Here is a 144,179-nt window from a genome sequence, read left to right as displayed (position 1 = left end):
GCTGTAAGCTGATTTTGAGAGAGTCCGTGGCCAGAAGCACCCTGACTGACGTCGGAAGTTAACCTGAGTGTGTTCCAGTAGAAGATGTCCCGAGCGGTTGAGGCGGCAGAAGAGAGGCGAGAAGTGGAGATAGTGGCAACAGGGGGAGCCCGATACTTGACCTGAGGGATACAGGAGGTGACTCTGATTTGCAGCTCCTGGGCTTCCTGCACCAGCGGCTGCTGTCTTTTCTGGCTCAATGGGCAGGCACTGTATGGGGTGGACCCCTGACGTCATTGGGTCCGTTTCCAACTTCTTAAATTGAAGTAGCTGTCGCGGTTAACCAGGGAGCCCAATACTTGACCTGAGGGATAATGGAGGCGACTCTGATTTGCAGCTCCCGGGCTTCCTGCACCAGCAGTTGCTGTCTTTTCTGGCTCAATGGGCAGGCACTGTATGGGGCAGACCCCTGACGTCATTGGGTCCATCTCCAACTTCTTGAATTGAAGCTGCCGCCGTGGTTAACCCAGGAGCACTGCTGTTTTTTCTGGCTTGATGGGAAAGCAGTAATGGAGAGAGGGGGGTCCCGCGTGGGGCCTTGGTAGGGGGAAATCCAGGTCCGCAATGAGTTCTAAGGATGGCAAAACCAAGCAGCTTGAACAGATGGCTCAGGACATGACCACTGAGAAGATGGATACAGTCAGAGGAAGATCCAGGGTGGTGAGGAAAAGAAAACTCGAGTTGTTTTCATGTTTCTCTTCCGACTCTTCGTCTGGTAGGCTTTTCTGCAGCTTCTTCAGCCTGGGGTTTGCATCTCTTTATTTCACTGACTACAGTAAGGGTCACTATTGTGCTTATAACATTGACCTGACTTTGGGATTAGAAATGGTCAACAATAAATGAGTACGAAGATGAAAAATATATTTAATATGAAATATATTTAATATGAAATGGATGAATGGATAAAACTAAATTTTTATGAAATACAGATTAGATTGAGTGCATGGTTGACTGAAATATTGTAATGTATTCATATTTTTTTTTTAAAAAGAATTTGATATGTTTAAGGGGAAAATACATGGAGAATTCCTATGTATTTAAGATAATTATATTAATTTAAAGATTACAATGAAACATTTATTTTTACACCTGGTTATGGAAATAGTTTAAAGTATAGATTTATGAAATATGCTGGAAAACTAATTATTTTTATCAATTATAGTATTGAAAGAAAGTATATGGATTGATTAATCTCTATGACATAATTCATGAAATAGGATGCTTAGGGGAGGGGTAGGGAGGCCAGTCTGATTTTATGTCTTAAAGTTTTCGCAAAATAGAAAGGGAGGGATTATGGGAGGGAATAGGGAAGGGGTTTTGGGATTATAGAAATATAATAAAGAAAATAAGGGAAATTTTACAAAGTAATTTAAGGGAAATGAGATTTATAAAGAACAATTATAATAAGATAATATATTTGAGATGGTTTGTGTTCAATAAATAAATTTCTTAATGGAGCTTAAATTATTTTCGCTTAATGTTAATGGCCTAAACCATCCAATAAAAAGGAAGAAAGCACTTTTATTTTTAAAACAACAGAATGTAGATATATGTTACATTCAAGAGACTCATCTATCAGCTTTACAGCCCAAAAAATTGGAAGGAGATTGGGTAAAACATTGTTTTTTTTCCCCAGCTATAGGGAAAAGGTAGGGGTAGCAATTTTAATCAATAAAAAATGTAATGCTTTATTTAAGATGATTAATGCTAGATTCCGGAACTTGGAGGACAAGCAGATGGCTGGCTAACGGCTGAGCTCCTCTCTAAGAGCATTTTTCAGTTGAATTTGAATAATAATTTTTCTTCTGATTTAAAATTAAATTCCTGAAAATGATTTCAACTAAGCAAAAGATCCATGAAGTTCCTTCTAAGTCAACTGGGAAGACAAAAAGAATGAAAGAAGACTCTCAGTCAAGTGAGGTTCCTCTGCCAATGGATGCTTTGGACTTTATTGAAGTGCTAGAAGAACTAAGGAAAATAAACATTAATATAACGGAAGTGAAACAGGAGATTAATATTATAAATAATAAATTTGACATATTAAACAACAGAATGGACAAGATAGAAAATAAAATGGAAAAGATTGAAAATTTACAGCAAAATTACAAAGAAGATCATACCATATTAATGGACATGAAAAAAAAATTAATTGATATGGAAAACAGATCGAGAAACCAAAATTTAAGAATTATTGGATTAAGAGAAGATGTTGAAGGAAAAAATATGATCTCTTTCCTAGAAGAGGTTATTCCAAAAATTCTCCCAATAAAAACAAAAGGAATAATAGAAATAGAAAAGGCACACAGGATTGGCAAGAAGAAACATCAAGAAAAAGAGAAACCAAGAACTGTTATATTCAGGGTAAGAAAATTTCAGCATGTTTTAGATATCCTACAAGCTGCAAAGGAGATGAAAAATCTCACATATAAAGATTCTAAACTGTCTTTTATTCAGGATTTTGCTAAAGAAACTGTATAAGTTAGGAAACAATTTTTACTCCTAAGACAACCATTGAAAGAAATAGGTGCTAAATATGGATTATATTACCCAGCATCTATGAGAATTACATATAAAGAAAAATCTTTTCAATTTGAAGATCCAGCAAAACTTAAAGAATTTATATCATCTCTTGAATTACCTATGAGTTAAAATATATTGGTATCTGAAAGATGAATGAAATATATTTTAATAATATTTATTTAAAGTCTTTTAAATAGATAAAATATTTATATCTAGAAAATATAGGAAAAATATAATTTTTATATGCTTTAAAAGGATGTAAAATGATACCTGAAAATGATCTACCAACTGTTTTGGAACTTAAGAATAGTGATAGCAGTAAGTAAACAAATATTCACATTTACCTGACGTCAAGGAAACAGAATGAAGAGTGATGGAATTTTGAAAGGGAATTCTCAAGAACCTTAAGGAAGGCTGGACATTTTTCTGAAGTGATTCTAAAGAAGAAGAACAGAGGTGATAGGAGAGAACAGCTGGCTGTGAAAATGAAAGAGACAGCTTCATTTATAATATGGACTAAGACTTAACTTTTAGAATCTGTTGAACAACACAGCAAAGAATAACAAAGTACAGCCGGATACAGGAAGAGCTGATGATTCTAGACATGAAACACGGTGTAAAGACAATAATCTAAGAAGAACAGACAAGAATGTAAGAACTGAAACCCTTGGAGGTGGAACTAAAGTGTCTAAAATATCAGAATCCATTGTTTCTTTTCTATGTGCTGCCTGATTAGACTAGATACAGGACAGATCTTATACATCCGTCACTTATTCAAAAAAAAAAAAAAAAAAATGGTATGTGGATGCAAATGGGAAAAATAGTGATATTTATTTAGTAAAGATGAAAGGAAAGAATGATTACAAGGTTTGAATGGAATGAATGGAATATGTACACTTGAGAATATGAATGGTTGTTTAAATTGGAAAGATTGATGTTTCCCTTATGAAACAAAAAGTAAAATCGTATATTCAGATTAAATTGTTTCAGTAATATATTCATAATATAAATGAAAAATGTATATTAAATTTCTTCATATGGATAAGATGTATGAAATAGAGAATTTCGTCAGAATATTTAATATAGTGGGAAATAATAAAATAAAATAAAAATAAAAATATATAAATAAATAAAAATAAAAATAAGTATATATATATATTAAAATGGATATGAGGTTTACAACACTGAATTGGGAGATATGTAAAGAGGAAAAACAGGAATTTAAGTATTTAAAATGTTTCAACTTATAGAATATAGGGGAAATAATGAAATGAATTGCTTGGGAGGGGGAAGAGGGCTAGTCTGATAGTTTGACTTCAAGTTATCGCATTCTAAGAAGGGGTGGGATAAGGGAGGGTGTAGGGATGGGTTTCGGGGATTTTATTAATATAATCTGTAAGAAATTAAGGGAGAAAAGAAATATATCTTATAATAAATTAAGGGAAATTAAATTTTTACAAAGAAAATATACATTGCATAATTTATTGAAGTTCATATTTGTTATTAATAATTCTAACAATGGAGCTTAAAATATTATCGCTTAATGTTAATGGATTGAACCATCCTATCAAAAGAAAGAAAACCCTTTTATATCTGAAACAACAAAATATAGATATCTGCTATATTCAAGAGACACACTTATCAGCTATAGAATCTAAAAAATTAAAAGATACATGGATAAAACATTGTTTTTATGCACCAGCTGTAAATAAAAAAGCAGGAGTTGCAATTTTGGTAAGCAAGAGATGTACTGCAAATTTCAAATTTATTTCAGCTGATCCCTTAGGAAGATGGTTACATATAGACATGAAAATGGGAAATACTACCATGACACTGTTCAATATATACGCACCTAATACGAACCAAATTGAATTTTTTAAAACTCTGCAACAAATATTATTACCACTGGCTACTTCAAACTTAGTGGTGGCTGGGGATTTTAATGCTGTTATAGATCCAATTATGGACAAAAAACCTAGTAAAAATATGAAATCATTAGGATTAGATAATTTAGTAACAAATTGTGATTTGAAAGATATATGGCGAATATTTCATTTTAATGACCGGGAATTTTCATTTTTTTCCCATGTTCATAAATCTTTTTCAAGGATAGATTATATATTGGTTTCAAATTCATTAGTTCAACTAGTAACACAAGCCTCCATAGATCCAATTATTTTATCTGATCATGGTGGAGTGTGGATTAAAATTAAGATAGTTGATAAAGAAGACAATAGACCTATATGGAGATTTGATAATGCCTTGCTTGTTGAACCAAATTTTATTGAGGAATTACAAGTGAAAATCAAAGATTATTTTCAAACTAACAATACAAAGGATATTTCAATAGAAATATTATGGGATGCTTTTAAAGCAACCATTAGAGGTCAAATTATTTCCTTTTCGGCATATATAAAAAAAAATTAAAGAACAATTTAATAATTTGGAAAAAGATATAAAATTACTGGAATCTAAATTAATTAAAAAATGGGAATATTCTACATTACAAGACCTCTTGAAAGCTAAAGGGAAATATAATGAATATTCTTCTAAGTTAATTAGGAAAGATTTATTTTCTCAACAAGCATTGTATTATGGAAATTCAAATAAGGCGGGAAGAATATTGGCAAATTATCTAAAAGCTAAAAAAAGGAAAACAAAAATAGCAATGATAAAAGATGAAAAAGGAAATATTTATTCTCAAAATGGACCGATTATAAAACAATTTTTAAATTTTTACAAAAACCTGTATTCTTCTGAATCTTATTTGGATAAAGAAAAAGATGGTAAAAAATTTTTAAAATAAATTAAGGGACCGAAAATTCATGAGCATATAAAAGAAAATTTAGAAAAGCCAATATTAATAAACGAATTGCAAACAGCATTGAAGTCCCTTAGAGTTGGATCCGCTCCAGGTGGAGATGGTTTTACTATAGAGTTTTATAAATCATTTCAAATTACCATATTACCATATTTATTAAATTTATATCAGACTCAACTTACTAAAGGATATATTATGGGTACCATGGCTGAATCGTTAACTATTGTTTTACCAAAGCCAAATAAAGATCCCACACTGGTTTCCAATTACAGGCCTATTTCTTTAATTAATATTGATGGAAAAATATTGGCTAAGATTTTGGCTATTCGTTTAGCTAAAGCTCTCCCTTTTATTATTGGAATACACCAAACAGGATTCATTGCTCAAAGACATTCTTCTAACAACACTAGAATGGCATTACATATGTTGACTTTGTCCAAAACCTTAAAAGATCCAGTTTTCTCTATATCTCTTGATGCAGAGAAAGCTTTTGATCGTGTTGAAAGGACCTTTATGTATCAAGTGATGGAATGGTTTGGAATTGGATCAGGATTCGTTCAAATGGTTCAAACTTTGTATAGTTCTCCTGTTGCTAAATTATATATTAATAATAATTTTTCAGAAGTTTTCAAATTGCAAAGGGGAGTTAGACAAGGCTGTCCTTTATCTCCTCTGCTTTTTGATATTGTATTGGAACCCTTATTATTAACTATTCAACAGACAGAGGAGATAGAAGGTATTCCGCATAAAGATCGAGAATATAAGATTTCAGCTTATGCAGATGATATATTGCTCTATTTGAGAAATCCTGAGACAACCATTCCTTGCTTACTTAAGTTAATTGAGAATTTTGGGAAATATTCAGGATATAAGATAAATTGGTCCAAATCAGAAGTTCTTCCACTCAATGTACATTGTACAAAAGGCTTATTCGATTCATTTCCTTTTCTCTGGAAGGAAGATGGAATAAAATATTTAGGCATTTTTATTAAAAACACATTGGAAGAAACAATAAAAATAAATGAAAAATTATTATTGCAAAAGGTCACGGAAATGTGTGAGCAATGGAATCCTTTACACCTTTCATGGTGGGGGAGAGTTCAAACTATTAAGATGATGATTTTGCCTGTAGTTTGTTATCAGTTGGGCATGCTAACTGTATTTTTTCAAGGGTCCTTTTATAAAAAGTTAAATAGCATTCTATTAAAATTTATTTGGCTGGGGAAAACTCCTAGAATAGCTTTGGTATCTTTACAAAGATCAATTTCAGACGGAGGGGTAAATTTTCCAAACTTTTATAGGTACCATCAAGCCTATATTTTGCGTCATGGTATGTATTGGATCCTCCCAGAACTCATGGAAAAACTCCCAGATTGGTTATATATAGAATGGCAACTCATGTCTCCAATTCGATTGTCACATGTTCTCAGTATCAAAATGCCTAGTTATAGTAAAGATAATAAAATACTAGCAGATACATGGAAAACTCTAAGATATATAAGCAATTTAACAACTATTCCAATTTACAAATCTACAAATCAATCTATATGGGTAAACTCCAGGATTCAAATTGGAGGAGAGAGACTACTCTGGAAGCATTGGATGATAGCAGGAATACGTATATTAGATGATATCATTTCTAATGGTACTATGCTTGAATTTTCACAGTTGCAACATAAATTTGGACTGAATAAATCAGAAAATTTTAGATGGATGCAACTGAAGCATGCCATTCAGGCGGGGTTCCCTGACTGGAAAAATCTTAATAATCATTATAGTATGGAATTCCTTTGTTTTCAGACAGACTTCCTGGGTCACCAGGCCTCCCAGTGGTATAAATTATTAAATGAATTTACTAAGAAGAAATTAAAAACTGGTTTAAGAGATATTTGGAGCATTGAGATTAAGCATGAAATTACTGCATCTCAATGGCCACGAATTTGGCCTTGGAGGATGAAATGTACGGTTTCAGCATCTATGAAACAAACTTGGTTTTTTCTGTTGCATAGAACGTTATGGACCCCTGTTAGATTACAAAAACTAGATAGTTCTTTGTCTAATAGATGCTGGCATTGTCATTTAGAAGTAGGAACTTTAGATCATTTATTGTTTCATTGCCCATACATTATGAATTTTTGGAAATCAATTTGGGACCAAATTAATAATTTATTAGAAAACCCAGTGGCATTGACTTATGATACTGTAATATTTGGTATGGAAATGAGAACCAAAAGTCAGATTTCGGCAAATAACAACAAATTATTACTAATAATGACTGGAGTTGCCATTCAACAAATCACATTTAACTGGAAAGATTGGAAGAGATTAAACTACAATTTCTGGTGGAACTCTTTATGCCATATTTATAAAATGGAAAGGTTTATGGCAGTACAACGGGGCTATCTTAAAAGGTTTCAGGATATATGGAAACCATTAACGAAATATTGTAAGGATTAAAGTAAAACTGATTCCCTTATATTAATTATTATTTTAAGATGCAGGGGGGGGTATTTTAATATCACATGTTTTATATGATAATAAAATATATGGGTGGGTGGAATGGGATAGGGATGGGGATAAGAATTTATGAGATGTATCAATGAATAATTCTAAGTGATGTATTTATTATTTATGTGAGTGAATATATTATAACACTTTATGTAATCTTGAAAATGAATAAAGAATACAAAAAAAAAAAAAAGATGATTAATGCTGATCCCTGAGGAAGATGGATACATGTAGACATGACAATGGGAAATACTACCCTGGCACTTTTCAATGTATATGCACCTAATTCGAATCAAATTGAATTTTTTAGATCTCTACAACAATTGTTACTACCACTGGTTGCTTCAAATATAGTTGTCTCAGAGCAACTGCCTGCTGACACTGCTTGCTGCATACTCACGGAGAAGCTAAGTTCTTCTTGTTGGGTTTTTTTGCTTGGTTTGATTTGGACACTAATTTTTCCTTTTTGGCCCCCAGATTAGGGGTAAGAGATGAACTTTATCTGTAGTTCTAATTGATGTGTGTTTTTTCTTATTTGTTTTTCACACATAGCACTTTTTGTTGTGCACATTAATTATTCACACGGAGAGAGCCCGGGGATGTTTCGCAGTTAACACCTTATTGGGTGTAAACCCGCGTAGGCTTGTCCCTGGTCATTCCAGGGGTTGCTGTGTGACTGAGGGTTCTCCCGTCAACAATATAAATTTACTATATAATTTAATCGAGCTACAGATAGGCTTCATCTCTTCACCTTATTCATTTTGTCATCTTGGGGTGAGGGAGGGTTTTCAGATTTGTAGTCAAATATAGTTGTGGCAAGGGATTTATAGATCCTTTAATGGATAAAAAACCTAGCAGAATTATGAAATCATTAGGATTAGATAAGAACACAAGTAGTGCCTCTGCTGAGTCAGACCACAGGTCCATCACGCCCAGCAGTCCGCTCCCGCGGCGGCCCAACAGGTCATGACCTGTCTGAATCACCCCTTGGTTTCTCATCAAAGTCCTATCTTCCCATCAAATTCTTGACCCTTTGTCCCCGCACCCTTTTCAGTACCCTACGATCCCTTTGTCCCTCAGGAATCCGTCCAATTCCTGTTTGAATCCCTGTACTGTATTCTGCCTGATCACTTCCTCCGGTAGCGCATTCCATGTGTCCACGACCCTTTGGGTGAAGAAAAACTTCCTTGCATTTGTCTTGAACCTATCCCCCTTCAGTTTCTCCGAGTGCCCCCTCGTACCCGTTGTCCCTCTCAGTCTGAAGAACCTGTCCCTATCCACCCTCTCTATGCCTCTCAGGATTTTGAAGGTCTCTATCATATCTCCCCTGAGCCTCCTCTTTTCCAGAGAGAAGAGACCCAGCTTATCCAGCCTCTCAGTGTATGGGCAGTTTTCCAGCCCTCTTACCAGCTTCGTTGCTCTCCTTTGGACTCTCTCAAGTACCGCCATGTCCTTCTTGAGGTGCGGCGACCAATACTGAACGCAGTATTCCAGATGCGGGCGCACCATCGCCCGAAATAGTGGCATGATGACTTCCCGCGTCCTGGTTGGGATACCCTTCTTTATGATGCCCAGCATCCTGTTGGCTTTTTTCGCCGCTGCTGCACACTGTGCGGATGGCTTCATTGATGCATCCACTAGCACACCCAAGTCTCTCTCAAGTCCGCTGTCTCCCAGCAGTGCCCCCCCATTTTGTAGTTGAACAACGGGTTCTTATTTCCTATATGCATGACCTTGCATTTCTCAACGTTAAAGCGCATTTGCCATTTGTTTGCCCAGTCTTCCAGCTTGTCCAGGTCCCTTTGCAGGTTCTCACACTCCTCCCTGGTCCTAACTCTGCCGCAGAGTTTGGTATCGTCCGCAAATTTTATAACCTCGCATTTTGCCTCCGTTTCCAGGTCATTGATAAATATGTTGAAGAGTAGCAGCCCCAGCACCGATCCCTGCGGCACACCGCTTGTGACTCCCCGCCAGTCTGAATATTGGCCCTTCACTCCGACCCTCTGCAGTCTACCTGACAGCCAGTGCTTGATCCATCTGTGTACATCTCCGCCCAACCCGTGGTTCCACAGCTTCTTAAGCAGCCTTTCATGTGGCACCTTGTCAAAAGCCTTTTGAAAATCGAGGTAAATGATGTCCATGGGTTCCCCTTTGTCCACCTGACTGCTTATTCCCTCAAAGAAGTACAGTAGGTTCGTAAGGCATGACCTTCCCTTACAGAATCCGTGCTGGCTTGTTCGCAGTAAGTCATTTTTCTCGATGTGTTCGTAAATGTTGTCCTTGATCATCGCTTCTACCATCTTCCCTATAACTGAAGTCAGGCTCACTGGCCTGTAGTTCCCGGGGTCACCCCTCGATCCCTTCTTAAAGATAGGTGTGACATTCGCCAGTTTCCAGTCCTCTGGCACCTCTCCTGTTCTCAGGGATAGGTTGCAAACATGCTGGATTGTGCCCGCTATTTCCTGTCTTAGTTCCTTTAGAACCCTTGGGTGGATCCCGTCCGGTCCCGGTGATTTGCCGCTTTTTAGCCTGTCTATCTGTTTGAGGACATCCTCCTGACTTACCTCTATATGCTCCAATTTTTCGGCCTGTTCCCCCCTCATGAGCTCCTCTGAGTCCGGTATATTGGATGTGTCTTCGCACATGAAGACCGACGAGAAGAACGTGTTCAACCTCTCAGCTACCTCTTTGTCCTCCTTAATCACTCCTTTCCTATCCCCATCATCCAACGGCCCCACCTCCTCTCTCGCTGGTTGCTTCCCCTTTACGTAACTGAAGAATGACTTGAAGTTTTTCGCCTCCCTGGCCAGCCCCTCATCGTATTCCCTTTTTGCTTTTCTAACCTCTCGGTGACATTCCTTTTGGCAATTCCTGTGCTTCTGGTGATTTTCCTCCGTTGGGTCCTTTTTCCATCTCCGGAAGGACACTTTCTTGTCACTTATTGCCCTCTTTACTTCAGTTGTCATCCAAACCGGGCTTTTTGACCGCTTGTTCTTACAGCCTTTCCTGAAACTGGGGATGTACAGGTTTTGTGCTTCCTGCAGGGTGTCCCTGAATAGGGTCCAGGCGCTTCCTACAGTCTCCATCCTAAAGCTGTTCTTGAGCTTCCTCCCCACCATTTCCCTCATGGCAACATAGTTCCCTTTCCTGAAGTTGAGCGCAGTCGATGCGGTCCTCCTCACTATGGGTGTCCCTCTTTCTAATGTGAATCTGATTGCGCTGTGATCACTGTTGCCTAGTGGTCCTCCCACTTCTACCCCTCTTGCAGGCCTCCCTAATCCGTTAAGGATGAGGTCAAGAGTAGTTCCCCCTCACGTCAGTTCCTTGACTAGTTGTTCCATGAAGCAGTCCCTCACAGCTTCTACAAATTCCGTTTCCCTGGTGCAGTTGGAGTGACCCGTACTCCAGTCTATCCCCGGGTAGTTGAAGTCCCCCATCACTGTTACATTTCCAGTACTGCATTCCTGCTTCAGTTCCGCTTCCAAGTCGTGTCCAACTGCATCCGGCGTACCAGGTGGACGATAATACAGCCCCAGTTTTATGTCTGCACCTTTGGTTCCCAGCAATTTGACCCATAGTGATTCCAGCCCCTCTGCCTTTGTCGCCGTATCCATCCTGACCGAGTAGATAGAGTCCTTTATGTATAGTGCTATGCCTCCCCCCTTCTTGTGGGTCCTGTCCCTCCTGTAGAGCTTGTACCCTGGCAGCGCCACATCCCATTGATTGTCCTCTGTCCACCAAGTTTCCGTAATTCCAATTACATCCAGGTCCTCCCCTTTGGCCATGACTTCCAGTTCACCCATCTTGGCCCTGAGGCTTCTTGCATTCGTGTATAAGCAATGTAGGTCCCGGCTTTTGTCCCCCACCTCTGCTTTTACCTGGACCTCCTTCCCTTGAGTTTCGGGCTGTTCACCCGTTAACTGTGCCTCTGCTTTACCCTCATCCTTTACCCTCGCAAATTCTGCCTCCTCGTGTCCCCTCCACCCCCTTCCCCGCTTTTCCTCAGAAATTTCCTGCCCTGCCAGCCCCCTCCCATGCTAGGGAGAGGGGAGACATGATTGAGACATTTAAGTACATCACGGGACGGGTCGAGGTGGAAGAGGATATCTTTCTTCTCAGGGGACCCTCGACCACAAGAGGACATCCGCTCAAACTCAGGGGAGGGAAGTTTCGTGGAGACGCAAGGAAGTACTTCTTCACGGAGAGAGTGATTGAGCATTGGAACAAGCTTCCAGTGCAGGTGGTCGAGGCACGCAGCATCCCAGACTTCAAGAACAAATGGGATACCCATGTGGGATCCCTACGGGGTCATGCCAAGGGATAGGGTCACTAGGACTTGAATGAGCGGGTCAGTAGAGTGACAGTATAATTACAATTATACTTAAGGGGTCAGAAGACTTAAGAGGGTGGATAAATGGTGTGGGCAGACTTGATGGGCTATATGGCCCTTATCTGCCGTCATCTTTCTATGTTTCTATGTTTCTATTGTCCCCTGGGCCTTGGTTTGATCCCTCTTGCCTTGTGGCTCCTCCTTATTGCCTTCTGCTTGTGGCTCCTCCTTATTGCCTTCTACTTGCCTTTTGGTTCCACCCCGCCCCCCTGAATCCCCCTGATTTGAAAGATATATGGCAGATATTTCATTTTAATGATCAGGAATTTTCATTTTGCTCCCATGTTCACAAATCGTTTTCCAGAATAGACTATATGTTTGTTTCAAGTACATTAGTTCAACAAATTACACAAGCCTCCATAGATCCAATTATTTTGTCTGATCATGGTGGGGTGTGGATTAAAATTAAAATAATTGATCAGGATGATAGTAGATCTATATGGAGATTCGATAATTCAATTTAAAATATATGATTATTTTCAAATTAATAATACGGAAGATATCTCAATGGAAACGTTGTGGGATGCTTTTAAGGCAATCATGAGAGATCAAATTATTTCTTTTTCGGCATTTATTAAAAACCAAATTAAAAATCAATTTTCCAGGTTAGAACAAGATATAAAGATATTGGAATCAAAATTAATTGATAAATGGGAATATTCTACACTACAGAATCTCTTGAAAGCTAAAGGGAAATATAATGAGATTTCTTCTAAATTAATAAGAAAAGATTTATTTTCTCAACAGGCATTGTATTATGGGAATTCAAATAAGATGGGAAGATTATTGGCAAATTATCTAAAAGCAAAAAAACGAAAAACAAAGGTTGTGGCAGTAAAAGATGATAAAGGGAATACTTATTCTCAATTTTTTAAGTTTTATAAAAATCTGTATTCTGAGCCTTATTTAGATAAAGAAAAGGATGGATTAGAATTTTTAAATTAAATTAAGGGACCAAAAATTCCTGAACATATAAAAGAAAGTTTAGAAAAGCCAATATCAATAAATTAATTACAAACAGCATTGAAGTCCCTTAGAGTTGGATCCGCTCCAGGTGGAGATGGTTTTACGGTAGAGTTTTATAAATCATTCCAAAATACCCTATCATTCCAAAATACCCTATTACCTTATATGTTAAATTTATATCAGGTCCAACTAACTAATGGTTGTATCATAGGTACTATGGCAGAATCTGTTACTATAGTTTTGCCAAAGCCAAATAAAGATCCCACATTGGTTTCAAATTACAGGCCTATTTCCTTAATGTAGATGGCAAACTTTTAGCTAAAACATTGGCTTTACGCTTGGCCAAGGCTCTCCCTTTTATTGTTGGTATGCACCAAACAGGATTTGTTGCTCAGAGACATTCCTCTAATAACACCAGATTGGCTTTTCACATGTGAAATTTAACAAAAGCTATAAATGATCTGGCCTTTTCTGTATCCTTAGATGCAGAGAAGACTTTTGATTGGGTGGAGTAGGCCTTCATGTATCAAGCAATGGAATGATTTGGTATAGGTTCGGGATTTATACAAATGATCCATACGTTGTATAGCTCCCCTGCTGCTAGATTATATAATAATTTCTCAGAACGTTTTTATCTGCAAAGGGGGGTTAGACAAGGCTGTCCTTTGTCTCCTTTACTTTTTGATATTGTATTAGAACCTTTGTTATTAGCTATTCAGCAAGTGAAGGAGATACAGTGTATTCCTTATTCAGATTGGGAATATAAAGTTTTTGCTTATGCAGATGATATACTGCTTCATTTGAGAAATTCTGAAATAACCATTCCAAGCTTATTAGAATTGATAGAGAAATTTGGAAAATTTTCAGGGTACAAGATAAATTAGAGTAAATCAGAAGTTCTTCCACTTAATGTCCATTGTACAAAAGGATTATTTGAATCATTCCCCTTTCTATGGAAAGAGGACGGAATAAAATATTTAGGCATTTGGATAAAAAAACACGTTGGAAGAAACAATGAAAGTGAATGAAAAATTTTTATTACAGAAGGTAACAGAAATGTATGAGCAATGGAATCCAGTGTTCTCCCTAGGGCCTTTCAGCTGGGCGGTGCGCCCGGGTAATTTAGATGACCGCCCAGCTAAATTCTGCTGCCTCCGCTGCTGCTCAACATAAAAAAAAAAGCCGGCTTGAAGATTTCACCTTAGCCCGTAGCGAACTTATGCTCCGGGACTTTAACGTGTGTGTGCCGGCTTCCCTTCTCTTCCCTCTGAAACCGGAAGTTATGTCAGGGGGGGGAGGGAAGAGAAGGGAAGCCGGCATGGACATGTTAGATCCCCGAAGCATAAATTCGCTAGGGGCTAAGGCGGGAGACAGGTCAGTGAAGTTTTCCATTTGCTCTTCTTGCTGCCGGGTCCTGCCTACTTTCAGTTTCCGCGAAGGCAGGACCCGGCAGCATTTCCCCCAATCGATTGTGATCTTGGGCCGATCAGCCTTCTTCTCCGACGGCAGAATTGACATTGGAGAGAGGAATGCTGGTCGGCCCAAAGTAGGGAGAGGTTGGGGGGACGGCGGCCAGCGGCTTTGGGGCCTGTTCCCCGATGGCAGTGGCTTGGGGGAGGGCAGGGAGAAAGAAAGAGGGCAGGAAGAGAAACAGAAAAAAAAGAAAGGGGGCATGAAGAGAGAAAGAAAGAAAGGGAAGGAAGAGAGGAAGAAAAAGTTGGGGGGAGGGGAATGAAGTCAGGAGGATAGGAAGCATACAGGCTGAAAGAAGGGAAGAAAGATTGGATGCACAGTCAGAAGAAGAAAGTGCAACCAGAGACTTATAAAATCACCAGACAATAAGGTAGGAAAAATGAGTTTATTTTAAATTTACTGATCAAAATGTGTCTGAATTTATATCTGCTGTCTATATTTTACACTATGGTCCCCTTTTACTAAACCGCAATAGCGTTTTATAGCGCAGGGAGCCTATGAGCGTCAAGAGCAGCACTGGGCATTCAGCGCAGCAAACTGCTATCGTGGTTTAGTAAAAAGGGAGGGGGTATATTTGTCTATTTTTGTATGGTTGTTAGTGAGGTGACAGTGCATAGAGTCATCTGCTTTGACCTCTTTGAGAAAACTCTGGAATAGGAATGATTATTAACATTTTCTCTGCGTACAGTGTGCTTTGTGGTTTAAAAAAAAAAAATTTATTGTTAGATCATTTTGACTTGGTCATTTTAAAAGTAGCTCGCAAGCCCAAAAAATAGCCAATGGTAGACTTCAGAGGGTGGTGGTTAACGGTACCCTCTCTAAAACGTCAGAAGTGACAAGTGGAGTACCGCTCCTTTTCAACTTATTCATAGGGGACCTGACTCAGGGGCTTCAAGGTAAAATAACACTATTCGCCGACGACGCCAAACTATGTAACATAGTGAGCGGCTCCGATTTACACAATAGTATGATGCAGGACCTGTTTTTGTTGGAACGTTGGTCATCTATCTGACAGCTGGGCTTCAACGCCAATAAATGCAAGGTATTCATATTCAAGTTTTATCACGGTGCTCTGGTTTTGGCTCCAGTATTTGTCACTTCCATTCACCAGGTCTGGCTATCCGTTACCGTCTCATATTTTAAAGACTCACTCGTTATAATTAGCGGTGATTCACATGTCTCTTCGTAATGGACATGTCCGATTTTAGCATTTGGATCTTAGTACTATGGGTTTGGTCTTTTCTGGTTTCCTTTCTATAGTATGCTTTTCGTCTGGAGTCTTTTGAGTTTAGAATTACATTTTATGACGTATTTTTGTGGTTATAATTGTATGACATGTCTAAATTGGTCAAGTTATCCATTCTATTATTTTTTGTCCCCTCATACAGTGGCAGACCGCCCCGGGTGCCAGCCCTAGGGGGGTACACAGCCGGCTGGATCCAGAACCTTCCAAGCTGCTCTAAATGGCACCTGCACCTCAGCACGGCTGCCGTACTTATTCTGAAGCAGAGTCAGCAGCCACACTGAAGTGCAGGAAGGTCCCACGATGACTGCATTTGCCGCCTCTGCCTCCGGAATTGCGGAACCTTGCTGCAATTCCATGTCTGCCGGCCCACCTTCTCCAACGTCACTTACATCTTTCAGAGGCAGAGGCAACAAATTGCGGAACCTTGCTGCAATTCCATGTCTGCCGGCCCACCTTCTCCAACGTCACTTACATCTTTCAGAGGCAGAGGCAACAGAAGCAATCATCATGGGACCTTACTGGTTTGGAGGGAGAGAGGAGTATAGAAGGGTGGTGGAGGGAGAAAAAGGAGGTCAGGGTGGTAAGGAAGGGTGGTGGAGGGAGAGAAAGGGGGCAGATGCTGATGGAATTGGTATGCAGGGAAAGGAAAGAGAGACATAAGGGGGAAGGATACTGGATGGAATTGGGTTGGAGGGAAAGAAAGGGGGCAGATGCTGATGGAAGTGGGGGGAAGGGAGAGGAGAGAGTGAAATGCTAGACCATGGGGGTGTGGGAGAGGGAAGGGAAGAAGAGGAGAGAGATGCCAGACCATTGAAGGAGGGATGGGAAGATGGATGCCAGAATAATAGAGGTGTAGGGAGAGATGGAAGGGGAATACAAGGAGAGAAGATGCCATATAGAAGGGGCAGAGAGAGGGTAGACAGTGGATGAAAGGAAGAGAGTGTCAAGACTATGAGAAAAGCAGAAACCAGAGAAGACAATGTAGAAAAAAATTATATATATATATTTTTTTGCTTTATGGGGAGATGCATCGCTGTTTCTGTGGTGTTGCATTGTATACAGAGTCCAGCTTCTTGGTAGTTCAATTTAACCTTTGTCTATGTTTTTCTATTTTATCCCCCCTTTTACAAAACTGTAGAGCGTTTTTTTTAGCACTGGCCATGGTGGTAATTGCTCAGAATTCTATGAGAGTCTGAACTGTTACCACCATAGCTAAAAAGCAATGTTACTTACCGTAACAGTTGTTATCCAGGGACAGCAGGCAGCTATTCTCACTAGTGGGTGATGTCATCCGACAGAGCCCCGATACGGACATCTTGCAAGCATGTCTTGCTTGAAGAAACTCAGAAGTTTCGAGATGCCCGCACCGCGCATGCGCCAGTGCCTTCCCGCCCGATGTACCGGGCGTGTCTCCTCAGTTCAGGTAGCTAGCCTGAGAAGCCAACCCAGGGGAGGTGGGTGGGACGTGAGAATAGTTGCCTGCTGTCCCTGGATAACAACTGTTACGGTAAGTAACATTGCTTTATCCCAGGACAAGCAGGCAGGTATTCTCACTAGTGGGTGACCTCCAAGCTAACCTCAATGGGACGGTGGGAGAGTTGGCAACTTAAGAGAATAAATTTTGTAACACTGTTTGGCCAAACTGTCCATCCCGTCTGGAGAAAGTATCCAGACAATAATGAGAGGTGAATGTGTGAACCGAGGACCAAGTGGCAGCCTTACAAATCTCCTCAATCGGTGTCGATCTGAGGAAGGCTACAAAGGCTGCCATTGCTCTGACCTTATGGGCTGTGACCCTACAAGGAAGGGATAATCCAGCCTGGGCATAGCAGGAAGAGATACAAGCCGCCATCCAATTTGAGATGGTACGCTTCGATACAGGTCGTCCCAACTTGTTCGGATCAAAGGAGACGAAAAGTTGAGGAGCAGTTCTGTGTGGTTTGGTACGATCCAGGTAGAAAGCCAAAGCACGTTTACAGTCTAGAGTGTGAAGAGCTGATTCTCCATGGTGTGAATGAGGCTTTGGAAAAAATACTGGAAGTACAATGGATTGGTTAAGATGAAATTCAGAGACCACTTTAGGCAAGAATTTCGGATGAGTACGGAGGACCACCTTGTCATGATGGAATACTGTGAAGGGTGGGTCCGCCACTAAGGCCTGAAGCTCACTGACCCTGCGAGCAGACGTGAGGGCCACTAGAAAAACCACCTTCCAGGTGAGGTACTTAAGAGGAGCCTTGTTGAGAGGTTCAAACGGAGGCTTCATGAGTTGGGAAAGGACAACATTGAGATCCCAAACGACAGGAGGAGGTTTGATAGGAGGATTGACATGAAAAAGTCCTTTCATAAATCTGGAAACCACAGGATGAGCAGAAAGAGGTTTCCCCTGGAGAGGCTGATGGAAAGCCGCAATAGCACTCAGGTGTACTCGTATAGATGTAGACTTGAGGCCAGATTGAGATAGGTGTAGAAGATAGTCCAACACAGAGGATAGGGAAGCTCGCTGAGGCTCCTTGGCATTGGAAATACACCAGGAAGAGAATCTAGTCCATTTTTGGGAATAGCATTGTCGAGTAGCCGGCTTCCTGGAAGCCTCTGAGACCTCTCTTACCGCTTGAGAAAACTGATGAGGGGTTACGTTGAGAGGAACCAACCTGTCAGGTGGAGAGACTGCAGGTTGGGATGAAGCAGTGATCCTTGATGTTGAGTAAGTAGAGAAGGAAACACTGGAAGAAGAACTGGCGTCCTGCTGCTGAGTTGAAGCAGAAGGGAGAACCAGGGTTGTCTGGGCCACCGAGGAGCTATCAGAATCATGGTGGCTTGGTCTGACTTCAATTTGACCAGAGTCTTTTGAATGAGAGGAAATGGAGGAAATGCATACAGAAATTGATTCCTCCAATCCAGCAGAAAGGCATCTGCCTCGAGGCGATGAGGAGTGTAGATCCTGGAGCAAAACTGAGGCAGCTTGAAGTTGTGGGGGGCTGCAAAGAGGTCTATCTGAGGCATCCCCCACTGTTCAAAGATCTGATGAAGGGGGTCAGAATGGAGTGTCCACTTGTGAGGCTGCAGAAGACGACTCAATTTGTCTGCCAAGACATTGTCCTTCCCCTGAATGTAGACCGCTTTGAGGAAGGAATTGTGGCGAACAGCCCAATCCCAGACCCGAAGAGCTTCCTGGCAAAGAGGGGCCGAGCCCGTGCCCCCTTGCTTGTTGACATAATACATGGCGACCTGATTGTCTGTGCGAATGAGGACCACCATGTCGTGAAGCAGATGCTGGAAAGCTTGGAGAGCATTGAAGATGGCTCTGAGCTCCAGAAGATTGATTTGATGGAGTCTTTCCGCACTGGTCCAGAACCCTTGAGTGCGAAGACCATCCAGATGAGCCCCCCAGGCATAGTTCGAAGTATCGGTCGTGAGAACTTTCTGGTGGGGAGGAGTGTGAAACAGCAAACCTCTGGATAGATTCGAAGAGGTCATCCACCAAAGTAGAGACTGCCGAAGAGCAGGAGTGACTACGATGTGACGTGACAACGGGTCTGATACCTGAGTCCACTGATATGCCAGTGTCCATTGAGGAATTCTGAGATGCAGTCTGGCAAAAGGCGTCACAGGAGGACCATCATGTGTCTCGCTGAGATGGATTGGTGAGAAGACACCGACTGGGAGAGAAGAAGAAGAGCATCCATGCGCTGAGGAGGAAGGAATGCTCGAAGTTGAATGGTGTCCAGGACCGCCCCGATAAAGGGGAGAGACTGGGTGGGCTGAAGATGTGACTTGGGAAAGTTGATCTCGAAGCCCAAACTCTGCAGGAAACAAATGGTAGTCAAGGTCGCCGAAATGACCTCTGGAGCTGATGGGGCCTTGATGAGCCAGTCGTTGAAGTATGGAAACACCTGAAGACCCCTGTTCCGGAGTGCAGCGGCCACCACCACCAGACACTTCGTGAAGACTCTGGGAGACGAGGAGAGGCCGAATGGAAGCACTCGATACTGCAGATGTAGATGTCCCACCCGAAATCTGAGGAACTTGCGGGAGGCCGGATGAATGGGGATGTGAGTGTAGGCCTCCTTGAGATCCAGAGAGCATAACCAATCGTTCTGCTCGAGGAGGGGGTAGAGAGAAGCAAGGGTCAGCATGCGGAACCACTCCTTGACCAAAAACTTGTTGAGGACCCGAAGGTCCAAAATGGGACGCAGATCGCCCGTCTTCTTCGGGACGAGAAAGTACCGGGAGTAAAACCCCCGGTTGTGCTGGTCCAACGGAACCGGTTCGACGGCCCGAAGCCGAAGCAAAGCCTGAGCCTCCTGAAGAAGAAGGGCGGTCTGCGTCAAGTTTGAAGGATACTCTCTTGGAGGGTGGTCCGGGGGGACCCGCTGGAAATGAAGAGAGTATCCTTCTCTTACGATGGTAAGGACCCAAAGGTCCGTGGTAATGGTCTCCCATCGATGACAAAAATGATGGAGACGACCCCCAATGGGAAAAACGGGGGGATGCAGAACGAGGTCGGTTATTCTCCCTGGAAGAGAGTCAAAAAGGCTGAGTAGCCTTGGGTGCAGCCGGCGTCTGAGGCTTCTGCTGAGCCTTCTGGGGAGGCTGTCTCTTCGCCGGTTGTCTCGCAGGATGAGCTTGACAAGGTGTATAACGCCGTTGGTAAATCAAAGGCGGCCTAGAAGGTCAAGACTGTTGAGGCTTGGCTTTAGGCCTTAGGATAGACTGAAAGGACTTCTCATGATCCGAAAGCTTCTTAGTAACAGTCTCGATAGACTCATCAAATAGATCCGCTCCCGCACCAGGCACATTGGCAAGTCTGTCTTGGAGGTTCGGATCCATATCAATCGTACGAAGCCATGCTACACGACGCATGGCTACAGAACAGGCGGCAGCACGTGCCGAGAGCTCGAAGGCATCGTAGGAGGACTGCATCAGCTGGAGACGTAGCTGGGAAAGAGTTGCTACCACTTCTTCGAACTCGAATCGAGCCTGAGCATCGATGAAAGGGGTAAACTTGCGGAGCACCAGCAAGAAGAACTCCAAATATGAAGAAAAGAAAAAATTGTAATTGAGCACTCGAGACGCCATCATAGAGTTCTGGTAGATACATCTACCAAACTTATCCATCGTCCTCCCCTCTCGGCCCGGTGGTACTGAGGCATAAACCTGGGAGGGATGAGACCGTTTGAGAGAGGATTCGACCAGGAGGGACTGATGAGAGAGTTGGGCTCCCTCAAACCCCTTGTGGTGGACGATGCGGTATCGAGCATCCAACTTGCTGGGAACTACAGGGATGGAGTATGGTGTCTCAAAACAGCGCATGAATGTCTGGTCAAGCAGCTTATGCAGAGGAAGCCGAAGCGACTCCGCCGGAGGGTGAGGTAAGTGCATGGTATCTAGATACTCCTTGGAATACCGAGAACCAGTGTCCAAAGTCACATCCAGGTCATCCGCCATTTGTCGGAGGAAGGAAGAAAAGGACAGCTGGTCCGCCAGCGCCAGCCGGCGAGACGGACTAGAAGAAATAGAGGCCTCCGGGCTCCGGGTCCAGGGAGATTTGGGAGCGGCAAGGAGAATAAGAGGTAGATGGTTCCTCATACTCCGGTCCCTCAGGCGGGGATAAGTCCGATGAGGAGTATCCCATACGTTGCATCTTCTTTTGTGGGGACACCTCCGAATGACGTGAGGAGTGCCGAGATGAGTATCGGGATCGATGCCCCTCCCGGTGTCGGGACGGAGAACGTGAACGCCTATTCGCCGCACGGTCCCCCGAAGCCTCCAAGGAATGGATAGGACTGGATGCGGTGGAGCGTAGAGGTGGCAAGGATGCGGACTCACGCGCTGCCACCCAGGCCTGGTATGGAGTGCGGAAGAACTGTTCCTGTGATTTACTATGCCCAGGGCTCTGATTATCAGTGGACGGTACACTACTCTGATGGCGAGGAGGCGTGATGGGTTCCAAAGGCGGCATATCGCTAAAGGAAGCCCGCCGCGAGGCCCCCGCCGCCCTCCTCGTCAAGCAGCGAGATTGAACGACGAGGAGGAGGGGGAGGGGGCGGACCGCCCCCTGGGACCGGGACCGGGAGGTCACCCTGGATGGAGGCGATAAGCCGGGGTCCCATGGTCTGCATAAGCTCGACAAACTGAGCTTCCAGCAGGGATCGCAGCGAAGCCGATATGGAGGGATCCGCACCGAAAGGGGGTCCTCCAACACGGTCTTCGCGCTCCTTTGCGGCCAAGTGCTTCTGCTTGCTAGCTTTAGGCACTTTGATGACCACCGGAGGAACAGTGGAAGGCGGTACCTGAGCCGAGGAGACGGGAACAGGCACCGGTGCCGAACTCGTGGCTGAAGTCGGTGTGAACGATGCCGGCTTCAATAGGCCAGATGCAGGAGTTGACGATGCAGGTTTCGCATGGACCGGCGAAACATCAGCAGAAGTGGAAGCAGACGGCTCCTTAGCAGTCTCCATCTTAAACATCGACTCCCACAGCAAACAGCGCCGTTTAAACGAACGCGCAGTAAGCGTGGAACAAGGCCGGCACGATTTCGGTATATGTTCTGGACCAAGACACTGCAGACATCGTCGATGCGGGTCCGTCAACGAAATCGCGCGCTGGCACTTGTTGCACTTTTTAAAACCGGTGATTGGCCGGGACATAGGCCGGAAAATCGTCGCTGCAAGGTCGAAAGCGCTGGGCCTAAGCCACGAGGCCGGCCCGGCCGAACTGTTGGAAGAAATAATTTTAACTTTTTTTTTTTTTTTTTATAAAAGAAATACACGTAATGAAAGTAACAATAATAAAATCAAAACGCGGACAAAGAAGGCAAAAATAACTGAAATTCAGTCAGCGCAGAATGAAGTGAAACTTCTCAGCTCCGCGGAAAGAAAAGAACTGAGGAGACACGCCCAGTACATCGGGCGGGAAGGCACTGGCGCATGCGTGGTGCGGGCATCTCGAAACTTCTGAGTTTCTTCAAGCAAGACATGCTTGCAAGATGTCCGTATCGGGGCTCTGTCGGATGACATCACCCACTAGTGAGAATACCTGCCTGCTTGTCCTGGGATAAACCACATTACAGTTTTGTAAAAGGGAGAGGGGTTAGTTTGTGATTACATATTCCATACTAGGCGAAGGTGTGTTCGAAAGACTAGGCACACTCTTGTGTGATGTGTGGATTGTTACTAAAAATCATGTTTTTCATACAGATGGGGGGGTGTCATAAAATGATGGGCCTCGGGTGTCACGTATGCTTGTTATGCCACTGCCTTCATAGTTTATATCTAATCCACAAGCCTGCTTTTAGGACCTACAGGGTATGTATCCCTCTGATTCATGACAATTTCACTTCTCATGTTATCTTATCCATTCTTTTTATTATACAACTGCCCAGATAAGCATCATTCTTTGATGTGATTGGACCTTGAAAATAAGGGCATCAGTGTTCTCCCCAGTAATTTTTTCCAGCCATGAAAAAACATTTGCTGCATTTAGTGTGCCACAAAAAACATTTGCTCCATTTAGTGTGCCGGAGTTAAAAAAGTTTGAGAGACGCTGCTCTATACCATTTGAAAGAGGGCAAATATCTAATTATTCTAGAATTGGATATTTCTTAAATTTAATATATATATTATGGAACAAGTGTCAAACCTTAAGAAAGGCAGTCATATTGAGCATTGGAAAATAACTAATATTAATTAACTAATACAAATAGTACACATTTAGGGCTCCTTTTACTAAGCTGCGATAACGGTTTTACCGCGCGCTTAGCTCGCGTAGAATTGCCGCACATGCTAGATGGTTAGTTCTAGCCGTGTAGCGTGGCAATTCTGCACGCACTAAAAATGCTATTGCAGCTTAGTAAAAGGAGCCCTTAATTTTCCCCACCACCAAATTTCCCTGTCCCGCCCCACCCGGCTACTTTTTCATGCCACCCGGCTGGAAAAAATTTCTGGGGAGAACACTGGAATCCTTTACATTTGTCTTGGTGGGGGAAGAGTCCAAATTATTAAAATGATGATTTTGCCTGTGGTTTGTTATCAAATGGGTATGTTACCGTTTTTTTTTCAGGGGTCCTTTTATAAAAAGTTAAATTGTATTCTAACAAAATTTATTTGGCTGGATATAAAGGCTAGAATTGCTTTAGTATCTCTACAAAACCGATTGCAGAGGGAGGGGTAAATTTTCCAAACTTTTATAGGTATCATCAATCCTATATAATGCGCCAGGGTATGTATTGGATCCTCCCAGAGCCTGTTGATAATATCCCGGATTGGTTATGGTTTGAATGGCGACTCATTTCCTCTGCGATTATGCCATGTACTTAGTATCAAAATGTCTAGAATATATAAAGAAAATAGATTACTTGTAGACACATGGAAAACAATAAGATATGTGAGTAATCTAACACCTATTCCAATTAATAAATCAACAAATCAAACTATATGGCTGAACTCCAAGATTCAAATTGGCGGATATAAAGTCATCTGGAAACATTGGATGATTGCAGGAATATGTGTATTAGAAGATGTTATTTCTAATGGTAAACTGCTTGAGTTTTCACAGTTGAAACATAAATATGGTCTAAGTAATTCACAAAGTTATAGATGGTTGCAACTGAAGCAGGCTATTCAGGTGGGGTTCCCTGAATGGAAAAATCTCACTAATCAATATAGTTTAGAGTTCTTATGCTTTCAGGTGGACTTCCTGGGACACTAGGCCGCACAGTGGTACAAATTAATATCTGGATTTATAAATAAAAAAAAACAAAAACTGGTCTTCGGGATATTTTGAGCATTGAGATCAAGCATCAAATGATGGCGTCTCAGTGGCCACAAATTTGGTCTTGGAGGATGAAATGTGCAATGTCTGTATCTATGAGACAAACTTGGTTTTTTCTGTTGCATAGAGCATTCTGGACCCCTGTTCGTTTACATAAATTAGATAGCTCTAAGTCTGATAGATGTTGGCATTGCAATCTCGAAGCTGGGACTTTAGATCATCTATTATTCTATTGTCCATTTATTCTGGATTTTTGGAAATCAATATGGGGCCAAATAGTTTATTGGAAAATCCGGTGGCCCTATCATATGATACTATTTTATTTGGCATATCAATGAGGGCAAAGAGTCAAATATCCTCAAAAAATAATAAGTTCTTACTAATTATGACGGGTCACCATTCAACAAATTACTTTTAATTGGAAGAATTGGAGTAGATTAAACTTTAATTTCTGGTGGAATTCTTTATGCCATATATATAAGATGGAAAGAATATTAGCCATACAGAAAGGACATTTTAATAAATTCAAAGATGTTTGGGGACCATTAACAGATTATTGTAATGAGTAAATAACACTTTTCCCTTATTTACATAATTTTAATTGAGAGTGTGGGGTGGGGGGGGTTCTGATCTTACATTAATTGCTTGAATTAGTAGAAAAGAATATATTATATGATATACATGATTACATATGATATGGTAAGAGCGGGAAGGGAGGGATAAATTTAATTAAGATGATTGTAATAGAAATTCAAGTGGTTTGTTAGTTTAAATGTTATTTCTAATTACACTTGTTGTAAGTTGTAAAAATGAATAAAGAATATTTTAAAAAACCCACAAAAAACCAATGGGAAATATTTCTGGATCTTTCTGCCACATTTTCTTGGTCCTAGACTGCATTTTTTGGTACCCAAGAAACTTCCCTTTCTCCACACGATTTACAGAGGAATCGCTTGGGACCACCTCCTCTATAAGCAATGCCATTCAGCTTTTAATCAGTCAGATGGAGATGTCCCATCATTTATTTTATTTATTCAGTTTTCTAGCCCGTCCTCACAAAAGAACCCAGAACAGTTTACAACTTTACATACATAATTAAGGCTAGTAACAAGGTTACAAGTTGACATATATAATAGCGGTCAGTGACAAGGTAGGTACATTCTTCATACAGTAGTGAGACAATTTCTATACATAGCATGAGATCAAATACACGTTTTGGGACCTAAGTACAGTAAGACAATTGTTAAGGCAATCTAATGATGTGGGCACATGTAGAGAGTGTCACAAGCCCAGCACTACAGCTAGCCTTGTTCCAGCTAGAAAGCATAGGAACTTAGCCCTGAAGCTGAAGAGAGCTGATCAGTGCAGCAGCTCTCCAACTAGCATAGAGCAGGACTCAGATTCTGGAGCCCTGGGAGGAGTTGGGATATTATGAGGACAAAAACTCCTTTTAGGAACCAGCCTAAGAAACAGGCTCTAGCTCCTTTAGGCACACACCTGCTGAGACTAATTGCAGAGCAGAAGAAAGCCCAGGGAAAGCTGAAGCCTGCCCATCTCCCCACAGGCTCGGGCATGGCTCTCACAGAGCAAGGCAGGTGGAGCAGTGCAAGCCAGGAAGAGACAGGGCTAAGCCAGCAGAGGAAACAGACCAATGGCTAGGTGCTCCAGAAGCCAGGCAAGATAATGAAGTTGAAATGCAGGATTCAGAGGAATCTTTACCTGTAAACCAGACTGCCAGAGGCTGAAGGAAGCTATGGACATTGCACTGGAATCAGTTGATGACCAGATGGATGAGAGTTAAGTTTTTCCTTTTATTTCTTTTGCTTGGAAAAGCTTTCAACTGTACAGAGTTTTGAAAGAAGGAACTGTGTGTTTGCTGGCTGTTTGGGTAATTTAAGAGACCATTGAAGGGAAAGGCTGCCCTGCCTGAAAAGGACTTTGTATTGTGTGTTGGTTTTTTTTCTGTTTTTGAAAGTTAAAGCCACTGATTGCTACAGTGGGGATTGTGGGGCAGAATCCACACAAGATCCAAAGGATTGGGATTGCAGGGCCTTCAAGGCTGTTTTGATAGTGGATTCAGTAATTCCCCACCCCCAACTTACTAGGGTTGGCAGGGGAAGCCCGACTATATTTAGGCAGGCACAGTGAGCTTTGCAGGGACAAGTTGGTTATTACATGGACTGTGGAATACTTACCAATTTTGGATGTTTTTTTTTTTGTTTTTTTTTAAAGAAGCCAGTAAGGTAATTCCTGGACTTACCCTGAGGCAAAGGGTGTGGCCAGTCATGTGCTAACCCGGCAGCCAGAAGGACTGCAGGGCTAATAGCTGGAACAGGTGAACTGTTTGAGGGTTTTTTTTTCCTTATTTTGGATACATGTTTGAACATTGGCTTAATTACCAAATAAAGCCTTCTTTATTTGAACAGTGGCTGGACTGTAGCCTTATTATGTTTGGGGAACTTTTGCTATTCTATTATTTTCCCAGCAGAGCTTTCACCTTTTGAGGGCATGCCAGAATCAGCGATTGCACTCAGCCCGGTACCCGCCTCAGGACCCGGTACCGGCTGCGCGACAAGAGACACGTCCAACCATAGCCTAAAAACAGAAATAGACATTGCAACTTAATCATAACCTACTGTATTTTTCGCTCCATAAGACGCACTTTTTCCCCCACTCCCCAAAGTGGGTGGAAATGTGTGTGTCTTATGGAACGAATATAACAATTTTTATCCCCCCGGTACCTTTTCTAATCCCCCTGTCGTACCTTTTTAAATCCCCCTTACATCCTCGTGGTTCAGCGATGTATCAGCAGGAGTGAGCTTTCCACGCTCCTGCCCCTCCATCACTGGATGGCTGCCTCATTATCTTGGGGCCAGTGGCACACAAGGCATGAGCAAGCTTTTCGCGCTCTAGCCTGGGCCCACACCGCTCCCTGAATGGCTGCCGCCAGTTCTCGAGGGACTCGCACTCCTGCCCAGACATCGCTGGACCAACAGGATTTAAGGGGGATTTTAAAAAGGTACATGGGGTGTAAAAAATTGTTAGTCGGCTAGGATGGATTCCTCCTGTCCCAGCCTACCACTAGAGGAGGGATAGGGTACAGAGCCTGGCAAGGAGTGTGGGGTTAGGTACAGAGCCTGGTATTTTATTAAATATATTACTACACCATTTGGCTCTGAATATATTTTCTTGGTTTTCTCCTCTAAACCTAGGTATGTCTTATGGTCAGGTGCGTCTTATAGTGTGAAAAGTACGGTATTTATATTTATGTTCCAGTTCTCTTGGGGTGATATTTCCAATGAATGAAGTACTTCATCTTGTTGGTGGAAATGTTTTATACAGAAAGGCACATCAGAACTTTGCAGCCAGCCAAGAGATGAGTAAATGTTTCTAGCTCTTGTAAAATCTACAGCTGTCTGTCGCACCAGTTTCTGCAATGCTTTCTGTAAATTATCTTGTCTATAATCCACTGTTGTGGGCTGCAACTATCAAATTAGCTCTCCTTAACCATTCGTGGTTCCTGGAGTAACAATTAGTGTTTCTCACTGTACTTAAGTATTTGTTATTTGTCCTTTCTCCCCTGCTGATCCAATTCCTTGAAGAGTTTTTTTTTCTCTTCCTTTGTAAATTCTATTGCCCAGATGATGACAGATTGAGCCAATGGTTCCATAGCTATGGAAAATAATATAGGAGATAAGGCACAGCCTTGACGGGTCCCTCGTCCTAGTTGGAAACTTTCTGTATATATTCTATTTATCCTTAGACATGGAAGGGGAGATAAATAAAGTGCTTGATTCACATCATAAAAGCCCCCCAAAGCCCATTTTTTCTAGTAGTTTAAACAGATAAGGCAAATATACCCTGTCAAAGGCCTTTTTGGCATCAATTCCTAGAATTAAAGCTGATTCCCCTGAATATTGAACTTTCCATAGTAAGTGACATACTCTACGAATAATTCCAGCTAATCTCCATGAATGTGGTTGAGAGAACCCTTCACTAGGCTATTAAGGAAAGCTACAAGAGGTTTAATCAAATAACTTTTAAATGCTTTATAAAATTTTGTTGAATAGCCATCCAGGCCTGGTTATTTCCCTATTTTCATATCCTTAATAGCCCATAAAACCTCTTCAGTAATTGACATAGACAATTGTTCACATTCACCTTTTGACAGAGAAGGGATATTCAACTATTCAAAAAATTTAGATAAATTATCAGCCGATTCTTCATATTTCGGAGTATACAATTTCTTATAATATTATATAAAAGCATCCTGAATTTGATGAGAAGTTGTACATTGCTTACCATGTTGATCACTTATTTTAGTAATATAATTTCTTACAGATTTCTTACGTGCTAAGTTTCCCCATTTTATTAGCTGATTCAAAATATTCTTGTACTGATTGCAATTTTACACTGATATCTTCCAAATCCATCTCTTGTAGGTCTAATCTCAGTTGTTTAAGTTTCTCTGATTTATATCTATAAACTTTTATTGTTTTATCATTTTTCTTTTTCTTATGCTCTAATTCCAGATGATATATCAGAGTAAGTAAATCCCTCCTTTTTTGCATTCATGATTTATAAATAAAGGAACCTAAAGAAATGTTCCCCTCTTAATACAGCTTTCAAAGCTTCCCATATACTTATCGGTGATGTAATCCCATCCACATTGCTCATCAGTTTTACAATTCTTTCCTAATCTGTTCTATATTTTGTGGATTTAACAATAGGAAGTCATCCATTTTCTAATATTTAACTCCTTCTTTTTCCAGCAATATCCGAACGGTAATATCTATTGAAGCATGGTCCGACCATGTTTGGGTAGCAATATTTGATCTATCTACCAGGGGAACAAGTTCTTTATTCACTAGCTAAAAATCTATTCTAGAGAAGGTATGAATAGAATGTGTATTCTTGATCTTTTTTTTTTAATCTTTAAGTTTTCAAAACTGCCAAAAAAAGCAATACAATATACATACAAATAATAATCATATATGCACATATAATCATTCAATATCAATACAACAATAAAACCCCCTCCCCCAAACACATTTTCATCAGGGAATAAAATCACACAAAAGATATACCCTCCCCCCGGATATATGTGTATTATTCCACATATTTAATGGATGTTGAAAACGCCAAATGTCAATTACATCCTAATTCTCCAAAATTTTTTCAAATGTTTCCTATCCTTTTTGCCATACATAGCAACACGAGAGGAATTATCTCTCTCTGGATTAAGGGACAGATTAAAATCTCCCCCTATTTTCAAATTTCCCTCTAAATGGGCTTTCAATGCGTCATTTAACTTATCAAAGAAATTTCCTTGATTAGAATTGGGGGCATATAAATTTAAGAGAGTATATAATCTCCCTCCCATTTTCACCTTTAATAATATAAATCTTCCTTCCTTATCTCTAATAACCTTCTCAACTACTGGACATATTAAATTTTCTAGTAAAATTGCAACCCCATTTGATTTAGATTTAAAAGTTTTTCACAACTTGGAAGCAGATGAGTCTCTTGGGCAAAACCTATTGACATATGCATGTATTCAGCTTCTTTAAAAAAAGTTTGCGTTTCCTTGGGGAATTTAATCCACGAACATTTATTGAAACACAATTTTGATAATTAAAAGACATCTTTCTTTATGTAAGACCATATTACTACTCTTAAAACACTCATACCACTCTCATCTTTCAATCCCCACCAGTCATACTTATCACCTCCTGGCATCCCCTCCCCCCACCTATCCACCCTATACCAACCCTAACACCTAATCCCCCAAATCCAGAAACAAGGTTCAACTTTTTTATAACATAGCCAAAGCAGAATATCCCTACATCACATCTCAGTTATCTACCCTCCAAGCCAACCAATATTCATTTTTCAACAAGCCTATAATTAGCCCTTACATCTCTAAATCAGTTACTATTATTCCAGGTATCTCTGTAGTCGTTTTTTTCTGATCTATTCTATGCCATCTCTGACTAGATATTTCCATAGTCAGAGAATGTGATTGATCCTTGTGCTGCTTTTCTCCTTCCCCAGCCAAAGATTGGCCTGAGTAAGTAGCTGCGGGCTTCTAGTGCTGATGTTACTTTATGCTGCTTATTTTCTATCATAAAGGAGATCCCAAATGGGTAGTGCCATTTATATCGAATGTTATTTTGTTGTAAGCATTTGGAACTTCTCTGCAATCGCAGCAGCATTTTAAAATTGCTGAAGATAGATCCGCAAATAGTTCCACCTTCACATTATTCATCCTGATGTGACCAACTTTTCGTGCTACTTATAGCACTCTCTCTTTCTGTGGAAATCGCAAAAGTATACTATTATGTCTCTTGGCTTCTCTGCTTTTGAGGGCCCAAAGAATATAAGAACATAAGAACTGTCGCTGCTGGGTGAGACCAGTGGTCCATCGTGCCCAGAAGTCCGCTCACGCGGTGGCCCTTCGGTCAAAGACCAGTGTCCTGAGACTAGCTTTACCTGCGTACGTTCTGGTTCAACAGGAACTTGTCTAACCTTTTCTTTAATCCCTGGAGGATGCTTTCCCCTATAATAGATTCCGGAAGAGCGTTCCAGTTTTCTACCACTCTCTGGGTGAAGAACTTCCTTACGTTTGTACGGAATCGATTCCCTTTTAACTTTAAAGAGTGCTTTCTCGTTCTCTCTATCTTGGAGAGGGTGAACAACCTGTCTCTATCTACTAAGTCTATTCCCTTCAATATCTTGAATGTTTTGATCATGTCCCCTCTCAGGCTCCTCTTTTCAAGGGAGAAGAGGCCCAGTTTCTCTAATCTCTCACTCCTCTAGCCCCTTAACCATTTTAGTCGCTCTTCTCTGGACCCTTTCGAGTAGTACTGTGTCCCTCTTCATGTACGGCGATCAGTGCTGGACGCAGTATTCCAGATGAGGGTGTACCATGGCCCAGTACAGTGGCATGATAACCTTCTCCGATCTGTTCATGATCCCCTTCTTAATCTTTCCTAGCATTCTGTTCGCTCTTTTCGCTGCTGCCCAGTGGACTCATTCAAATTCTATAACCGGTAGATTTATCTCTGGATCTTCCGCCTGCAGAAACTTATGGCATAAAGATTGCATAAAAGCCATCAGATCTTTAATCTCGTTAGCCTCAGGTATTCCACAAAATCTTAAATTGTTTCACTTCGCCCTGTTTTCTCCATCTTCAATTTTAAGAAGTAAATCCTCCATTGTCAAATCTAGGTGACTACAATGTTTTTGAATTTCAGATATTTCCTGATCATGTAAAATGACCTGTTCTTCGAATCCCTGAAGGTTTTGACTCATATCATCCATTTTTTTGTGTAGTCCATCAATATTGACTTTTATGTCTGATGCAAAAACTGCTAGTGAAAGTTTGATATCTCCCATCCACTGTTGTAAATCTTGTTTACTGGCTAATACTTGTTCCACAGGGGATATCTCCAGTGTTTCTATTGATTCTTTTCCAAAAAACATTTTGCTCCAAGTCTTCCTGTAATAGAGCCATTTTTGAAATTGTCATTTCCATGAAAAGCAAAAGCTTTGGTCTAGTTTTTTATTTGCCATATTTCCAAGTCTGTCTCAATTAAAATCTAATTATAATGTCCAATTACTGCAATCCTCTTGCTGGTAGGTCTCTTTATTGAGGGCTAGTTCTAATCCACATACAAATTGTTTTCTTTCCCTTCTTGTTCACAGTAGTTCCCTCACTGAGCAGCAATAATTATGTCCCAAAAGAAAGCAGTTGCCAGTTGCTTCAAGCATATGAACTACTTTCAAACCAGTGTCTCTTTTATCATAGATTGTTCTCATCAGTCAATTCAATTCTTATCTAACAGGACATTTCCCCTCTCACCTCTGAGTTGCCAGTGAAGTCTCCAGAAAACATTGTTAATTTTATCCTGAGGGTAATCTCAGCAAGCATTACATTTGTGTCTTCTATCACGCCAATACCTATCTAGTTTACAAGAGTTGGCCTGGGCATTTCCAGGGAGAATACATGGTTAATAGAAGTAGTATGCATCAGGTTCTGTGGGGGGGTCATGCTGAAAGGTACCAAAGCTGTCAGGTGTAGAGACTGTAGGATGGGATGCAAAACAGACCCTTGATGCTGAGTGAGAAGAGATGGAAAAATCTGCAGTTATCGGATGTTGAGTTGAAGTAGAAGGGAGAATTACAGCTGTCTGGGCCATCGAGGAGCTATTAGGATCATGGTGGCTAACTCTTGTTTGAGCTTGACCAGCGTCTTAAGAAGAGGAATTGGAAGAAAGCATACAGGAATTTCTCCATCCAATTGAGGAGAAAAGCATCTAATTCCATCCGATGAGAACAGAATTGAGGCAGTTTGTGATTGATGGGGGGAACGCAAATAGGTCTATCTGAGAAGTGCCCCACTGATACTCACAAATGGGAAGAGTATCTAAAATGTTCAAGCGGGTACCCACCTGAAAAGCAGCGATCATAAAATGGTTTGGTTTGATATAACAGGGGAGGGTAGATACACAAAACTCAAAAGTCCTAGATTTCAAACATACGGACTTTAGTAAAATGGGAGAATACATAAAGGAAGAACTATTAGGAATGGAGAACATAAGAGAAGTGGAAAATCAGGGGTCTAAGCTGAAAGGAGCAATAAAAATGGCTACTGACCTTTATGTGAAAAAAATAAATAAAAACAAGAGAAAAAGGAAACTGATATGGTTCTCTAAACTAGTGGCGGAAAAAATAAAGGCAAAAGAGTTGGCGTTTGTGAAATATAAAAAAACTCAAGAAAGGACTCATTGTCCCAAAGTTTGTTAAGCTACATATGTTCCCAAAAGTGGTGCAGCAAATCCCAGCAGCATACAGCTCACCTTTTCACTCTTATCATACCAGCAGTTTAACTGGGAGACAAAGTTGGTCAAATGAAAGCAGACACCAACTGTAGGGTGTCGCCTCAGCGTCACATATCCTTCAGATAGCAGTTACGAATTGCCAGACCGGTATTCAACCCAAGGCTGGTTTTTCTCATATAGTTAACAAAAGTTAAGTCCCCACCAGCATGCCAGGATCTGTTCTTCAACTTCGTTCCATTGGTCTTTTCCTCTGTGGGTGGGGTCAGCTGGAGCTCAGCGAGTAGCAACTGCAACTTGTAAGTTTAACAGCCCAGGACCGGAGCAGGGAAGTGCAAAGAGGGAAAAGAAAGAAGTTTATCCAAACACAGGGCTTCTCTTTCCTTGATACTCCTCCATGGAGTTTTAATTGAGTTTCAGTGGGGGTAGAAGGCTAATTACACCTTGTCTAGCGTGGAGCTAATTCTAGCTCACACGCTAACCAGCCATCTGCTTCCGCTACGTCACTATAGGAGACTTAACTTGTGATAAGTTACATCTATACACTTGCTAAACGATGTAAATAAGTTGGAGAGTACTCCTGTAACCTGTTGTGCCAGTTAAATGTTGCTGAAGTTGGAAGAATAAAGTTTCTGTTGAGTTTCAACCAATGGAGTGGACAGAGTTCTTTATCCAAAGGAAACAGGTACAGGAGGGAAGTGATATGCTTGGGACAGCCTGCTAGCTACAGTAAAGAAATTATCCTGAGTGGTCTGGGTCTGTTACCGAAGGATTTTACCCATATCTTGTAATCATCAGAATGCTTGTGCATTGGGATCTAATGATGCCATTAGGTAAGCCAGGAGACCCATGAGAGATTACACCTATCGAGCTGCTATTTATTTGAGACTCATTTCTCCTTCAGATCAAGGAATGTTCTAGCCTAGGCATACACTGATATTTACAGATGAGCTCGTGGGCATGGAGGTTTCTTGCTCATACATTTAGTTTTTCAAGTTCTTTAAGAGGCCAGTCCACAATACCAAGACTATATTGGAGTGCAGTAAATGCCAGTTGATTAATAGCCTGTAAATTTATTCTGTGATGTTAAAGTACTTTTCAATATCAGTTTTAGTGTTCTATAATACAGGTCAACACATCATGTTCATCAGTTAATGTTGAGTGGGTTTTGTAGTATTTTTCATGAAACGCAGCGTTTTTTTCACGCTCCGGGATACGGCATTGACAGAATAAATGTAACTTCTGCCGCCTTAACTTTGAAAGCTTGCTTTATGTGCATTCTTGATTAAGGAAGTCTGCTTTATGTGTATCTCCGCTCCTGAAGAAGGGGGCGAAACAGAGCTCTGTCGAGTGGCGACATTACTTCTCAAGGCAGCATATGTTCTTCAACAAGACACAGCTAAGTACCGACCTGTATCAAATAGCTTCTAATGAATTTCTACAATAGAAGCGGTGTTATGAATAAGTGGTGCCATGAACTTTAAATTTATGAAGTTTTTGATGAATTCTTTATAATACTAGTGGTGCTATGAACTTTAAATCTACGAATTAGACACTTTATTGGTTGTTTTCTTTTCTAGCATTTAAGAACTTTTCTACATATTTTTCTTATTTTCACATGAACTTTTTCTTTACGGATTGAGTTACGTTTTCTATTTATTAAGAGATTGTCACAAATTTTTGATCTTAATTTTTTCCAATATTTAAGACTTATAACAATATTAACTTTTATAGCATGGATTTTTAAAGCACGCTAGCATGAAATTTTTTTCAAGCACTTGCACTTTAAGGACCTTATATACTGTGATGTCTTTGGGAGTTTATTGATGATACTAAGATTTTTTATTATTTTTTTATTATAGATTTTTTTTACATTTCTTTAAATTCTTTTTCATTAAATTTTATTGTGTCCTCTCCCTTGATGGTAATGTTTAATAGACATTTTTTATGTTCACACTGAATAGAGTGGTCACGTCTAGATGGACTAAATGATGTATGGGGCAACTCTCATTTGGACTTACGTCTGGTGCTAGTCACCTATGAGGTACAGCCCGAGCCTATACTCTTTCGTTGATCCATGAAAGGCTCATACTGATGTCCATTATCTATCATTTAAGTGACTAGTTTCTAGCCCTTACATTTCCTTTAAAGGATGAGGACCGTTTAGCCAATTCTTTATTTATATCATTAAGCTTTTGTCATGACATCAACAGGCTCTTCAGTTTGTCACAAGTGCATTGTCCAGATGAATGGCGTCTCTTCATTGATTCTTCACAGAGAAGCTTGAAGGCAGTGTTACTGCATAACGGAAATTCCAAACCAAGTATCCCAATTGCCAAGCAATCAGTTATAAAACACACCAGTGGAACATCTGTGGTGATCTAAAGGTCATTAAATACTAAATACTGCTGTTTCTTGTGTTTGTGGGATAGCAGATCTACAGCTGAACATTATGTCAAGCGTGTCTGGCAGCTGAGGGATACCTATAACACGGGGACAAGCAGTGTGAAATTTATACCATTGGTGGATCCTCATAAAATATTTCTTCCACCTCTTCATATCAATCTGGGGTTGATGAAGAACCTGGTAAAGGCCACGGGTAAAGCAAACTTGCAAGGTTTTCAATATCTTGTTAAGAAATTTCCAAAAATCAGCACTGCAAAACTGAAAGAAGGGATATTTATAGGCCCACAGATCAAGTCCGTTATGCAGGATGAAGATTTGAAGCAATCACTCTCAGCAGCTGAGCTTGAAGCTTGGGAGGTATTCAAGTGGTTAGTGGAAAGCTTTCTGGGCAACCTTTATACAAGGAAGGAGTTCAGAATCTCCTTGACTCATATCAGAAACTTGGCTGTCACATGTAATTAAAAATACACTTTTTACACTCACATCTTTGACTCTTTTCTGGAAAATTTTGGTATGGTGAGTGACGAGCAAGGAGAACGTGTTCACCAGGATCTTCAGTTAATGGAGCATTACTACCAAGGTTTCTAGAGTGAGAGTATGATAGCTGACTACTGCTGGATGTTGTGCTGTGACAATCCAGACACAACTCACAAAAATAAATCATACTCTAAGCATTTATGAAGCAATATTGGTTGCTAAGTGACACAGTCCAGTATAATTATGTTATGCTGTGTGCTTATTTGACTTTGGGCCAAAGATACTACAACATTTCTTTAAGTTGATGTTGCAATTCTTAAAAACCAATATGCTAAAATGCTATAAACTAACATTAGTCATAACTTTAAAAGTTTACATGACTAAAAAACTAATAGATCTGAAATCAGCATGAAAAATTGATGTAGAAAAATGTGCTGTATTGTCAGATGATTCTGATAAAAAATTTTTTATGACTTGTGTAATATTCTTTATTGATATTTTGTCAGCAATTTTTCAGTAGTTTCTTCCGCCATTCCTAGATGTTCATATACACTATCTTACTGTATATCTTTAAATGTGATAACTGATTAAAGCTTTTACCTAATTCTGGACGTGTATATGGTTTCTTTCCTGTATATATTCTATTGTTCCTTCTTAAAGCTGACGCCACATAAAATATTTTACTGCATTCTGAACATGAAAATTATTACTCTTGGGGGAAATCACTCATCATATGAATCCTCTCATGCAGTTTTAAATTTGATTGCCAATTAAAGCTTTTCCCACATTCTGGACAGGTATATGGTTTCTTTCCAGTATTAGCCCTCTTGTGCAGCTTTAATTTTGATTGCTCATTAAAGTATTTATCACATTTTAGACAACTATATGGTTTTTGAATTCTCTTGTGTAGTGTTAAATGTGATTGCTGATTAAAGCTTTCACCACATTCTGGACAAGTATACGGTTTCTCTCCAGTATGAATCATTTTGTGTTGTGTTAAACATGAATGCCGAGAAAAGTTTTTACCACATTCAGGACAGGTAAATGGTTTCTCTCCAGTATGCGCCCTCTTGTGCCGCTTTAATTTTGATTGCGCATTAAAACATTTACCACATTCTAGACAACTATATGGTTTCTCTCCAGTATGAATCCTCTTGTGTTGTTTTAAATGTGATTGCTGAGTAAAACTTTTACCACATTCTGGACAAGTATATGGTTTCTCTCCAGTATGAATCCTCTTGTGTAGTGTTAAATGTGATTTCTGATTAAAGCTTTTACCACATTCTGGACAGGTATATGGTTTCTCTCCAGTATGAATCATCTTGTGTGTTCTTAGTTTTGAATGCTGATTAAAGCTTTTGCCACATTCTGGACAAGTATATGGTTTTTTCCCAATATGAAGCCTCTTGTGGAGAGTTAAATCTGATCGCTGATTAAAGCTTATACAACATTCAGGACAGGTAAATTGTTTCTCTCTAGTATGAATCCTCTTGTGTAGCATTACATACGATTGCTGAGTAAAACTTTTACCACACTCTGGACAAGTATATGGTTTTTCTCCAGTATGAATTCTCTTGTGTGTTCTTAATTTTGATTGCTGAGTAAAACTTTTGCCACATTCTGGACAGGTATATGGTTTCTCTCCAGTATGAATCCTCTTGTGTAGTGTTACATGCGATTGCTGAGTAAAACTTTTGCCACATTCTGGACAAGTATATGGTTTCTCTCCAGTATGAATTCTCTTGTGTAGCGTTAAATATGATTGCTGATTAAAGCTTTTACCACATACTGGACAGGTATATGGTTTCTCTCCAGTATGAATCCTCTTGTGTGTTCTTAATTTTGATTGCTGATTAAAGCTTTTGCCACATTCTGGACAGGTATATTGTTTCTCTCCGATATGACGACTCTTGTGCAGCTTTAATTTTGATTGATCATTAAACCATTTACCACATTCTACACAACTATATGGTTTCTCTCCAGTATGAAGTCTCATGTGTAATATTAAATGTGAATTCCGAGTTAAGCTTTTACCACATTCTGGACAAGTATATGGTTTCTCTCCAGTATGAATCCTCTTGTGTAGTGTTAAATGTGAATTCTGAGTAAAGTTTTTACCACATTCTGAACAAGTATACGGTTTCTCTCCAGTATGAATCCTCTTGTGTAATGTTAAATGCGAATTCTGAGAAAAGTTTTTACCACATTCAGGACAGGTAAACGGTTTCTCTCCAGTATGAATCCTCTTGTGTGCTCTTAATTTTGATTGCTGAAAAAATCTTTTACCACATTCTGAACAGGTATATGGCTTCTCTCCTTTACAAATCCTCTTGTGTATTTTTAATTTTGATTGGTGATGAAAACATTTGTCACATTCTGGACATGTGAATGACCTCTCGTTTTCATTGATCCTCTGAAGACCTTTTAAACCTGTTTGAAAATAAAAAGTTATATCATAAAATAAGGATGTAGAATGTTTCTTTCCCATTTGGATTATTTTGTGTATTCGTAGATATGATAAAAAGAAACTTTTATTAGTTATATTTATACGTAATGAGTTTTATTCCTGCTTATATTAATTGTTGAATTGTTATGGATCAATATTCAGCCAGGGGCACTGAGCATTTTCTATAAAGCTGTTAACTGCTAACTAGCTTAGTCCCAGATGGTCAATGCTGTGCCATATCCAAGCACGAGTATTTAAATCTAGTTCATGGGTGATAGTTGGAAGTTATGTGGGTACAGCTGGTATTCAGTGCAGTACCCACAGCTAAATAGATACAGTTAGGACTAGTATTTAAGTGGTCTTAGTTGCCCAGTTAGCCATCCAGGTACCGGCACTGAATATTGCCACTGTCCTTCCACATAATTTCAGGGTCTGACCAGACTCCACTACCTGAATCGTGCTAAGATGGTCAGCACTGCGACTGCTGCTTGTATGGTTGACTATTTACTAGCAATTGCTGCTCTGCTCCTCTTTGTCAGTCTTGAATGTTGCCAAACGGACTTTCTAGAGTACGGGTCATGTGACCCAAATGTCTCACCTCAACTCACCAAAGTGATTATAAAATTGAATTGGAAACTGCAGCCTCCTTGGGCAAGCTCCTTGGACTGAACTCCTGGGGCAAACTCTCAGAAGGGATTGGGACCTTTGCCCACTAATGGTTGTTCGCCTTCCCAATACCCTGGTCTGATCACTTTCTGATTCTCTCTTATTTACCTATCGCTTTTGACCACTGTTCCGTCTGACAATGGATATTATTCTAGATGTCTCTCACAGGTAGATTCCCTTTGCCAGGGTCCTCCTGACACTTTTTTTTTCCAGAAAACCTTTCTACTCTTCTGAGAAGCTTGGTCTTCTAATGAAACACTTCCATAACTAATTTTCTGGATCAGGTAGTGCTCCCTTCAATATGTTTCACCTCTCAGAGAGGCCTTCTGAATAGACAGTTGCATGGGGACAGAAATCAAACCTGAATGCAATCCATCCCCGTCCGTCCCTGCCTGTTCCCATAAACTTCAGAAGTAGGACTGGATGCATTAAAGATAGTCTAATCAGTGGCTCACTGTTGGCCTATTCTGAACTAACATTCAATGCACTACCAAGTTCGCATGGAAATCATTTGCATGCAAACTTGACAGATCAATCGCTCAATGAGTGATTGACAAATGTGCAGAGCCCTAACAGCAGTGACACGGGAAGCAGTCTCCTGTCACTACTGTTAGGGCACTGCGACCCCCCCCCCTCCCCACAGCAGCAAAAATGCAGGAGGGCTGCCTACACCCTCCTGCCAATGCGACTTCTCCCCCTCCCCACGGCAGCGACATGGCATGAGGGATGCCCCCACCCATCCTCTACCCTCCCACTTTTACCCCACCCCCCAAAAAATGTAGAAGGGATGTAAACTCCCTCCTGCCACCGGAGGTCTTCCGCCACCCCCTGTACCTTCTCGGAGTAGGATGGAAGTTCAGTCCATCCTGCTCGTAGGCTCGTCGCTCCAGAATGGCAGGCTGGCTTTTCCTTCCCTGGTGCATCATGTAATGCACAGGGCGGAGCCTAAGGCCCTGATTGGATCAGATGCCAAAGGGGTGGGACCTTAGGTGACTGAGCCATCAGGGCCTTAGGCCCCTACCCATGATGCACCAGAGAGGGAACAGTCCACTGTTCTGAAGCGGCGCAAAATATCTGTGCAATTGAAAAAAAAGCCAGACTGCTAAAACCCCTTGTTTTTGGTTTTTTTTGTTTTGCATAGCCAAGCGATGTTAGTGCATCAATCACTTGGCTACTTTGCATGGGGTTTTAGCTAATTTCCATGGCCGGATCAGAAAATAGGCGATTAAGGAGAAAAACACAGTGAGCCGTTTTGTGAATAGCGATCATCGTTAAAGCTGTGAAAACAGGTTTAGCGACGATCGCTGACTTTAATGCATCTAGCCCGCTATTATTTAATTATGCTACTAAATTTGAGGCTCTGGTAGAGAGCAAAAACACTATTAATTTGGAAATATTAATTGGGAAGAATACATAATTTGTAAATGGGTATCTGCCACAGTCTCTATGTAAATATAAATACTCCAGCTGATTAGGACCCTCAAGCTATGTCAGCTGAAGACTTCCTCTGAAGGTGGTCAAAAATCCCTTTTACCAAGCTTGGCAAGCAGCAGCAACATCCCTAAGCCACAGATGCCTGCACCTCAGTGGCTCAAGGATGCTGCCAGTGACTGCTATGCTTGGTTGAAGGGAGTTCCAGCCACCTCTGGAAGGGGTCCTCAGCTGGTGGGGCTTGGGGATCCTCACCAGCTATAGCATTTCCCAGAACTAACGCATTTCAGTCAATAAATTTCTTCTTTTTTTTTTATCTTTGTCAAGATTTATTTTTCCATCAAATTGGTTTCAGTTTCTCTTTTTTTTTTTTTTTCCTTTCTTTCTGTCTTCTGAAAATTCTTCTTCAAACAGCTGCTGTCAATTGGTTCCTCCTACCATGGTCCACCATTTCTCCTCTCTTACCTCTCTTCCATTGTACAGCATCCTCACTCCCTTCTGTCCTGGATCCATCTCCTTTTACCCCTCTCCATAACATTTCTTCCCCTCTCTCCACCACCTCCATGTGCAACATGTCTTCCTCTCTCATTCCTTCCCTTACTGCAAAGGGAGTGAAGAAAGAGAGAAATCTCCTACCCCCTATGCTGCCATGTCTAACATTTCTCCCTCTATCACTCCTCTTCAGCAGCATGTCACATCTCTCCTTCGATTCCCTCCACCATGTCCAACATTCCTCCCTCTTGCAACCCTTTTCATCTATCCCACCCTTCTCTCTCCACATCCACTATTTCTCCTTCTCTCCTCTCCACCAAGTCCAACAAATTATCCCTCTTTTTCTTCCCTCCTGCTCCATAACCTCATGTCCAACCATTTTCTCTATCTCTTCCCTCCACTACCAGCAACATCTCTCTTTCCCTCCCTAAACCCCATCCTGCCTGTGCAGCATCTTTTTCTCTCCCTTCCCACCTACAGAGCATCAAAGTTTTCCTCCTTCCCACCCCCCAAGCCCATTGCAGCATCCCTGTTTCCCTCCTTTCCAACCCCAAGCCCGATGCAGCATCCCTATTTCCCTCCTTTCCAACCCCAAGCCCATTGCAGCATTCCTGTTTCCTTCCTTCCCACCCCCAAGCCTGATGCAGCATGTTTTCCTCCTTCTCACCCATTCCCTAAGTCCTTTATAGCATCCCTGTTTCTCTCCTTCCCACCCTCAAAGCCACTGCAGCATTCCTATTTCCCTCCCTCCCTCCCTCCCACCCACCCATCCCCCCCTGTCTATTGCAACATTCATATCCCTCCCTTCCACCCACCCCCAAAGTCTGTTGCAGCATTTACTTTTCCCACCTGCAGCGGTTCCTCCTATACACTGCCAGGTGGACCCGGAAGGCAAAACGCATCAGAGGGAAGCCTCTGTGGCCTGTTGAAGGTTGTAGAGGAGAGCTCAGGAGGAGGAGACAGGCAGACAGGTAGGATCACATGGGAGCCTGGAGGAACTTCTTCCATCCCCATAAGTCTCTAAGTCAGGGGTGCCCAATACGTCGATCGCTCAGGCAACCCCAGTCGATCGCAGGGCCGGGTTCCCTTCTCTTTTTTTCCCCTGACTGGCCCGCCTCTTGAAGAATGCCGGCCAAACAGAGTGCTGGCAGGGCGGGATGAAGGTCAGTAGCGCACTACAAGAGAAAGAAGCCTGTTGAGGTAAGAGCCGAGGACTTCTTAGTACTGCTCAATTCGAATCGATTCACATCGGGTGAATCGATACGATTTTAAACCCCCCCAAAAAAATCAGCCTCCCAATTCTGTGATTGACCCTCCCACCTTGCACCCTAAAGAAGGATTGCAGCGCTGCCTTTTGCTGGCTGGCCGCCGCCGCTCCTGCTTTAGAGGGCGAGGGGGGAGGGTCAGTCAGGAAGTCAGCTGTGGTGTCCAGCTTTCTCCCTGCCCTCCCACATCCATTTACCTAATTCCTGCAGGGAGCAGCCTGCAGAGAGGATCGCTGGTATTTTAGCGATCCTTGCAGGTTGCCATAGGCCTCAGGAGCTGTCTTCCCTCTGCCGCGGTCCTGCCCCTCCTCTGAGTCATAGGCAGGATCGGAGCAGAGGGAAGACAGCTCCTGAGGCCTATGGCAACCTGCAAGGATCGCTAAAGTACCAGCGATCCTCTCTACAAGCTGCTCCCTGCGGGAATTAGGTAAATGGATGTGGGATGGCAGGGAGGAACAAGCAGGCCTTCTGGGGGGGGGGCGGGGGCAGGGGCAGGCTTTTGGGGGGTGCAGACCTTCAGGGGGGACAGTGCAGGCCTTCAGGGATGGGGTGCAGGCCTTCAGGGGAGACAGGTAGGCTTTCAGGGGTGGGGCCTTCGGGGGAAGAGGGCCCTGGTGTAGAAGGGAGGGAGGGAAGGGGGTTCAAAGAGACATGCATATGCCGGATTTTGGGGGGGGAAGAAATAATGGGTCTAAAAACAGAGGAGTGGGAGAGAGATGGTGGACAATGGGATTTAGGGAAGGAAAGAACAGAAAAGTAGACAAGTTGGACACAAGGGATGGTGTGGAGGGGAGATAGAGATACTGTTTAGGAGGATAGTTGGGAAAAGAAAGGGAGAGATGGTGGACCCTGGGGTGAAAAAAGAGGGAGAGATGCTGGATGAAAGGGTAGTTGAAAAAAGGTGGATCTGTGGATGGAGACGAAAAAAAGGAAAGATGCCAGACTTCCAGGGGAGGGAAGGGAAATGGAAGGGAAGGACAGACATAGAAGATGGATGGTTATGACCCTTGGAGCGGGATAGAAAATTTTAATAAACTTGGAAACTTGGGCATATGAGTCTGGAGAGGATTCCTGTGGGATCTCCACGGACTCCGTAGGATTCCCGACAGCCCCTTCAGGCATAAATCACAGGTTCACAAACCTGGCACAAATATAAAATTGAAGAATACCTTCACATTTATAGAGAACAATGAAGATGACACTGGAGGAATTGAGCACGGAGTCGATGGCACCTATCATATCACCCCTGAGATATCTTCTCCAAGCTGAAGAGCCCTAGCCACTTTAGCCTTTCCTCATAAAGAAGGGGAAAGCCAACAGTCGACCAAGAGTCGATGGTTCAGGAGCTGTTATACCCAGAGGATAGCATGCAGGAAGATAGCAGGGAAGACTCACTGGATCATAGGCAAGACAGAAATCTTGACGGATCGAAAGGGACACAAGAGGGAAGGAAATGCAAGAAAGTGACAGGCCGCAAACTCAAGTGTATGTACACGAATGCAAGGAGCCTAAGGAATAAGATGGGTGAATTAGAAGCTATGGCACAAAAAGATAACCTTGACATCATCGTCATCACGGAAACATGGTAGAACAAGGAAAACATCTGGGACACTGTGCTACTGGGAAACAAGCTATACTGCCGAGACAGAGTGGTTCAAAAAGGAGGGGGCATTGCCCTATACATCAAAGAGGGAATTGAGTCTACCAGAGAGAACACGCCGGAATCAAACTATAAGGTAGAGTCTCTATGGGCCATAATTTCGGGAACAAATGGAACAGAAACGAAGATTGGCATCTACTACCTACTCCCAAGGAAGTCCGAAGAAATTGATGGAGAAATGACGGACGAGATTAAACACAACTGCAAAGGAGGCAACGCAGTTATCATGGGCAACTTCAATTATCCGGGGACAGACTGGAACCTAGGCACCTCTGGCTCAGGTAGGGAGACCAAGTTCCTGGATGCTATAGGCGATTGCTTCCTGGAACAACTTGTCAAGGAAAATACGAGAGGAAACTCAGTTCTGGACTTAATTCTAAACAGACTACGAGGACTGGCGCAAGGTGTATAAGTAGAGGGGACGCTTGGAACCAGCGATCATATGATCCGCTTCAACCTGGACATGGGAACGAAACATCAATCCAGAACAACGGCCACGACACTGAACTTCCGAAAAGGGAATTATGAAGGGATGAGACTCATGGTGGGGAAGAAGATCAAGAAGAGGATAAGCACTGTAAAGATGCTAGAGCAAGTATGGTCCCTTTTTAAGGACACAGTCACCAAGGCACAAAATCTATATATACCGCATATCAACAAGGGATCCAAGAGGAAAAAGAACAAGGAACCGGCGTGGCTCACTGTAGCGGTGAAGGAAGCGATCAAGGACAAGAAGACTTTGTTTAAGGAATGGAAAAGTTCAACAACGGAAGAAAACTAGAAAAAGCACAAACAGCATCAAAGCAGGTGCTATAAGGCGGTAAGAGGGGCCAAAAGAGACTACGAGGAAAAAATAGCCAAGGAGGCAAAAAACTTCAAGCCGTTGGGGGCCAATGGATGACCGAGGAATGAAGAGAGTGCTAAAGGAGGATAAAGCCATCGCCAACTGAACACATTTTTTGTGTCTGTGTTTACTGAAGAGGATATATGCAATATACCGGAAGCCGACAGGCTATACACGAGAAACGAAGACGGGAAACTGACAGGGTTGACAATCAGTCTAGAAGACGTATGCCGGCAGATTGATATGCTTAAAAATGATAAATCCCCAGGACTGGATGGCATCCATCCGAGGGTAATGAAGGAACTGAAACACACTATAGCTGAACTGCTTCAATCTGTCGATCAAATCGGGAAGGGTTTCGGAAGACTGGAAGGTGGCGAATATTACACCGATCTTCAAGAAATGTTTGAGGGGTGATCTGGGAAACTACAGACTAATGAGTCTGACCTTGGTACTGGGAAAGATGGTAGAGTTGCTGATAAAGGACCGTATCATTGAGCACCTTGACGGACACGATCTAATGAGGACCAGCCAGCATGGTTTTAGGAGAGGAAGAACTTGCTTGACAAATTTGCTGCATTTCTTCGAGGGAATAAACAGACGGATAGACAAGGGTGACCCGGTCAACACTGTATATCTGGATTTTCAGAAAGCTTTCGACAAGATTCCGCATGAATGACTACTTTGAAAAATTGCGAGCCATGGAATTGAGGGTGAAATAATCACGTGGATTAAAAATTGGCTGGCAGATAGGAAACAGAGAGTGGGAGTAAATGGACAATACTCAGACTGGAAAAGCGTCACCAGTGGAGTGTCTTAGGGTTCGGTACCTGAACTCTAAAACATATTTTTAAACGATCTGGAAATTGGTACGACGAGTGAGGTGATTAAATTTGCGGATGATACGAAGTTATTCAGAGTAGTGAAGACTCAGGAGGATTGTGAACATCTGCAACGTGACAAACACGCTCGAGAAAGGGGCCGCGACATGGCAGATGAGCTTCAACGTGGATAAGTGTAAGGTGATGCATGTCGGTAATAAAAATCTTATACACACAAATACACGATGTCCAGGGCGGTACTTGGAGAGACTCCCCTAGGAAAAAGACTTGGGAGTACTGGTCAACAAATCGATGAAGCTGTCCGTGCCATGTGCGGCGGCGATAAGGGCGAACAGAATACTAGGAATGATTAAGGGGATCACAAACAGATCGGAGAAGGTTATCATGCTGCTGTACCGGGCCATGGTACACCCTCACCTGGAAAACTGCATCCAGCACTGGTCGCCATACATGAAGGACACGGTACTACTCAAAAGGGTCCAGAGAAGCGTGACTAAAATGGTAAAGGGGCTGGAGGAGTTGCCGTACAGTGAGAGATTAGAGAAACTGGGCTTTTTCTCCCTTGAAAAGAGGAAACATGATTGAAACATTCAAGATACTGAAGGGAATAGACTTAGTATATAAAGACAGGTTGTTCACCCTCTCCAAGGTAGGGAGAACGAGAGGGCACTCTCTAAAGTTAAAAGGGAATAAATTCCATACAAATGTAAGGAAGTTCTTCTTCACCCAGAGAGTGATGGAAAACTGGAACACTCTTCCGGAGGATGTTATAGGGGAAAACATCCTCCAGGGATTTAAGACAAAGTTGGACGGGTTCCTGTTGAACTGGAATGTATGCAGGTAGGGCTGGTCTCAGGGCACTGGTCTTTGACCTGGGGGCTGCCGCAGGAGCCGACTGCTGGGCATGATGGACCACTGGTCTGACCCAGCAGCGGCAAATTCTTATGTTCTTATAATTTTCATTACCCTTCTCTGTACCATTTCATAGAGCGATACAAGGGCATTATAGCATTGTCATCTTAACTTTTAATTCCTTTTCTGATAATTCCTAACATTCTATTTGCTTTCTTAGCCACCACCACACTTTGAGCTAAGAGTTTCAACATATCTTCAGCAATGACACCTAGATCCTTTTTCTGGGCATCAAATCCTAACATAGAGACTTACATCATGTGGCTATAGTTCGGGTTCTTATTTCCCACATGCATCACTGTGAATGGGCCAAGCAGTCATCACCTGTCACTTCATCACTCCTAGGCTCCTCTAGTCATCAAGATCTCCACACTTTACTGACCCACTGCTAAAAACACGACCAGGTTCCTCCAAACACTTCTCTGGTCTCTCTGGGTGCCAAAGATCGCTCCAGCCTCCGCTGGTTCCTCTGGTCACCACCGGTTACTTCTGATCACTCTGGTCAGTACCGGTCATCCCTGGATATTTGGGTAGCCAGTCCCTTCTAGTCACCACCAGTCACTCACTCTAGTGCCACTGCTGGTCACTCTGGTTACTAGCTTCCTAGGTCCCCAACTGTCCTAGACATCACCAATCCCCTCTGGTTATTGGCCTCTTTAGTCCCACCTTGTCACTCCAATTCCTCCACTGGTCACCACTGGTCTTTCCACCAACCACATTGTCATTCAGGGCTCCACCAGTATACTAGTCCATCCACGGATCCTCTGGTCACCAGTCATTCCCTGAGGACTCTCCAGTCCCTCAGGCACTCTCATTGAGGACTCTCACTGAGGACTTTCCCAGTCCCTCGGGCACTCTCCACCAGGCTCTCTGCTGCTCGTCAAGCTTGAGCACTCTCTGGGTCACACCAAGCTTTATCAGGCAGGCCAGTCAAGGCTAGGCTTACTGAGGGCTAGGCTTTCACCAATATTCTTCTCCTCAAAGGTCACTTTTGTTGCAGGAGTCATCCTTACTTTTCCCAGCTCTTTGCTCTGGAACTCTTATGTTCCGCTCCTTTTTCCACTCAGGGTGAGCAGAGAGCTCCCAGATGTCTTTGCAATATCTATATACAAATGAGATCCTTTTACTGATGTCGAGACTTCCCTCTACTGGCTCATCACACTCACATTAAACATCATTTGCAATTTTGATGTCAATTCTCACAAGATCCTCTTGTAATTTTTCATAATCCTCTTGCAATTTAACAACTTTGTATCATCAGCAAATTTAATTACCTCATTAGTTATTCCCATCTCTAGATCATTGATAAATATGTTAAAAAGTAGCAGTCCCCACACCCTTTGTGAACCCCACCCTTTGTGAACCTTCTCCATTTAGAATTTTGAACATTTAAAACCTACTATCTGTTTTCTATCTTTCAAACAGCTCTTAATCCATAATAAGACATTACATTCTATCCTATGACTTTTTTATTTCCTAAAAAAAAGTTCCTAAAAAATTATGTAAATGAGGCTTCCTACAAGCAGTCTTGTGACATGGGATGCATAACCCACTTATCTAGGAATAAAGTGGGATTGTATAAGAATGAGCACAAATGCTTGTAGTTTAGCTAACAAAGTTCAGAATCTGCATCCCCTGATGTTAGAAATTGACTTGAATATTGTTGTTATCATAGAGACATGGTTCAATGATTCCCATGAGTGGGATGTAACCATACTGGGCTATAACCTTTTTAGAAAGGACAGAGATGGTCGAAAGTGTATAGAAGTTCCATCTTCTCTCTTCAAGTTTATCAATAACACTTCCTCTAGACCCCAGGACCCCTGTGTTTCCGCTGATTTAATATCATTTTTCAAATAAAGTGCCCCTCCTCCTCCCTTCATTTAAACAAAATAAATAAATAAAGGATAAAGGAGGGGCACTATATGTGAAAAACAATATTGAAGCAGTGGGGTCTAGAGAAAGTGTTATGGATAAGCTTGAAGAGAGAAGATGGAACTTCTATACACACAGAGTCATCTATAAGCCTCCAACATAAATGGAGAAGCTATCCATAAGCTGAGTCTGAAAGGGGAGCTGCTATTACTAGATTTCAACCTACCAGATGCGGACTGGAATGTGCCGACTGCAGAATCAGAAAGACAGAAAGAGATGGTAGATTCCCTTCAAAGCGCTCTGCTCAAACAAATGGTGAGGGAACCCAAGAGAGAATGGACGACACTAGATCTGGTGCTCACTTTAAAAAAAAAAAATTATTATTTTATTGAAAATTGATGCAATTAAAAACATCTGACATACAGTTGTATATAAAATATGTTGATTCATTATATATCTTATTTCATGATAAATACTGAGAATTTTCAAATTATCTATGATATCTAATATATCTCAACCCTCCCGTCCCACTCTCCTCCCCCACAACCCCGGTGGAAGGATGTGTGCAGGAGATTCATAAGATGTGGGACACAGTAAACAAGGTGCAAAACCTATATATACCAAGATTTAGGAAAGGATCCAAAAAGAATCAGACGAAGGACCCTGCATGGATAACCAGTGAAGTAAAGAAAGTGATAGGAGACAAGAAAAAATCATTTCGGAAGTGGAAAAAAGACAAAACCGAAGGAAACTGGAGAGAGCACAGGCAGCATCAAAAACAATGTCACCGAGTAGTCAGGAAAGCCAAGAAAGAGTATGAGGAGAGACTGGCCAACGAAGCAAGAAATTTCAAACCATTTTTCCGATATGTGAAAGGGAAACAGCCAGCGAGGGAGGAGGTGGGACCCCTGGATGAGGGTGACCGGAAGGGAGTGGTGAAAGAGGAAAAAGAGGTTGCTGGTAGGCTAAACGAGTTCTTCTCGTCGGACTTTACAATAGAAGACACATCCAGTGTGCCAGAACCAGAAAAAATCTTCAGGGGAGATCAAGAGGGGAAATTATCATGCATGGAGGTAAGCCTCAAAGACGTTCTCAGGCAGATAGATAGATTAAAAACTGACAAAGCTCCGGGCCCAGACAGGATCCACCCGAGAATACTGAAAGAGCTCAGAGATGAAACAGCAGAGATACTACGGCATATTTGCAACCTGTCCCTGAGAACAGGGGTAATCCCGGAGGACTGGAAGATAGCGAATGTTACACCGATCTTCAAAAAAGGATCGAGAGGCGACCCGGGAAACTACAGACCGGTGAGCTTAACCTCTGTTCCGGGGAAGATGGCCGAATCACTGATCAGGGAAGGTATCAATGAGCATATAGAAAAAAATAATCTGATGAGATCAAGCCAGCATGGTTTCTGTAAAAGCCGATCATGCCAGACGAATCTACTGCATTTCTTTGAGGGGATAAGTAAACAATTGGACCCCGTAGACATCGTATATCTACATTTCCAAAAAGCCTTCGACAAGGTGCCCCATGAACGCCTACTGAAGAAACTGTGGAGTCACGGGGTGGAAGGGGATGGATTAAAAATTGGCTGGCGGACAGGAAGCAGAGGGTAGGAGTAAAGGGGCACTACTCTGACTGGATAGGGGTCACAAGTGGTGTTCCGCAAGGGTCAGTGCTGGGACCACTGCTGTTCAATATATTTATTAATGATCTAGAAACGGGGACGAAGTACGAAGTTATCAAGTTTGCGGATGACACAAAACTCTCCAACAGGGTCAGAACTGTTGAGGAATGCAAAGAACTGCAGAGCGACCTGAACAAACTGAGTGAGTGGGCAAAAAAATGGCAAATGAGCTTCAATGTGGAGAAATGTAAGGTCTTGCACATAGGGAAGGGGAACTCCATGTACAGCTATACGATGGGAGGGAGGGTACTCGGGGAAGGCAGCCAAGAAAAAGATCTGGGGGTATTGGTGGATAACACAATGAAGCCGGCGGCGCAATGTGCAGCGGCCTCAAAAAAAGCGAGCAGAATGTTGGGCATTATCAAAAAAGGTATCACTACCAGAACGAAGGAAGTTATCCTGCCACTGTATCGAGCAATGGTGCGCCCACATCTGGAATACTGCGTCCAATACTGGTCGCCATACCTCAAGAAGGACATGGCAATACTCGAGAGGGTCCAGAGGAGAGCAACGAGGATGATAAAGGGTATGGAGAACCTCTCATATGCCGAACGGTTAGACAGGCTGGGGCTCTTTACCCTGGAGAAGCGGAGACTGAGAGGGGACATGATACAGACTTATAAAATCATGAAAGGCATAGAGAAGGTGGAGAGGGGCAGATTCTTTAGACTAGCAGGGACAACTAAAACAAGAGGTCACTCAGAAAAACTGAGAGGAGACAGATTCATAACGAATGCAAGAAGTTCTTCTTCACTCAGCGGGTGGTAGACACCTGGAACGCGCTTCCCAGAGAGGTGATAAGCCAGAGTACAATTCTGGGGTTCAAAAAGGGACTGGATGACTTCCTGGAAGCGAAGGGAATAACAGGGTACAGATAGAGGTTTACCTTACAGGACACTGAGCAAATAGGGTATGGACATTTTAGGTTAGGTAGGGAACACTTTCAGGTCATGGACCTGGAGGGCCGCCGCGGGAGCAGACTGCCGGGCACGATGGACCCCTGGTCTGACCCGGCAGAGGCAATGCTTATGTTCTTATATCAAAGATCAATGGGACTATCATTTTGGGAATTAATCCAAATTTCATATGCACTCCAAATGGTGTTATAATTCTGTATCTGATTTTTACAAAGAGCAGTTAATTTAGACATTTGTTGTATTTATTGAACTTTAGCCAATAATACTTGTAACACTGGTAAATCTACCATATATACTCGAATATAAACCAGGAGTTTGGAGCCAAAAAATTGGCCCAAAAATGGGGGTCCTGGTTTATATTTGGGTCAATGTCCCCTCCAGAATTTTTTTAAGGCTGCCGCAGCCAGGCTCTGCCCCCTCCTCCTCTCTGCCCTATCTTCCTACCTCTGCCGATCTGGTGGAGGTGCAGCGGGTCCTCTGCCGATCGTTGGTGGAGGTGCAGCGGGCAGGAACAAGCTTTCTGAACTCCTGCCCCGCTGCTAACCGGCTGCGCGGATCCACTTAGTCCATCTCAGCAGCACAAGCAGCAGCGCAATTTGGCACTGCTTCTCGGCGCTGAGCGGCTTCCTTACTGGCAGAGAACCCTCTGCACCTCCACCAGATCGGCAGAGGTAGGAAGATAGGGAGGGAGGGGGGACAGAAGGCAGAGCCTGGGAGGGAAAGTGCAGAGCCTGACAGGGAAGCGGAGGATGGAAGGGTGCTGGGTGCAGAGCCTGACAGGGGAGGGGAGGATTGAAGGGGCTGGGTGCAGAGCCTGACGGGGCAGGACACTTGAATATTAAGCTGCCCGACTTATATTCGAGTCAACCATTTTTCCTCCTGGGGGGGTCTCGACTTATATTCAGATCGACTTATATTTGAGTATATGTTGTAATTGTTTCCAGGCAAATGCCATGACAAATCGACCTGCTGTCATTATCAAATGTATCCATTTCTGATGTTTCAGAGGCAGGGCATCTGGCCCCTTATTCAACAGACAGCACTCCATGATCTTAGGGACCAAAATACCTAGTACTCAATAAAGGAAATTACTTTATTCCAATAAATCTGTGCTTTAGTATAATACCACCAAATATGTTCAAAAGTACCTACTTCTGCACATCCTCTCCAACATTTATCCGATCCATTCCCATACATAGCTCGCAATCATACTGGTGTGTAGTACCAACAATAAAAACATCTTATATCCATTCTCTATCATATTACTAACTATAGTACCATATAAAAGAGAATGCAATATTTTAAACCATTCCTTATCAGAATAAGATTTACCTATGATCTTTTCCCAGCGACGTCTATATTTCGAAGGGGGGTGAAGATGCTCCAATTGTGCATTATATAATCTAGTGATTCTTCCTCTCCCACTCTCTTTTATCATACCCTTCCCTAAATCCAACTGTTGAACAAACTAATTCTTTAAAAAAAACACTTTCTAATAAAACTTTCAATTTGTCTATCCTATATAATAAAAGGTTAGCGATGCATGCGCTTTTAAAAAAGCGTGATTATTGCCGCTGTGGTGTGTGATCCGTGGCCGTGTTCCATTTTAGAACCTGGCCAAGGATCACTCTGGTCACTCCCCTCCTCCCGCCCTCACCAACCCGAAGCAAGCTCAACACACCTCCTGCCCTCACCTCACCAACCCGAAGCAAGCTGGAACATACCTCCCGTCCTCGCTCACCGCTGCTGCTGATCCTCCTCTTCGGGGCAGCCTGCGATCGTGGCCGGCTTTGGCGGGCCTCGCGGGCCGCTTTCCAGCCTCGATGGCATATTCCCTCTGACGCACAGGATCGCGTCGGGGGGGGGGGGAGCGTGCTTCCGGGTTGGGGAGTGGCCTGCGAAGTTCGCTGGGGCCGGCTACCACGATCGCGGCCTGCTTTGAAGAAGAGCAGGCCAGAAGACGCCGGGATGGAGGGAGGGTAAGTAGGGGGATTAATTCAGAGGGCCAGAGGGAGAGGGAAAGGGGGCTGCTTTGGGGGAGGGGTGTGCTGGGGGAGACAGAAGGGGCCATGGAGAGATAGGGAGAGGGAAAGGGGGCTGCTTTGGGTGGGAGGTGTGTTGGGGACAGACAGCTTTGCTCTGGGGGGAAGACAGAAGGGGCCATGGACAGACAGGGAGAGGGAAAGGGGTCTGCTTTGGGGGGAGGGGTGTGCTGGGGACAGACAGTTTTGCTCTGGGGGCAGACAGAAGGGGCCATGGAGAGGGAAAGGAGGCTGCTTTGGGGGAGGGGTGTGCTGAGGGAGACAGAAGGGACCATGGAGAGATAGGGAGAGGGAAAGGGGGCTGCTTTGGGTGGGAGGTGTGTTGGGGACAGACAACTTTGCTCTGGGGGGAAGACAGAAGGGGCCATGGACAGACAGGGAGAGGGAAAGGGGTCTGCTTTGGGGAGAGGGGTGTGCTTAGGGCAAACAGCTTTGCTCTGGGGGGGAAGACAGAAGAGGGCCATGGAGAGACAGTTAGGGAGAGGGAAAGGGGGCTGCTTTGGGGGGAGGTGTGTGCTGGGGGCAGACAGCTTTGCTCGGGGGGGGAGACAGAAGGACATAGACAGCGGCCAAGGAGAGAGAGATAAAGAAACACAGACAGACAGACACATCTATTCTAGCACCCGTTAATGTAACGGGCTTAAAGACTAGTAGTAGAATAAATCACTTGGTGCGAGGCCATATTCTTCTCTCAATAATTCAAAGGAGACAATTTTCCCATCTTCCAACAATTGGCCTAATGTTTTAAGACCTTTCTTCCTCCAATGATGAAAGACCACATCAACTTCTCCTGGAGTAAAATTAGGCATATATATATAATAGCTTCCCTCATAAAATAATTTTTATCCCCATAACATCGCCTACGTACCTGGAGCCACAAATCAAGAGTATGTCGTATTACAGGGTTAGACTTCTTAGCTAATACAGAGAGTTGTAGGAGTTGGAGCTAGGGTATCGTCCACAATGGAAACGCACCCAATATTTCCTGTTCCATACATACCCAAGATTTTCCCCTATCCCATTTCCAATTAAATAAATATCGTAATTGGGCTGCTTGATAATAATATTGAAATTGTGGTACTGCCATTCCTCCGAATTTACATCATTGCTCAAGAAACTCTTGGATTCTTATGCTGCCAGATAAAAGCGAATATCTTCTGCTCTAATTGTAAAAATAGGGCTGAGAAAAAGTATAACAACCTCGGAAGCACCACCATCTTTATTGTTTGTACTCTAACCAGCCAGGAGATGTTTAGGTGTTTCCATCTCTCAATATCCTGCCAAATCGCTTTCAAAAGAGGACAGTTAGTGGAATATAGCAATTCTACATGCTTTGTTAAATTGATCCCCAGATATCGTTATGATTGTTGTGCCCATTTAAAAGAATAATTACTAGAAATCCATCTGCGGTCTAAATCTGACAAGGTAAGATCCAGAATTTCTGACTTAGACATATTTATCTGAAATCCTGACATCTGTCTAAAAGCTGTAAGAACTTCTACTACAGCATTCAGCGAGGTGGAGGGATCTCGAATTGTGAAAAGAATGTCATCTGCAAAAAGTAGTAATTTTGTCTCTGACCCATCACTGCTAATACCTGAGATATTTGAAGCTTGTTACACCAATTGTGCAAGAGGCTCCATAACTAGTGCAAACAGAACAGGTGACAAAGCGCAACCTTGGCGAGTCTCCCTCCCCAAAGTAAAGCATTTAGTATATCCTCCATTGATATTAATTGAAGCCAAAGGGGTCATATATAACAGTCGAAGCCAATGTAGGAAAATTCCAGATATTCCCAACTTTTCTAATACAGTACTTGAAACAGATAGGGCCAATAAACCCTATCAAATGCATTCTTGGCATCGATACCCAAAATAAGAGTTGAATCATTTCCACCGCCAACTTGACACAATATATGACAAACTTGGCGAATATTATCGAAAGTCTGTCAACCTCGTACAAATCCATATTGATCATCAACTATTAGATGTGGCATGTATATTTGTAAACGTTTAGCTAAAATCTTAGTAAACAATTTATAATCCACATCTAGTAGTGAAATGGTCTATATGAGGAACAGGATATCGGAACTTTACCTGGTTTTAATATCAAAGTTATACCCGCTAAACGCCATGAATAAGGCAATTCCTGTCTATCTACCAAGGTGTTAAAGAATTGTAACAGGGGGATCAAATTCGTTCGAAATGTCTTATAAAATTTAGCAGTAAAACCATCTAATCCTGGCAATTTTCCTACCAGCATATCTTTAATAGCCCATGTTAATTCTTCCACTTAATGGAGAGTTCTTGAGTTTCCCCAGGAGTTAGACTAGGTAGCTGTATAGGATCCAAGGAAGCACGAATATCAGCTTCTTCCACTATTCAGGTTGATATAATTATTGATAGAAATTAATAAAAGCTTGCTGAATCTGGCCTAAGGTATTACAATCTCCAGTCAGGCCCTGTACACAGGTGATAACATTGCGAAGTTGTCTTTTTTTCAGCTTATGAGCCAAGATTCTACCCTCTCTATTATTTGTTTCAAAATATTCCTGGTGTAACCATTGGAGTCTAACACTTATTATCTTCAAATCTAAAGCCTGAAGATCTAACTTAAGTTGCTGTAATTTTGCTTCTTTTTCAGGGGGTAGACTCCCATCCTTACGGTTCCATTCTAGTGTATAAATCTGATCTCGCAAATCACCAATCTTAAGCATACGTACCCTCTAAACATGTGTCCCCAGGGCAATAATTTTACCCCACATTACCACTTTTAAGAATTCCCAAAGGGTCTCTGGAGAGGTGTCTTGATAAGATTGGCTGTATCATTAAATTGTAAATATTCTCCTAGATCCTTACCCAGTTGTTGCACATGAGCAGGGTCTAACAGGAGACTATCATCTAAGTGTTTTCCTCCAGATTGGGCAGATTGCATCACTAAATTAAAACAAATTGGAGCATATCCTAGTTTCTATGGAAGAAGAACTAACAGCCTCCATCAAATCTTTCCCCACCAACCAAAGATTGATTCTAGAATATGAGGAATGGACATCAGAATAAAAAGTATAATCGGTCTCTATCGGGTGTTGATGTCGCCATAAGATCCCATGACTCCATAAATAGACGTAATTGACGTTGCTCAACTTTACCATAATTCACTCCAATGTTGGAATTATCCAACTTCACATTTAGGGTAAGGTTGAAATCACCTCCTACTATAATTTTACCTTCTTCATATTGTGTCAGTATATCCCTTACTTTATTATAAAATACACCTTGATTTGCATTAGGGGCATAAAGATTTTAACAAAGTGTACAACTGATCCTCCATAGATATTTTTAGAAGTAGAAATAGACCTTCTTTATCACGTACCACCTCTAACATCTACAAATACATAGTTAGCAAATACAATAGCAACTCCATTAGTTTTAGGTTTCAATTTGTTAGAAGCAAAATAAATTTCTTTATAATGAGTGTGGTGAAAAAATCTCTCATGAGTTGGTAATAAATGTGTTTCTTGTAAAAAACCAATTGCCATCTTGACTCTACCAGCCTCCTGAAAGTAAAGTTGTTTACGCTGAGAGTTTAGTACCCGAACATTCAGGGACATAAAAACTCATTCAACCATATGTTAAAAATAGAATTGCCACAAATACACTCCATAACATATATTTTCCCCAATTGCTCATCAGACTCATACATATTTTTCCACAATCATAACTCATCCATACCTCTCTCTGCACATATCCTCCCACCCATTTAACCCCTAATCCTCCATCCCAACTTAACCAAATCCTACTTGTCCCCTACTACTAGACCGAGATCCGGCCTCCAGTCGAAAAAAACAGAGGTCAGGTCCACTTCTAGATGTCTGGGTCGGAGAGGGTTAACCCTATCTCGGTTTCTCCATAGCTTTATTAGTTATCTACCCCATTTCTACTCCTTTTTTTCCCTTGTCTTACGAATATTATCAAATTTATTATCAGTTCCTCTCAGTGTTTATATTAGTATTCTTATTCTACTTGTCTCTATAGTCGCTTTTTTGATCAATTCTATGCCATCTTTGGTTTGGCAGTCCCCCTGATAGGGGTTGTGTTTGTTCCAATTGTTGATTTTCTCCCTCATTGATCCAAAGTTTGGCCTGTCTAAGCAACTGTTGGACCTCTGAGGCTGAGGTTACTTTGGGATGTTTATTTTCCAACATAAAATAGATCCCAAATGGATAATGCCATTTATAGCGAATGTTATTTTGCTGCAGGCATCTAGTGACTTCACAACAATCTCGACGTTTCAAAGTTGCTCAAGAAATGTCTGTAAATAGTTCCACTTTTGCGTTATTCCACATTAGATAACCAATTTTTCGTGCTGCCTGCAACACTCTTTCTTTCTGTAGATATCTTTAAAAAACATACTATTATATCTCTTGGTCTTTCCGCCTTACATGGTCCCAAGGCCCAACGTATCTGTTTGAATTCTATAGTTGGCAAATCTGCTTCTGGGTTTTCCGATTGCAATAACTTATGTCATAGAGATTGTATGAAAGTCGACAGATTTTAAGTTCTCCTGATTCAGGAATTCCATGAAATCTCAAATTATTTTGCCTTGCTTTATTTTTGCCGTCTTCAACCTTGAGGAGTAGTTCTTCTATTGATAAATCTGTTTGTTTACAGTGCTTTTGAATTTCAGCTATCTCTTGATCGTGTGAGATAATCCATTCTTCAAATTCCTGAAGATTCTGACCCATATCATCCTTTTTGTGTAAACCATCAATGTTTACTTTAATATTTGAAGTGAATACAGCTAGTGAAAGTTTGATATCAGCCATCCATTGTTGTAAATATTCTTTACTAGCTAATACTGAATCAAGCAGAGGAGATTCTAGTGTCTCTGCTGTTTTTTTACCACATATATTTGGCTCAACTTCTTCCTGTACTGAAGTCTGCTTAGGAGTTAATATTTCCCTTGGTTCTTCTGCACAATAGGCAAATGCTTTAAGATCTAGTCTAGATTTTTATTAGCCATATTTCTAAAATTTATTTCACATCAAAATAACTAAGCAATCCAAAAATTTATATATTTGCCTCACCTGATTAGCTCAGTCTAAAACCACCTTTATGGCTTACTGTTCTTATACTTGATTTGGCATAGATATTTCACCACAGTATGGGATCAGCGCTTTTAAATTGTTAATCTCCTAATTTTCCATAGCGAATTCAATTAAAAGCTCTGTTAGTTATTGTCAAACTTCATTCACTGAATATTATCACAGTACTTTTCCCAGGTCTTAACATAGGGAAGCTCTTTTTAATCCAAACCAGACCCTTTACTTATAACAAGCAGAATCTCAAACCTCCTGGCCTCGGGGCCTCCAGGATTCCCCCAGCCTCAGTTAGCATATGTAAAACTTCTCCTCACCACCTCCAAAAGGCTACTGGAGAGCACAGCTAGGAGTCCACAGCCCAGTCCATCACCGACACAGCTGCTCACTGCCTCAAAGCGAGCCCTCGAGTTTGGAGGGTCAGATCAAGCTTCCACTCCTGTACTGCTCTTCACTCCTATCAGAGCCCGACAAGGTCTTTCGGGGGATTATCCCTTCCTCCGCAGCATACCCTTGTGGCAGGAACACCGTGGGGGAACCACTCCTCTTCGCCCCCAGCTGAACCCGCCGCAGTACACTGGACACAAGGCAATATCCTTGGAGGGATTATACCCTCCTTCGTAGCACGCACTTGGGGCAGGTTCGCCGCAAGATAGTCCCTCCTATGTTTTCTTTTATCAGTGCTTCCGCCATTTTCCCCGGAACCAAGGTCAGACTCACCGGTCTGTAGTTTCCCGGGTCACCTCTTGATCCCTTTTAAAAATATGGGCGTAACGTTGGCTATCTTCCAGTCCTCCGGGATCATGCCTGTTTTCAGGGATAGATTGCAAATTTGCTGCAGTAGTTCCGCTATCTCCTCCTTTAATTCCTTCAGACGAGGAAGCTAGATATTGGGGAGTCCCTGGACATCGTATACCTGGACTTCAGCAAAGCATTCGATAGCGTACCACACCGCAGGTTGCTGAGCAAGATGAGTTCTATAGGATTGGGCGACACGTTGACGAAATGGATTGGGAACTGGCTTGGAGGTAGGCTTCAGAGGGTAGTAGTGAACGGCACCCCCTCCGAAATGACGGAGGTGATCAGTGGAGTGCCGCAGGGCTCCGTCCTGGGCCCGATCCTGTTCAACATCTACATAAGAGACTTGGCAGAAGGGCTCAGAGGTAAAATAACATTATTCGCAGATGACGCCAAACTAAGCAATGTGGTGGGCAATAGCACATCAGACAAAAATTCAATGCCCGACAACATGATGCACGACCTACTTCTACTAGAGCTCTGGTCTAGGTCCTGGCAACTCAGTTTCAATGCCAAAAAATGCAAAGTCATGCACCTGGGCAGCCGTAATCCATGCAAGACTTACACCCTTAATGGTGAGATCCTGACAAGAACTGAAGCAGAACGAGACTTAGGGGTGATCGTCAGTGAGGACATGAAGACTGCCATTGAAGTGGAGCAAGCTTCCTCAAAAGCAAGGCAAATCATAGGTTGCATACGCAGAAGTTTCGTCAGCCGTAAGCCTGAAGTCATTATGCCATTGTATAGATCCATGGTGAGACCACACCTGAAGTACTGTGTGCAATTCTGGAGGCCACATTACCGAAAGGATGTGCTGAGACTAGAGTCGATCCAGAGAATGGCCACATGGATAGTCTCGGGTCTCAAGGATCTCCCGTACGAGGAACGGCTAGATATATTACAGCTCTATTCATTCGAGGAACGCAGAGAGAGGGGAGACATGATTGAGACGTTCAAGTATCTCACGGGCCGCATCAAGGTGGAAGAAGATATCTTCCTTTTCAAGGGTCCCACGGCAACAAGGGTGCATCCGTGGAAAATCAGTGTCGGGAAACTGCACGGTGACGCCAGGAAATCCTTCTTCACTGAAAGGGTGGTTGATCGCTGGAATAGTCTTCCACTTCAGGTCATTGAGGCCAGCAGCGTGCCTGATTTTAAGGCCAAATGGGATAGACACGTGGAATCTATTCACAGAGATAGGTAGGGGAGGGTCAATGCGGTGGGCAGACTAGATGGGCCGTGGCCCTCATCTGCCGTCTATTTCTATGTTTCTATGTTAACCCTTGGACGGATTCTGTCCGGACCCGGAGATTTGTCCGTTTTTAGTTTTTCTATCTGCCTGCGTACATCTTCAAGGCTCACTTCCATGGATGTTAATTTTTCTGCTTGATTTCCATTGAAGAATTGCTCAGGTTCCGGTATGTTGGATGTGTCTTCGTTTGTAAATACAGACGAAAAGAACATGTTAAGTCTTTCTGCCACTTCTTTCTCCTCCTTCACCACTCCCTTCCTGTCTCCGTCGTCCAGCGGTCCCACCTCCTTCCCTAGCCGGTTGCTTCCCTTTAACATATCTAAAGAACGGTTTGAAATTTCGTGCTTCCCTGGCTAGCCTCTCTTCACACTCTCTTTTGGCTTTTCGAACCACTCGGTGACATTCTTTTTGATACTTCCTGTGCTCTTTCCAGTTCCCCTCAGTTTTGTCCTTTTTCCATTTCCTGAATGAATTTAAGAACATAAGCAGTGCCTCCGCTGGGTCAGACCAGAGGTCCATCGTGCCCAGCAGTCCGCACACGCGGTGGCCCATCAGGTCCAGGACCTGGACTGTAATCCTCTATCTATACCCCTCTATCCCCTTTTCCAGCAGGAAATTGTCCAATCCTTTCTTGAACCCCAGTACCGTACTCTGCCCTATTACGTCCTCTGGAAGCGCATTCCAGGTGTCCACCACACGTTGGGTAAAGAAGAACTTCCTAGCATTCGTTCTGAATCTGTCCCCTTTCAACTTTTCCGAGTGCCCTCTTGTTCTTTTATTATTCGAAAGTTTGAAGAATCTGTCCCTCTCCACTCTCTCTATGCCCTTCATGATCTTGTAAGTCTCTATCATATCCCCTCTAAGTCTCCTCTTCTCCAGGGAAAAGAGTCCCAGTTTTTCTAATCTCTCAGCGTATGAAAGGTTTTCTATCCCTTTTATTAGACGTGTCGCTCTTCTCTGAACCCTCTCGAGTAACGCCATATCTTTCTTAAGGTACGGCGACCAATATTGGATGCAGTACTCCAGATGAGGACGCACCATCGCCCGATACAACGGCAGGATAACTTCTTTTGTTCTGGTTGTAATACCCTTCTTGATTATGCCTTAGCATTCTATTCGCCTTCTTAGCGGCCGCTGCGCACTGTGCCGTCGGCTTCATTGTCATGTCCACCATTACCCCCAAGTCCCTTTCTTGGGTACTCTCCTTCAATAATATCCCTCCCATCGTATAGCTGCACCTTGGGTTTCTGCTACCCACATGTAGTACTTTACATTTCTCAACGTTGAATTTCATCTGCTATCTCGTCGCCCATTCCCCTAGTTTGTTCAAGTCTCTTTGCAATTCTTCGCAGTCCTCTTTAGTCCGAGCTCCACTAAATAGTTTTGTGTCGTCCGCAAATTTAATTATCTCACACTTCGTCCCTGTTTCTAGATCATTTATGAATATATTAAATAGCAACGGCCCAAGCACCGAGCCCTGCGGGACACCACTCGTACCCTCCTCCAGTCCGAGTAGTGGTCCTTCACTCCCACCCTCTGTTTCCTACCCGCTAACCAGTTTCTGATCCATCTATGTACATCTCCTTCCACCCCATGGTTCTTCAGTTTTCGAAGTAGGCGTTCGTCGGGTACTTTGTCAAAGGCTTTTTGGAAGTCTAGATATATGATGTCTATGGGGTCACCTCTGTCCATCCGTTTGTTAATTCCTTCGAAGAAGTGCAATAAGTTAGTTAGGCACGATCTCCCCTTGCTGAAACCATGTTGACTGGTTGTCAGAAGTTTGTTTCTTTCAAAATGTTCATCAATGTTGTCTTTTATAAGTGCTTCCACCATTTTACCTGGAACTGAGATCAGACTCACCGGTCTGTAGTTGCCCGGGTCACCTCTTGATCCCTTTTTAAAGATGGGCGTAACATTGGCTATCTTCCAGTCCTCTGGGATCACGCCTGTTTTCAGGGATAGATTGCAAATTTGCTGCAGTAGTTCCGCTATCTCCTCCTTTAGTTCCTTCAGAACCCTTGGATGGATTCCGTCCGGACCCGGGGATTTGTCAGTTTTTCTAGCTGCCTGCGTACGTCTTCCAGGCTCACTTCCATGGATGTTAATTTTTTTGCTTGATCTCCCTTGAAGATTTGCTCAGGTTCCGGTATGTTGGATGTGTCTTCATTTGTAAATACAGACGAAAAGAACATGTTAAGTCTTTCTACTACTTCTTTCTCTTCCTTCACCACTCCCTTCCTGTCTCCATCGTCCAGCGGTCCCACCTCTTCCCTGGCTGGCTGCTTCCCTCTAACATATCTAAAGAAAGGTTTGAAATTTCGAGCTTCCGTGGCTAGCCTCTCTTCATACTCTCTTTTGGCTTTTCGAACCACACGGTGACATTCTTTTTGATACTTCCTGTGCTCTTTCCAGTTGTCCTCAGTTTTGTCCTTTTTCCATTTCCTGAATGAATATTTCTTATTGCCTATCGCTTCCTTCACTATTTTAGTTATCCATGCCGGGTCTTTTGTTTGACTCTTTTTGCACCCCTTTCTGAATCTGGGGATATACAGATTTTGCGCCTCGCTCACCGTGTCCTTGAAAAAAGACCAGGCATGTTCTACCGTTTGCCATTTCTTGGAAGTGTTCCTAAGTTTCTTCCTTACCATTATCCTCATTGCTTCATAGTTTCCTTTCCTGAAGTTGAAAGTTGTCACAATGGTTCTATTTCTTTTCGGTATTCCTACTTCGACCTTGAACTTAATCATATTATGATCGCTGTTTCCCAACGGTCCTACTATTTCCACTTCCTTTGCAGGTCCCTTTAACCCATTTAGGATTAGATCCAGAGTGGCATTTCCTCTCGTCGGTTCTCTTACAAGCTGCTCCATGAAGCAATCTTGTATAGCCTCTAGGAATTCTGTCTCCCTAGCGCATTTTGAGCTTCCAAGACTCCAGTCTATCCCAGGATAGTTGAAGTCTCCCATAATAACCGTGTTACCACTTTTGCATTCACGCTTCATCTCGTCTTCCATTTCTTCATCTATATCTCTGGTTTGCCCGGGTGGACAATAGTATAGACCCATCTTTATTTCAGGCCCTTTCCTTCCAGGTATTTTAACCCATAGCGATTCCAGGTTGTTGGTCGTCTCTGCTTTGTCCATTTTTGTCGATTGTATGCTTTCTTTTATGTATAGGGCTATTCCACCTCCTTTCTGTCCTGACCTATCCTGGCGATAGAGCTTGTACCCTGGCAGTGCTGTATCCCATTTGTTTTCTTCATTCCACCATGTTTCAGAGACTCCAATGATGTCTATGTCTTCTGCATTGGCCATGGATTCCAATTCCCCCATTTTGTTTCTTAGGCTCCTTGCATTAGTATATATGCAATTTAGATCCTGGTATTTTCTTGTCTTCATTTCCTTTCCCTGTGCTTCGGTCTTTAGTTTATTCTCTTGTGCTACAATACTTCTAACCTCCTCTTCTGTGTTAGTAAACTCCTGTAATTTGACCATTGTTTCTTCCCAGCCTTTTTTCCCTCTAGTATCTTCATGGGATACCTTCTTCCGAATCGTCGACGCTTGGTCGACTGTCGGCTTTCCCCTTCTTCCCAGTTTAAAGCCTGTTCTATTCCTCTCTTGACGTTGTTTGCTAGAAGTCTAGTTCCCGCCGTGCTCAGGTGCAGTCCATCTCTCCTGTAGAGCTTGCTCTTGCCCCAGAACGTTGTCCAGTTCCTCACGAAGTGGAATCCTTCTTCCTCGCACCATTTCCTCATCCACGCATTTATTGATTGTAGTTCCTCCTGTCTTTTCACATCTGCCCTCGGTACCGGTAGGATCTCTGATAACGCTATCTTCTGAGTCCTCATCTTCAGCTTCCTTCCCAGAATCTTGAACTGTTCAATCAGCGCGCTTCTTCTATAGTCTCTCCTGCTGACATCATTCGTCCCGACGTGGATCAATACTGTGGTCTCTTCCGTCTCCGCTCCGTCCAGGATCTTTTCAATTTTGTCTACGATGTCCTTGGTTCTTGCTCCTGGGAGACAGGTCACCAGTCGATCCTCTCTCCCTCCTGCTACGTGGCTGTTCACATGCCTCAGGATCGAGTCTCCCACTAGGATCGCTGACTTTCCCTTCTTTAGTTTTCGCTTCGGTCTCAGGTCAATGTCCTTGGAGTACTTCGCTGCTTCTTCTTCTATGTCTTCGATGTACTTCGCTGTTTCTTCTTCTAGGCATCGACTAGCCATTTTCTCCCCCTCGTGTGATGTTCCTCTGTGGGCGTCTTCTTTGAGGTCATCTGCTTCTTCTTCTCCCTTCCATGTTGGTGTTGGTGTAACTTCGTCTTCCATCTGAAGTTCGTTCTCTTCCACCCTCCTCCTGTAGGCTTCCTCAATGAATTTCTCGAGTTCCCTGACTTCCTCCTCAATGTGTCTCTCGTTCATGGAGTCTTCAGCTGTCCTGACTGGGTCCTCAGTAGTGTAGAGTCCTTCTAGCACCTGTATCTTGTCCTCTAGTCGCTTTACTTCCTTCTTCAAGCTTTTCAGCTCCTGACACCGACCGCATACATATGACTGTCTCCCCGAGGGGAGGTAGTCATACATATGACAGTCTGTGCAGAACACTGGAAAGCTCATCTTCTGGTTTCCCTCTACTTCCATTGTTGTTCCTGCTGTAAGATAACAGTTAGTAGTTTACGTGTGACCTGCTGATGTTATGTATGGTAGTGCCTTCTGTGTCTGCTTTGTGTCCTCTCTCTCACTCTCTCTGCCTGTTGCTGGTGTCCTCTCTGCCTTTTGCTTGTGTGTGCTGTCTTGGCTTTACCTTACCTGTTTATGTGTGTTCCTTATGTGCCTGTCTCCCCTTTACCTTCTGTGCCTGCCAATTCCTTACCTTGCAGGCTTTCCCTGGTGTCCTTGCTTGTGGTGACTTTGTCCCTTCTTGAGGCCCTTCGCAAAGGCGCTCTCGCTAAGGCGAGCGCCGAACGGCTGAGCGCCGTTAGCTCCTCCCCTTTTAAGGGGTAGCTCTTCTGGATGACGTCGGGGGTGGGCGGAGCTAACTCTCGCCGCTGCCCCAGTCGATCCTGCCTCCTCCGCTCCTTCTGTTCACCTCCGGTTCTGTTTCTCTTTGCTCCCCTGTTCTCCTCCTCTGCTTCCTCTTTGCCTTCTACAGAGCCGAACGGCTGAGCGCCGTTAGCTCCTCCCCTTTTAAGGGGTAGCTCTTCTGGATGACGTCGGGGGTGGGCGGAGCTAACTCTCGCCGCTGCCCCAGTCGATCCTGCCTCCTCCGCTCCTTCTGTTCACCTCCGGTTCTGTTTCTCTTTGCTCCCCTGTTCTCCTCCTCTGCTTCTCTGCTTCCTCTCTGCCTTCTACAGAGCCGAATTTTTTTTATTGCCTATCGCTTCCTTCACTATTTTAGTTATCCACGCCGGGTCTTTTGTTTGACTCTTTTTGCACCCCTTTCTGAATCTGGGGATATACAGATTTTGCGCCTCGCTCACCGTGTTCTTGAGAAAAGACCAGGCATGTTCTACCGTTTGCCATTTTTTGGAAGTGTTCCTAAGTTTCTTCCTTACCATTTCCCTCATTGCTTCGTAGTTTCCTTTCCTGAAGTTGAAAGTTGTCGCTATGGTTCTCTTTCCTTTAGGTATTCCTACCTCAACCTTGAACTTGATCATGTTATGATCGCTGTTTCCCAACGGTCCCACTACCTCTACTTCCTTTGCAGGTCCCCTTAACCCATTTAGGATTAGATCCAGAGTGGCATTTCCTCTCGTTGGTTCTCTAACAAGCTGCTCCATGAAACAATCTTGTACAGCCTTCGGAGAGGAGTTCTGGGCCAGCCAGGCAGCGATTGGCTGGCCCAGAACTTCCTCTCTGACGTCAGAATTGACATCAGGGAGCGGAATGCTGGTCGGGGTCCAACGCTTCTGCAGGGAGGGTGGTGGGGGACATCAGGGAGAGGAAGGCTGATCGGCCCAGTAGATCGGGACGGCAACACGAGTCTATCATGGAGCCCAGGATGGGCTCTGCGATTGACTCACTTTGCCTTCCCGATCTACCAGTCCATCACGATCGACGTATTGGGCACCCCTGGTCTAGACTATCTCATTTATCTACTGGAAAAGAGCTTACCAGGGTAAGTACACAATCTCTTTTTCCAGTGTAATAGGTGAGACATTTTAGACAAGTGGGACATACCACAGCAGTCCCTAAAGGCTGGGGCAGGCTAAGTGTGCCAGCCCGTAAATCCGAGGACCCAAAGGCAGAGCCCTTTCTCACTGACACATCCACTCTGTAACATTTGGTGAATGGGAACAAAGAGGACTACATTGCTGCCATGCAGATATCTTCAAGGGAGGCTGCACTAGCTTTGGCCCACTAAAAAGCCATAGTCCTAATAGAATGTGCATTAACGGAGATGGGAAACAATGTCCCAGACAGAATATAGGCTGATGAAATGGCCCTAGGGATCCATCTGGATATTGGGGCCTTGAAAGCAGGTGTGCCCTGTTGGACAGAACGAATCAGCACAAACAGATGGACAGAGTCAAAAACTCATTAGTGACCTCCAGACAGTAAAGGAATGCTCTGCTTCTTCAAAATGCAATCCTGTTTCTTAGAATCCGTAGGCTGAAAAACAGGAAAACACACTTCCTGATTAATATGAAAAGCTGAAATCACCTTTGGCAGGAAAGAAAGGACTATGCATAAGGAAAGACCAGACATCGAGAAATGTAAGAACGGCTCTCTACAAGAAAGAGCTTGAATTTCTGAGACACGTCACATTGACCAGAAAGACAGACTTGAGAGTCAAGGCCAAGAGGGAAGTATCCCGAATAGGCTCAAGGAAGCATTGTCCAAATCTCCCTCGGAAAGGTCTCCAATAGCCCAGCCATAAGCAGACAGTGAGGTAGCCTGTCTCTTCGTGCAATGTCCAACGTTCTGTCAGACTTCTCTTTAGAAGGTCGGCTCTCCTGAAAAGCTCTCCGCATCAAATTAACAAATTTTGGATTAGGCAGTGCTGAGTCTCCAGCTTGTGTCTCTTAGTCTCCACGATCTCCGCATGCTTCTGAGTAGGACGAGCACTGTTCCGGTGGCCAGAAAGAAAAATGGCTCTAACCAACAGGCTTCTTGCCCGTTTCCTCAGCCCTAGAACACAAAGGGGAGGTGAACATAATAATAGCCTTACTGGGTCAGACTCATGGTCTATCAAGCCCATAGAAACATAGAAATTGACGGCAGAAAAGGGCCATAGCCCATCGAGTCTGCCCATACCAATGACCCACTCCCTGATTCTTACTCCCCCATAGATCCCACATGAATATCCCATTTTCTCTTAAAATCTGAGGCAGCTCGTTCCAATGATCGACCACCCTTTCGGTGAAGAAGTACTTCCTAGCATCACCTTGAAATTTCCCTCCCCTGATTTTCAGTGAGTGTCCTCTGGTTACCGTGGTCCCTGTAAGACTGAAGATATCATCTTTCACCTCTATACGCCCCATGATATATTTAAAGGTCTCAATCATGTCCCCCCTCTCTCTTCGCTCCTCCAGTGAGTACATCCGCAGTTTTTTTAACCTTTCTTCATATGTGAGATCCCTGAGTCCCAAGACCATCCTGGTAGCTATTCGCTGAACCGACTCAACTCTCAACACATTTTTCCGGTAGTGTGGTCTCCAGAATTGAACACAATACTCGAGATGAGGTCTCACCATGGATCTGTACAGTGGCATTATGACTTCAGGTTTTCTGCTGACAAAACCCCTACGGATGCAGCCCATCATTTGTCTTGCCTTGGACGAAGCCTTTTCCACATGATTGGCAGCCTTCATATCATTGCTAATGATCACTCCTAAATCACGTTCCACCGTGGTCCTGGACAAGGTTTCACCATTTAGTGTGTAAGTTCTGTGTGGATTTTTTTGCCTAGGTGCATTACTTTACATTTTTTAGCAATGAAGCCTAACTGCCAAGTTGATGACCACTGTTCCAGCTGCCGTAGGTCCTGTGTCATAAAGTCAGGCACACTACTTTTGCCTACTATGTTGCATAGTTTGGCGGCGTCGGCAAACAGTGATACTTTTCCGCTAAGCCCTTGGGTCAAATCTCCTATGAATAAATTGAATAGAATCGGCCCTAAGACGGAGCCCTGAGGTACTCCACTCGTCACTGCTGACGTTTTGGAGGGGGTACCGTTTACCATCACCCTCTGAAGCCTACCATCTAGCCAATCCCTTACCCATTCAATGAATGTATCCCCTAATCCCATCGATTTTAGTTTGTTCAACAGCCTACGGTGTGGGACGCTATCAAAAACTTTGCTGAAGTCCAAATATATCACGTCCAGGTACTCCCCGGCATCCAGATGACTGGTCACCCAGTCAAAGAAGTCAATCAGATTAGATTGGCAGGACCTTCCCCTGGTAAATCCGTGTTGGTGTGGATCACGTAAATTTTCTTCGTCTAGAATTTTGTCAAGTTTCTGTTTGATCAGTGTTTCCATGAGTTTGCACACTATGGATGTAAGACTCACCGGTCTGTAATTTTCTGTCTCTGTTCTGCAGCCCTTTTTGTGGAGTGGAATTACGTTAGCTGTTTTCCAGTCTAGGGGTACTTTTCCCATGCGCATGGAAAGATTGAAGAGCATGGATAGTGGTTCAGCCAGAACTTCACTCAGCTCTCTGAGTACCCTGGGGTGTAGATTGTCTAGTCCCATGGCTTTGTCTACTTTGAGTCTTGAAAGTTCGTGGTAGACGCTACTGGGTGTAAACTCGTAATCATGAAACAGGTCATTTTGGCTGTCTCTTATCTGTAGTTGTGGACCAGCTCCTGGTGCTTCACAGGTGAATACTGAGCAGAAGTATTCGTTTAGCAGTTCTGCCTTGGTAGTATCAGAATCTGCGTAGTTTCCATCTGATTGCCTAAGGCGTTCTATCCCATTTTTGTTTCTCTTCCTGTCGCTAATGTACCTGAAAAAGGATTTGTCCCCTTTTTTAATGTTCCGTGCTAGATCTTCCTCTGTTCGAAGTTTGGCTTCCCTGACTGCCTTTTTGACAGCCTTAGATCTGGCCAGATAGTCTTCTTTTGCCTCCCTTTTCCCAAGATATTTGTAGGTGATAAATGCTTCTTTTTTCTTTTTAATGAGGTCCGAAATTTCCTTGTTGAACCATTGTGGTTTTTTGTTTCTCCGGCGTTTGCTTACCGTATTTATGTAGCGGCTAGATGCTTCGTTCAGGATGGATTTTAGATTTGACCACATAGTTTCCGGATTGTCAGTTTCTGCATGGTTTTGCAGCTCCTGATGGACAAAGTCTCTCATGTGGTCGAAATCTATGCCCCTAAAGTTGAGGACCCTCGTTGCTATGTTTGATTTAGAGAAGCCTTTCCTGAGGTTAAGCCATACCATGTTGTGGTCACTGGAGGACAGCAGGTCTCCCACTGATACTTCTGAGACACTGTCTCCATTTGTGAGTACCAGGTCCAGTAGCCCATTCTCACGGTGGCCAATCCAGGTCACTGGTACCTGGCCAAAACCCAACCCAAGGTGTAGCAATATTCCATGCTACCGATCCAGGGCAAGCAGTGGCTTCCTACGTGTATTTCAGCTCCCCCTTTACGTGCTGCGCAGCACGTAGCACAAGAACACTTTTCTGGTGCCCATCCTGCACAACCCTGGCATGAATTAAGGTCAACGGAGCCTAGGGATTCCATCCCTGCCAGCAAATCGGAAAAACTAAGATGGCCACAGTGGCAGAATTTTGATGCCAAAATATGCTCAAAAATACACCAAAACTGAAAATAAAAAACAGCAACTTTAGAGGTGGGGTCCATGCACAAACCTTAAATAACCAAATTTGCAGAGGCTTCTCCCCCACCCTAATTTTCTTCATAGGTTGGAACAGCCCCACTCACTGTGGACTGTGATGCAGCCTGCCTCAGCTTCAAGGATAGCTGAATCAGAGAGAAGAAATCACTGCCTCATATGAAACATCCTCCAGTGCTAAATCTTTGGGCTGCCAGTCTGACCAGTTTCGGACTGAGCCTTCTACCCCATGGACCGCGAATGCACAAAAAACAAAGCGGAAGGTAAAACGCATCCGGCACTCTGCGAGACACCGCTGAGCCTCCTATGGAAGCCTAACAGCCTGCACTCAAACCCCTGCAAGCAGTAGGTGAGCAAGCAACAAGGGATGGCCCTGAGTTTCAAAAAAGTCTTCAGCAGGATGGCTAACAGGTACCACAAGGGATTGGCAGACTGTAGACTGCTTCTTCTCCATGCAGGCAGAGCTAAACCCTGAAATAGGGAAGCTCTAAGCACTGAAAGATGAAGAAATACTAAAAAAAAAAAAAGATTAAAATAAAGAAATAAGCGGAGCAGATCAGAAACACTCCTTCAGGCTCATGGGCAGAAGGGAAAAAAAATTGTAGGGGGCGGCAGAGCCCTCTGTGAAGTAGGAGGGATTAAGAAAAAATCCAGAGTGGATTCCTTCTGCAAGTCTCACAGCTACATGGAAATTACCCGTCCGTCCAGAATGATACACGTATTGCACTAGAACAGGGGTAGGCAATTCCGGTCCTCGAGAGCCACAGGCAGGACAGAGTTTCAGGATATCCACAATGAATATGTATGAGATGGATCTGCATGCACTGCATTTTTATGGCGGCTAACCTGAAAACCTGACCTGCCTGTGGTTCTCGAGGACCAGATTTGCCTACCCCTGAACTAGAATAATGAATAAGTGCTATCAAAGTACCCAAACTGACCGGATGACCACTGCACAAATGAAGGCATGACTCCCCCCCACACTCCCTCAATGGTCACTGTTCCCCTATTGCCCCGAAAAGATGTAAATCAAACAATAAAATAACGTCAGCATTACAACCTAGAAAAATTACCTATCGTGATTACTCTAAACTTGAGCAAATAAACATCCAATCAGTCATAAATTCGGAAACGCTTAACTTTCAAGCAGGCTCCCTTGATGATCATCTTACAATCTGGAACACATCAATTCAATCTTTACTAGACAAGGAAGCTCCAACCATCAGCAAATCCAGTTCCATTCAAAAAATACGTAATCCTTGGTTTTCTCAAGAACTTTTATTGCTGAAACGGCAACTGAGGTGCCTGGAGAGAAAATGGCGTAAAAATAAATCTGCCGAAAACCTAAAATCATATAAAGAACATGCATGTCTATACAAGACCAAAATTAATTACACAAAAAAACAATATTATTCTAAAAAAATCTTAAAAGCAAGAAACCCTTCTATCCTGTATTCCATCCTAAAATCTATTTCCCCTAAATCACAAACAGAAGTCAACAAAAACAATTTAACAGCTCAAGATCTTGCTAAGTACTTCTGTGAAAAAATCAGCATCATACGTAAAACCTTTGACCATCCCCTATCTGACGGTCCCATTGACAGCTTAGACAACAGCTATCTTCCACTTGCAAAATGTTCCGTTTTCAACCTCCCATCTTTAGAGGACACTGAACACCTTTTTCTCAAAGTTAACTTAAAAGGCTCCAGCTTAGAAATTATCCCTCCACTAATTCTAAAAATTTTTTTTTCCTGTTTTGGCCCATTCATACATTTTGTACTAAAAAGCCTTAGCACAGGCTTTGTTCCATCATCTTGGAAATCTGCAGCAATTTTTCCTATAATAAAAGACCGAAACATAAGCCCAGAGGAAGCCTCAAATTATCGCCCTATCACAAATATCCCTTTTTTGGCAAAATTAACGGAACGAGTAGTTTTTGACCAACTATCTGACTTTGTTGAAGCAACCAATGTGTTGCATCCCAATCAGACAGGGTTCCGGAAAAATCACAATACAGAATATTCGTTGATCGGGCTAACCACAAACATAATTTATCATTTGGACCATCACAATTCTGTTATCCTCTTCTCTTTAGATTTATCGGCCACATTTGACACCATCGATCACATTTTACTCTTAAATAGGCTAAAATCTATCGGTGTCTGTGACCAAGTTTTACAATGGTTTACTTCTTTTTTGTCAAATCAACAATATACTGTACACTTCAACAATACTATTTCAAAGTCTTTTTCTCTTAATTATGGTATTCCCCAGGGTTCTATACTGTCCCCGTTACTGTTCAACATTTTTCTTTCACCCTTACTGAGTCTATGCCAATCCATAGGTTTTACAATTTACACTTACGCAGACGATATTCAACTGTCTCATCCTTTAAATCCAGAAAATTTAGAAGAAATAAACCAGATTAACCAAAAATTAGAAATAATCAAGAATTGGCTGAAATCTAACAGATTATCGTTAAATATTAAAAAAACAAAAGCCATACTCTTTCCATATAAACAAGGAACAAAGTTGTGCTCTCCCTTCAACATTAATAATACTCCTATCAATACAGTTTCATCATTAAAATTACTTGGAGTCATCATCAATGATAATTTCTCCTATCATGAGCACATAAGTAACATAGTTAAATTTTGTTTTTATCGTTTACGTTTGATCTGTTCTATTTCCAAGTTCTTGGAACATAAATCTCTGAATATACTTATACATTCACTTATTATTTCCAAGCTAGACTATTGTAATTCATTACTACTAAACATTACTCAAAAAGAAAAGAAACGTTTACAGATAATTCAAAATCTTGCCATTAAACTTATTCACAATGGGAAAAAATATGACCATGTAACCCCCTTCCTGGTTGCCTCTCACTGGCTTCCCATTAACCATCGCATTACCTTTAAAATTTTACTTTTAGTATTTAAAACTTTATCCACAAACGAACCGCAATTTATAAACAGGATACTTATTCCATATAACTCTTCTCGCCCCCTTCGTTCATCGACCCAAGGTCTCCTGGTAGTCCCTTCTTTAAAAGTGATCGGCACTAGACGACATGATATATTTTCAATAGTAGTCCCCCCCAAGTCTGGAATTCTCTTCCTCAATATATAAGAGACGAAAAAGATATTAGCCGTTTTAAAATTAATCTAAAAACCTTCCTGTTTAAAGATGCTTTTACCCTCTGAATGGAATGGTTCATAGACAACGACGCAAAAGACAAAAGCGCGCGCCGACAATTGAGCGCAGCGCGCGCCACTCTAAATTACAGTTTTTAGGGACTCCGACGGGGGGTTTTGTTGGGGAACCCCCCCAGTTTACTTAATAGACATCGCGCCGGCGTTATGGGGGTTTGGGGGGTTGTAACCCTCCACATTTTACTGTAAACTGAACTTTTTCCCTAAAAACAGGGAAAAAGTGAAGTTTTCAGTAAAATGTGGGGGGTTACAACCCCCCACAACGCGGCGCGATGTCTATTAAGTAAAGTGGGGGGGTTCCCCCCCACGCCCCCCCGTCGGAGCACTAAAAACAGTAATTTAGAGCGGCGCGCACTGCGCTCAATTGTCTGGGCGCGCCTTTGTCCCGGCGCACTTTTGACCTGACACCGAATGGAATAGTCACAGTGCAGTAGACCCTTTATCAAAAATAAAAAAAGATACCCTTCCTAATGTTTTTTCCCTCTATTTAAAAAAATTATTAATATTGTAACTTTATCCCTTCATTCCTCCACATCCAGTTATGTCTGTTGGTCTGTAGGTCTAACCCCTTTTCTGGTTTGTTATTATTATTATTATTTTTTTTTTAATTTATATGTCGTATGCATATCTTGTATTTTAATGTATGCATAAGTTTGGATTTTAATGTAATTCGCTTAGTATTTCATGTATAAGCGATTCATCAAATTTCTAATAAACTTGAATACATACTGTCTGTATGACAAGCTTCAGATATTATGGCCAGTCCTAGTAGAGCAGCAAGCAGGTGTCTGGTGTAGCCTGGTAGTCAGTGCAGTGGACTCCAGAGAAGGGAACCCAGGCCCATATCTCTGTGGTGGAAAGTATGACCCACCAAAACCCTACTGTACAGTATCATTCAGCTACGCGGATGACATAACTATCCTCCTCCCCTTTAACATTCAAGACCCATTATCCACAAACCACCTGAAAATAATAATGGAAACGGTAGAAAAATGGATGTCAAGTCATAAACTAAAACTGAACTCGGAAAAAACTAAATTCCTACTACTAGAGAAGGAAAAAAAACCATCTCTCACAGAACTAGTACTAAATACAATCAAGTACCCAATGCAAAGTACACTCAAGATCCTGGGAATACAACTAGACAGAAACTGCACAATGCAGTCTCAAATCCACAAAATCATCCAAAGAGCTTTCTTCACAATACGTAACCTAAGAAAAATAAGAAAATTCTTCAACAAAGATCAATACAAGATAGTAGTACAATCCCTAGTACTAAGTATTGTAGATTACTGTAACAGCCTATACCTATCATGCCCAAACTACATGATAAAACAATTACAGACAGTTCAGAACACAGCCCTCAGAATCATCTACTCACTCGGCAAATATGACCACATCACCAAAGCATACCTAGACTCACACTGGCTACCAATAAAAGCAAGATCCCAGTTCAAATTCTATTGTCTACTATACAAAGTAATACATGGAACAGCCCCCAGCTACCTAAATAACAGATTACACCGTAACCTCTCACACAGACTAAGGAGAACTCAGAGCCTATTCACTCACCCCCCTCTCAAAGGAACACGACGAAAGAAACTATACGACAGCCTTTTAGCGACACAGGCAGCAAAGATCGATACTACCATCACCAATCTACTGACCAAATCTACAGACATTAAAGTATTCCGAAAAGAAATCAAAACTCATCTCTTCAAAAAACACTTCCCATCATCATAACCTCACAAAAGTATTAGAAAATGTTCTCACAACCACCTCCATCACCACCACCAGCAACACCCTGAACCCGAACAGTATTATCTCTATTCGTCTAAACAACCTATCACTATCTACTACCTGCTATCAATTTCTCCTGGAAAAGTCCAGACTAACAATTGTAACTGGACACACTCTTGATTACATGTACTGCAATGCTACTGGAAATGTCCAGTCCTCTAACTTGTAATCCGCTTAGAACCGCAAGGCACAAGCGGAATAGAAATCACTAATGTAATGTAATATATATATAGGTGAAGGTGACATCTGCAGGCATAAGGGCTATTGGAATAGTATACAGCTCGGTACAATAGGATGTGGATGTAAGGGGGTTCACTGCAGTGCCCCCTAGGGTGTCCTAATGCTCTGCTAGGGTATCTGTGTGGCCCCACTTGCATCCCAATGGCTTGTTTTGTGTGTTTTTCAACCGGACTTACAAAAATGGCTCTCTATATCACTATGATCCAGTAGCTCCTAATCCAATTTCTTTGCAACTCTGTACAGATGCCATTACCCGATGACTCCATCTGTAGTCCCCACCCTTTTTGGTTCCCCGCTCCCCCTCAGTGTAATTGTTTTTTTTATATTAATAAATGTTTATTGAAAATATTTGAAATAACCAAACCAGAGTGTGAATAGCAGGGGCTGCTCAAGAAAAAAACTAACAAACAAACATACAAAGGATCCCAGCAATAGATCCACAGAGCACAAAGAATCCCAGCAATACAATCAAGCCCCTGATACCCACCAATAACCAGAACTCCACGACCCACCCCCCACCCCTAAGCTCCACATCCAGCAAAGAGGGACCCTCCTGTTGTTTCTGCAGGAGAGCCCCCCCCGGTCCACAACCCCCCCCACCCACAGAAATAAGCTCAAAATAAAGAATCTACTTTGTCAAGTATCAATGTCCAAGTCCGGGTATAAGTATAATAATGACCATGGCGCTTTGCAATAGAAAGTTCCATATTACTGATAAACCTAAGCTTTAAAGTCCAGTCCAGTTTAGTTGGTGCCATGACCTGCTTCCAATGAGCGGCGATCAAGCATTTAGCTGCTGCCAGTCCCCAGCGCCAAAGCTTAGTTTGCCAAGAACGTAAACATACATTATAAAGGCCTAGCAAACAACCCTGCGGAGAAAAAGGCAAAACAATTTGTAACAATTGTGATAAACAACCCACCACCTGCTTCCAGAAAGGTTGTAGAACGGGACAGTCCCACCAAATATGGAAAAATGTCCCCAAGGCCGTGCCACATCTCCAACACAGGGCCGAAGCACCAAGAAACATACGTTGGAGACGCACCGGTGTATAATACCACCTTGTAAAAACTTTATAGGCATTTTCCTGGATAAGTACACAAGAGGAGGCCTTTCCCACTTCAGTACAAATCGTAGCCCACTCCTGAGCAGTAAATGTACAATTCAAATCCACCTCCCAAGCCCGTCAATAGAGAGATGGAAAAGAAAAGGAGCCCCGAAAATATTGGTAAAGAACAGAGATAGGTTTAGGAAGGCTCTTCAGAGTGAACCACATGTGAGCAAAAGGATCAAGAGAGTGATAGGACCCCCTATCCCACCCCTGAGAGTGAATAAAATGACGTATTTGAGAATAGGCCAGAAAGTCCCCTATGGGCAAAGCATTACTAAGCTGGAAGGTTTCAAAAGACACCAGAACCCCCTTCTGAAGCACATCTCGAAAGGTATGCAACCCAGATCGCGCCCACCGCACAAAAGTATGACTCTCCCTCCCGACAGGGAACAGGGGCTCCTCCCGCAGTGCACCAAAAATCGACGGAACTACCCCATCACCCCAGCGCCGACGGCTATCACACCACAATTTCAAAAGATGGACTAAAAATGGATTCCCCGGAACCGCTAGGCTCACGCCACCAAGGGAAAAAGACCAAAGCCAATACTTCAAACAATGGTGACCCACAAAATGTTGTTCCATGCGCACCGCCAGCTTAAAATCCGCAATCTCTCAATCTAACAACAGTCATAATTGAGCGGCCAGGAAATACCAAAACAGGTTAGGTACAGCACGCCCCCCACTCGACCTAGCTGCCCATAAGGCCGACCGAGAAATACGAGGAGGTCTCCCCTGCCAAATAAAACGAAAAAACAGAGTATGTAGCTGCTTCAAAACCAGAGAGGGAACAGAAATCGGCAACGTTTGGAAAAGAAAAAGTAAGCGAGGTAATACATTCATTTTGAGAACTGCTATTTGACCCCACCAAAACAACCAGTAACCATTCCAGCTTTGAATGTCCTTCCGAATCTGTTGAACAATCCTCGCATAGTTAACCACATACAAGCGGGATAAATCCATGGGTAATCGAATCCCCAAGTAGCGGATGAACCCAGGAGCCCAACGAAAGGGAAACCGAGCAGCTAAGCGCTGTTGATCCGCTTCTCCCAAATTAACACTCAATAATTCAGATTTATCCATATTTACCGTAAACCCTGAAACCCGCCCATACGCCATAAAAAGGTCAACAAGAATCGGCAATGAAGCCTCTGGGTCCCGAACATACAATAACACATCATCGGCAAACAGGGCTAAACAATGTTCCAAATCTCTAACCTGCACACCCATTAAATCCCCGTGTTCCCGAATACGAATGGCCAAGGGTTCCATAGAAAGGGCAAACAACAAAGGAGACAGGAGACAACCCTGTCGAGTGCCCCTAGCTATCGAAAAAAATTCGGTATAATCCCCATTAATGCGAACAGTGGCCTTCGGAGCCTTATAAAAGGCTTGCACACAGGCCAAAAAGAAAGAACCCAACCCCCCCTCAGTGTAATTGTTGACTTGCGTGTAAACGTTTCAGAACACGCTTCCTCTGTATAGCAGTTGGGCTTTTTCATTTTACGTCAACTTCACTGTATCCATCCTTTTCTTACTACAAAGACCCTGCACACCTTATACCATGCCTTTGTAACATCTCGCTTAGATTACTGTAACGTAGCGTAAGCAGGTCTTCCACAATTAGCACTCAAATAGCTAAAATCCCTTCAAAATACTGCAGCATGTTTTCTAAGCAGAGCTAGCAGGTATGATCATGTGATCCTAATTACACTGGCTGCCTATCGCTTACAGAATACATTTCAAGATCCTGATTCTAACCTTCAGAGTACTTAAGAAAAGGGGTCTCAGAATATCTGGCGAAGGAAAGTATACCCTACATGCCCTCAATGACCCGTTAGCCAACCCATTGCTCTCTTGGGCTCACTGGGACTCTACAAGAAACTGTGGAATGCTTTGCCCCTGGGGCTTCGTTCTGAACTCTCGTTAGGTCAATTCAATGTTATCCTTAAAGCTTATTTGTTTTTGAAAACTTTAAGAACTGGAGCATGGCAGCAATCGCTAGTTACATCTGGTGTATTTTGGTTTACCTCTGTATACATGTGACTCTTTGGAGAACCATCAGAAATAGTGTACCTTTTTCATAACAGTGTGCCCTATTTCCAGATAGTTCACACTCTTGGCGATATTGCTCCTGAAACAAAAGTGAAGATGATCTAAAATAAAACAAAAATTAATGTTTTGTTACATTCAACCAAAAAACAATTGGCAATAAATTATAAATCCAACTCAGAACAAACACTGGCATCTATGTTTACAACTGATATTAAGATTTCAATATTCTGGTTTACCTGTACTGAAGTTTTATGGCCTCTTTTACAAAGCCGCACAGCTACAGCCCCAAAGCCCTTTAAATCTCTAAGGGCTTCGGGACCATTAGAGCGGCTTTGTAAAAGAGGCTGTTAATATCAGTTGTAAACAAATGCCGGTGTTTGTTCCGAGTGGGATTCATAATTTAATGCCAATTGTTTTTTGATTGGATTTATACATTTTTGGCATATCATAGGTTTTCTTTTAGCCTATTACATTGTTACATTCAATACATGCGTTCTCTGTTGTATTTCAGGTTCACTCTTCGTTTGAAACCTTTTCTACACTGAAAATATGAAAAGTGTCTCACCCTGAGGTGGATTCTCTTGGGCAATAATAAATGATATATCTTACCAAGACTTTTTCCACAAGTGTCACGCAAAATGATTTTCTTCCCTTTCTTCTCTCCCTGGTGGAGCTTAAAAGTTATTTGGTCACTGTTTTTACTTTGTAAGGGTCTCTCTTCTCTCAGCTGTCTCTGGAGCTCAGAGATGTTTGTGAGTTCCCTGTCACTTTTCTCACACTCAGTGACTGCATCCAGGGAGTCTCTTGCAGGGTCTCTCCGATTCTTCTCCAATTCCTGTTGATAATTCCTTATGTTTCTACTCTCATTCCTCTGGGAAATATTATCACTGACATTTCCTGATTGTCTTGAGATACGTTCAATTTCTAGAAGACATTTTTCTTGATTCTCCTCCCTCTTCATCTCCTGCATTGCCCCAATATCTACTGGATAGAAACAAAAGATGGTAATCATATATTACTAATTATGCGCTACTAACAATCAAGAAACACAATGTTCTGGGCTCACATAATATAGGATTTCTGCTCTTAAGAAATTCTGCGAATTAGCATATAAGTCTTCAAACCTCTCTCTCTTTTTTAATTAGGTTATGAAACTAATTTTCCAAATAGCATCAAAGGCAAAAATAACAATTAAAGAAAGGTATATCAGTAGCAAATACAGCCCACAAAACCAGAACTCAGCCACCCACAACTACAGCCAAAGTTTTGTTCCTGCTCACAACCATCTTTGAAATTCTGGGTTGTATAGGATCCAAAAATATATAAATACACTCTTTGTTCTGAAAACAAGTACAAAACATAGAAGTATGACAGCAGATAAAGGCCAAATGGTCCATCTAGTCTGCCCATCCGTAGTAACCATTATCTCTTTCTCTCTCCGCGAGATCCCACGTGCCTATCCCAGGCCTTACATTACATAGGTATTTAAACGTCTCTTATCATATCTCCCCTCTCCTGCCTTTCCTCCAAAATATACAGATTGAGATCTTTAAGTCTGTCCCCATATGCCTTGTCACGAAGACCACACACCATTTTAGTAGCCTTCCTCTGGACCGATTCCAGAATTGTACACAATATTCTAAATGAGGTCTCACCAAAGTCGTATACAGGGGCATCAATACCTCCTTTTTCCTACTGGCCATACCTCTCCCTATGCAACCTAGAATCCTTCTAGCTTTCGCCATCACCTTTTCAACCTATTTGGCCACCTTAAGATTATCACATACAATCACACCCAAGTCCCGCTCTTCTGTCAGGCACATAAGTTCTTCACTTTCTAAACTGTACTGTTCCCTGGGGTTTTGCAGCCGAAATGCATGATCTTGCATTTCTTAGCATTAAACTTTAGCTGCCAAATTCTTCAAGCTTCGACAGGTCTTTCTTCATGTTATTCACACCTTCCGGCATGTCTACTCTATTGCAGATTTTGGTATCATCCCCAAATTTGCTCGACAACCCTTCAGCAATATCATTTATAAAAATGTTAAATAGAACAGAACCTTAAGGCACACCACTGGTAACGTCCCTTTCCTCAGAGCGATCTCCATTGATCACTACCCTCTGTCGCCTTCCACTCAACCAGTTCCTGACCCAGCCTGTCACTTTGGGACCCATCCCGAGAGCACTCAGTTTATATATTAGACGTCTGTGTGGAACACTGTCAAAGGCTTTGCTAAAATTTAAATGCACCACATCTAGCAAACATCCTCTATCCAAAGAGAAAGATGCTCTCAAAGAAAGAACCCAAAACATAAGAAAAAGAAAAGATTTAAATCTAAGCATATTATTGCCAGTCTGTTTTTAATTATTTTCTAATATTTATTAATTGTACTTGATATTATTGCCCTTCTGTTAGGGACCAAACAGCGTAGTTTATAATAACAGTTTAGTACCATTGTTTACTGTTCATTCAAGCTTATATGCCTCCCTGCACTTTTCAAGCAAGCACCTTTTCTCTCAGAGCTGTATCTACAACAAAAAGCCTCCAGTGAGCTGCATCAATCAAATCTTTAAAGGACACTGGTATCAGAAACTGCAAAATGAAATCTTTTATTCGTGCGAGATCTAGGTTTGTTCCCAAGGCCTACATTAGGAGGCTGAACACCAATTGTGAAAGCAGAAATTCTTGAGGGACTCTGCTGGAAGGGTGTCAGCTATCAGAATGTTTGCCATCTTTATGCACCACATAGTTTTGAATGGTTAGGAAGCTTTGGAACCAGGAGAGGACTGGGTTGCTAAATCCCAAATAACCAAAGATCTCAGAAATTTGATCAATCTACTAGTGTGTGTCTCAAACTTTCTCAAGGCGGGACACACTAAAGGTAGTGGCCATGGTTTGAGGCGCCCAGAAGTGCGCTGACATCGCCGTGATGACATCACTCGTATGCGTGACATCACCACGTCAATGTCCGCGCTTGTGCAGAGGCCCTCCAGAAGGACCCGAGATGCCAGTAGGGGGTGCCAGCAGGGAAGAGGACCAGAGAGAGGCACTGGCGCCAGCTGATTACCTACAGCGGTGTTTCTCATCTACTTCAAGCTAAGTACCCCCTAAATCTAACAAATATCAACTGAGTATCCCAACCACAGACCTCACTAGGCCCTTCCAAGCTTTGCCCCAGATCTCATCCTCTTTACTAATTATAATGCAATTTTTTCCATTCATTTTTAAATATACACAGCAGATATAAATTCTCAAAACTGACACATTTCAATCAGTATATTGAAAATAAAATAATTTTACCTACTAGCGATCCTCTGCAGGCTGCTGTAATTAGCTTTAAAGGTGAGACCAGGAGGCCAGGGGAGAAACCGGAGGACACTAGAGAGAAGGAGAAATTAGGTTCTTACCTGCTAATTTACTTTCTTTTAGCTTCTCCAGACCAGTAGAGGTTAACTTTACGAATGGGTATATATCTAATCATGACCAGCAGGTGGAGACTGAAAACAAAACTTTGGGACAGTATATCCTAGCCCCTCCTCTCTATTTCCCTCAGTCTGCCGAATAGCCAAGCAGAACCAAGAACTGGAAAACAACAGAGAGAAAAAACAATACTCCGAAAGGAGTAACAAGTAACAAACCCAAAATGCTGTTGGAAAATGCAGAAGAGAAATTCCCGAAGGAAGAATGTCCCCACAGCTCGCCAGCTAAGCCAGCCGAGCCACAGCCGCTGTTCTTCAATTCTCCCCGGCCCTAGAAAAATACTAGAACCCGCAGCAAAAACCAAAAACTGCCCGCGCAACAGCCCCAACAACAACAACAACAGACAGGGTGGGGACCTCTACTGGTCTGGAGAAGCTAAAAGAAAGTAAATTAGCAGGTAAGAACCTAATTTCTCCTTCTTTAGCACTCTCCAGACCAGTAGAGGTTAACTTTACGAATGGGACGTACCAAAGCAGTCCCTCTCACGGGCGGGACCCCCGAAGGGCCGATACCAGTACACGCTCACCGAACACCGCGTCCCGACGCGCCTGCACATCAACCCGATAATGACGGACAAAGGAATGCAAGGAGGACCAAACCGCAGCCTTACAAATATCCACAGGGGGCACGAGCGACGACTCAGCCCAAGAAGCCGCCTGACCCCGTGTGGAATGAGCCTTGAGAAACTCCGGAACCGGCTGCTGTTTCAGAAGATAAGCGGAAGCAATCGTCTCCTTGATCCAGCGCGCAATAGTAGCCTTAGAAGCGCCAGCTCCCCGACGAGAACCCGCCAGGAGGACAAAGAGATGATCGGACTTCCGGAATTCCTGGGTCCGCTGCACATAAGAGCGAAGGACCCGACCGACATCCAACTTGCGCAGCTGCCGTTGCTCAGAAGAGCCCTCCCGACTACCCAAGACCGGGAGAACCACCGATTGATTGACATGAAAAGGAGAAACAACCTTAGGCAGAAAGGAAGGAACAGGCCGCAAGACGACCCGTTCCCTAGAAAACTCCAAGAAGGGAGTCCTACAAGAGAAAGCCTGCAGCTCAGAAACACGCCTAGCAGAAGTAATGGCCACCAAAAAGACCGCCTTCAAAGTAAGGTCCTTCAAAGAACAGTCGTCCAAGGGCTCGAAAGGCGGACGCACCAAAACAGAGAGAACCAGATTAAGATCCCAAGAGGGAACCGAGGGCCGAAGGGGAGGCCTAAGCAACTTGGCCGCCCGCAAAAACCGAATCACATCAGGAAGCGCCGATAAACGCTGACCTGACACCAACCCTCGAAAAGCCGACAGGGCCGCAAGCTGAACCCGGAGAGAAGACCAAGCCAGGCCTCTATCCAGGCCATCCTGCAAAAACTCCAGAATGGAAGGCAGAGAAGCGCGAAAAGAGGTCACTCCCCGCGCCCGACACCATTCCTCAAAGAGACGCCAAACCCGCACATAAGCCCGAGAGGTAGAAAGCCTCCGGGACCCCAACAGTGTAGAAATCACCTTGTCTGAATATCCCTTCTTGCTAAGGCGACCCCTTTCAAGAGCCATGCCGTAAGACAGAAGGGAGACGGGTCGAACATGGGAATGGGACCCTGCCTCAGAAGGTCGTCCGAGAGAGGCAGAGGAAGAGGATCCGCTACCAGGTGCCTCACCAGATCCGCATACCACGGACGGCGAGGCCAATCCGGCGCCACCAGCACCACCAAACCCGGATGGTAAACAATGCGAAGAAGCACTCTGCCCACCAGCGGCCAAGGAGGGAACACATACAACAGCCCCTCCGTTGGCCACGGCTGGACCAGAGCATCCAGACCCTCGGCCAGACCGTCCCTGCGACGACTGAAGAAGCGGGGCACCTTGGCGTTGCCACCCGTGGCCATCAGGTCCATCAGGGGCTGCCCCCAAGCCTGCACTATCAACTGAAACGCCTCGGCGCCGAGACACCACTCTCCTGGATCTAGGAAGTGACGACTGAGGAAGTCTGCCTGAACGTTGTCTACTCCGGCTATATGAGAGGCCGAGAGGTCCAGCAGATGGGATTCCGCCCAAACCATGAGCAGAGCCGCCTCCTGCGCCACCCGAGTGCTCTTGGTGCCCCCCTGACGATTGACATAAGCCACCGCCGTGGCATTGTCCGACAGCACTCTGACTGACTTGCCCCGCAACAGGGAGTGGAAAACCAACAGCGCCAGACGGACCGCTCTGGTCTCCAACACGTTGATCGACCAGGCGGCCTCCTCCGCGGACCAGGTGCCCTGAGCTGAGTGACCCAAACACTGAGCCCCCCAACCCAGGAGACTCGCATCCGTCAGGAGCACCGTCCACTGCGGGAGATCCAGACCCACCCCCTGAACTAGGTGAGGGGTCTGGAGCCACCAACGCAGACTGCAGCGCGCCAAGCCTCGTAGGGGAACCGGAACATCCATCCCGTGCCTCTGGGGAGACCACCTCCGGAGCAGAGCATACTGGAGAGGACGCATGTGGGCCCGCGCCCACCTCACCACGTCCAGGGACGCCGCCATCGACCCCAAGACCTGGAGGAAATCTCGCGCCCGAGGACACCGGGACGCCAAAAGCAGGCGAATCTGAGATTGCAATTTGCTCACCCGGCCCTCTGGGAGGAAGACCTTCCCCAAGGAGGTGTCGAACAGCACCCCTAGGTACTCCAGACGCTGAGCCGGGACCAACCGACTCTTGGCAAGGTTGACCACCCAGCCCAGCGACCGGAGAAACTCCACCACCCGAGCAGTAACCCGGGAACTTTCCTGCAACGACTTTGCCCGAATTAACCAGTCGTCCAGGTAGGGGTGTACCAGGATGCCCTCCGACCGCAAGGCTGCCGCGACGACCACCATCACCTTGGTGAACGTCCGCGGAGCCGTGGCCAGCCCAAAGGGAAGCGCACAGAACTGAAAGTGCCGACCCAAGATCGCAAAGCGCAGGAAACGCTGATGAGAGGCCCGAATGGGAACATGCAAGTAGGCCTCCGTCAGATCGAGAGAAGTGAGAAACTCCCCCGGCTGAACCGCCAGAATGACCGACCGCAGAGTTTCCATACGGAAAGAGGGAATCTTGAGAGCCCTGTTGACCCCTTTCAAATCGAGGATGGGCCGAAAAGTCCCCTCCTTCTTGGGCACCACAAAGTAAATGGAGTACCTGCCCGTGCCCCACTCTGGAGGGGGCACCGGAACAACTGCCCTGAGATCTATCAAGCGCTGAAGGGTCTGGCGAAAAGCCTGCGTCTTCACCGGAGTCTGACATGGAGAAGCGAGGAAAAAATCCGGCAGAGAGCGGGCGAACTCCAGGGCATAACCGTCCCGCACCACCTCCAGGACCCACTGATCGGACGTGATCTCGGCCCATTTGGGGAAAAAATCTCGCAGCCGGGCCCCCACCGGAACCAAAGGGGGCGCCGGCAAGGCGTCATTGTGCAGGACGGGAAGCGGGGGAACCGGCGGAGGGATTCCCTGCCCCCCGACGGGCCCCCCGAAAGGGCTGCGTGCGCTGGAAGAACCGACCCCGGGAAAAACCCGGAGACTGGAAAGAAGCAGCCCCACGCCCCGGGCGATACTTGCGAAAATCCCGCAAACGCCCCCGGGCCGCACCCCCCCGAGACGCCGGGCGGGCACGGTCCTCCGGCAGACGGGGAACTTTCGAGTCCGACAGAGTCTGAATCAACTTATCCAAGTCCTCTCCAAACAAAAACGACCCCCGAAAGGGAAATTTAGTAAGCTTAGCTTTGGACGCAGCATCCGCCGCCCAAGCGCGCAGCCACAACACACGCCTTGCGGCCACGCCAAAAGCCATAGACTTAGCCGAGCTCCGCACCAAGTCATAGAGAGCATCTGAGAGGAATGAGGCCGCCATCTCAATCTTCGCAACCTCCTGATCCACCAGAGACCAGTCGTCAGACTCTCGATCCAAGACCCGCTCCGCCCACCGAAACACGGCGCGAGCGACCAGTCCCCCACAAATAGCCGCCTGGACCCCAAGGGCCGAGACCTGAAAATTTTGCTTAAGGAGGCCCTCCAATTTGCGCTCCTCAGGGTCTCGCAAGGCAGAACCGCCCTCAACAGGCACGGTATGCCGCTTGGAAATCGCCGAGACCACCGCATCCACGACCGGCGAAGCTAACGTAGCCCGATCCCCTTCAGGAATGGGATACAGGCGAGCCATGCTGCGCGCCAGCCGAAACGGCGTCTCCGGCGTTTTCCACTGCTCCAGAATAATATCCCGAATATCCTGATGCATAGGAAAAGAGCGGGAAACGGAACGGATCCCCCGCAACAGGGGGTCCCCCACACGCGGAGTCTCCGGCGGCGCGTCCTCAAAACGCAAGACCGAAGAAACCTGCTGAATAAGGTCAGGCAGCTCATCTTTCTGAAAAAGACGCACCACAGACGCCTCGTCACTGGAGAACGGGAAATCCGACAACCCGCCGCCAGCTTCCGTCCCCTCCAGAGAGTCCTGGAATTCCTCAGAAGGGTCCAGGTCCTCCTCCAAACCGACCCGATCCTCCGACCACAAATTCTCGTCCCACGACACCCGCGGACGCTTGGACAAGGTAGGCGGCGGAGGGGACGTCACGCCAGACGAAAGAGGCAAAGCCGCAGGAAGCGCGGAGGAAAAACCACCCCCCGAGACCCCCTGGGCGCAACCGGGACCCCCAGCCGCCTGAAAATAGGCTCTGCATAAAGAAAAGAAAAAATCAGGAGAAAACCCCCCCGAGGGTCCCAAGGGACTCCCTGCCACAGCAGGGGACCCAGCAGAACCTTGCCCCTGCATAGTCAAAACAGGGGGAAGGTCACCTGAGGTGGAAGACAAAATGGAGGGGCCAGACAGAGAAGATGGCGGTTTTCCCGCCAAAAAAGCTCCCTCCATAGCCTGAAGCGGCTGAGAAACCTGAATAGTCTCAGCCGCTAAAGCAGGCAAGCCGGCATCAGCTGTCAAAAAATCAGCTGAGAGGGAATCCTCTACAACCCGACCGTCGGCGGTCTGGGGATTCCCTCCGTGGGCGGACGGAGAAGACCGGGCTTCGCCACCGTTCCCTGCCGACTCGCGAGGCACCATCGGCGGGGAGCTCTGGGCGCCTGCAGCCGCTGCCGACGGAGCTCCTCCACCGCCCCGGCCTGAACACCGCTTGCACAGGCCGGCCGCGAGTGCCTCGCGTCTGGAGCACAATGAGCACTTTTTCCCTTTAGAAGTGCTCATTGCTCCATACGCGACCTAGCTGTAAAAAAGTGCCGGTTAGTTGAAAAAATACAGTAAAATACAGTTTTCTTAAAGGGATACAACCCTCCAGACCAGCACTACCTCAGGATTTTTTTTTTTTTTTTTTTTTTTTACAGAACAGACTCCACAGGCTCTCAAAGCAATAGTCTTGCTTGATTTAGGGGGCAAGGCTTATTGCTGAGGCTCCTCTAAAAAAATGTGGGGAGGTGGAGGAAGTGGGGGGAGGGACCCCGCTCGTGACCCGCCGGGTTTGACACCCCCGAGGTCGGACGAACCCCCAAACAGAGTCCGTCCAAGCTCCGTCCGGCTAAAAACAGGGACAAAAAACACCTTAAACAAATTCCAACAGCCCTACCAAGGGAGATGGGTACAGATCACTCAACACCTGCTGGAGACTGAAAGAAGACTGAGGGAAATAGAGAGGAGGGGCTAGGATATACTGTCCCAAAGTTTTGTTTTCAGTCTCCACCTGCTGGTCATGATTAGATATATACCCATTCGTAAAGTTAACCTCTACTGGTCTGGAGAGTGCTAAAGAAAGCACAGTTACTTACCGTAACAGTTGTTATCCAGGGACAGCAGGCAGATATTCTCAACAGGTGGGTGACGTCATCCACAAAGCCCCGGAGGGGACAGCCTTGCAAGCAGACTTGCTTGAAGATCTTTTAAGAGCTTACGAGTGCCTTCCCACCCAAACTAGGGCGCGCGTCTCCTCAGCGGTCCTCAGTTCAGATAGCTAGCTAAGAAGCAAACCAGGGGAGGTGGGTGGGTTGTGAGAATATCTGCCTGCTGTCCCTGGATAACAACTGTTACGGTAAGTAACTGTGCTTTATCCCAGGACAAGCAGGCAGCATATTCTCAACAGGTGGGTGACCTCCAAGCTAACCATAAAGGGATGGTGGGAGAGTTGGCAATTTAGGAAAACAAATGTTGCAAAACAGACTGGCCAAAATGGCCGTCTCTTCTGGAAAAAGTATCCAGACAGTAATGAGAAGTGAATGTATGAACCGGGGACCAAGTGGCAGCCTTGCAGATTTCCTCAATAGGAGTTGATCTGAGGAAACCTACACACGCTGCCATTGCTCGAACTCTGTGGCCCGAGACTCGACCCTGCAACGGGAGACCAGCCTGAGAATAGCAGAAAGAGATACAAGCAGCCATCCAGTTAGATATGGTTCGCTTTGAGACAGGATGCCCCAATTGATTTGGATCAAAGGAGATGAAAAGTTGAGGAGCCGTTCTGTGAGGTTGAGTGTGTTGCAAGTAGAAGGCCAAAGCATGTTTACAGTCCAGAGTATGAAGCGCTATTTCTCCAGGATGAGAATGAGGCTTTGGAAAAAAACTGGAAGAACAATAGATTGATTGATGTGAAATTCTGATCAACTTTAGGCAAGAATTTAGGATGAGTACAGAGGACCACCTTGTCATGATGTAAAACTGTGAAGGGTGGATCCGCAACTAAAGCTTGTAACTCAGACTCTTCAAGCAGATGTGAGGGCAATGAGGAACACCACTTTCCAAGTGAGATGCTTCAGATGAGCCTTATCAATTGGTTCAAAGGAAGGCTTCATCAATTGAGCTAGGACAACATTGAGATCCCAGACCACTGGAGACGGTTTGAGCGGTGGTTTAATACTGAAAAGTCCTTTCATAAAGCGGGAAACTACCGGATGTGCAGACAGGGGTTTCTCATAAAGGGCTGATGAAAGCAGCAACAGCACTGAGATGGACTCTAATAGATATAGACTTGAGGCCAGATTGAGATAAGTGCAGTAGATAATCTAAGACTGTAGACAGGGATGTAGATATTGGTTGCAAATGACGAGTGGTACACCAAGCAGAAAATCTAGTCCATTTCTGGTTGTAACATTGCCTAGTGGACGGCTTCCTGGAAGCATCTATAAAGCACAATTACTTACCGTAACAGTTGTTATCCAGGGACAGCAGGCAGATATTCTCAACAGTGGGTGACGTCACCGACAGAGCCCCGCAGCGGACAGCCTCGCAAGCAGACTTGCTTGAAGATCTTTTAAGAGCTTACGAGTGCTGCACCGCGCATGCGCAAGTGCCTTCCCACCCGAACTAGGGCGCGCATCTCAGCGCATACGTAGCTTTTTTCAATTGACGTAGGTGTTCCGGTCCATCCATGGATATACAAAACCTCTGATGTAATCACCTTCATCTCTTTTAAACTTGCCAATCTTCGTTTTTCTAATATCGGACTGAAACTCCTCCATTTGTTTTTTCAAATTCTCAATCTTCGCACTGAAATCATCAGGCGGGCTCATGACTCTGGACCAACGTTACTTTCTCCTGATATTCCGTTTGGTATACAACCAACTCACGTTTCGTGGTGTCAATGATGAGCAACATTAGGTCATGAGAATATTCCACTTTTCTATGAACCACGCGTTGTCCAAGAAAAGCCGGGGTTCAATACGCATGCATAAGCCCCTTGGAATTCGCTTAACTCAACAGTATTCAGCCAGAGTGGCCTTGTGCAGCTCAGCACGGATAGATCTTTTTTGTAAGTAAGCCAATTGATCACAATCAGCAGAAGTTGTAGAAACATCATCTGGGGTAAACATGCTAGTGTTGTCTACAAATTAAAGGTAGACAAAATTTCATCAGCTTGTTGATCTGTAAATGATAGAACAGTATCCCAACCTGCAGACTTCATGGTCAAACAGTCCCAGACAAAAAAGTTCTGGTTCCCCAATATAACAACTGGGTGAAATTCAAACAGAGAAAGTTCCCAAAGGACTGTGAACTAAAAAAAACGAAAAAGGAAACAAAATGAAAATGCCTTTAAACCTCGAACGTGCTCAGAACCAATATATGGTAAGAAAGTGACCAAACCAGGGCAGCAACCCCTTTAAGGACTTTCAAAGAGTCTATCATTGCACCATCCTCAAACGGTAGAAAGGTATGTACATTTTGTTGAATGTCTTTTTGTACTATTTTTCTTCTTTTTTCTATTAAATGTCCATTTAAAATGTCCAATGCTTAAGTGAAAACTATGATCCTCAAAATAGGCAAAACTTAACTGTGAGTGTTTAGGAAGCCAACTTGCTACAGCAGGTACAGGTGGGTCCTAACGCGTTTCGCCGACAGGCTTCTTCAGAGAACCCCCATGCTGGATGGAACATCAAGTTCATCAACTTCCTAACGAAAGACATCATTGTCTTTATATAATTAATGAGTTGGTAGCACAGCGCAGGCAAAACTTAGGATAATGTTCTGGTCCTAAGCAGGCAATACACTGACTATGAGGGTCGGTGATTGAGATGACCCGGTAAGAGGCCGGGACATAAGACAAAAAAGAAACCACAAAGGAATCGAGGTACAGTGGCAGGGCCTAAGCCCAGAGGCCGCTGGCCCAAAATCGCAAAGAAAAAGAAAAAGTTTATTTTTTTTAGTTTATATGAACTTACAAGACGCGCCCGCAAGCAACTCCACTAGAAAATAACAAAGCCACAGTGCAAGAAGGCAATGAAGAACTGCAGAGTTGAAGAAACGGGACTTCTCAGCTCCACGGAAAACGCTGAACTGAGGACTGCTGAGATGCGCGCCCTAGTTCGGGTGGGAAGGCACTTGCGCATGCGCGGTGCAGCACTCGTAAGCTCTTAAAAGATCTTCAAGCAAGTCTGCTTGCGAGGCTGTCCGCTGTGGGGCTCCGTGGATGACGTCACCCACCTGTTGAGAATATGCTGCCTGCTTGTCCTGGGATAAGGGGGAAACATGCAGGCCTTCGGTGAATCAGGCAGCGCTGGCGTTGTACCACATAGGAAAGTCAGCTGGCAGGCGCCTCTCTTCCTACTCAGTGTGCCGTGGCACACTTGGACTCTCAGGAAGCACACTAGTTTGAGATACACAAGTCTAGTAGGTCAAATGTGCTGCTTAGGTCAAATTGGATTATGATCACGCTGTGACACTTGCTCAGTAGTTCTTTGCCTTATGTTACTAGCACCGCGACTACCATTTCAATGCTGTGAATTTTCTTGAATTCCAATTGTGAAGGGTGAAGTATAGCATTCCAGTTCTTCTATGACATATCCCTCCATCATTTTGATGAATGGAGGTATAGTAGGATATAAAGCATGTTTTTCATTCATATCCTTTATCTTATCTCTCTAATATGGCCTTTTGGGGTTTTTTTTAATTAATTTATATGTCATTTATGACTTGGTTCACCATTTCCTGATTAGACTCATGTATCCATAGTTTTCACTTAGCCACACAGGTTTTTTTTCACATTTGTACAATTATATTACCCCAATTGGGTGATATTTCACCTTTTGCATCACACAGCACCAGAAAAATAGCATTTCATTTCAGTGCACCATATTTTGTACCACGTAACACTAGATCAATATTAATCTAATTTGAGGCACAATGCATGGTTATCCTACACGCACATGGAACAAACACTTCTTGCCTTTTCTCTGATTTTCTTATACATTATTATGCCATACATTCTATATTTTCTTATTTTCTCATAACTTGATGTTTTTTTCCCTACAATACATAGAAATAGAAGTTGGTGAGGGTTTCTTGTATCACTCTTATCATATGGTGATCCTGGAGACAATTCTGCAGCTGTTGGAGCAATCCAGTGTTAGACAATGCTATAAGCCGAGCACAGATTGATGACCACAACACAATACTTTTCACTGGTCTCAAAAGACTGCTTCCAGATACAATGCAATCTTCTGAAGCCAGCTTCTGACCATTTGAGCTACTCTGACCCTGGATTTTAGCTCTTCTTCAAGAAACAGAGAATAATCTGTCTCTAATTCCAAAAGGAGAAAATCTGTAGGACATACAAGATGGTCTTATGGTCCCTCACATTGTCAGCTTAAGATAGACTTTACTACAGAGAGATCCTGATCACACTTGGAAGTTTCTGGAGCAAAAGAAGTGCAGAAAAATGTCTCCTATTAGTTGATTATTTTAGTCCTTACCTAGGGAGATCAGAGTCTCATAATTCTCCTTCATCACCTCCCTGTAAAGCTCCTTTTGCCCTTCATCTAAATATTCCCACTCCTCCTGGGAAAAAGTGACAGCGATGTCCTCAAACGTCACCTGCATCAGAAACACAAACCAGAAAGACACTCAGTGTATTCTGCAAAGTGATGCACATTGGGAAGAATAACACAAATCAGTTACCAGATGCTAGGGTCCATCTTGGGGGTTAGCACCCAAGAAAAGGATCTGGGTGTCATAGTAAACAATACGATGAAGCCTTCTGCTCAGTGTGTGGCAGCGGCCAGGAAAGCATACAGGATGCTTGGAATTATTTTTAAAAAGGGATAGTTAACAAGACTAAGGCTATTATAATGCCTCTGTATCACTCCATGGTGCGACCTCACCAGGAGTACTGCGTTCAGTTCTGGTCTCATCTCAAAAAAGAGATAGCGGCACTGGAAAAGGTTCAGAGAAGAGCAGCCAAGATGATAAAGGGGATGGAACGCCTCTCATATGAGGAAAGACTAAAACGGTTAGGGCTCTTTGGCTTGGAAAAGAGACAGCTGAGGAGAGATATTATTGAAGTCTCAAAATCCTGAGTGGAGTAGAATGGGTACAAATTGATCGATTTTTCACGCCGTTAAAAATTACAAAGACTAAGGGACACTCAATGAAGTTACAGGAAAATATTTTTAAAATCAATAGGAGGAAATATTTTTTCACTCAGAGAATAGTTAAGCTCTGGGACACATTGCCAGAGGTTGTGGTAAGAGCGGATAGTGTAGCTGGTTTTAAGAAAGATTTGGATGTCATCAGGAAAGGAGTGGATCTGAATCTGATGTTTGTGCACTATATCTAGGACAGGTTTAAGGTAGAATTGAATAAAACAGGGATCAATAGGGCTCCCTGTGGCATCCTGTATTTGATTAGGTTCAGTTTCGATAGGGTTAAGCCCATTAGTATACTTTGGATTCTGTTATTTAAGGAAGTGGCATGGGGGGGATGGGGATTCCAGATGTCCAGAAGTATAATTCTACTTGCTTACTCCGCTATCTGGGAAATTGGGCCAGTCAGTCTTTACCTGTTTTGATTATGAAGCCGCTTATTATTGTCCCTGGCATCTTTCTTCCCTTTTGTATGTTACTCAATCCTCACTACCTCTTCACTTAAGGTCCAGTGTGTTGTTGCATTCTTTGAGACGTGCGACGGGTGGTGGTACGTTTGTTGGATGGACTTCCGGATCAGTCGGACCTATTGCCTATTCAAGGAAATCTGCACTTCTCCCCTGGTGGAGACAATGCCAGTTTTGGCAGTGGGTGCGGTCGGGATTGATCTTTTTGTGTCTCTAGCATGCCCCGACGGAACCCGTATTGCCCAAGAGGGCTTTTTCAAGGGTTCATAAAGGAGCTCTTTATCAGCTTCCCTTCTCGTTTGGGGCTAGAGTTAATCTGCATTAAAAGGATAAGGAAAAAATAAATGTGCTGTTGGTTGGTCTTTATTTTTGAAAAGTGATAGAAAGCAACAGAGCAGTAAGCAAATCAGCTACACTTTTCCAAGGAGGCAAACAGATGAGCCAAAGCTGGACATTTACCAGTATTGTGAACAACAGGGCTGCCCAAGTCCGGTCCTCGAGATGTACTGGCAGGCCAGGTTTTCAGGATATCCACAATGAATATGTATGAGAGTGATTTGCCTGCACTGCCTTCTTGGTATGCAAATCTCTCTCTCTCATGCATGCTTATTGTGGATATCCTGAAAAACCTGGCCTGCCAGTAGATCTCGAGGACCGGAACTGGGCAGCCCTGGTGTACAATTATGGCTTTGAAGACCTTTTTTTGCCATCCTATGACTGAGGTGGACGATTGGCCTAGCGTAGGGGTAGGGAACTCCGGTCCTCGAGAGCCGTATTCCAGTCGGGTTTTCAGGATTTCCCCGATGAATCTGCATGAGATCTATTATAGTGCTTTCAATGCATATTCATCGGGGAAATCCTGAAACCCCGACTGGAATACGACTCTCGGGGACCGAAGTTCCCTCCCCCTGGCCTAGACACCAAGAATCCCTCAATGGAACGACAAACGGCAGCTCAAGCCGCCAGGAAGCCAAGTCCAGGCGGGTTTGGACGGCAACCCCGGGCGCTGGGCCGCCTCTTTTACACTCTGTGTCTTCACGTGGTCCGAGCCCGGCTTTGACACGTCAACGTTGCCTCGATTTGACCACACGGGTCTCTTTAGCCGCCTCCAGACGAGAGCGGGAAAGGAAGGCTGCAGGGGGTGGGGGGGAGGGGCTGCTTGTGGAACGTCTGGTGGGGGAGGGGACCCTCTTACCTGACCAGAAGCTCCCGCAGCCATTTTGCCAGGCTCTTCCTCTAGCTGTGGGGGGGAGGAACAGAACATGGACGACGACGGCCGTTGGCTGCGGGTGACATCACAAAGAGGCGGAGCTCCGCCGACGGCCGCGGCCTATTTTCCTGGGCTCCACCCCGCAGCTACAGAGTCGCCTCCTCCTGTGCGGGGCGGAGCTTGTCCGGATTGGAGATCCCCCCCCTTGGCAACACCAGACAGAAGCTGAACCGGCCAATCGCAAAGCTGCTCCTCGGGAGGGAAGAGGTGGGGCTGGGGGGGGGGAGGACGAAGCTCAAACCCCGCCCCAGGGACCATTCTGGCCAATCAGAAACGCTTTCCCTGTGTGACGTCGTTCGCTCGTTCCGTTCCTTTCGTCTCAGTTTCTGCCCTTCTCTCACTTCCTCGAGCGCTGCCAGGAAAAGAGGCTCCAATTCGGGAAAATGCCCTGGGGCTGGAGCCCTTTCGGAGAGATCAGGGGCCCAGTATTCAAAAGAGATCAAGAAAGTTTGGAAGGAAAAAAGCCTCAGAGCCCTGCAGTTAATGATCAATCACTTCATTAGCAGAAAACCAAACCCTTCTTAAAATTCCAAACAAACTCCTGTGCACGGCAACGGTATATAAGAAAGAAATGATTATTGTTAGGGTCCTACTGCCTGTGGGAATCCTGTCTCCAGTGCTTAGCAGCTCTCTCAATATAAAGGGAATCTTCTATGCTGCCTTTTTGTTGCTTTGGGGTTTCAAAGCGGAGTAACATAGTAGATGACGGCAGATAAAGACCCGAATGGTCCATCCAGTCTGCCCAACCTGATTCAATTTAAATTTTTAAATTTTTTCTTCTTAGCTATTTCTGGGCAAGAATCCAAAGCTTTACCCTGTACTGTGCTTGGGTTCCAACTGCCGAAATCTCTGTTAAGACTTACTCCAGCCCATCTACACCCTCCCAGCCATTGAAGCCCTCCTCAGCCCATCCTCCACCAAACAGCCATAAACAGATACAGACTGTGCAAGTCTGCCCAGTACTGGCCTTAGTTCAATATTTAATCTTATTTTCTGATTCTAGATCTTCTGTGTTCATCCCACGCTGCTTTGAACTCAGTCACCACCACCTCTCGGGAGCGCATTCCAGGCATCCACCACCCTCTCCGTAAAGTAGAATTTCCTAACATTGCCTTTGAATCTACCACCCCTCAACCTCAAATTATGTCCTCTGGTTTTACCATTTTCCTTTCTCTGAAAAATATTTTGTTCTTTGTTAATACCCTTCAAGTATTTGAACGTCTGAATCATATCTGCCCTGTCTCTCCTTTCCTCTAGGGCAGTGGTTCTTAACCTTGTTGGAGGTACTGAACCCCACCAGTTTCATATGCGTGTTCACCGAACCCTTCTTTATTGGAAAAATAAAATATGATTTTTACAAATTCAAAACATAGGTATACAGTGAGGGAAAAAATAATATCAATTTTGAAAACAAAAAAGTTCTCCTATATTTCAAATAATAATAACATAACCTGCCGCAAAAAAATCACAAGCGACCTGTTCTGGTCTAAATTTCTCAATCTATTCTCTGCCCCTAAGCCTGCAGATTCAGGTACTAATTGGCATAACTGGGTCGCTCTCTCCAAATCCACCTATCTTTCCCTCGCCCCCCCTTTCCACTAAATCCATCTCCTATCCCCGCAAGGCCCCTTGGTTCTTCCCATATCATAGAGAGCTAAAACAGAAATGTCGAGCTCTGGAGCGCATATGGAAAAAATCAAAATGTCCTATAGACAGACAGTCCTGGAGAGTCAATATCAAGCTGTACAATATAGCACTAAAAAAAGCAAGAAAGAACTTCTATGGTGACAAAATCTCCAGGTCCAACAATCAAAGCAGTACTCTATTCAACATCTGGCGCTCCCTAACCTCCAAAAGAGACCCCACCGTGCTCCCCTCCTCTCCCTCAGCCGATGTTCTAGCAAAATTCTTCAACGATAAGGTTTCTTCCTTGAGATGCTCTTTCCCTCCTTCAGTCTCTTATAACTCCCTAGTGCCCGCCGATTCCACTCCCACCCTAATGGTCTCCAACCCTATCCCAGCTGACAGATCCTGGACCACCTTTGAGCGCGTATCTGAATCCCTGGTCCTCAATCTCTGCCTCAAACTGAAATCCTGTAATTGCTCCTTGGACCCATTCCCTTCCTACCTATACGAGAACATTCCCGCTCAGGCTATTTCTTCTATCACCATTCTCATAAACTCCGCCCTTCAGTCGGGCCATTTCTCCCCAGAAATGGGTCATATCGCCTTGACCCCACTACTGAAAAAATCTGACCTTGACCCTTCCATACCATCCAGCTATCGCCCAATTGCAAATATCCCTCTCCTAACCAAGATGTTAGAGTCCATCATTTCTTCCCAACTTTCATCATACTTAGAGAGATTCTCTATTCTTTTACCCTATCAATATGGCTTTCGTCCTAACTTCAGCACCGAATCCCTACTGTCTTCCCTGATTTCAAGGGTTCAACAACTTCACTCTCGAAACAAGTTCGCCGTCCTCCTACAATTTGACCTTTCCGCTGCTTTCGACGTTGTTCACCATGATATTCTTGTTTACCAACTCTGAGATAGGTATCAACTCCACAGTCCTAGGTTGGTTCTCTAAATTCCTCCGCTCTCGTTCTTACATTGTTAACATGAATGGCACCTTATCCTCCCCCTGGAAACCGAATTGTGGAGTCCCGCAAGGCTCTCCACTATCCCCTATCCTCCCTAAAACTCCTCCACCTATCCCCCCTTGAAACAATTTACACTTATGCAGACGACATCCTCGTCCTCCTCGAGACCGATTCGAACCTCACCGACCTGTCTAAGAACATATCCTCTTGTATAATGAACCTACAATCCTGGGCCCACACTGTGCAATTGAAAATGAATGAGTCCAAAACAAGACTTCTTTGGCTCGGTCCAAAACTAGATCACCTACCCACCTCCATCCCACTACCCTCTGGCTCCTCTCTGCAGCTTGAGTTCTCGAGCAAGGTCTTGGGCATCATCATTGATTCCACATTGTCCTTCAATGACCACCTCCAATCCTTGGTAAAAAAAATGCTTTTTCAGCCTTCACATGCTGAGGAAAGTTAGATCCTGCTTCCATCAAAAACATTTTACCCTCCTTGTCCAATCCATCATCCTCTCCAGATTGGACTATTGCAACTCTATCTACTTAAGCCTAACTAAGAAAAACCTCCACAGACTCCAACGGATTCAGAATGCCGCGGCCAAGCTCATCTTCGCTAAAAGTAAATTTGACCATGTCTCCCCGCTCCCGGCCAAGCTCCACTGGTTTCTGATAATTGCCAGGGTCCACTATAAATGCGCCTGTTTAACTTTCAAAATCCTATATGGTATCCTCCCTCCCTTTATCCCTCTTTCTTGGAATTCCTCAAACCCTAATACCACCAGATCCTCCCACAAATTAAAACTATCCTTCCCCTCGCTAAAAGGCATTTCCCACACAGGAAAGCTAGGGACCTCGCTCCACTTCAAAATCACTGAGCTTTGGAACAACCTTACCTCCCCTCTTCGGAACTTGAGCTCTCTCCAAGTTTTCCGCAAACATCTGAAAACCTGGCTTTTCTCAAAAAAAGTAAGTCTCACTCCAACTTAGGAATCAAGGAAACTCTTATATCTTGGCATCCCAAATCCTCTAAATTTTCTTCACACTTCTACCTCTAACCCTCTGTTGTAGTTCCTTCCTATTTCTCCTACTGTAAACCGCGTCGAGCTCTACGAACGTGGAGATGATGCGGTATACAAACCTAAGGATTAGATTAGATTAAAAAATGAAAAGTCACTGAAGGTTACCTGGGTTGCAAGTCTCAGATTGAGGAGATTTACCCACTACGAGTTTTCTACAGAAGAAATTCCTTTTCTCCTGCTCCTTCTTACATCACCGACTTGAACCCACCCTACCTATATTTATTTAAATTTTTATTCTAATCAAATTAATAAAGTTTAATCTAAAAAAAAGTCTCACTAATTTCTTATAGACTTTGCACACTGTTATACGCTTATGAGCTTTTTTGACCTTTCTACAACCATTAACCTAACGGCTCATTCCATACAAGAGAACTGGCAGATGGCTGTAAAAATTATACTTATCTTTCTCTTATATTATATACACACACAAATAAATAAAGATTAGGAACAGTAAGGAAACACATATATATGTACATGGTATAACAAGATATGCATGCATCAATGTCTTTATGTTTTACTAAATATTAGTTATTAAACTGACAAAATTATGAAGTAGTTATATTCATATAGCCTTATATATATATTTAAGAGATACATTAGTTCCTCGGTAGTTGTGCTAGTTCACCAGGGGAGTGTTGGGACAAAATATATATATTTGGAGGGGCATAATCGAAAGGAATGTCTAAGTCCGTTTTCATCTAAGTCGCAAGTCGTCCAAAGTAAAAAACAATCTAGGACACATTTTTGAAAAATACGTCCAAAATTTTTGTTGTTTCAAAAATCATCTAACTATACATCCTGCCGATCTGATCGTCCAGGTCGCTAAATCACCCATCTTTATACCATATTTTCGTCCAAGTCAAAAAAGCCTAGAACAAGCCCTATTGGACATGGGAGGGGTCTGCAAAGTGATGGACTGAACACCCAGACATGGCACCTAATTAGTGGGGTACCTTACAGGGCACTGCTGTGAACTTCACAAAAAGGGTGCCATGTCTTCTCCTCACTACAGTTTTCTTGGTGAGCCCCCCCCCCCAAACTACCTCCAGAATCCCCTAGATCCACTTATCTACCACCCCAATAGCCCTTATGGCTGCAGGAGCCACTTATATGCCAGTAAAAAAAGGGTTTTGGGGTGTATAGGGGAGTGCACATGTTTAAGTATCAATGCAGTGATTACAGGGGCTTCTGGGCATGGGTCCTCCTCTCCATGGGTCCCTAACCCACCCCCAAGATGGCTTAAGCCGCCTCTGTGCTGGACGACTAGGCTTTCCTATGCCAGGCTGCCAGGTGATGATGGTCTGGAGGCTGAATTTTAAAGGTGTGATTATGATTTTTATGGGGTTGGGGGGGTCAGTGATTACTGGGGTAGTGTGTGGGGGTCTGTATTATGTGTTTGCAGTGCTTATCTGGTGACTTTAGGTGGGTTTTTGTAACAGACATCTCTCTTTAGCTGCATTTCAAGTCAACACATCACAAATAAAAGTGCACTAACAGGGTCTCCCTCCCTAACTACCTTTTCTTTGAAATTTTAGATCTACCCTTTTTCCCTCCCATTTCAAGTATGACGTCTGTATTTTGTCCTTAGTATGTCTTCATGTGACACCTTTTTAATGTACATCACTTTGAATTTTATTCTAAAAGTGTTTTATCAAATTTTAATAAAACTTAAAACTTGATTAGCGAAATATATTATTACAAACTCAAAACATGTCGGAGCACTTCTGGCAGGACCTCACACCGCGTGCTCGCAGTAGACTTTTGAATCTTTAAGATTTTATTCCCACTCTCAGCTGTTGGACTGGCCATGGATTCTTGGGGATGGGAGGGGAACTGATTATATTGTTGAAAATGTTATTTCATGAATGGTATTACTGTTTGTATTTGCTTCTTACTGCTAGAATAATAAAAATAATTTAAATATACAAACTCAAAACAGAATCTAATTCTGGATAACTGAGGAAAAGCAAAGTATCCACGTAGAGTGACAATCATCCGATCTCGAAGACGGGAGAGCAGGCTGGCCATAGATGATCTCCCGCTGCCAAGCCTCATCGACTCCAGAAAACTGTCTCCGCTCCCAACAGACAGGAGAATGGCGCACATCAAACCCCGGACCCCCGTTGACACGAGAGGGAGTCGCATCAAAATAACTGTTGCCTATGGAAGAACAGCCGCAGGGCCCAACGGTCAGCCCTGTACTGAGCTGGACCAATAAGGTACCCGAAGACTAAAGGATTGCAGGGATAGAGCTGGCCAAAGCCAATGAAAAAGGGCCAGGTGTGAGAGTTCAGTTTCCCCACCCCATTCTCTCCCCCCCCCCCTCCCACAAAGACTGGACACAAAGAACATGACATTTTGGTGACTTTCCATTCAAACAGCTGTGTGGTTTAAGATATAAAAGACCCCATGTTAAGGGATAGACAGCTGGGGGGGTTTCCTCCTATCATTGGGGAACAGGCTTTCATGAAGCTTGGGTGCCAATCTGAGAGAGACACTTGGGTAATATATTAATCCTTGATTTTATTTATAATGTTTACAGTTAAACAGATTGAAATTTAGGAGCCGGTGTTACTTCTGAATCACATGACAATTTAGAATTTGAGTTTAGCGAGGAAAAGACAGCATTGATTTTTGTGTGAAATGTAACACTTACTCCAAAAACTCGCAAAATTGAGAGTAAACAACTACATAACAGAATCCTCAAAAATGAAACCGACTAACCATGAAGAGAATTCATTAAAAAAAATTTACTTAGAATATTGAAAATGGGCTCAGTGAAACAAAACACCGCATAATTACGCTGGGGGGGAGCGAGAGAGGAGAAGGTGTTTAATAATTACATCATAGCACAAACCCTCCCGGCCTCCTCAAGAAAAGGTGTATTCAAACAGTAAAAGATGGTACAAAACATTTAGCCACAAAAGATGGTAACAAGGCCATAAAATCCGTCACTTATCTTTAGATTTTGAGGCCCTCGGTCTGTTAATCAAGTTTCAAGTTTATTAAAATTTTTATATAAACGCAATAGCAAATATTTTCAATGCTTATAACAATAAAAAAATTTGGGGGGAGGACAAAATAAAACAATTTAAACAGGTAAACATACAATCGATGTACACAATTAATTAGTGATACATAGGGAAAAAGGAGTGAACTACAATTGTTAAAGAAAGTAAGAGAACATTTAAGGAAAAACAACATCAAGAGGGTAATTGAAAATGTTTTACAAATAAAGCAAGGTCTAAAAGTGAAAGGGAGAAGTTGTGACCTATAAAACAGTTTCTTGATCATATGTCTCTTTAACTATAAATAACAATATTATTATTAAGACTTAGCCAAAAGGAAAGATTTATAAACTATAAAGAGTTTTACCTCATGCAAAATTGTCATTTTTCTGAGGCCCTCCAAGTACCTACAAATCCAAAATGTGGCCCGGCAAAGGGTTCGAGTTTGAGACCACTGCTTTAGATGTTTTTCATTAGACTCCTGGGGAAGGTAGTGCAGTTCTAAATAATGGTGACGTCTTCCACCGGCTAGCAACCCAAAAATCAAACGTCCCAGTCCCATGCAGAACCAACAAAAGTCCAAAAAAAATCACCCAAATAATCAAGAAAATAAAAAAAGGTAAACAGTCACACTAACCCCCTCTTTTACTAAGGTGCTTTTTAGCGCACACGTGCATGTTATCCTATGGACGCGTCAGCAGTCAGCACAACGCGTTGATTTAGTGCACGCTAAAAGCACTAAAACGCTTAGCGCACCATTGGATAAGAGGGACTAAATCCCACAATCATTCTTCCGTCATAAAATCTATTCCAAATGCAAACTTCCTCAGCTTCCTCGACACAGATCGTTGTTTCAATATATCTTCTTCAAGAGGAAGGAAACAAATGCTGGGAAGGAGAAATAGCCAGTAATTAAGGGATAGTCTCTTGTAATATCCCCTAAGATATATCGCCGTTCAAAACTTTAGCGATCCTCAGAAACACCCCTTTGGGCTCCTTTTACGAAGGCGCGCTAGCGTTTTTAAGCGTACGCAGGAAATAACCGTGCACTAAAGCCGCGCTACGCTTCTAAAACTAACGCCAGCTCAATGCTGGCATTAAGTTCTAGCGCACGCTATTCCGCGCATTACAGCCCTAACGCAGCTTGGTAAAAGGAGCCCTTTGTGTTCAATAGATTTTCATTACACAAAAGCTTTGTGTGTTACATCGTCATTGGATCAATGATTAATAAATATTTTTATTTTATTTCTTTTCAAGTCTACACGGTATCCTGCCTCCCCTTTTTCCACTATCTTGGAACTCCTCTAATCCCAACACCACCAGATCCTCTCAAAAATTCAAACTATCCTTCCCCGCTTCGAACTTAGGGTATAGCGGTATATAAGAAATACAATTATTATTATTATTATTAAAAGGCATATCCCATACAGGAAAACTAGGGACTTCCCTCTCCTTCAGGATCACCGAACTCTGGAACAGTTTTACCACCCCGCTTCGGTGCCTCCAACTCTTCCGAAAACATCTGAAAACTTGGCTGTTCTCCAAAATGCAATGACCTCTCCCTCATCGATTTACTAATTCCCTCTAAACCTCTCTTTCTAAGCCCTTCTACTTTTCATTGTAGTTTCTTTCTATACCAATTCTGTAAACCGTGCCGAGCTCTACTTCTGTGGAGATGATGCGGTATAGAAACTTAAGGTTTAGCTTAGTTTTTTTTTATCTTTAAGTATAAATATTTATACTTAAAGATTATAAAAACAGAAATAAAATAATAATAAAAAATATTTATTAAATCATTGATCCAATGACGATGTAACACAAAGCTTTTGTGTAATGAAAATCTATTGAACACAAAGGGCTCCTTTTACGAAGGTGTGCTAGCGGTTTTATCGCACGTTAGTTGAAAATCTACCACCTGCTCAAAAGGAGGCGGTAGTGACTAGCGCACACAATTTAGTGTGCGCTATTCCACACGTTAAGGCCCTAGCGCAGCTTTGTAAAAGGAGTCCAAAGTGGTGTTTCTGAGGATCGCTAAAGTTTTGAACGGCGATATATCTTAGGGGATATTACAAGAGACTATCCCTTAATTATTGGTTATACTAGTCTTTAAGCCTGTTACATTAACGGGTGCTAGAAAAGATGTGCGTATCTGTCTTTTTTTGTCTCTCTCTCCTTGGCTGCTTTCTGTCTTTTTATCTTTCTTTCTTTTCTCGGCTGTCCACCACCATCCCTTGCCTGCTCCCACTGTCCAGCAGAAGTCCTTCTCCTTTCCTTTTACCTCCCCCCTAGCCAGCAGCACCTCTTCCCTGCTTCCCCTGTCCAGCAGCAGCCCTTCTCCCTTCCTTTTACCTCCCCCCTGTCCAGAAGCACCCCTTCCCTGCTTCCCCTGTCCAGCAGCAGCCCTTCTCCCTTCCTTTTACCTCCCCTCCTGTCCAGCAGCACCCCTTCCCTGCTCCCTCTGTCCAGCAGAAGCCCTTCTCCCTTCATTTTACCTGCTCCTATCCAGCAGCACCCCTCATTCACACTGATCCATGTACTCACTGACATTCATCATCTTTGTAAACCTAAAGGGTTATTTAAATGTTCTGATCATTTGTTTTCTGCCTTTTTGGTGTGTTTTTATTTTTTTGGGGGGAAGGCACTGTTATAAATCACAATGACAAACATTGTGAACATCTGAACATCTTTTTTCAAATGTAATGTAATGTAATTTATTTCTTATATACCGTTAAACTCCGTTAGGATTCTAAGCGGTTTACAGAAAATAGACAATAGTGTGCATTAAAATGATAAGTAATATAGGTTTACAGAGAAATATACATTAAAGGATACAATAAAAATAAGATAAATAAATAAAGAATAGGTACTTAGAAATTCCCTTACTGTCCCGAAGGCTCACAATCTAACTGAAGTACCTGGAAAAATAACAATTAGTTGAGTAATAAAAGTAAGAAATAGAAATAGAAGAAAAAATAAGAAAATAAAAATTCTAACAAGACTACATTGATCTAAGGACTTTGAAAGGTAGAAAAGAAGAAAGATAGGAATAGCTGCAGAAAGGAGGAACCGTTGAGCAATAGAATTTTGGAGAAATTTAAATGTTAAAAATAAAACAAAACAAGGGGCAAATCAATGAATGAAATTAACAATAAAACATAAACTGGAAAAAAAAGTGAAAATATAAATCAGAACAGTCGGATTAAAATGTAATCTTATTTAACTACTAGTCTTTAAGCCCGTTACATTAACGGGTGCTAGAATGTATGTCTATCTTTCTTTCTGTCTCTCTCCCTACCCCTGTCTTTTTTTTCTGTCTCTCTCCCTCCGGCTGTCTTTCTTTCTGTCTGTCTCACTCCCTGGCCCCCTTTGGCTATCTGTCTCTCTCTGTGCCCCTTTGTCTTTCTTCCTTTCTTTCTGTCTCCCTCCCTACTTCCCTGTGCAGCAGCTGCAGCATTGCCTCTCCCTCCATTTCTCTGTGCAATAGCATTATTTTCCCTTCCCCCTCCCTACTTCCCTGTGCAGAAGCCGAAACAGCATTCCCTCCCCCTCCATTTCCCTGTGTAGCAGCATTTTCCCCTCCCCCTACTTCCCTGTGCAAAAGCCAAAGCAGCATTCCCTCCCCCTCCATTTCCCTGTGCAGCAGCACTTTTTTTTCCATCCCCACTTCCCTGTGCAGCAGCCGTAGCATTCCCTCCCCCTCCATTTCCGTGTTCAGCAGCATTTTTCCCCTCCCCCCATTTCCCTGTGCAGCAGCCACAGCATTCCCTCCCCCTCCATTTCCGTGTTCAGCAGCATTTTTTCCCCTCCCCCATTTCCCTGTGCAGCAGCCACAGCATTCCCTCCCCCTCCATTTCCCTGTTCAGCAGCAATTTTTCCCTCCCCCCACTTCCCTGTGCAGTAGCCACAGCATTCCCTCCCCCTCCATTTCCCTTTCAGCAGCATTTTTTCCCCTCCCCTCACTTCCCTGTGCAGTAGCCACAGCATTCCCTCCCCCTCTATTTCCCTGTTCAGCAGCATTTTTCTCCTCCCCCTACTTCCCTGTGCAGTAGCCACAGCATTCCCTCCCCCTCCATTTCCCTGTTCAGCAGCATTTTTCCCCCTCCCCCCACTTCCCTGTGTAGCAGCAGGATTTCTCCATCCCCCTAATCTTCCCGCGGTCTGGCCGACTCCCTTGCCGGAGTTATTTTTCAGTTTAAAGGTGCCATCGCGGCTCCTCTAACGATCCCCGCCTGCATCGGAAGTCTTCTCTGAAGCAGGTGCGGCTCATGACAGGAGCCGCGGCGGCACCTGTAAACTGAAAAATAACTCCGGCAAGGGAGCCAGCCAACTGGCAGTTCAATTCGGAGCTTCGTTCTGCCCTGCTCCCTACGTGCCTTGCCGTATTGTATTTTTTTAGTTGAAAGACGCTGTGGCGGCTCCTCTCATGATCCCCACCGGCGTTGGAAGTCCGACGCAGGCGGGGATCATGAGAGGAGCCAATGCCGTGTCTTTCAACTTAAAAATACAATACGGCAAGGCGAGCAGAGCAGGCCAGACCGAACAACAGGACGAAAAACAACCCTAAATAGAACCCATTCCATGCAATACCTTGAGATTCAGCATCACTGTAGCCCCTACCAGCAGCCAATATGTATTATAATAAAACGGTCGCAGTGCATGCGCACTCCTACCTGCGGGGCCCTACAGCGCATGGAAAACGGAACACGCAGCTAGCGTTTTATTATTTTAGATATTGGTCACTTAAGTCAATGGATTTCACATCAAGGGGTGGGGGTTATCTCATTTGGGGCCTGTGTAATAAGGACATGTTGGTTAACTCTGGAACCTTTTCTCTTCATTACACAAAACGGTGCAGCCAGGACACAGGAAGGCTGCAGGATTAGTTTGAGCCTTTGGCCTCCCTGCTCTGCACCTCGCGCAGTCCTCTCACGATTGCCGCCTGCGTCAGAAGCCTTCGCCGATGCAGGTGCGGCTTGTGAGAGGAGCCGCCGCAGCGCCTTTAAAAAACTTACAAATAAACTTCGGCCGGTAGGACTGTGCGAGGTGGAGAGCAGGGAGGCCACCGCTTTGTCTGGCGGCCACTGGCAAAGCTAAGCGCGCATGCCGACCATGGACCTACAGATCAGAGATCACGCCGGTAAGAGTACACATGCATGCTTAGTGTTTTATTATAGTAGATGGAATAACTCCCACTACTATTTTTCATAAGAGTGTGTGTTAAAATGATGTATCTGGGGAATGAGAAATAGACATTCAACACACAAAATTTCAAAATCACTGAAAAAATATATCGCAGAAATAACACAAAAACAATTTCTTGGTGTCCTCTGCCCCCCAGTGGCATTATGTGGGTGCTCTGTTTCACTGAGCACATTTTCAATATTTTAAGTAATTTCTTAAATGTATCACAGCCAGTTAATCAATAATATTCACTGTTTCTAAGTAACCAGTAACTTATACAATTTGTATTGTGAATCAATTCATTTCTTCTTAATGATTACTTTGAAATAAACCATTTAAAATTTCTAGTCATTGCTTACATAGCAACATAGAAGATGACAGCAGAAAAGGGCTACAGCCCATCAAGTCTGCCCACTCTGCTTACCCACCCCCTGTCTATGCCCTAATGACCCAATTTCCTTATCTTGACCCTCGTAGGGATCCCACATGGGTATCCCATTTATTCTTAAAGTCTGGCACGCTGTCTGCCTCGATCACCTGCACTGGAAGCTTGTTCCAATGATCAACCACTCTCTCTGTGAAGAAATACTTTCTGGTGTCGCCATGAAATTTTCCGCCCCTGAGTTTGAGCGGGTCCCTTGAGAAAGAAAATATCATCTTCCACTTCTGTGTGTTATTAATTCTCAGACCTCTGGGTTTAACATAGTTCAGAGCTGAAAGTTCACTCTTGGCTCATAGCCCCATATCTATGCCTTAACAAATATTTTGGTGAATTTTTACTTTGAATGCCGATTGAATCTTTATTACACTCAGTACATGTAAATGGTTTGTCTCCTGTGTGGATAACTTGGTGTCTTTTTAGATTTGAAAGCTGAGTGAAGCTTTTACTACACTCAGTACATGTATATGGTTTGTGCCCTGTGTGGACTATTTTGTGTCTTTTTAGACTTGAAGCTTGATTGAAGCTATTATTACACTCACTACAAATAAATGGTTTGTGATCTGTGTGAATTCTTTGGTGTCTTTTTAGATATGAAAGCCAAGTAAAGCTTTTATTACACACTGTACATTTATATGGTTTGTCTCCAGTGTGGATCCTCTGGTGAAATTTTAGATCTCTAAGCCAAATGAAACTTTTATTACACTCAGTACATGTAAATTCTTTGTACCCTGTGTGGATCATTTGGTGTCTTTTTAGATCTGAAAGCTGAGTGAAGCTTTTATTACACTCAGTACATGTAAATGCTTTGTACCCTGTGTGGATCATTTGGTGTCTTTTTAGATCTGAAAGGTGAGTGAAGCTTTTATTACACTCAGTACATGTAAATGCTTTGTACCCTGTGTGGATCATTTTATGACTTTTTAGATTTGAAAGCCGAGTGAAGCTTTTATTACACTCAGTACATGTAAATTCTTTGTACCCTGTGTGGATCATTTGGTGTCTTTTTAGATCTGAAAGCTGAGTGAAGCTTTTATTACACTCAGTACATGTAAATTCTTTGTACCCTGTGTGGATCATTTGGTGTCTTTTTAGATTTGAAAGCCGAGTAAAGCTTTGATTACACTCAGTACATGTAAATGGTTTGTGTCCTGTGTGGATCATCAGGTGTATTTTTAGATATGAATGTTGAGTGAAGCTTTTATTACACTCAGTACATGTAAATGGTTTGTCTCCTGTGTGGGTAACTTGGTGTCTTTTTAGATTTGAAAGCTGAGTGAAGCTTTTACTACACTCAGTACATGTAAATGTTTTATCTCCTGTGTGTATCCTCTGGTGAATATTTAAAGCTCTAAGCCGAGTGAAGCTTTTATTGCACTCACTACATGTAAACAGTTTCTCATTTTTATGATCCCTTTTGTGCATTTGGAGTTCTTTCAGATGTTTTTTTTCTTTCCTCTTGCCATGGAGGGAATCTGAAGTCACTTTATCACTATTATTAATTTGGAAGGGTCTCTCTGCTAGGTGTCTCTTGTCCTCGGCAATGTTACTGAGCTCCCTCTCATGTCTCTCACACTTAGTGACTCCATCCGTTGTGTCTCCTGCAGGGTCTCTCTGTTCCTTTGATTCCTGCTTACAAATCTTTGGGTTAATCCTCTCAGGTCTTTGGGAAATATTCTCACAGACATTTTCTGACTGTGTTTGGATTTGTTCCATTTCAACTGGATCTTCTCCTTGATTCTTTTCTCTCTTCCATTCGTGTGGGATCTGCTGATCTGCTGGATATAAACAGAAGGTATTTCTCATGAGTTAGAAAACAGCAGTGGTTTCTAAGATAGAACCTGTGTATAATGAGAAGATGGATAAGTTATGTTGCACCAGGATTTTCCATGTGTGGCTTGAGAATTGGTCAGATGCAGAAGAAGGCTTTTGATCGTGTTGAATGGACCTTTATGTATCAAGCGATGGAGTGGTTTGGTATTGGATCAGGATTTGTTCAAATGGTTCAAACTTTGTACAGCTCTCCTGTTGCTAAATTATATATTAATAATAATTTTTCAGAAGTTTTCAAGTTGCAGAGGGGAGTTATACAAGGCTGTCCCTTATCTCCTCTGCTTTTTGACATTGTATTGGAACCCTTGTTATTAGCCATTAAACAGACAGAGGAGATACAGGGTATTCCTCATAAAGATCGGGAATATAAGATTTCAGCTTATGCGGATGACATATTGCTCTATTTGAGAAATCCTGAGATAACCATTCCTTGCTTACTTGAATTAATTGAAAATTTTGGGAAATTTTCAGGTTATAAGATAAATTGGTCTAAATCAGAAGTTCTTCCACTCAATGTCCATTGTACAAAAGGTTTGTTTGATTCATTTCCTTTTCTCTGGAAAGAAGATGGAATAAAATATTTAGGCATTTGGATTAAAAATACATTGGACGAAACAATGAAAATAAATAAAAAATTGTTATTGCAGAAGGTTACGGAAATGTGTGAGCAATGGAAACCTTTACACCTTTCATGGTGGGGGAGAGTCCAAACTATTAAGATGATGATTTTGCCTGTGGTTTGTTATCAGATGGGTATGTTGCCGGTATATTTTCAAGGGTCCTTTTATAAAAAGTTAAATAGCATTCTGTTAAAATTTATTTGGCTGGGTAAAACTCCTAGAATAGATTTGGTATCTTTACAAAGATCAATTTCAGAGGGAGGGGTAAATTTTCCAAACTTTTATAGGTACCATCAAGCCTATATTTTGCGTCATGGTATGTATTGGATCCTCCCAGAACTCATGGAAAAACTCCCAGATTGGTTGTGGATAGAATGGCAACTCATGTCTCCATTGCGACTGTCCCATGTTCTCAGTATCAAAATGCCTAGCTATAGTAAGGACAATAGAATATTAGCAGATACATGGAAAACTTTACAATATGTAAGCAATTTAACAACTATTCCAATTTACAAATCTACAAATCAATCTATATGGGTAAACTCCAAGATTCAAATTGGCGGAGAAAGACTAGTCTGGAAGCATTGGATGATAGCAGGAATACGTATATTGGATGATGTTATTTCTAATGGTGCTATGCTTGAATTTTCACAGTTGCAACATAAGTTTGGACTTAATAAATCAGAAAATTTTAGATGGATGCAACTGAAGCATGCCATTCGGGCGGGGTTCCCTGATTGGAAAAACCTTAATAATCATTATAGTATGGAGTTTCTTTGTTTTCAGACAGACTTCTTGGGTCACCAGGCCGCCCAGTGGTATAAATTATTAAATGGATTTACTAAGAAGAAATTAAAAACTGGTTTAAGAGATATTTGGAGCATTGAGATTAAGCATGAAATTACTGCATCTCAATGGCCACGAATTTGGTCTTGGAGGATGAAATGTATGGTGTCAGCATCTATGAGACAAACTTGGTTTTTTCTGTTGCATAGAGCGTTATGGACCCCTGTTAGGTTGCAAAAAATAGATAGTTCTTTGTCTAATAGATGCTGGCATTGTCATTTAGAAGCAGGAACTTTAGATCATTTATTGTTTCATTGCCCATATATTAGGAATTTTTGGAAATCAATTTGGGACCAAATTAATAATTTATTAGAGAACCCAGTGGCATTATCCTATGATACTGTGATATTTGGTATGGATATGAGAGCAAAAAGTCAGATTTCTGCGAACAACAATAAATTGCTACTTATAATGACAGGGGTTGCCATTCAACAAATCACATATAATTGGAAAGACTGGAGGAGATTAAATTATAACTTTTGGTGGAATTCTTTATGCCATATCTATAAAATGGAAAGATTTACTGCGTTACAAAAGCGATATTTTAAGAAATTTCAGGATGTATGGAAACCATTAACAAAATATTGTCAGGATTAAGTAAAATTATTTCCCTTATGTTTATTAGTTTATGAGGTAGGGAGGGGGGTATTTTATTATTACATATATCATACAATAATGGAGTATATGGTTGGGAGGGATGGGCGAGGGATAGGGATAAGAATATATGTAATATACCAATGATTGTTTATAAGTGATGTATTTATTGTTACTGTGAATGAAAATATTAACACTTAATGTAATTTGTGAAAATGAATAAAGAATTATAAAAAAAAAAAGAGAATTGGTCAGTTTACTATTTGCAAGGCACATAGGGACTGATGCTGTATAGGACACTGGCCTCATCAGCCAATGAAGTGGCAGAGATCGCACACTAGTGTCCTATACAAAATCGTGTGTCTGGCTTCAGCGGAGGGGAATCCACGGCAGTGAGCACATTGAGTGCGAGGATGGGGGACTGTTCCACCCACGATAGGGAGGGAGGGTGGTTGCTGGACTCACGAAGGGAGGCTGCTGATCTGGAGAGGAAGGAAGGGAGGCAACTTGGCAGATCCTTTACTGCAGGGACAAGGCCATTCACCGTTCCACGGGGCCAATGGCTTCCAGGTCAGCCATGTGCAAGAACTGCTGTGTGCTGTCCTGGCAAACAAGTGCCACTGAAGACAAGAATGAGCAGCCAAGCTGAAAGGAGGACAGTTGAGGTAACTGGGATCCCTGGCTGACCAGAAAGGCTTCTCTCCAATGTCAGCTCTGACATCGGAGTGAAGCCTTCATGTCAGCTGGATGGCCCTGAAGGGAACAAGTAAGGGAGACAGGGGATAACGTAGGACAAAGGGAGAAAGGAGGGGGGGATGAAGGAGCGTGTTGGGACTGGGAGGGGTACAAATTTGGAACAAAGGCAGAGAGGGGGACACAAACTCGGGAAATAGAAGGAATGGAAGGGGCATGAACTTGGAACACAACGGAGGGAATAGAAAGGGAGAATTGGTGGGTATGAGTGTGTGAGTGAGAGGAAAAGAGATGGTGCACATGGGGAAAGGAAGAAAGAGGAAAATTGTTGGGCATAGAGAGAGAGGAGTGAGGTAGAGATACATAGGGAAGAGAATGATGAGAGGGAGATATGGTGGTGGAGAGGGAACAGAGGTACAGATTAAAGGGGTGCAAGGGGGAGGAATGTTGGAAAGGTGTGGCATGGTGCGGGAAAGGGATGATAGGAGAAATGTACACAGGGGGAGGAGATCATAGAATGGTGAGATGATGAAGACAGGGAGATGGACACAGGGGAAATACTAGAAAGGGACATACAGGAGACATAGAGAAGGGAGATGCTGAACATGGGGAACAATACATACACAGAGATGGAGGATGGATGGTGAGCATGGAGAAAGAAGAAATGTCAAATGGTCAAGAGACCCTGTCAAGTGAGTTAAGAGAAGACAAAAGAAAAAAAGACAAGTGCCTCGACTGGACCTCCCTGTCTTGCCCATGGTACTGTTGCTGGGGAATTGCGCTTCTGGGGGGAACCCCCAACGCCAGCATGGCCACAATCCTCGAGGGTTTCATGCAGACCTTATTAATCCTATGAGCTTCAAACATCATAATGATGAATACAGAGGAAAACCCCTGTCCAGGACATCCAGACGGGCTGAAGCTCACAAGCCCTGCAGATGCTCACAAGCTCTTTTCTGGGGTTTTAAACTATATCATGGCTGTGCTTTGCCGGAGATGAACTTGTGCTGCTCCCCAGCTCAAAACTAGACTTTTTTCCTGGCCCTTGCACCATCTGGGCCCTAATACCCCCAAAGGGACTAGAGGAGGCTAAGCCTGTGGCTCCCACCCCCTTATGCGCTGTGCGGCACATGGAACACGGATGGACCTCAGACTGCCATCCATCGCAAATTTGGCATGAATTCAAGGTATCCAGGCCTGAGGAGTCCATCACACCTGTTTTTAAGCAAAAGCGAGGTGTTTTGAGGCAGCTAGGGGCTTTTATTTTCAAATTGGGAAATCCAAGATGGCTGCAGAAGTGATTTTAGTGCCACAAATGACCTGGGGGAGCTACACTGAGGTTCAGGAACTAGCAATTCTGGAATTTCAGAAGTAGGGGAACCTGATTCTAACCCCAGAAACCCCCCCCCCCCCCCAGAAAAATTTTTTTTTTTTTTGGTAAATCATTTTTATTAAAGAGTCAACAAGAGAAACAGGTATGGTGCATAATACAAGCAGGCACGCAAGGGCAACCAAAGGAAGAATACATCGATCATCACCAAGAAACATAATACAGCAAGAGACTACAGGACCATCCAAGAACAAAAACAGCCTGTCTCCCTCAGTGGCTTCATAATTTTCAAGTGGAAGAACATGGTCTGCCTACCCCCTATATCAACACACGGGAAGACAGGCACACCCTGCCACCCAATCTAAATACCCAAACAGGTACACTCCAGTCACCCACCACAATCCCACACCCCTCCCTCCCCCCTCCCCCAAATGTCAAGAGACCAGAGGCAACTGCAGAAACACTGTCCACAAGGCCAAGTAGGCCCTGATCTCAGGGTTGGTTGAGCGTGATAGCAAATTTCAAAGCGGGCAAGTTCGATCATCCGATTGATCCAACAGTCCAAAGGGATAGACCCCTCTTGTGTCCAATATTGTAAAATTGTTCATTTGACCGTCAACAACGTCAAATAAATGAAGCGCCGCTGAGGCACAGTGAGACCCTGTTCCTCCAGGAGAACCTGATTGCCGAGAAGCAGTGGTTTGTAGTCCCGCTCTAAAAGTCGTGCTGTAAGACTAATTGAAGCTGCGCAAAGGAGGAATTCCAAATGGACAGTTTAGGACATTCCAGGAATGAATGTAATAAGAGTTCCGGCAGCCCCCCTACATTTGGTACACAAAAACTCCTCCCACAAACCCAGGCGGGGCCCCCTAGCTTTAGTAATATAAGTCCTCTGGAGGATCTTAAATTGGGTCTCCTGCCAAGCTGCCGATTTCACAAAAGCGTGTAAGGTGTAGAAAAGCTCCAAAAAGGTTTTAAGGCTGTAATGTGTAGCTAAGTCCACTTATCTCGCAGGATGGCCAATTGTCCTCGAGAATCGGAGGACCGAACCACCTGATACCAGACTGAGAGAGCCCTGCGAGGCTGGTACGCTGAACAAATACGCGTCTAGAGGTCCACACATCCACGCCTCCCCATACTGTTGATGAAGGCTCTGGCAGTAATGCCTAGCTTGTAAATAGGCAAAAAAATGGTGATTGGGGATTCCCCACTGTTCCTTAAGGTGAGTGAACGAAACAAAAACCCCCGGAATCCCCATCGACCAAATGGTAGAGTAGAAGCCCCCTTAGAAGCCAAAATAGCAAACGGCGAACGACTCAGGCCCAGCTCAAAATTAGGATTACCCCAGATTTGCAAGAATGGAGAGGCCATAGGGGATCGAGCCTGTGCCCGACGCCACGCCAAACAGAAAGGGCGCAAGAACTGTAATTTGGAAGGTAGGGCATTCCCCCCTGCCTCTGGTCATATGCAAGAGATTCAAAAAGGTAAAGGGCACATACCAACCCACCATCCACCCGGGAGGAGAAAAACGAGCCACCCCAGTCACCCCCTCATGAACAAAGTGCAAAAGAGCCGCCATATTATAAGCACGGACGTCAGGGAGACCCAGACCCCCCCCTCCTGCTTAGAAAGTGACAACTTTACATAGGCAATACGTGCCGCTTGATAGCGCCATAAAAAGGCAGAGAAAAGTGAACGAAGTTTTCTGATATTGCGCTGTAACACCCAGAAAGGAACCGTTTGTAATAGATATACAGTCAAACCTCGGTTTGCGAGTAACCCGGTTTGTGAGTGTTTTGCAAGACGAGCAAAACACTCAGCAAACTTTTGACTCGCAAACCGAGTGTTGACTCGATTTGCGAGCACCCCCCCCGATAACTGGCATCGCTCCCTCCCGCTCACAAAAGCCCCCTCGCTCCAACCAGCACCCCTCTGCGCGAACCGGCCCTCCCTCCCGAACAACTTAAACTTACCCCCTCCGCCCCACATCTGGCACCGGCACCAGCACGCAGGCACAGATCGTGCCAGTGCCTAGAAGATCTTCCGGCTTCTGCCTGCCTTGAGCATCTGCACATGCTCAAGGACTTCTAATTCTCCCTCTCGCTATGTCAACCCGCTGCTTCCTAAGCCAAGTAAGGATTTTTTTATGTTTGATACCATCAACGTTAAGGGTTGTTACAGTCAAGTTAACCATAGCTACTGAGCAGAAATAGCCTCCACTGTACCGAAGAGAAAAAGAAGAAAAACAAACCAGAGACCAGGCCCCTCAGCTAGATCTGTCTCCAGGACATAACAGCGCTCCTTCAGTCCCTCCAGTCCCCCTTCTGCAAGAACCCTCAGCCCCCATCCTGCAGTCGAACAATCACCCCACAGTCATCCACAACCATACCACAAACATACTCCCTATCCCCTCGCCCCCCTCCTGGAAAGGCCTCTCCCAACCTTCCAATTCCCCGTACCCGAAAAGGGCTGCATTCACACAGCCACCCAGCCTCTCTCCCGATCTGTAAGCTAAAAGATGTCATAAGAAAAGGGTCCCAATGTAGCCCCCAAAACTCTCCCCACCCCGCTCCTGATCAGGGCAAGACTACCTAACCATAGAGAAAAAGAGACCCCTGTCCAAACATAATCTTCGGCCACCTGCCTTCCCACACCAATCCCCAATTAAGCCCCCCCTCCCCCAGCCCACCAACCCACCTCCCTTCCCTTCCACAGCATCCACATCTTCTCCAGTCCCTCGTCTAGGCAGGAAGCCTCCCTCTCGCGCACCAGGAAGATCCAAAGAAGAACCCCCATGACAAATAACTAAGTCCCCATCCCATCTACAGAACCCAAAGAGAGAGGGGGAACAGCAAAACAGTGAAAAATGCACAGGCAAGCAGATAAAGTATCCAGAGTTGTCCAATAATGGGTTAGATGGCCAAGAAAAACAACAGCAAAAATCTGCAATACACTGTAACGACAGTGAACACCTGGCGGCCTCCACAGTGACTACCCTTCGCAAATGGGTAGCCGACCCCACTCCCACACCATCCCCCAACCCACTCCTCACCCCCCATAACCCCTGCCACAGGTCAGAAAAAGTTAAAGAAAAGAAGACAGCATGAAAGGAGTCTGTTGGATAGGCCAAAGGAGCCCCCAGTGTGACCTCAGCTAAAAGCAATGGTCCTCCCTCCAGTAGAAAAGGCCTTCGTGTTATGTGGAGCAATGGCGGACTCAGAACATAGCGAATATATCTCAAAGATAGAGTAGAGCTCGAGAAAGCGATAAGGATGAAACAGAGAAAAGGAAGAAAGAACCAGAGAACAGGGAGAAGAAATGACAGCCAAGAGAGAAGAAGGGCAAGGCAGACTAGCATAACAGCCCAGAGCGATGTTCCCGCTCACTCAATATGCTCTCTATCAGGAGCAGGGCCCTGAACGCAGCATTCTCCAGACTGTCTGCTCCTATGGTAGGTGTCTGTCTCATAGTCTAGAAAAGGAGGAAATGTAATGGAAGATAGGAACAGCAAGGGTCAATAGCCAAAGAGGCCCAACCTGTACCCTGTGTTATATGCCAGAATGCAGGGGCACAGAGGACAGGGGAAAGAAAGAAAGAAAGAAGAGAGAGAGAGAAGGGCCCCTAGTCCATGCCTCGATGGGCTAAGTACTCAACAGTCACTAAAAGGTGTCTGTCCAGCAGCTCAGGTCGCCAGGAGGAATGCTAAGATTCCTCCGGGTCCCCATATACTGTAGTCACGGGGCAGTCATCCCGTTAATCCCTCCAGAAAGGTGCGGTTCTCTGCATGGGTGAAGAAATAAAGCACACAGTTGTTGTGATGCACCCGGAGCTTAGCTGGATATTGCAGGGCAAAGCGGAGCTGTCGCTGGTGGAGATGGGTGCAATTCGGGGCCATCGCTCGACGTTGTTCCGACACTCGTGGAGAATAGTCCTGAAACAGCAATAGTCAATGCCCTTCATAGGAGATGGTACACTTCGATTTATAGCTGGCCATGAGCAGTTGCTTGTCTGCAAAATTAAGAAGACGGGCAATCACCGGACACGGTCTTTAGACTCCATCTCTGAGGATCCCCAACCTATGTGCTCTTTCAACCAGCAAGGGGGTTCCTCCGGTGTCCATTCCCAGCTCTTTGGGCAGCCATGTGGAGACCAATGGGAGCAGATCTGCGGCGGCGAGAGACTCCGGCAGACCCACTAGTCTGGTATTGTTCCGACGACTCCTATTCTCTAGATCTTCCGCCCGTTCTTCCAGCCGGCGGCATTTCTCCTCAAGCATTTAAGCCCCGGCCTCCAAAGCCACAGTGTGGTCCTCGTGCGCCGACACCCAATCCTCCACGTGCTGCAGACGGGCTGCTTGCCGTTCTACCGGGTTTTTCATACGATCAAACATGGTTTGCAGTCGGGTAAGTTTGTCATCCAGAAAAGCCGTTAAATGCTTTTTGAGCTCCTTGATAGCATCGGCTTGCAGTGTGATCGTCGGGCTGAGTTGTACTTGAGCCGGGGACTGTGCCGCCGCCATCTTGGCTGGAGTAGAAGGGCTTCAAGGTAGTTTGGCAGCCTTCGAGATTCTAGTCGGCATAACGGGGCACCCCCACAGAAAACGAGAACAGCAGATAGCCTGCCCTTCGCCCCAACTGCTGAGAGAAAGTTCAGGTCAGTAGAGCTGGAATACACCGTAAAATGTAGAGAAATCAGCTCCGGAATCGGGAGAGGTAGCTGGAGATGTCCGTTCAGGCTGAATGCATCATGTGACCCCCAGAAAAACTATTTTAAGGACTCCCCACCTCCAATTTTTTTTTTCAAGCTATCAGCCTGTTATTCACTGTCCTATGCTGTATGCTAGGAGCTGCAAGTGCTGAAGCTGCAAACAGTTTACAGGGAGAACTTCTGCCTTAACAAGCCTGGAATCCAGATTATGTCTTCAGACTGACTCTTGGGCCCAACGAATTGGCCAGAGACCTTAACCCTCAAAGGATCTCTCGCATACAAATAGATTGCGGGGGGGGAAGAGGAAGCAGTCGACCCTGATTCTGGGAAAACCACCATGGAGCAACTCAGCCTGTGCTCAAGCACACTGCAGACGATCCTGGGCCAAGCACTGCTCCCAATGCAATGGTCTCTGAGCCCCTAAACTGGTAGTGAAGGCTATCCAAGAGGGTGCACTGCAAAGTAGTCTGCCCCTTGGAAGCAGATCCTCAGGCTCAGAGTCTGCACTCTCACACAGCCAGAGATGTCCCAAGATTGGGATACTCTGCAGCACCGAAAGGCCTCACAAACAGTCTAAAACCCCCGAATATAACTGAAAACCAGCTACTACCATCTCACTTGTTGAGAGTCAACTGAGGAATTGGAGAACAGTCCAGAGGGATGGAATGCGGAGCAAAAGAATGCTAATGGGGCTCAATACAAGAGTTCTCGCAAGAACTATCCTCAAGTTCAGAAACAGAGTGTCTGTCGCACTAGAACATAATACAGTGGAACCTTGGTTTACGAGCATAATTCATTCCAGAAGCATGCTCGTAAACCAATTTACTCGTATATCAAAGCGAGTTTCCCCATAGAAAGTAAGAGAAACTCGCTTGATTTGTTCCACCTACCATCCCCCCCGGCCACTGGCGCTGCTCCACCCCACCCCACCACATCCCCAAAAGACCCCCCCACCCCGACGCCACTAGTGCACTTCCACATCTCCCTCTCCTGCGAACCGGCATGGCCCCCCCCCGCCCGCAAACGCTGTCCCCCGCGAACCGGCATTGCCCCCTCACGAAAGCCCGCCACCCCCATGAACTGGTATCCCCCGCCCACCCAAACTGAAAGCTTACCTCCCCCAATGTGGAACCGGCACGCAGCACCAACCCACAGTAGGTGCCGGTGCCCGAAGATCGTGCCTCTCCTCCCAACTGGGCCTTGAGCATCTGCGTATGCTCAAGGCCTTCTGGCTTCCGCCTCTCTCCGAGATTCTCGGAGAGAACGAGAGCCAGAAGGCCTTGAGCATGCGCAGATGCTCAAGGCCCAGTCGGAGGAGAGGCACAATCTTCGGGCATCGGCACCTCCTGTGGGTTGGCGCTGCATGCCGGTGCCACATTGGGAGGGGGTAAGCTTTCAGTTTTGGCTGGGGATGCCAGTTCACACATGGGGGGGGGTGTTCGCGAGGTGGGCGATGCCAGTTCGCGGGTGAAGGGATTCGCAAATCGAGTTGATGCTCAGTTTGCGAGTCACGATTTGCGAAAATGTTTTGCTCGTCTTGCAAAACACTCGCAAACCGGTGCACTTGTAAACCGAGGTTTGGCTGTATATTCTTAGTAATCTCATGGTAAACGCTGCACACCTCAGCCATTAGTCCCTGGCTTTCTGCATCAGTCCCTAATACTGACCCCCTACATGTGCACTCCTGAGAGGATATCAAGTGATCCCTGCAATACTCACTTTCTCACCAAATTATATGAGACAAACATAATCAAACCTCTCTTTATAACGATGCCAACTTCTGCTAATAAACTTGTAAATTTATTCCTTACCCAGAGAGATCAAGATCTGATTATTCTCCTTCATCACCTCCCTGTAGAGCTCCTTCTGCTCTTCATCTAAAAACTCCCACTCCTCCTGGGTGAAAGAGATTGCGATGTCCTCAAATGTCACCTGCATCTGAAATATAAACCAGAAACTCACTCAGCATCTTCTGCAGCACTTCCAGAAAGAGGCATAGAAAAACATAGTAGATGATGGCAGAGAAAGACCCGAATGGTCCATCCAGTCTGCCCAACCTGTGTTTTAGGGTGGTATAGAGCCTGCATTTCCATTCAAAATCCTGTGTTTTGGGGTAGCCACTGATCTGGTATAGAGCCTGCATTTCCGTTCAAACTCCAGTGTTTTGGGGTAGCTACTGATCTGATATAGAGCTGTATTTCTGACCTACTAGTTTTCAGCCATTGTGTCTGCTGATTAGGTGTAGAAGAGAGGGGCTCTGATTTACTACCAAGGTTAACTGCATTATCTTTGGTACAAGTCTGCCCTGTGAACTTCTAAAAGCTAAGTTACTCAAAATTTCATTTTCTGCTCTTTTCACTGTTTTTCAGCATTATATATCTGCTTAATTTCTCTTCTCCTCCTCCCTGTTTCTTACTTAAAAATAAATAAATAGACCCTTCTCTTTCCTCTGTTAAATCTTATTTCCTCATTCCCTTCATAGGAATAAGGGTAAGACTTATAGTCCCACCATATACAGAGACCCATATAATCAGGACTACTCAAATCAAGTCACTTCACAACCAATCAAGATGACCTTTATTCTATGCAATCACGGTGGTGCTTTAATTCCAAGACACACTATTTGAAGGCTTAAGACTTGCCCCATCTGTCTTCAACTTGCCAGTATTAAGGAGGAGCTCTGCAAACTTAAACAGGAATTGAATACAATTAAAGCAGCTTCCATCACTCCACAAAATCATACCAACTTACCACCTCTACCTCAAAGAATAAAACAGTCACAGTAGGCTCAGGAAGACTGCGACATGTAACACAGAAACATCCACCTTCACTAATATTACCTCTACAGAATTCCTTCGCTCCACTAGTGCACTGCGATACTCAGGAAAACAGAAGGGAGGTGGGACTGGAACCAATGAAGGTAACTCAAGAGAACAAGCGCACCCTAAGTACAAATAAAAAAGCCAAAAACAGAAAACTATTACTGTTGGGGGATTCCATCATCAGAGGCATTAACCTTGGAACACAGGGCGAGGAGACCAAAATAGTGAAATGTCTTCCAGGATCCTCAGCTACCAGGAGTTCCAGGCAAATACAGAGTATAATTAAGGAAGAAACTAAGGATTTTAACACTGATGTTGTTATCCATCTGGGAACAAATGACCTGGCCAACAACTCCACACTTGCAGCACAGAAAGCTTTTCGGGAGCTTGGTGAGGGCGTGAAACCTTTTGTAAAGACTTTAGCTTTTTCTGAGATACTGCCTGCATATGGAAAGGGAGAGCAAAGAGTGAAAAACACAGAGGACTTTAATAGATGGCTCTAAGCCTGGTGTCATCAAGAAGGCTTCAGGTACATAGCAGGATGGGGAAATACATGGAAGGACAAGAAGCTATATTGCACTGATGGGCTACATATTACTACAGCAGGAAAAAGAAACCTTGCAGAGAAATTTAGACAATATGGGGCTCAAAATAAAAAAATAAAAAAAAAAGTCTAAAAAGTGGCCTAAATGGGTACTTGGACGATCAAAAAGCCTGATCGTCCAAGTACCCATAATCAAAGCTGGTTTTAGACGTATCTAAAACCAGCTTAGGCCCTTTCCCTGCCTCTAAACACACAGAGAGAAAAGAGGCGTTTTTAGAGGAGGGGAAAGGGTGGGCGGTGGGCGGGAGGAGGGCCGACTTAGACCTAGGCGTGCAGCAGGTATAACCAAAACTTTAGGCAGGTTGCCTAGTCGGCACTTATACGTTTTGACTTAGACCAAGTCAAAACAGGTATAAGTGCCGAAAAGGGGCCGCTGAGCTGATGGCGGCTGGCGCGATCAGTGCAGCGGCCCGGCAACCTAACCCCCTCCCCACCGCAACCATCACGGCAGGAGAGATGCCTCATCTCCCCTATCGCGATGCCCAAACTGCCACGACCTGTGGCAGGAGAGATGCCTAACTCCCCCACCCCCGACATCAGGGCAAGAGGGAGCCCAAGCCCTCTTGCCCTGCAATCCCCAAACCCCCCCCAATTACGTTCGGGCAGGAAGGAGCCTAAGCCCTCCTGCCCCGAAACCCCAATTACGTTCGGGGCAGGAGGGAGCCCAAGCCCTCCAGCCCCGCAGCACCCCCGAACCCCCGATTATGTTCGAGGAAGAAGGGAGCCCAAGCCCTCCTGCCCCGCGATCCCCAATCCCCCCCGTCCGATTGTGCCAGGAGGGAGCCCAAGCCCTCCTGGCCACGTGACCCCCACCCCCTACAAGATCGGGCAGGAGGGAGCCCAACACCTCCTGCCCAGGTGGATCCCCTACCCTCCACCCCCACTAAAATACGGGCAGGAGGGATCCCAGGCCCTCCTGCCCTCGACTCAACCCCCCTCACGACTGCCCCCCGAACCCCCGATCGCCCCCCCCGCCAACCCACGACCCCCCCCCGCCAATCCCACGATCCATCCCACCCCCCATACCTTGAAAGCATTGGCCGGACAGACGGGTGCCAAGCCTGCCCATCCGGCAGGCCAGCTGGCTCAGGAATGGGGCCGAATTGGTCCAGGTGGCTCAAATACCGCCCACAGGTGGGGCCTGAGGCGCCTGGGCCAACCAGAATAGGCCCGGGAGCCTTGGGCTCCTCCTGTGGGCGGGGCCTTAAGCCGGGTTGGGGGTGGGAGGTAGGGGGGTCCACCTGAGCAGGAGGGGTTGGGCTCCCTCCTGCCCGATCTTGTAGGGGGTGGGGGTTGCATGGCCAGGAGGGCTTGGGCTCCCTCCTGGCCGGATCGTGGGGGGGGGGAAGGGGGTTAGAAAGTGCAGGGCCAGGAGGGTTTGGGCTCCCTCTTACTCCAATGTCGTGTGGTGGGGTGGATTCTGTAAGCGGTGTTGTTTTTGAGAGACACCAGTTACAGAATCCAGCTTTTAGGCGAAGGACTGGCTCCTCCTTCGCCTAAAAGCCCTTGTTTTGGACATTTGTGGCTTAGGTTTTTTTTAGGTAGATTATAGGGTATAAGTTTAGACGTAGTGGTGGTCTGGGCGTTTAAACAGCTGAACGTAGAGGCAGGCCATTATCCAAAAAAACCTTGTTTTTTTTACATTTTTTTTGATAATGGACATTTTCCCTGCTTCTACTTTCAACGTTTAAGGCCTTAGGCCAAAAGGAGACTTAGACAAGTTTTTTATTATGCCCCTCCACATTTCTAAGCATTTAAACTAGAAGGTGGGGGTGGTGTATGTATGAAGGACAATTATAAAGACCACCCCCAGCAAAAGAAAATATGTGATGGTAGTAAAGATTGCAACGTTAACAGTATCAGCAACTCATTTCATAGAAGTGCAACGGAAAGTGAAACAAAACAAAAATATATATGAAAAAGGAGATTAACGCTGAAAAATAGCTGGACAGCAATGACCACAAATGCTCACAGTCTAAGCAACAAAGTTCATGATCTGCAGGCCCTGATGTTAGAGGCAGATCTAGATATTGTTGCTATCACAGAGACATGGTTCAGTGAATCACATGGATGGGATGCAAACATACCGGGATATATCTTTTTAGGAAGGACAGAGATGGCCATAGAGGTGGAGGAGTAGCTCTCTATGTAAAGATCAATATCCAAGCGACTGAAATGCAAGGGACCTGGGGAGAGGAAGATGCAATATGGATCGCTCTGAAAAGAGAAGATGGAACTTCTATCTACGTGGATCTACAGACCTCCGACTCAATCACAGCAAATTTATAAGGATCCGATTGTGGATATCCAAAAGTTTGGAAGGAAAGAGAAGGTGCTGCTTATGGGAGATTTCAACCTGCTGGATGTGGACTGGAATGTTCCGTCTGCGGAATCGGAAAGAAGTAGGGAGATTGTGGATGCCTTTCAAGAGGCTCTGCTCAGACAAATGGTGACGGAACCCACGAGGAAAAAAGCCATATTGGATCTGGTCCTCACAAATGGAGAGAATATCTCTAATGTTCGAGTGGGTGCTCACCTGGGAAGTAGCAATCATCAAACGGTTTGGTTTGATATAATGGCTAAAGTGGAGAGCGGCCGCACGATACTTAAAGTCCTAGATTTAAAATGTACGGACTTTAATGAAATGGGAGAGTAACTGAAGAAAGAGCTGTTAGGATGGAAGGACATAAGAGAAGTGGAAAGATAGTGGTCTAACCTGAAAGGAACGATAAAAATGGCTAAGGACCTTTATATGAAGAAAATAAATAAAAACAAGAGAAAAAGGAAACCGATATTGCTCTCCAAACTAGTGGCGGAGAAAATAAAGGCGAAAGAGTTGGCATATGTGAAATATAAAAAAACCCAAGAAGAGAAGTACAGAAAGGATTACAGGGTGAAACTGAAAGAAGCCAAGAGAGAGATACATCTGGCGAAAGCACAGGCAGAAGAACAAATGGTTAAAATGTAAAAAAGGGAGACAAAAATTTTTTCAGATATATTAGTGAAAGGAGGAAGATAAAAAATGGAATTGCTAGGCTAAAAGATGCTGGGAACAAATATGTGGAGAGTGATGAGGAGAAAGCAAATGTGCTAGAAAATCCTGGAGAAGGACCGAGATTATCTGGCAAAGTTACACGAGAAAATGGAGTAGATTCTGCGCTGTTCACGGAGGAGAGTGTTTATGAGCAACTTGAAAAACTGAAGGTGGTCAAAGTGATGGGACCAGAAGGGATCCATCCCAGGATACTAAGGGAGATCAGAGAGGTTCTGGCGAGTCCTATTAAAGACTTGTTCAACAAATCTCTGGAGACAGGAGTGATTCCTGGGGATTGGAGGAGAACGGATGTGGTCCCTATTCACAAAAGTGGTCACAGAGATAAAGCAGGAAACTACAGGCCGGTGAGCCTCACTTCAGTTGTTGGAAAAATAATGGAAGTGTTGCTGAAAGAAAGGATAGTGTACTTCTTTGAATCTAATGGGTTACAGGATCCGAGGCAACATGGCTTTACAAAAGGTAAATCGTGCCAAACAAAACTGATTGAATTTTTTGATTGGGTGACCAGAGAGCTGGATCGAGGACATATGCTAGATGTAATTTACTTAGATTTCAGCAAAGTCTTTGATAAGGTTCCTCATAGGAGGCTGTTGAACAAACTTGAAGGGCTGAAGTTAGGACCCAAAGTGGTGAACTGGGTTAGAAACTGGCTGTCGGACAGACGTCAGAGGGTGGTGGTTAATGGAAGTTGCTCGGAGGAAGGAAAGGTGAGTGAGGGGTTCGATGCTGGGGCCGATCCTGTTCAATATGTTTGTGAGTGACATTGCTGAAGAGTTAGAAGAAAAAGTGTGCCTTTTTGCAGATGATACCAAGTTTTGTAACAGAGAACACACCAAAGAGGGAGTGGAAAATATGAAAAAGGATCTGCAAAAGTTAAGAGGGATGGTCTTATTGCCTGGCAACTAAAATTCAGTGCAAAGAAATGCAGAGTAATGCATTTGGGGATTAATAATTGGAAGGAACCGTATATGCTGGGAGCTGAGAAGCTGATATGCACGGATGGGGAGAGGGACCTTGGGGTGATACTGTCCGAAGATTTAAAGGTGAAAAAACAGTGTGACAAGGCGGTGGCTGCTGCCAGAAGGATGCTGGGCTGTATAAAGAGAGGCGTAGCCAGTAGAAGGAAGAAGGTGTTGATGCCCCTGTACAGGTCATTGGTGAGGCCCCACTTAGAGTATTGTGTTCAGTTTTGGAGACCGTATCTGGTGAAGGATGTAAGAAGACTTGAAGCGGTCTAGAGGAGGGTGACAAAAATGATAGGAGGCTTGCGCCAGAAGACGTATGAGGAGAGACTGGAAGCCCTGAATATGTATACCCTAGAGGAAAGGAGGGACAGGGGAGATATGATTCAGACATTCAAATACTTGAAGGGTATTAACGTAGAACAAAATCTTTTCCAGAGAAAGGAAAATGGTAAAACCAAATTTGAGGTTAAGCGGTGGTAGATTCAAGAGCAATGTTAGGAAATTCTACTTTACAGAGAGGGAAATGTCTGGAATGCCTGGAATGCGCTCCCGAGAGAGGTGGTGGAGAGGAAAACGATGACTGAGTTCAAAGAAGCGTGGGATGAACACAGAGGATCTAGAATCAGAAAATAATATTAAATATTGAACTAAGGCCAGTACTGGGCAGACTTGCATGGTCTGTGTCTGTATATGGCCATTCAGGGGAGGATGGGCTGGAGAAGGCTTCAATGGCTGGGAGTGTTTAGATGGGCTGGAGTAGATTTTAACGGAGATTTCGGCAGTTGGAACCCAAGCACAATACTGGGTAGAGCTTTTGATTCTTGCCCAGGAATAGCTAAGAAGAAAAAATTTAAAAAATTTTAATTGAATCAGGTTGGCCAGACTGGATGGACCATTCGGGTCTTTATCTGCCGTCATCTACTATGTTACTATGTTATGTTAATCTAAAAATTTCTTGGATTTTTTTTTCCCTCCCAGGGCTGGTGCTCATTGGGGTGGAGGAAACCGTGTTGGATGTACAATTACTTAACACACAGTCCCAGAGCAGGACTATAGCAATAGAAACCAGTTACACCCCAAATTTCCATTTGTGAGACTCTGATTAGAGAATAACATGGGGGCAAATTTGTCCCCATCCCCACAGGAACTCAATTTCCCCATCCTATCCTCACAGGTTTTGTCCTTGTCCCTGCCCCATTCTTGTAAGCTCTGCCTTAACTGCACAAGCCTCGAACACTTATGATTTTAAAATAAGAATATAAGAACATAAGCAGTGCCTCCGCCGGGTCAGACCATAGGTCCATCCTGCCCAGCAGTCCGCTCCCGCGGCGGCCCAAACAGGTCACGACCCGTCTGAATCACCAGAAGGGGCTCCCTTGCCACCTTGGTTCCTCATTGAAGTCCTGTCTTCCTATCGAAGTCCTAACTCTCCAGTCTTGCACATGCACGACCTGGTTGGGTTTCTATACTTATTACCTGGTTAGCTTTCTATACTTGTGTTACATCCCAGCTCCTCCCTCAGTATCCCACGATCCCTTTATCCCTCAGGAATCCGTCCAATCCCTGTTTGAATCCCTGTACCGTACTCTGCCTGATCACTTCTTCCGGTAGCACATTCCAAGTGTCCACGACCCTTTGGGTGAAAAAAAACTTCCTTGCATTTGTTTTGAACCTATCTCCCTTCAGTTTCTCCGAATGCCCCCTCGTACTTGTTGTCCCCTTCAGTCTGAAGAATCTGTCCCTATCCACCCTCTCTATGCCCCTCATGATCTTGAAGGTCTCTATCATATCTCCCCTGAGCCTCCTTTTCTCCAGAGAGAAGAGTCCCAGCCTATCCAACCTCTCGGCGTATGGGCAGTGTTCCAGCCCTCTTACCATTTTCGTTGCTCTCCTTTGGACTCTCTCAAGTACCGCCATGTCCTTCTTGAGGTGCGGCGACCAATACTGAACACAGTATTCCAGATGTGGACGCACCATCGCTCGATACAATGGCATGATGACTTCCCGCGTTCTGGTTGTTATGCCCCTCTTTATGATGCCCAGCATCCTGTTGGCTTTTTTCGAGGCTGCTGCGCACTGTGCAGATGGCTTCAGTGATGCATCCACCAGCACACCCAAGTCTCTCTCAAGTCTGCTGTCTCCCAACAATACCCCTCCCCCAATTTGTAGTTGAACAACGGGTTCTTTTTCCCTATATGCATGACCTTGCATTTTTCCACGTTAAAGCGCATTTGCCATTTGTTTGCCCAGTCTTCCAGCTTGTCCAGGTCCCTTTGTAGGTCCTCACACTCCTCCCTGGTCCTAACTCTGCCGCACAGTTTGGTATCGTCTGCAAATTTTATAACCTCGCACTTTGCCTCCTTTTCCAGGTCATTGATAAATATGTTAAAGAGTAACGGCCCCAGCACCGATCCCTGTGGCACACCGCTTGTGACTCCCCGCCAGTCAGAATATTGACCCTTTACTCCGACCCTCTGCAGTCTACCCGACAACCAGTGCTTGATCCATCTGTGCACATCCCCTCCCACCCTGTGGTTCCACAGCTTCCTAAGCAGCCTTTCATGTGGCACCTTATCGAAAGCCTTTTGAAAATCGAGGTAAATGATGTCTATGGGTTCCCCATTGTCCACCCGACTGCTTATTCCCTCAAAGAAGTACAGAAGGTTCGTTAGGCACGACCTTCCCTTACAGAATCCTTGCTGGCTTGTTCTCAGTAGGCCATTCCTCTCGATGTGCTCGCAAATGCCGTCCTTGATCATAGCTTCCACCATCTTCCCTATAATTGAAGTCAGGCTCACCGGGGTCACCCCTCGATCTCTTCTTGAAGATAGGTGTGACATTTGCCAATTTCCAGTCCTCTGGTACCTCACCAGTTTTCAAGGATAGGTTGCAAACATGCTGGATTGTGCCCGCTATTTCCTGTCTTAGTTCCTTCAGAACCCTTGGGTGGATCCCGTCCGGGCCCGGTGATTTGCCGCATTTTAACCTATCTGTTTGAGGACATCCTCCTTACTTACCTCTATGTGCTCCAATTTTTCAGCCTGTTCCCCACTCATGAGATCCTCCGAGTCCGGTATATTAGATGTGTCTTCGCTCGTGAAAACCGACGAGAAGAACGTGTTCAACCTCTCAGCTACCTCTTTATCCTCCTTGATCACTCCCTTCCTATCCCCATCGTCCAACGGCTCCACCTCCTCTCTCGCTGGTCGCTTCCCCTTTACGTAACTGAAGAATGCCTTGAAGTTTTTCGCCTCCCTGGCCAGCCCCTCTTCGTATTCCCCCTTTGCTTTTCTAACCTCCCGGTGGCATTCCTTTTGGCATTTCCTGTGCGCCTGGTGATTTTCCTCCGTTGGGTCCTTTTTCCATCTCCGGAAGGATACTTTTTTGTCATTTATTTCCCTCTTTACTTCTGTTGACATCCAAACCGGGTCCTTTGATCGCTTGTTCTTGCAGCCTTTCCTGAAACTGGGGACGTACATTTTCTGTGCTTCCTGCAGGGTGTCCCTGAATAGGGTCCAGGCGCTTCCTACAGTCTCCATCCTAAAGATGTTTCTGAGCTTCCTCCCCACCATTTCCCTCATAGCAACATAGTTCCCTTTCTTGAAGTTGAGCGCAGTTGTTGCGGTCCTCCTTACTATGGATGTCCCCCTTTCTAATGTGAATCTGATCGCGTTGTGATCACTGTTGCCTAGTGGTCCTCCTACTTCTACCCCTCTTGCAGGCCACCCTAATCCGTTTAGGATGAGGTCAAGAGTAGCACCCCCTCGCGTCGGTTCTTTGACTAGTTGCTCCATGAAGCAGTCCTTCACAGCTTCTACAAATCCTGTTTCCCTAGTGCAGTTGGAGTGACCCGTACTCCAGTCTATTCCCGGGTAGTTGAAGTCCCCCATCACTACTTCCAGTCCTGCATTCCTGTCTCAGTTCCGCTTCCAAGTCGTGTCCAACTCCTTCTGGCGTACCAGGTGGGCGATAGTACAGCCCCAGTTTTATGCCTGCACCCTTGTTTCCCGGCAATTTGACCCATAGCGATTCCAGCCCCTCTGCCTTCGTTGCCATATCCATCCCGACCGAGTGGATAGAGTCCTTTATATATAGTGCTATGACTCCCCCCTTCTTGTGGGTCCTGTCCCTCCTGTAGAGCTTGTACCCCGGCAGCGCCACATCCCATTGATTTTCCTCTGTCCACCAGGTTTCTGCAATTCCAATTATATCTAGGTCCTCCCCCTTGGCCACGACTTCTAGTTCACCCATCTTGGCCATGAGGCTTCTTGCATTTGCGTATAAGCACTGCAGGTCCCGTAGGTCCCGTCGTTTTTCCTCCACCTCTGCATTTACCTGGGCCGCCTGCCCTTGGATTTCGGGCAGTTCTCCCGTTCCCTGTGCTTCTGCTTTGCCCTCAGCCTTTACCCTCTTAGCTTTCAGCTTCCCCACATTCCCGCCACCCCACTTCCCCGCTTTTCCTCTGGGTTTTCTAGCCCTACCGGCCCCCTCCTGGGCTATCATCCCTTGAGCCTCTGTTTGATCCCCCTCGCCTTGTGGTACCTCTATATTGCCCTCAGCTTTCGCCCTCGTGCCACCCAGCCCCCCTGTGTCTCCATGCCCCTTAGTCTTCTCCCAGCAAGCTCCCTTTACCTGATGTTTCCCTCGCTGTCTGATTATAAGATCTTCCGGTCCCTCTGCTTCCTCCCTGCAGTCAGCCCGTTCAGCATCTGTTCTGGATACTGTTGTCCGAAGCATCAACATCAGATCAGCTGTCGGCTTTCCCCCTCTCTTCAGTTTAAAGCCCTCTCGATCTCCTTCCTCACATTGGCTGCCAGTAGTCTAGTTCCCGCTGTGCTCAGGTGCAGGCCGTCCCGCCGGTAGAGCTTGCTCTTTCCCCAAAAGGACGATCAGTTCCTCACAAAGTGGAAGCCCTCCTCCTGGCACCATCTCCTCAACCATGCATTCACAGCCTGGAGGTCTGCCTGCCTCTTTACATCTGCTCTCGGTACAGGCAGGATCTCCAAGAATGCTATTCTCCGTGTGCTCCGCTTCAGCTTTCGTCCCAGGACCTTGAACTGGTCAGTCAGTGTGGCCATGCTGAAGTTCCTCCGGCTCACATCATTCGTTCCGACGTGGATTATTACCGCAGTCTCCTCTGTCTCTGCTCCGTCCAGGATCCTCTCGATCCTATCAGTGATGTCTCGTGTCTTGGCCCCTGGGAAACAAGTCACTAGCCGGTCCTCCCTTCCTCCAGCTACGTGACTGTCTACCTCTCTCAAGATCGAGTCTCCCACCACAATAGCAGACTTCCCTTTCCTCAGCAACCTCCTCTGCCTCAGGTCCGTGTCCTCGGTGTAGTGTGGTGTCTCTCCCTCGGGGTCCTGGTGAGTCGCAGTCTCCTCCTCTTGCGTGGTTCCTCCGCTAGGTCCTTCCCCGGTGTCGCCTTGTGGATCCTGGGTCTCGTCTGCCGACATCCGTCTGTGCAGCTGCTGGTCCCGTTCCTCTGCCTTCCTATAGGCCTCCTCGATGAATCTCTTGAGGTCCCTCACCTGGTCCACAATGGGGCCTACTCCGTCTGTGTTCTGGGTTGACCAGCTCGTCTCTTCTGTGGTGCGCAGTCCCTCCAGTCCCTGGACCTTGACCCTCAATCTGCCGACCTCCATCCTCAGGCTTTTCAGTTCCTGACACCGACTGCATATGTACTCCTGCCTTCCCAAAGGGAGGTAGTCGTACATATTGCACTCTGTGTTTGAGGCTTGTGCAGATGAGGACAGAGCTTGCAGGAACGGAGCAGAGACAGGAAAGCACAGCTACTTACCGTAACAGGTGTTATCCAGGGACAACAGGCAGCTATTCTCACATATGGGTGATGTCATCGACGAAGCCCGGATGCAGACGCCTCACAAGCAGACTTGCTTGAAGAAACTAGAAGTTTCGAGTCGCCCGCACCGCGCATGCGCAAGTGCTTTCCTGCCCAGCATGAGGCGCGTCTCCTCAGTTCAGATAGCTAGCAGAGAAGCCAACCAGGGGAGGTGGGTGGGTTGTGAGAATAGTTGCCTGCTATCCCTGGATAACACTTGTTACGGTAAGTAACTGTGCTTTATCCCAGGACAAGCAGGCAGGTATTCTCACATATGGGTGACCTCCAAGCTAACCAGAATGGGATGGTGGGAATGTTGGCAACTTAGGAGAATAAATTTTGTAATACTGTTTGGCCAAACTATCCATCCCATCTGGAGAAAACATCCAGACAATAGTGAGAAGTGAAAGTATGAACCGAGGACCAAGTAGCAGCCTTGCAAATTTCCTCAACAGGAGTAGATCTGAAGCTGCCATTGCTCTGACTTTATGGGTTGTGACTCTACTGTGTAGGGGTAATCTGGGCATAGCAGAATGAGATACAAGCAGCCATCCAGTTGGAGATGGTACGTTTAGAAATAGGATGTCCCAACTTGTTTGGATCGAAGAAGACAAAAAGTTGAGGAGCAGATCTGTGTGGTTTGGTGCGTTCCAAATAGAAGGCCAAAGCACGTTTACAGTCCAGAGTATGAAGAGCTACTTCTCCAGGGTGAGAATGAGTCTTTGGAAAAATACTGGAAGAACAATTGATTGGTTGAGATGAAATTCCGATACCACTTTAGGAAGGAATTTAGGATGAGTACGGAGGAACACCTTGTCATGATAGAAGATAGTGAAAGGTGGATCAGCAACTAAAGCTTGTAGCTCACTGACTCTTCGAGCAGAGGTGAGGGCAATGAGAAACAGCACTTTCCAAGTGAGATACTTCAGATGAGCCTGGTCAATTGGTTCAAATGGAGGCTTTATCAGTTGAGCAAGAACAACATTGAGATCCCAAACCACAGGAGGTGGTTTGAGAGGAGGGTTGACATTGAAAAGTCCTTTCATGAATCTAGAAACCACTGGATGAGCAAAGAGGGGTTTTCCTTCAATAGGCTGATGGAAAGCCACAATTGCACTGAGATGTACTCGGTTCGTTGTAGACTTGAGGCCAGAATTGGATAAGTGCAAAAGGTAATCCAAAACCGAAGATAAGGAGGAATGCTGAGGCTCCTTATCATGAGAAAAACACCATGTAGAAAATCTAGTCCATTTTTGGTGATAGCATTGTCTAGTGGTAGGCTTCTCTTACAGATTGAGAAAACTGAAGAGGTGTTATGTTGAGAGGTACCAAGCTGTCAGGTGTAGAGACTGCAGGTTGGGATGAAGCAGAGATCCTTGACTCTTATAAAAGCAGACGAGGTGGAAGCAGTCAAAGCAGGAGGGGCCTCGGTCCAAGTCGAGGCCTCGGTCGCTTTCGAAGTCGAGGGATCCGAGGAAGAATCCATCCCGAATAGCTTATCCACCGAAATACAACGATGGTTGAAGGCTCGAGGTTGAAGTGTAGCACAGCGCAGGCACGACTTCGGATGATGTTTCGGCCCAAGGCACTTGAGGCAGCGACGGTGTAGGTCCATAAGAGAAATCGCACGCTGGCACTTGCTACACTTCTTGAAGCCCATAACAGGCCAGAACATAGAAGGAAAATAGCCGCCACAAGATCGAAGTCCTCGGGCTGCGGCTGAGCGGCCTGCCCCGGCAAACGGACGGAAGAGGAAATTTTTTTTTTTTTTTAACTAGAAATGAAAGACATAAAATAAGAACAGCGATTCATGAGGAAAAAAATACAAACCGCGGTTCAGAGAAGGCACGAAGTAACAAAGTTAAACGCAAAGAGTCAAAGACGGACTTCTCGGCTCCGCGGAAAATTGAGAACTGAGGAGACGTGCCCTATGCTGGGCAAGAAGGCACTCGCGCATGCGTAGTGCGGACGACTCAAAACTTCTAGTTTCTTCAAGCAAGTCTGCTTGTGAGGCGTACGCATCCGGGCTCCTTCGATGACATCACCCATATGCGAGAATAGCTGCCTGCTTGTCCTGGGATAAAATGAGTTCCCATGGGGACATGGAAAATTTTGTCCCCATGTCATTCTCTAACTCTGATCTCTCTCCTTCCCTTCAGGCCCTCCCAAAGTGCCTTTCCTCAGTCCCAGGACCTGACTATGCAGTATCCCAGGTCAGAAATTGGGGAACTCTCCTACCTGGGCAGAAGCTCCTGCAGGCATTTTCCTCTCTGCTTCTGTAGTTTTCAAGATTAGAAATTAATGTGGGGTTCTTTCTTAGGCTGAACACACAAAAAACAACAACCCCCAAACCCCAGGAAGTGAGATTTGGAGCTCTATGGCTGGCGGGCACAGGCTGATGACGTCACAAAAGGGAGACAGTGCTTCACGCTGATTGAGATGAGCGCGCACGACCTACGTTGCAGGAGAAGCGTTTAATGGCCAATAAAGGTGGTGCGATTACATCACAGAGGGGAGGCGGTGCTTCACGCTGATTGAGAGACGAGCGCACGACCCATATTGCAGAAGCATTTAATGGGCAATAAAGGTGGTGCGATGACATCACAGAAGGGAGGCGGTCCTTCACCCTGATTGAGAGACGAACGCACCACCCACATTGCAGGAGAAGTGTTTAATGGCCAATCGGGGTGGGGCTTTCTCCGTGGCCCTTTTGATCATCAGGAAGAGGGTTCCCTGCCACTAAGGCTGCTTTATGAGTCTTACTGACAGAGAAACCTTTTCAGCATCGGGGTCGCAGTCTTTCCTTCTGTTCTTTACTCCTTCCAGGGCTGATTAGTCAGAAAATTGCTGGGGTGGAAAAGTGGAAGGTTTCCCCTCCCCCCTACTGTGAGAATGAGGGGGGGGGGAGCGATTTAGTACTCATTGGTCAGAAATTATAATGGTAGGGCGGGGAGAGGAGGAGTTTAAGTGGTTTGGGCGGGAAAGGGTCAACCTGGAAGTTCTGCCCTGGAGGGCTTTCTGCTCTTCAGGAAGGAGACTGACCCCTGCTGGTTATTCCCTGTCAACGAAGGCAATCTCTACAGTCATTCTCCTGCCCACCTCCCGGGCTCCATTCCCAGCCCTGGCCCCTCCCTCCCCTCACAGCCTCCTAAGGAGTAACTGTGGGATTTGCTTGGCAGTCCCATGGTTGGCCGGATTCTCAAAACTTACCGTGCCCTTACCAATGGTTCCAGACGGACTAGCCGATTATCAGAATGGCTCACAGTGTTCTTTTCTGAGCTTCCTAGCAGTCTCCACCAGGCAAATGTAGTACAATGAGGTCATTAACATGAAAATAGTAGCAAAATGGGTTCATTAATATTTAAAGGAACATTCTGGGCGATTTTCTATCATCGCTGGGTGATTCTCTAACCTTGTGCCATATTTGCGGGCAAAATCGTTTGTAGCCTTACTTTCTGGTCATTGCCTGAGTGCTGATTGGCTCAGGCACCGACAGGAAAGTAACGCTTGACAGCTCAGACCCCCCCCCCCTCCCGATTACTCATGATTACTCCCTGCCACCGATCCCTCCCCTCCCCCAGGGCCATTTTATGCACCCAATGATACTAGCTTCCCCCTCTCGCACCTTTAAATTCCCGCTGCCAGAGTCCCCCCCCCCAAATACCTTTATAACAAAGGCCAACTAGAAGGATGTCTACTTAGGGTTACCAGATGTCTGGATTTCCCCAGTCATGTCCTCCACTTCCTGCCTGCCCCAACACCTCCTCTTTTTTTTTTTTTTGCCTACCCAGCAACACCTACCACAGCTCTCCCTACCTGCCATCTAACATAGTAACATAGTAGATGACAGCAGATAGAGACCTGAATGGTCCATCCAGTCTGCCCAACCTGATTCAATTTAAAAAAAAAATTTTCAATTTTTTCTTCTTAGCTATTTTTGGGCAAGAATCCAAAGCTCTACCCGGTACTGTGCTTGGGCTCCAACTGCTGAAGTCTCTGTCAAAGCTCACTCCAGCCCATCCACACCCAGCCATTGAAGCTCTCCCCAGCCCATCCTCAACCAAAAGTCCATATACAGACACGAAACTGTGCAAGTCTGCCCAGTATTGGCCTTAGTTCTTCAGTATTTACTATTATTTTCTGATTCTATATCTTCTGTGTTCATCCCATGCTTCTTTGAACTCCATCACCATTTTTCTCTCCACCACCTCTCTTAGGAGTGCATTCCAGGCATCCACCAACCTCTCTATAAAGTAGAATTTCCTAATATTGCTCTTGAATCTACCACCCCTCAACCTCAAATTATGTCCTCTGGTTTTACCATTTTCCTTTCTCTGGAAAAGATTTTGTTCTAGGTTAATACCTTCCAAGTATCTGAATGTCTGAATCATATCTCCCTTGTCCTTCCTTTCCTCTAAGGCAGGGGTAGGTAACTCTGGTCCTTGAGAGCCGTTCTAGTCGGGTTTTCAGGATTTCCCCAATGAATATGCATGAGATCTATTTGCATGCACTGCTTTCAATGCATATTCATTGGGGAAATCCTGAAAACCCGACTGGAATACGGCTCTCAAGGACTGGAGTTCCCTACCCAGCTCTAAGGTATACATATTCAGGGCTTCCAGTCTCTCCTCATACGTCTTTGGGCGGAAACCTCCTATCATTTTCATCGCCCTCCTCTGGACCGCTTGAAGCCTTCTTACGTCCTCTAGATACGGTCTCCAAAATTGAACACAATACTCCAAGTGGGGCCTCACCAATGACCTGTACAGGGATATCAACACCTTCTTCCTTCTACTAGCTACGCCTTACTTTATACAGCCCTGCATCCTTCCAGCAGCAGCCATCGCCTTGTCACACTGTTTTTCTCGCCTTTAGATCTTCAGACACTATCACCCCAAGGTCCCTCTTCCTGTCCATGCATATCAACCTCCCATCTCCCAGCATATACGGTTCCTTCCGATTATTAATCCCCAAATGCATTACTCTGCATTTCTTTGCATTGAATTTTAGTTGCCAGATACCGGATCTCTTCTCTTAGGAACTCTGTTAAGTTATTGGGATTTGTTAAATACTTTTATGAAGAGATTCACCCCAGGCGATGTACACCAGGAACAGTTTAACATAAAACTTACAATTTGATAACAAGAAAACAATAATAAAATGACCAAATATAAACATACAGTAAATACAATAAATAAGATAAACTTGGAAACAGCAAATTAAAACCTAATAATAAGAGTAACATGAAACGGTATCAGAAATATATATAAGGCTCATATAAAACTATGCGTGAATTGGGTAGGGAAGAGGTAATTTCCTTTGATGAACTTTGGAGGGGAAGAATTGAACTTAATTCCAGATGAAATTGTTTAGAACTCTTTCTGGTCTTTATCAGCACATCCCACCATGTCAACCTCAATTAATCAGTCAACCTTTATTATTCTACATAGGGCCTATTGGACCCCTAATAAAATAGCTAAGTTTAAACATTTACTTTCTTCAGGTCTATGTTGGTCTTGCCATACGTAGGCTGGTACTCTTAAACACCTCCTTTATAAATGTTCTAAGGTACAAGTGGGGTCACGTGATGATGCACTGCTGAATGGTGGCTCTTTGCCTGAGCTCCGACCTTCCCCTACATCTTTGAGCCGTTTTCTACCACATGCAGCGCTTAGATTATCTTCACTTGCAGCGCGTCGGATCCAGGGCACCAGGGGTACTAGCGGGTGAGCAAACCAGCGACAGAATGTGTACCTGTGTGGTGTTATGCCCGCCAAAGCCCCGCGGCTGCCAAAGTATAAGCAAACACGCTTTCCTCTAAAATGGCATCGGAGGACACCCCGCCGCAAACTACGATTGCTCTCCAGGAGGACATGTTGCAGGAGCTAATGCGGCATCTCTCGACACTAGTTGAAGAAAAACTTACCAAATTCCAGGCATCTGTGGATGAGATCAAGGACTGCATTGAGCGCCATGGATCCCAGATCTCCCACTTGGAGCAGCGAGTCTTGGCCCAGGAGGATCATTACAATCAGGATGCCGGCCGTCTGACCGCCTTAGAAGCTCAATGCTCTGATCTCCGGGCCCGACTAGAACACCAGGAGAACTGTAGCCGCCAGAACAACTTGCGGGTTCTGGGGCTACCGGAGAGAGTTAAAGAAGTCGATCTTTGGCACTTTGTGGAACACTGGTTGCCTCAGCACGTGTGCCTGGATTCAGCTGGTGAACGGGCAGTTGTGGAATGTGTTCACCTCATCGGGAGCCTGTGCCAGGGAGATACACGACCTCGGCCTGTCATCGCCCGGTTCTTGAATGCAGCCACCAAGGACCGAATCCTGGCGCTTTACCGCAAGGCGGGCTCGCTCGAATATGAGGGCTCCAAGTTCTTGCGCTTCAATGATTATTCGCTGGCGGTGGCTGCCAGCCGTCACACTCTGGCCCCTTATTGTTCTGAGCTGTGGAACCGTGGCATATGTTTCACTGTCCTGTTTCCAGCCTGGGTCCACATCCAGGCAGCAGCCGAGCCCTGCGTCTGTGACACTTTGGAGGCCCTCAAATCATACACAGAGGGCCTGCGGGGAGCGGAGCCCTCGTGAATCCAGGAGACCAGTGCGTGATAGCTTAGATGTGAATCTGGGGGGGGGGGGGGAGGGCTGTGCCTTGTCTGTTTGGATACCAGTCTCTGAATCTCAAGTTCTCAGACTATGTGTTAGGATGAGTAAATGTAAATGCCTGCTGGATCCTTTTCCATCCTATTTGATCATTAACGTCCTTTAAATGAAATTAAACGCCTTCAGATAATTCAAAATGTTTCCATCAAACTTATTACCAATTCTCAAAAGTTTGACCATGTTACACCCCTTTTAAAAGATGTACACTGGCTTCCGGTTATCCACAGGATAACATATAAACTCTGTTTGCTTACCTTCAAATCCCTCCTCAATAAAACACCAGCATTTATATATAAGTGCCTAATACCATATAATCCTGTGAGAACTTTAAGATCAAATGAACAAAACTTATTAACTATCCCTTCACTTAAGATCATAAATACAAGACGCCAATTTATTTTTTCAGTGACCGCGCCACAGACCTGGAACGCCCTTCCAATTTACTTACAAAGGGAGCAGGACCTGGGAAAATTCAAAAGTAATTTAAAAACTTTTCTTTTTAAAGATGCTTTTGATATTTAAATTTTTAATACCCAGGTCATTGATTTTATTTTATTAATATGCTTTTATTTTTCTTTTCCCTTATGTACCTTTCCTTTTTTTGTTCTACTTTCCTATATTAAATTGTATTTCATTACCCCTCTTTTACCTTATGTTATGAATTTGATGAATTAATTTCTAACCAATTGTATGCACGGACGGGGAGAGGGACCTTGGGGTTATAGTGTCCGAAGATCTAAAGGCGAAAAAACAGTGTGACAAGGCAGTGGCTGCTGCCAGAAGGATGCTGGGCTGTATAAAGAGAGGCGTAGTCAGTAGAAGGAAGAAGGTGTTGATGCCCCTGTACAGATCATTGGTGAGGCCCCACTTGGAGTATTGTGTTCAGTTTTGGAGACCGTATCTGGCGAAAGACATAAGAAGACTTGAGGCGGTCCAGAGGAGGGCGACGAAAATGATAGGAGCCTTGCGTCAGAAGACGTATAAGGAGAGACTGGAAGCCCTGAATATGTATACCCTAATGGAAAGGAGGGACAGGGGAGATATGATTCAGACGTTCAAATACTTGAAGGGTATTAATGTAGAACAAAATCTTTTCCAGAGAAAAGAAAATGGTATAACCAGAGGACATAATTTGAGGTTGAGGGTGGTAGATTCAAGTGCAATGTTAGGAAATTCTACTTTACAGAGAGGGTGGTAGATGCATGGAATGCGCTCCCGAGAGAGGTGGTGGAGAGGAAAACGTTGACTGAGTTCAAAGAAACGTGGGATGAACACAGAGGATCTAGAATCATAAAATAATATTAAATATTGAACTAAGGCCAGTACTGGGCTGACTTGCATGGTCTGTATATGGCCGTTTGGGGGAGGATGGGTTGGAGAGGGCTTCAATGGCTGGGAGGGTGTAGATAGGCTGGAGTAGGTTTTGACGAAGATTTCGTCAGTTGGAACCCAAGCACAGTACCGGGTAAAGCTTTGGATTCTTGCCCAGAAACTGGCTATTAAATCTATCAATATTTCTATCTTCCCTCAAATAAATTGGCAAGGAATTCCACAATTGGAGAGCCACAACTGAAAAAAATATATATATTGTCTCCGTGTAGTAATAGTTTTAAATGAAGGAACAGTTAGTAGATGTTGGTCATTAGACCGAAGGATTCTAGTGGAAGCGTAGGGAATTAGAATCCTATCCATGAAAGCTGGGGACTTATGGAGCTGAGCCTTAAGCGATAACAACCATATTTTGTAAATTATTCTATGTGACGCTGGAAGCCAGTGAGATTTTTAAAGACGCGGTGAAACATGATCAAATTTTTTTTTTTCATGATTTTAACAGAAGCATTTTGACGCTTGATCTCTTTTTGACCTGGTATCTAAGGTTATGAAGGTCAGAGTGACCCAGTTAAGCTAACACGTTCTAAGGAAAGGGTCAATGTTTAATTGATTTGATATACCGCCTTTCTTAACAATTATTGTAAGATCAAAGCGGTTAACACTAAGTATTTAAAACTTCCCTTTCTGTCCACAAAGGTTCACAATCTAACTAAAGCACCATATTGAACATTTATTAACATATTAACTTAGAGACACTGCGTTTTTCTATTTACCGTAGTTCAATGGCTGTGGAACTGTCTGCTCATAGATTCGAGAAAGGAAGTATCATATATAAATTTTAAAAGACATTTAAAAGCACACTTTTTCAAATGGCTTTTTTTTTTTTTACTTGAAAAGATAAGTTTGGGACTGCAGTAAAAATTTTAGGGCATTATTTTAATTAACTGTTGATAAATTGATGGTCATAAGATTGTGGATTTAAAAAAAAAAATGTTTCTTTCCTTTTTATGTGGAGTTCTTTTCAAAATTGTTTGTATTTGTATATTGTAAACTGTTTTTTTTTGGGGGGGGGATTTATTTATAAGATTATTCATTTATTACAACAAATAAAAACCAATAAGCAATTACAAATCAATTCCAGGAAACAATAATACCATACAGAAACTTATATTTCTAGTCCACATTATTAGGACTACTGTTATTAACCCAGCGGAGGAGCAACTATAAATAATACAAAGAAAAAGATATATAATAGCTTACCTTATCTGCAGGCAGGATATAAACTCAACTTTCTTTTGATCTCCTCTCTTCAAACCTCTGTATTAGTCTGGGGAAATGTATCCAATTTAGATTTATCTTGCAAAAATATCTCCAACTGAGATGGGTCAACCAAAATGTATTTATTGTTCTCATGTGTGACCAAGCATTTGCAGGGAAATTTCAGAAAAAATAAAGCTCCCACAGCTAGGACAGGAGCCTTTAGTTGTAGGAACTGTTTGCTTGGAGACATCAGGGAACACATTTATATTTTGCCCGCAGAACAGGGTCTGTCTTTTTAAAAAATAAAGTTTAAGAACAGCTTGCTTCTCTAATTCAGTTTTGAAGGTGACTAGCAGAGTAGCTCTTTTAGCAATATAATCGTTAGATGACTCCAAAAATTGTGATATATTTAACTATCTGAGGATATAATCGTAGAGCTTCTCGGGACATAGTACAAATTATCAGGGAGAAAGCCTTCTGCCTGATTATAATTAAGAATATCTTTTAAATACATCCTGAGGAGCTCAATCGGAGACAAATAATGAGAACAAGGAAAAATTCAAAAAACGAAGATTCCTGGATCTCATGACATTTTCCGTTTTTTTCTAACTGAACATGAATCAAGGTATTATCCTTCACATTTGATGTTAAACATGACTGGATCACAGATACAGATGTCTCAACCTTATCAAGTTTCAAGTTTATTGATTTTTAATATCCCGATCATAAAACAAATATCTGACCGGTTAACAATAAAAAAAATTTAAAATAGGAGAGAGAGAACTTAGTTATTGGTGTATTAGAATAATTAGAGAAAACATATTAGACATATACTGACAAACATGACCGTGAGGATGAATGGGAAGGAGGGAAAAAAGTTACATAATATTAGAAGAAATGAGATAGAGGGAAGGGATAGGACATGAAGGATAAGGATGCATGGTATAAAAGATATGCGCTGAAATAAAGAAGAGCTTTTAGGGAAAAGATAAGTAAATAAAAAGATAAAGAAAAGATTAGGATTTGTTAAAGGCATCCTGAAATAGGAAAGTTTTAAGATTAGTTTTAAATTATCATTTCTTTTCTCCATTAATTCTAATTGAGTTCCCTGTTCATTCACCTTCTTAGTAATATCAGTAGAAAATTGGCAAAGCTGTACGACCGTGGTCTGTAACGAGCTCTCAATTCTGTTAACTACTGTCCAAAGTTATTGTAATATTATGTTTATCACCCCCTCCCGGGGATGCTGAAGAACACTGAGGCATTTGAACAGGAGTTAACACCGTTTAAAATTTGTCAGACATTAAAGTTGAGTCCAGATCAGTTAATTTAGGAGAAATTAGCTCGTTTCCAGCTTTGGGTGTAGAGCTAGTTTTCTCTAGTATACTTAACCCTTTCAGGACCAAGGGACATATTTGTCCCATAACTTTAAAATCCTATAAATTTTGATTGGGATAGTCTACAGTTCTAAATTTGATATGTACGGATTCCATATGATACTGCCTTTATGTAAACAAACTGGTTCCGACATTCATTAGCGTCGTTGCCAGATTGACGAGAAGATTCACTTGCCACACTGTCCATAAGCCAGAAGTTTGATTTTTTAAAAAAAAAATAATGATATTTCACCAAAAAAAATCAATTTTTTGGCATCTGCAAGCCCTTTTTACCATAAAAATGTCGTCAAAACCACAAAAATTGGCTTACGATCCTTATGGTCCTGAAAGGGTTAAAGCAGGTTGGGTGGGGGAGAAGGATCGCCCTAGGAAAGCGAGGCAGAATGGGACTGGAGGTCAATCTTACCTTCCAGTGATGTTACCAGATTGGGATTTAGGTGGCGGTCCATCGGTCCCATAACTGGAGCCGTTGGGATGACTTTAGCTTTCCTCTTACCCATCTTTTTCTCCTTATTCCTTTCCTGTTATTCCTCGTAGCTCCAAAAGGGCCAGAAGAGGCAGGTCAGCCTCTTCGGCCACTTTACCGCAGCAATAAGATCTTTAAAGTCGGGAGAAGAACCTCCCCTCCTGATTCCGACAGCCACTGGAGTCCCTGCCTGCAGTTCTCTCCTCCCTCCGGGTGCACAGCAGTCCCATTATAAACCGTTTTTATCCTTTTTGGGGGGCTGTATATGCAGTACAGAAAGTTGTGGGGGGGTTTTCAGAATTTAAATGCATTTTTTTGATTGGAGGAGTCAGAGCACACTGACATTGGTAGAGCCAATCAGACATTCACTATCAGGTGGCAATTAGATGAATCATGTTCAGATGAAACCAAAATTTTCTTTCGGGCCCCCTCCCAGGCCCACCCATACACTACTATTGTTGCTCTCCTCCCTGAGCTCATCCATAGGCTGCTCTGGGTTCTGCTCCTGGGCTTAGCTTACTGCTCTGGTGGCACATTAATCCCCCCATCGCTCCTGCCCAGCTTGTGGCTCCTGTCAAAATAGCTGCTATGATTTTCGGTGACAGCCAAATGAGATGGCTCCTGTGACATCCAGAAGCAATTTAGGGATTTAAGGCAGCACAGACACGAGGAGCCAGTCTACAATACCAAAGCTATTTGAGAGTGAAGGAAGAACCTGCTGATTCACATACACTGTCTTATTCCGTGTGAATATTTGGGTGAATTTACATTACATTAGTGATTTCTATTCCGCTTGTGCCTTGCGGTTCTAGGCGGATTACAAATTATAAGAGATCTGGACATTACCGAGAGAATTGCGTAACAAAGATTATCTAGAGAAATTACATAACAGTGATTCATGTACTTTACATGGTGTGGTAGAGGATTCAATTATAAGAATTACATAGCAGAGAATCAAGTGATAACAGGGTACAGTGGAGAATATCAGTATATACGGGTTACAGACGAGAAGTTACCTAACAATGACGTAAGAAGTTTGTTGGATAGTGAGGTAAATGCTTATTTAGGAATCAGAATATTTTTGGAAGGACAGGTTCTAGGAGATGACTAATGTGTTATTCAATAGAGGGAGAGCTTGTGCGAAAGGGGAGGACATGTTTTTTGAATAGAAATGTTTTGATTTCTTTTCGAAACATTTTGATGTCTGTTGTGTTGATCATTAGTTTGGTGATGGTGGGGTCAATTTTCGCTGCCTGTGTCGCTAGAAGGCTGTCGTATAGTTTCTTACGTCGGGTACCATTATGAGGGGGGAAGGTGAATAGGTTTTGAGTTCTCCTTGATCTGGATGAGTGGTAGCGGTATAGGCGGTTGTTTAGGTAACAGGGGGCAGTTCCATGGGTTACTTTAAATAGTAGACAATAGAACTTGAATTGAGTTCTTGCTTTTATCGGAAGCCAGTGAGAGTCTACATAGGCGGGGGTGATGTGGTCAAATTTGCTGAGACAGTAGATGAGTCTGATGGCTGTGTTCTGAATGGTCTGTAGTTGTTTTATCATGTTGTTTGGGCATGGTAGGTAGAGGCTGTTGCAGTAATCCAAGGTACTGAGTGTGAGGGATTGTACAATGCTGATTGAAGCTTCTATTACACTCAGTACATATATATGGTTTGTGCCTTGTGTGGATCATTTCATGTCTTTTTAGATTTGAAAGCCGGGTGAAGCTTTTATTACACTCAGTACATGTATATGGTTTATGCCCTGTGTGGATCATCTGGTGACTTTTTAGATTTGAAAGCTGAGTGAAGCTTTTATTACACTCAGTACATGTATATAGTTTAT

The 144,179-nt window shown here is 44.2% G+C and overlaps 2 protein-coding genes across 4 annotated transcripts; both read right to left on the bottom strand.

Annotated features, from left to right (window-relative positions):
• Positions 1 to 36,057: 36,057 nt before the first annotated feature.
• Positions 36,058 to 95,109, bottom strand: LOC117354595 (zinc finger protein 420-like). Of its 2 annotated transcripts, none has more exons than XM_033932377.1 (4): positions 94,915 to 95,109; positions 92,584 to 92,704; positions 79,520 to 79,894; positions 36,058 to 38,891 (listed from the first exon to the last, which is right to left on the bottom strand). In XM_033932377.1, the coding sequence occupies exons 1-4, from the start codon at positions 94,981 to 94,983 to the stop codon at positions 37,168 to 37,170; spliced, it is 2,289 nt and encodes a 762-aa protein (XP_033788268.1). In that variant the 5' UTR covers positions 94,984 to 95,109; the 3' UTR covers positions 36,058 to 37,167. The 2 variants fall into 2 exon arrangements, with proteins under 2 accessions (XP_033788268.1, XP_033788269.1); XM_033932378.1 differs by having other exon boundaries at positions 79,520 to 79,891.
• Positions 95,110 to 107,423: 12,314 nt separating this feature from the next.
• Positions 107,424 to 133,819, bottom strand: LOC117354596 (gastrula zinc finger protein XlCGF57.1-like). Of its 2 annotated transcripts, none has more exons than XM_033932379.1 (3): positions 133,454 to 133,819; positions 119,739 to 119,865; positions 107,424 to 109,082 (listed from the first exon to the last, which is right to left on the bottom strand). In XM_033932379.1, exons 1-3 carry the CDS (start codon positions 133,475 to 133,477, stop codon positions 107,587 to 107,589), a joined length of 1,647 nt encoding a protein of 548 aa, XP_033788270.1. In that variant the 5' UTR covers positions 133,478 to 133,819; the 3' UTR covers positions 107,424 to 107,586. The 2 variants fall into 2 exon arrangements, with proteins under 2 accessions (XP_033788270.1, XP_033788271.1); XM_033932380.1 differs by having other exon boundaries at positions 107,424 to 109,079.
• Between the last annotated feature and the right edge of the window lie 10,360 nt (positions 133,820 to 144,179).

The sequence above is a fragment of the Geotrypetes seraphini genome, chromosome 2 (assembly GCF_902459505.1).
Source record: "Geotrypetes seraphini chromosome 2, aGeoSer1.1, whole genome shotgun sequence".
Classification (NCBI taxonomy): Eukaryota; Metazoa; Chordata; class Amphibia; order Gymnophiona; family Dermophiidae; genus Geotrypetes; species Geotrypetes seraphini.
This window is presented reverse-complemented; position numbering and strand designations above follow the sequence as displayed.

Bases quoted from the DNA above. Each gene is read 5' to 3' on its own strand.
- LOC117354595 (XM_033932377.1), bottom strand. From the start codon at position 94,983: ATGTTCTGTTCCTCCCCCCCACAGCTAGAGGAAGAGCCTGGCAAAATG. The intron at 92,705-94,914 runs GTAAGAGGGTCC...TTTCTGATGCAG, and splicing joins CTGCGGGAGCTTCTGGTCAG to GTGACGTTTGAGGACATCGC. The intron at 79,895-92,583 runs GTAAGGACTAAA...GTTTCTATCCAG, and splicing joins TGAGACTCTGATCTCCCTAG to TAGATATTGGGGCAATGCAG.
- LOC117354596 (XM_033932379.1), bottom strand. From the start codon at position 133,477: ATGCCTGCAGGAGCTTCTGCCCAG. The intron at 119,866-133,453 runs GTAGGAGAGTTC...TTTATATTTCAG, and splicing joins CTGCAGGAGCTTCTGCCCAG to ATGCAGGTGACATTTGAGGA. The intron at 109,083-119,738 runs GTAAGGAATAAA...GTTTATATCCAG, and splicing joins TCAGATCTTGATCTCTCTGG to CAGATCAGCAGATCCCACAC.